The 144179-nt window shown below is 41.8% G+C and overlaps 2 protein-coding genes, 1 non-coding gene and 1 pseudogene across 3 annotated transcripts; 1 reads left to right on the top strand and 3 right to left on the bottom strand.

Annotated features, from left to right (window-relative positions):
* Positions 1 to 12283: 12283 nt before the first annotated feature.
* LOC129635939 (small nuclear ribonucleoprotein G-like) lies at positions 12284 to 12675 on the bottom strand. Its single transcript, XM_055559188.1, has one exon. The coding sequence runs from the start codon at positions 12631 to 12633 to the stop codon at positions 12403 to 12405; it is 231 nt and encodes a 76-aa protein (XP_055415163.1). The 5' UTR covers positions 12634 to 12675; the 3' UTR covers positions 12284 to 12402.
* A 10707-nt stretch (positions 12676 to 23382) lies between these two features.
* On the top strand, positions 23383 to 143631 carry GREB1L (GREB1 like retinoic acid receptor coactivator). The gene is made up of 33 exons (XM_055559086.1): positions 23383 to 23471; positions 33715 to 33874; positions 34085 to 34282; positions 46171 to 46347; positions 53358 to 53534; positions 55601 to 55723; positions 73822 to 73950; positions 77927 to 78043; positions 78649 to 78768; positions 79794 to 79931; positions 81480 to 81665; positions 85958 to 86284; positions 87434 to 87562; positions 88109 to 88243; positions 90866 to 91063; positions 106632 to 106812; positions 108545 to 108737; positions 112406 to 112539; positions 116541 to 116880; positions 121161 to 121276; positions 122329 to 122573; positions 125323 to 125894; positions 126285 to 126387; positions 128875 to 129030; positions 129524 to 129663; positions 131876 to 132037; positions 132170 to 132374; positions 136486 to 136651; positions 137833 to 138060; positions 138959 to 139100; positions 140121 to 140321; positions 140604 to 140742; positions 141948 to 143631. The coding sequence occupies exons 2-33, from the start codon at positions 33718 to 33720 to the stop codon at positions 142109 to 142111; spliced, it is 5898 nt and encodes a 1965-aa protein (XP_055415061.1). The 5' UTR covers positions 23383 to 23471; positions 33715 to 33717; the 3' UTR covers positions 142112 to 143631.
* LOC129636345 (uncharacterized) lies at positions 63316 to 63485 on the bottom strand (annotated as a pseudogene).
* On the bottom strand, positions 68960 to 69065 carry LOC129636361 (U6 spliceosomal RNA). The gene has a single exon (XR_008706900.1). It is a non-coding gene; the product is annotated as a U6 spliceosomal RNA (small nuclear RNA).
* Positions 143632 to 144179: the final 548 nt, after the last annotated feature.

Genomic DNA, 144179 nt, shown 5'->3' with positions numbered 1-144179 from the left:
GTTATTAATAATATTTGGAATAGGAAATGGCAACCCACTCCAGCATTCTTGCCTGGAAAATTCCATGGACAGAGGAACCTACCTGGTGGGCTACAATCCATGGGGTTACAATGAGTCAGGCACAACTGAACGTGTGTGCACATGACATTAGTATTTGCAGTCTTTCTAACTTTTCCATGAGACAAGAGTAACATTTGCAGCTTCCTGTACCTCAGAATGCTACAGACTTGATGCGTCTTGTTTCATAGTTGAACATCCCACAGTGTTTTTTAGAAATATAGCCTTCATCTAATGCAGAATCCAGTCATCATTACTTAAAGTTTGGTTCGAAGCCATGTTGGAAGGAAAAGTAGAATACAGAACCTAGGGGAGTTGGGTTTTCTCCTTCGTATCCTAAGCGTAATGTTTCATCCCAAAGATTTTGGTGACATTTTACGCCTTCCCTGGTTGCTCAGTTGGTAAAGAGTCTGCCTGCAATGTGGAAGACCAGGCTTAGATCCCTGAGTCAGGAAGATCCCCTGGAGGAGGAAATGGCAACCCACTCCAGTATTCTTGCCTGGGAAATCCCATGAATAGAGGAGCCTGGTGGGCTACAAGTCCATGGGGCACAAAGAGTCAGACAGGACTGAGTGACTTCACTCACACTTATGAGAACAATATTTCCCAGGATGTTCTGGGATTATTTTGTTTTCAGGGTTCCAGTTGATTACTTTTTTTTAGGTTTTATATTTAAAAACCTAGTGGATAAACAATGTTTAAATTTTTTTTATTTTTAACGCTTTTATTCCTTGCTGAGGCCAGCCTGAGAGGAAACAGTAAAGGTCAAATGCCACAGGCATCCAAGAAATTACGGGGACGTGGGGCAGACTTGATGCTCACCCCTGGGATGAGTTTTATGTTGTCCTGACAAAATGGCCTTTTCTAACTCTCTTCTGTCCTCAGGCTCCTCCTCTGAGCATAACCACAGAATGGTAAGGGGTTTAGTAGGCACGATCACTGGTTTGTTTCCATTTTCCAAAGGAGGAGACTGAATCACAGCGCAGTCTGATATCCAGTCCTCAGATCAGGCAGCAAGGTTTTAAATTTTTGTTTTAATGTATTTGGCTAATTGGTACAAGTAAGCATACCGTTTAACAATTGTACATATTTTTGATCTCTCTTTTTTAATCCAAATAAGTGGCTTTCAAACTCTAATATTATAGAATAACGTGGAGTTGTTGTTGTTCAGTCACTAAGTCATGTCCACCTCTTTGCAACCCCATGGGTTGTAGCACACTAGGCTTCCCTGTCCTTCGCTATCTCCTGGAGTTTTTTCAAACTCATATCCATTGAATCGGTGATGCCATGCAACCATCTCATCCTCTGCCACCCCCTTCTCTTTTTTACCTGAATCTTTCCCAGCGTCAGGGTCTTTTCCAATGAGTCGGCTCTTCCTATCAGGTGGCCAAAGTATTGGAGTTTTAGCTTCAGCATCAGTCCTTCCAAAGAGTATTCAGGATTGATTTCCTGGGCTTAGGGTTGCCTATTTGCTAAATCTGGCAACATTCTCGGGGGTATTCAAGATTCATATTCCTCATTCCATCCCCAGGCCCATGACTCGTAAATCTCTGAGGGAGAAGATAAGGAACGCACACAGTAAACGTGTTCTTCAGGTGCTTCTGTTGTAGTCCTTGAACTAGACTTTGTGAAAAACCCTGATCTAAAGAGTTCTGAGCTTAAAGGGCCTCTTGGTAGCCACGGTGGTATCATCAGGAAAAACCAGTACTCACTCCAACCAGGTTTTCTATTTTGTGACATTCAGGTTAAATCTAGCCCTTGCTGCAGCAGTTGCTGAAGCAAATGGGAACATCCACTTTATTCTTCCTCACTGTGACTCCTGATTTCTCATTCAGCACTTTCTCCCACCACCACCATCACCATCTGACCTGCCTCTCTGCCCATGTCAGCAGGACTGATTCATTCTACCTCACTTGGCTGTTGGTTGCCTTCATCCATAGCTGCCATCACTTTTCTCCACACTGTGTCTTCCTAGGATTCTTCTTGGTTTCTTTACATTATATCAGGAATAAAGAGCACTGTGCCTTCCAACTAGGCCATTGGTTTATATTCCTCAGGTCCATTAGGGAGTTCCATTTACATTACCTCTCAACACAGATTTTCTCAGGGTAGGTAATAGAATGAAAAGTGTTAAGGGAGAGAGAAGATCACGTTCCTGGACGGAAATTTGTCATTCTGGGTTGTTTTAAATTTAGCTTATTAGAAAATTTGATGTTTAAAAAAATACTAAGTAGAGTCAAATGTAAATGGCGTAGAATCCATTACACCAAATGTAAATAGTGTAGTGTGAAGGATGCCCATTTTCTTTTAGTCTGACTTCTGAAGTAAAGTAGGAATAGCTTTTTAAGTTGTTTTAAAATCTAAAGCAATTCCTTATGGATGTCATTCTAACCTCACAATTCTCTAAATAGGGATTTTCACAATTTGTGTAAGTAAACTCACGTTTAACCAGTTAAAATCTGTTAGTTCTCTCTTGAATTTTAATTAACAATTTTGTTAACATTTTGGGCCATTTCACATATTCTCTTCTGTTGCTGTAGAGAGCATAGTATAACTTAGCTTGCAGAGCACAGCGTATAGGGTTTAAAGAATGTAGGTTTGAATCTCAGCACTGCAGATTTTCTCAAACAAATTGCTCAATGTTTTGGAATCTGTACTCTTTTTTAAATTTTTTCTTTAAAAGAAGTTTTAAATTTCATTTTAATTTTGGCTGCACTGGCCAAAAATATTCTTCCCTGTTGCAAGTTGGCTTTCTCTAGTTGCGGTGAGCAGGGGCTGCTCTCCCGTTGTGGTGCCCGGGCTTCTCACTGTGGTGGCTTCTCTTGTGGTAGAGCGTGGACTTTGAGGCACTCAGGCTTCAGGAGTTGTGCCCTGTGGGCTCTAGAGTGTGGGCTCAGTATTGTGAAGCACGGGCTTAGTTGCTCCACAGCATGTGGAATCTTCCTGGACCAGGGATTGAATCTGTGTCCCTGGCATTGGCAGGTAGATTCTTAACCACTGGATCATCAGGGAGGTTCTGGAGTCTGTATTCTCATGCAATGAATACAACATGTGTCTTAAAATGCTACTATGATGATTTAATGAAATAAAGTGTGTCCAAGTTCCCTGTACAGTTCTGAGGTGAAGTTTAGAAATTTTGGGTTAATTTAGTTGTTGGTTACATCTAATGACAAGTAGGAAACCTCTGTCAGCTTGAGACTGAGGCAAGATTTTATAGGTCTATTTCATGAGTTTTCTTTGGCCAACCTAAAATAATCGTGTTCTTATAAAGATCTGGAACCTAGGACATTATAATGGGTCTTACTTTTGTTTTCATTGCCTTTTTATCAATCAGAGATACTTTATTGATAGGGCAGCATATCCCTCTGGAATTACCCTGAGTGGGCTGGCTTTGTTTGATTGTGATTTTTAAATTTCCTTTGCTTGCTTCTAAGATTTCTCCCAAACTCCTTAACCCATCACAGGGGCTGACATAAAGGAATGGAATGTGGCCTCCATCAGCACAGCACCTCATGTAGCAGCACAATAGAAAAAAATACAGTAGCTCTGGAGTCAGAGATCATGCATTTGAGTACTTGGCTCTTTACAAGTGTGGCAATCATACAAGGATTAACTGAGATAATATACGTGCATGAAAGAACTCTGAAGCATTATTCTTCCTGTGGTTACAGATTTATATAGGAAGTATATTAACATTTATTGTATGCCTGATAAATACCAAGTGCTTTGCATTTATTATCTTCTCTGTTTTAACCCTGTAAAGTAGAAGATACTTTTCATGTTTTGCAGATAACTAGCCTCAGGCCAGCAGAGAAGGCAATGGCAACCCACTCCAGTACTCTTGCCTGGAAAATCCCATGGAAGGAGGAGCCTGGTAGGCTGCAGTCCATGGGGTTGCTAGGAGTCAGACACGACTTCACTTTCATGCATTGGAGAAGGAAATGGCAACCCACTCCAGTGTTCTTGCCTGGAGAATCCCAGGGATGGGGAGCCTGGTGGACTGCCGTCTATGGGGTCGCACAGAGTCGGATACGACTGAAGCGACTTAGCAGTAGCAGCAGCAGCAGCAGCCTCAGGCCACATGGATGTAGAGTAGAAGAGCATGATTTGAGTCAGATTTCTCACTCATTGCACTGCCTGTCTTTATTTCTTTAGAAGCAGCATGGGTCAGGCCACTCTTGGTCCTGCCTCTTGACTGTCAAGGAGAGAAGAAAGGAGTGGATGAGAAAATGAAGGAGCCGCTCTAGCAAATAAGGAGCTGTCCGAGAAAATACACGGTCACTGACGTGACCGGGCTTCTTTCTGCCACTGTCTATGTGACAAACTGAGAAGGCCAGAGAGGCCACAGCAATGATGAGGGTCTCTTCAGTTGGGAGCTTGTAGTTAGGGGTCACCATCCACAAACAACTTGGAATGTGGCTCTGCCACAAGTCCCTCTCTATATATACATCTTTTCTCTCTGAAACGAGAGTGATTGGCTGATTATTTACTTGTATACATATTATAAGAATTTTAAACCTTGTTATAATTTTATTATATGATGATATAGTGTTTAAACCTAGAAGAATGGGGAAGTCAAAAAGCTTTTTGGAATTCAGACGCATTGACTTTTCCAGTGTTTTTTCACTTGAACACAAATATAGTCAAAAGTTTTCACCTGACCTAAAAGCCTCAGGTCAGTGGTCCCCAGCCTCCAGAATGTAATGCCTGATGATCTGAGGTGGAGCTGATGTAATAATAATAGAAATAAAGTGCACAATGAATGTATATGCTTGAATCATCCCCAAACCATCCCCCCGTCCTGTCCATGGAAAAATTGTCTCCCACAGACTGATCCCTGGTGCCAAAAAGGTTGGGGACCGCTGCCTCAGGTAACATCAGCCCATTAGCCGTAAAGTATTTCCTTCTGTGTTTGTGTAGCCTTGCTCATGACCCTATTAGGGCCTGAAGAAACGATGGCTGCACCTTTTTAAGGGAAAGTGTGAGCTGGACTGTTTTTGTTCTTGGTGAGGGGTGTTATTAGAATTAAACCAATGATGAGAAATTAATTTTTAAGAATAAAATTTAGGGGGAAAGGTTATAATTACATCTCAATTTTGGCCTTAGGATTTTTTGATCATTATTTAAATGATCAGAACCACATTTGCCCATCTGCTCATCTGCTAGTGAGAAAGGAAGTCTCTAAATACATTTGTACAGTTTCAGACTTACTGATGGTCTGAACACCTGAAGATGTTGAGAGGAAGGCCATTTTATCTACTCTTACAATATGAAACCATGTCTTTTTACAGGACTTTAAAGAAGTAATTGTTTCTATTTTACATCTGTATTATTAGTCTTAACAAAATAGATTCTATAGTGAGCAAAATGAAAAACAATATTGGAGGTTATTAAATTTATTTAACATAATTTCTTAGTTGTCCCTCTCCCCAATAAGAAACAAATAGCAACAAATCTCAGCCTTCCCCACATGGAAATAAATCTCCCTTCCACATTTTCAAATTTAAGTATCTAAATTGTATCTGAGTTTAAATTTTGCGACAAAAGTGAAACAAGCGTGTAAAATGATAGAAAATGTTCAGAAAGTTACACCAGGGCCTAACTTTTCTCTTCTTTTTGGCCATTCATATACCCCAGAAGTGTTGCTTATTTTCTTTGTAAATGAGGTAACAGTGTGGAAGAAGTCACGTTACAGTTGGAGAGATTTGAGCTTTTCTGGTTGGTACTTAGAGTAGCACCTTTAAGTAGAGTGGTAAAACCGAAATGATGTGTACCACAAATTTTAATGTCATTATAGGCCTTTAAAATGTCAGGAAGACTCAAAGGGAAAAGGCCCGTGTGTCTGGTTCATGAATTTTGGTCATGGACCATTTTTTTGAACCCTGTTCTTTTAGGCCTCGGTGCCTGAAACACAATTTAGGTGGAATTATTTTTTTTAATAATTGCACTTAAGTACCTGATGATCTAATGAAGACAATTTCTTAATGTGTCAAAATGAGTTATTTGTAGCTCACTTGAATCTTTTGTTGCCTTAAACTAATCTGCTTTAGGGCTCTTAAACCCAGGCATTTACACTGCAGGCTCTAGCAATGGCATTCGTTTGGAATGCTGCCTTTTGTTTACTTGCCTTCCCAGACCCTTACGGCTCCCTTTGGTCATCTGGTGTCTTCCCTAATGTGATTGGTACTCCTAGGCTCTGCAGGTAGCCCTGAGCCTTTATATGTGGGATTTACAATGGGACTCACCACCCTGGCTGCTAATGAAGGGAGGTACAGGGATTTTATTTTTTTGTTTTTTTCAATCTGTCTTCTGAAAGAGTGAAGGAAAATTGTGTTCTGGGTTTGCTAATTCTCCTTGTTTTCCATTTACTTGAATTTTTACAATTGATCTACTAACTGTGGTGCAAAATTACAAGTATTTTTGTTTAGGAGTAAGAATGTTTCATCTGGCAGCCCTTCATGTTAATCACTAGAATTGTTTATTCTCCAACCTGCAAAGAACAAAGTGGAGCCTCTGTTTAAACTCAACCAACTGGCATTTAACCTTCATCTGTTTTTGTCTTTCAGGAATTTTGACCAATTCTTTCTTTCTTTTTTTTTTTTTTTTAAGTATATGACAGGGAGCCTTGCATTTTAGTACCAGCCTTGCCATTTACTGCTTCTTCAATCTGAGTCACTTACACCCTTTCATTTCTCATCTGAAAAATTAAAAGAAATGAAAGTGTTACCAAAGCACACATGAGATCCAAAATGATGTCTCATATTCTTCTTGCCTTCTTCTCTTTTTTACTACTGAAGTACCCGTTCATTTGGTTTTTGGGTCAACCTACATTGAAAAACAAACTTGCCTGTGATGAAAATGTTTTTACCAGTAATCAAAGCAATAATTAAATATAAAGCATCAGTGTCTTTGAGCTTTCCAGGCGGTGACCCCACCATCATGTGTCCTCATGCACAGTATGTTCTTACTATTTGTGAGATTGGATTGACTTTAACCTGTAAAACTCAGTGTAGAAACTAACCAACTATCTAATACTATCAGTGGTAAAGAACCTGCCTACCAATACAGGAGCTGTAAGAGATGCAGGTTCAATCCCTGGGTCTGGAAGATCCCCTGGAGGAGGGCATGGCAATGCAGTCCAGTATTCTTGCCTGGAGAATCCCAGGGGCAGAAGAGCCTGGCGGGCTACAGTCCAAAGGGTTGCAGAGAGTCAGACATGACTGAAGTGACTTAGCATGCCCGCATGCATCAGGGTCTTAATTTTAAAAGTAATGTGCTTTGTAGATTATAACCCAGTTTTATGGGGAGAGGATTTCATTCACCCATTTTCCAATACTGAAACATGGAGCCCATTTAAAAAAATTTATTATTATTATTATTATTTTGGCTGTGCTGGGTCTTTGTTGCTGCGCATGAACTTTGTCTAGTTGCTGCAACCAGGGGCTGCTTCTCACTGCTGTGTGTGGGTTTCTCATGGCTGTGGCTTCTCTTGTTGCAGAGCATAGGCTCTAGAACACAGGTTCCAGTAGTTGTGGCATGTGAACTCTGTTGTGGCATTTGGGATTCTCCTGGACCTTGGATCAAACCCCTGTCCCCTGCATTGGCAGGTGGATTCTTAACCACTGGACCACCATAGAAGTCCTGGAGGTCATGTGTGAATTGCTGTTTATAAGGCAGTGGTTCTCAGGTGTGGTTTCAAGGTCTTCCGGGGGTTATGGGATCTCTGGATATTAGAATGAGAAGGGACACCAGCTATCATCAGGTCCAATCACTTGAGTTTCACTCAAGGATTCAGGAGACAGAGAAATGCTTGGTGACTCACCTGTCGTCACAGAACCTAAAGAGTGGCCCTCAGGGCCCACCCAAACTCCAAAGACAACCTGGCACATACTAGGGTGGCGGTGTCCTAATCACCTCTTGATGAAAAACAGAATAAAAAAAGTTTGAGAGGAGACTGTTTATTCCAAGTCTGGAATCTTAAAAATCACTGCTTGATAGTATTAGATAGTTGGTTAGTTTCGACACTGAGTTTTACAGGTTAAAGTCAATCCAGTCTCACAAATACTTAACAAGAACATACTGTGCATGAGGACACACGATGGTGGGGTCACATACCTACAGCCGGACATCCTGGAGTGTGAAGTCAAGTGGGCCTTAGGAAACATTACTAAAAACAAAGCTAGTGGAGGTGATGGGATTCCAGCTGAGGTATTTCAAATCCTAAGGGTGATGCTGTTAAAGTGCTGCACTCAATATGCCAGCAAATTTGGAAAACGCAGCAGTGGCCCCAGGACCGGAAATAGTCAGTTTCATTCCAGTCTCAAAGAAGGGCAATGCCCAAGAATGTTCAAACTGCTGTACAATTGTGTTTATTTCACATGTTAGCAAGGTTATGCTCAAAAGCCTTTAAGCTAGGCTACAGCAGTTTGTGTACCAAGAACTTCCAGATGTACAAGCTGGGTTTAGAAAAGGCAGAATTACCAAAGATCAATTTGCCAACATTCATTGGATCATGGAGAAAGCAAGGGAATACCAGAAAAACATCTGCTTCATTACTATGCAAAAACCTTTGACTGTGTGGATCACAAACTGTGGAAAATTCTTAAAGAGATGGGAACACCAGACCACCTTCCCTGTCTCCTGAGAAACCCTGTATACAGGTCAAGAAGCAGCAGTTAGAACCAGACATGGAACAACGGACTGGTTCAAAATTGGAAAAGGAGTACAGCAAGGCTGTATATTATCACACTGTGTATTTAACTTCTACATGTGAAATGCTGGGCTGGATGAAGCACAACCTGGAATCAAGATGGCTGGGAGACATATCAACAACCTCAGATATGCAGAGGATAATACTCTAATGGCAGAAAGCCAAGAGGAACTAAAGAGTCTCTAATTGAGGGTGAAAGAGGAGAGTGAAAAAAATTGGCTTGAAACTCAACATTCAAAAAACTAGGATCATGGCATCTGGTCCCATCACTTCATGGCAAATAGAAAGGGAAAAAGTGTAAGTAGTGGCAGATTTTATTTTCTTGGATTCTAAAATCACTGTGGATGGTAACTGCAACCATGAAATTAAAAGATGCTTGCTCCTTGGAAGGAAAGCTATGACAAACCTAGACAACGTATTAAAAAGCAGAGACATCACTTTGCCTACAAAGGTTCATCTAGTCAAAGCTATGGTTTTTCTGTTAGTCATGTACAGATGTGAGAGTTGGACCATAAAGAAGACTGAGCGCTGAAGAATTGGTGCTTTAAAATTGTGATGCTGGTGAAGATACTTAGGAGTCTCTTGGTCAGCAAGGAGACCAAACCAGTCAATCCTAAAGGAAATCAACTCTGAATATTCATTGGAAGGACTGATGCTGAAGCTGAAGTGCTAATCATTTGGCCACCTGATTGAAAGAGCCAACTCATTGGAAAAGACCCTGATGCTGAGAAACACTGAATGCAAACGGAAAATGGGGCAGCAGAGGATGAGAGGGCTAGACAGTATCACCAACTTGGAGAAGACTCTTGAGAGTCCCTTGGACAGCAAGGACATCAAACCAGTCGATCCTAAAGGAAATCAATCCTGAATATTCATTGGAAGGACTGATGCTGAAGCTGTGATACTTTGGCCACCTCATGTGAAGAGCTGACTCATTAGAAAAGACCCTGATGCTGGGAAAGATTGAAGGCAGGAGGAGAAGGGGATGACAGAAGACGAGATGGTTGGATGACATAACTGACTCAATGGACATGAGTTTGAGCAGGCTCCGGGAAATGGTGAAGGACAGGGAAGCCTGATGTGCTGCAGTCCATGGGGTTGCAAAGAGTGAGACAGGACTTAGGGACTGAACAACAGCAACTGTGAAACAGTTCCTGTCCTTACAGACAGCCTAACCAGAAGATAAAACAAGTATACATATATTGCCGTGCAAGTTGCTGGGAATAAAAATGGTTTTTTAAAAAGATTTTCAGAGTTTCAACAGACTTTTTGAAGATTTCAGAGTCTGAGGGGGAGATGGATTTAAATAATAGGTCAAGTGTTCAGGTCAATTCAGGCAACTCACATTGGGAGAAAAGAAAGGAATTGAAAAATAATGAAATATTAGCAAGTTTTCCTACTATTGAGTTAGTAATTTATACAGTAGAATACCCTCCCACCACTCAGACTGATATCACTATAAATTCATTATCCCTAACCCTAAGTACAACTTAGTGATATCTTTGACTGTCCTTGACTGAGTCGGTCTCCTTCTTAAGTAATTATTTCAAAATACTCCTTTCTCTTTAAGTCTGTACCCACTGCCCTTTTCTCCACAGGCTGCTCTTCTCGCTCTTGGGAGTCCCTGAAAAGTCTCAGTAATTGCCTTGACTTTAGCTGACCTCTAAGAACAATTGATGCCAAGAGCTTTATCTCCAACCTGCTTCCCCCTAAACTTCAGAAGCATCTTATCAAATTACTGCTCGATATCTCCATTTGGATATTTCATAGCCATCTCAAAATCAGTGTATCTAACACTTGAAAGCATCATCTTCCATTCAAAACCTCATCTTCTTCCAAAGTGCCCTTAATCAGAGAAGACACCACCATCCTCCCCAATTTGCATTTTAAAAAAACTGCTTTGGGCCAGAACATTCCCAAATGCTGAAGGAGCGTCTAGTTAAGAGGTTGCAATAATCCAAACCACTGTACTGCCTCTCATACTATTTCATACATTTCATGCCGTTGCATGAGAGATAACCTAGCCAAGCAAAAACATGACACTAAAGTAAGATGAGTCTATGTCTGATTCCTGACGTGACCACTTTTCAACTAGCCATGTGAGCTTGAGCAAATTATTAAACTTTCTAAGACTGGGTTGTGTGTGTGTATGTGTACTCAGTCGCACAGTCGTGTCTGACCCTTTGTGACCCCATGGACTGTAGCCCATCAGGCTCCTCTGTCCATGGGATTTCCCAGGCAAGAAGACTGGAGTGCGTAGCCATTTCTTTCTTCAGGGGATCTTCCCGACCCAGGGATCGAATCCACATCTCTGTCTCTTGCATGGGCAGGCAGATTCTGTACCACTGAAGCACCAGGGAAGCCCCCTTGACTTCTGTATATGCTGTGCTGTTTCATGCTTTTGAGGGATGCTTGCTTATTTTTTCAACACTCTCCTTTCCTATGTCAGTTCGGATTACATTGACAGGAAAACTCTAAATAGCAAGTTAGTAGTGTATTTCTTTCCTGCGTAAAAAGAGTTCAGAAGTAATTGTCTAAGGCTGACAAAGCAGCACTGCTGTTAGCAAGGACACCGGCTGCTGCCTTGTGGTTCTGCCACGTATGGGCTGCTTCCATCCTTTTCCTCTCTCTCGTTCTGTACACTGGCCATCTCCTCCTTCTGTACCATCCATCAGCTCATCCTTTTCAGGATGAGGGGAGAATCTCATCCTGCAAGCATCTCCTTCTAGTTACTCTTTTCTTCCCCAGTGGTTCAGTGGTAAAGTATCTGCCTGCAATGCAGGAGACCCGGGTTTGATCTCTGGGTCAGGAAGGTCCCCTGGAGAAGGGAATGGCAACCGACTCCAGTATTCCTGGGCTTCCCTGGTGGCTCAGATGGTAAAAAAAAAAAAAATCTGCCTGCAATGCAAGAAACCTGGGTTCGATTCCTAGGTTGGGAAGATCCCCTGGAGGGAGGCATGTCAACCCACTCTAGTGTTCTTGCCTGGAGAATCCCCATGAACAGAGGAGCCTGGCAGGCTGCAGTTCCCTATGGATGGAATATTAGATTGTGCTCAGGAGTGGAGGTATCAATGTTTTACTTTATCATGCACACCGTTGTTGTCGTTCCGTCTCTAAGTCATGTCCGATTCTGCAATCCCATGAACTGCAGCACACCAGGCTTCCCTGTCCTTCACTATCTTTCACTATCTTTAGTTTACCTCTTTTAGTTCCTTTATGTATATACTAGACTTTAACTCTTTTCATTAGCTGGAAAAGTTTTTCTTTTTGTTTTAGCTGTTAAATATTAATACATGGAAGTTGTATATGTTTATTAGTCAAATCTGTCAGTCTTCTCCTTTGTGATTTCCAGGCTTAGAAAGCTAAATTCTCACTATGACACCATGATAGATCTTGGTACATGATAAATATCAGTGTAAAAAATATTGTTTCCTCAGTTTTTATATGGTCTGATATGCGTGGGCATATAAATCTATTTAGGTATAGATATTTATTTATTTATTTATTTTTTTGCTATTACAAAAGTTTATTTAACAAAAAAGTAAGAAAATGTACACAACCCAATTTTTCTGGTAGTAAAATGTGGAGAGGGGACACATGGAAGCGTTGATTTCTCTGGTGAACACAGCCATTGTTCATACTCGTTCCAAGGCTTCTAACACGATGATACTATTTCCTCGTATTACCACCATTCCAATATTGTTCTGTTGCCCACTAGTTGCCATCTCCACACATTCATCTATCACAAGATTCATAAAGGGATCAAATCCCCGCAATATTCCTTGGACATGTCTGCCACCATTTAATTTCAATGATAACTTCTTGTCCATAAATTTCTTCAACTCAGGAGGGTGTGCTTTGCTCATGTCTACTCTGCAAGCTCAAAGAAGCCTCCAAACGGAATTTGAATAGGTATAGATATTTAAATTTAATCTTTTGTCTCTGGCATTAATTTTTAGTGTCTAAGTTGTTTGTTAGATGTCACTTTTTGTATTGTTGATCCTTACTTCAGTATAATTAAATGAATAATTGCTCCTTCCCTTTATTGTTTCAGTTCACTTTAGTTCAGTCACTCAATCATGTCTGACTCTTTGTGATCCCATGGACTGCAGCACGCCGGGCCTCCCTGGCCACAACCAACTCCCAGAGTTCACTCAAACTCATGTCCATTGAGTCAGTGATGCCATCCAGCCATCCCACCCTCTGTCATCCCCTTCTTCTCCTGCCTTCATTCTTTCCCAGCATCAGGGTCTTTTCAAATGAGTCAGCTCTTCACATCAGGTGGCCAAAGTATTGGAGTTTCAGCTTCAGCATCAGTCCTTCCAGTGAACATCCAGGACTGACTTCCTTTAGGATAGACTGGTTGGAACTCCTTGCAGTCCAAGGGACTCTCAAGAGTCTTCTCCAGCACCATAGTTCCAAAGCATCAGTTCTTTGGCGCTCAACTTTCTTTATAGTCCAACTCTCACATCCATACATGACTACTGGAAAAACCATAGCTTTGACTAGATGGACCTTTGTTGGCAAAGTAATGTCTCTGCTTTTTAATATGCTATCGAGGTTGGTCATAGCTTTTCTTCCAAAGAGTAAGCGTCTTTTAATTTCATGGCTGCAGTCACTACCCGCAGTGATTTTGGAGCTCCCAAAATAAAATCTGTCACTGTTTCCACTGTTTCCCCATCTATTTGCCATGAAGTGATGACACCAGATGCCATGATCTTAGTTTTCTGAATGTCGAGTTTTAAGCCAACTTTTTCACTCTCCTCTTTCACTTTCAAGAGGCTTTTCAGTTCCTCTTCACATTCTGCCATAAGGGTGGTGTCATCTGCATATCTGAGGTTATTGATATTTCTCCTGGCAATCTTGATTCCAGCTTGTGCTTCATCCAGCCTGGCATTTCACATGATGTACTCTGCATATAAGTTAAATAAGCAGGGTGACAATATACAGCCTTGACGTACTCCTTTCCTGATTTGGAGCCAGTCTGTTGTTCCATGTCCAGTTCTAATTGTTGCTTTTTGACCTGCCTACGGATTTCTCAGGAGGGAGGTCAGGTGGTCTAGTATTCCCATCTCTTGAAGAATTTTCCACAGTTTGTTGTGATTCACACAGTCAGTGGCTTTGGCATAGTCAATAAATCAGAAGTAGACGTTTTTCTGGAACTTTCTTGGTTTTTCAATGATCCAATGGGTGTTGTCAATTTGATCTCTGGTTCCTCTGTCTTTTCTAAATCCAGCTTTAACATCTGGAAGTTCACAGTTCACATACTGTTAAAGCCTGGCTTGGAGAATTTTGAGCATTACTTTACTAGCATGTGAAATAAGTGCAATTGTGTGGTAGTTTGCACATTCTTTGGCATTGCCTTTCTTTGGGATTGGAATGAAAACTGACCTTTTCCAGTCCTGTGGCCACTGCTGCGTTTTCCAAATTTGCTGGCATTTTGAGTGAAGCACTTTCAGGGCATCATCTTTTAGGATTTGAAATAGCTCAACTGGAATTCCATCACCTCCACTAGCTTGTTTGTAGTGAAGTGTTCCTAAGGCCCACTTCACTTCGCACTTCAGCATGTCTGGCTCTAGGTGAGTGATCACACCATCGCAATTATCTGGGTTGTGAACATCTTTTTTGTATAGTTCTTCTGTGTATTCTTGTTACCTCTTCTTAATATCTTCTGCTTCTGTTAGGTCCATACCATTTCTCTCCATATTTATTGTGCCCATCTTTGCATGAAATGTTCCCTTGGTATCTCTAATTTTCTTGACGAGATCTCCAGTCTTTCCCATTCTGTTGTTTTCCTCTATTTCTTTGCACTGATCACTGAGGAAGGCTTTCTTATCTCTCCTTGCTATTCTTTGGAACTCTGCATTCAGATGCTTATATCTTTCCTTTTCTCCTTTGCCTTTCGATCCTCTTCTTTTCTCAGCTATTTGTAAGGCCTCCTCAGACAAGCATTTTGCCTGCATTTCTTTTTCTTGGGGATGGTCTTGATCCCTGCCTCCTGTACAATGTCACGAACCTCTGTCCATAGTTCTTTACTCTCTCAGATCTAATCCCTTGAATCTATTTGTCACTTCCACTGTATAATCATAAGGGATTTGATTTAGGTCATACCTGAATGGTCTAGTGGTTTTCCCTACTTTCTTTAATTTAAGTCTGAATTTTGCAATAAGGAGTTCATGATCTGAGCCACAGTCAGCTCCCAGTCTTGTTTTTGCTGATCCTATAGAGCTTTTCCATCTTTGGCTGCAGAGAATATAATCAATCTGATTTTGGTATTGACCATCTGGTGATGTCCATGTGTAAATATATAAAACAATTTATTGTTTTAGAATGCCTCAATTATCATACAATAATGCTTACACATAAAAAAAATTTTTGGACTGTCACCAATGAGCTTCTCATTCTTGTGCCAGTCCTATATTTTAAATTATTAAATTATTCAGACAGGATTTTTGAGTGCCAGAGGGCACCACAACAGGTGCTGTGATTTCAGTAACAGGCAAAACCCAAAAAATATTGTCCGTACTTTCAATGTAGTTTAAAATTTAGGAAGAAAGACAAGCATTAAAACAATTGATCATAACAACATAACATAAAACAACAGATTACATAGCTCAAAAGTGAATTAAATGTTGAGAAGGAGATGAAAAAGGTTCTTTGAGAGCTTTCAGCAAAGGGCTGAGGGAATTAGGGAAGCAGTGCTTCAGAGAGGATCTGGAAGGATGAGGGGATTTCACTAGGCAGAAGTGAAAGGATAAGTGGTTTCACAGCAGAGGGAACAGAAGTGTCTAAGATTGGTCAGCTTTCCAGAGCCCAGCATTCAGGAAGAGAACATTGCAAAATAAGACTGGAGAGGTAGGCAGGGATATTTACATTATTGATTTTTATCCTCAACAGTATAAGACTTCAACGGTCTTTAGCAAAGAGCTGGTGATTGTATTTCACTTGATGCGGAATAGTGATTGGAGAGTGCTAGAGAGGAGGCAAGGAGAGCAACTAGGGACGTTGGTCCTGTCTATTGGCAGGAGGCCTCAGCTCCTACCCATGAGGGCCTCTCTACGGAGTGGCTTGGGTGTCTGTACAACACAGTGGTTGCCCTCTCTTAGAGCAAGCAATTCAAGAGGTCAGGGAAGAATCTGCAATATCTTTTTTTTTTTTGTAAACTCCATGTGAAACATGGTAGAGGGAATCAACAATTCCAGAATTCAACTGATTACTTGATTTGGAGTATTTCCCAGTTTGGGGTTTTTTTTTTTTTAATTTTTATTGGTGTATAATTGATTTACAATGTTGTATTAGTTTCAGGTGTACAGCGAAGTGAATCAGTTACATATATATGTATATCCACTTTTTTTTTTTAGTATTCTTTTCCCATATAAGCCATTACAGAGTATTTAATAGAATTCCCTGTGCTATACTGTAGAGTCTTATTAGTTTTCTATTTTATATATAAGAAACTGCAATATCTTTTATGACCTTGGAAATCACACATTGTCACCTATTCTGTATTTTACTGGTCATGTAAGTCAGCCCTGATTCGACGTGGGAGTGGATTACACAGGAGGTGGGAACCATGGGGCCCATTGGAGGATGGCTGCCACATCCTAGATCCTGCAGAACTACCACATTTCATTGCTGGGCGGAGTATTATGGGAGTGCAGAGGGAACTAAGGAGCAGCATAGGGAAGGAGGAAAACCAGAGAGCTGTGAGATGAAACCCAGCAGAAGGAAAGGAAATTTCAAGAAATATACTCAGGACATGTTAGACGAGAACCCAAAAAAATGTTCACTGGATTTAATGACAATGAACAAAAGCTCTTTCTTCATTTAACATTTATTTGGCTCACCTCCCCTTGTAACATTTTTCAAAAAGATGTTTTCCCCGTCTTTTCTCTGATAATCTTCCTTATTATGAATGTTTTCACAATGTTCCCCCCAAATTTTACTGTTCTTTTGATTGGAATTGTGTTATTATTTTGTTTGAGAAACAAGTATTTTTACAATTAGCTTTCTCTGTAAGAAACGCAGCATATTTCTCTGTGTGTAAATTTTCACTTATGTCATCCAACTCACCTTTGGCAATTGAAAAAATGATGTTCTCACAGATCTGTCATTAAGACGAGTCCTGTGCGTTCTTCATGTTGTCCGGTTGTGAATGGGATCTTTTCCCTTCCCCCAGTGTAACCATAGTGTCTTCAGTCTGGAAATGGATTACTTTTACCTCTCATTTTACGGATAAGGAAAGACGCCCAGAAAAGACAGGCGACTTGGCTACGGCCGAAGGGTTGGGAACCACAGATCTTAAACATCCAACTTGTATTATCCTGCGTTACTAGGAAATCAAGTTGCTTACTTAGCTGGTCATACCTTGTTAAAATTACTACTCCCTGAACTATCAGTTTCTTTGTATCAGATTTCAAAGTAGCAGCAATCATTTCATACCACACCTCCAATTTTTAGCATCATTGTTTTGAAATACAGTGTCATTCCTGGAGGAACTTCAGTTCATCTCCATTCAATTCTCCCAAGACCTGATTCCTACCAGACAGGAACTATTTCTTCTTTGAGGTCTAAATAAACCTAACAACCTATTGCACTGAATAAATATTTAATGAAGATTGAACATTTCCTCTGTGGTGGATCAATTACTCTTGCTGACTCTCTGAGGAAAGCTTTTTTTTTTTAATGTCATGTAGTAGGTTAAGAAATTTGTTTTTCTGAGTATTGTTATTAGTGACAAAGTTTGTTTCAGTGATATAAAAAGTCATGTCCCTTTGGTTTTTTCAGTTATCTGTTCTTCTTGATTTATATGTGCAGTTTGAATTTTTATGTTATCTCATATACAAATCTGAGATTCATTGACCTGGTAGCGTGCAATAAAGTCATTTGCTGTAAGAGTTGGTTTATTTTTTGCTTTTAGAATTTGTAGTATTTGGAGCTCTAAAAGTGAAAACCATTTGCTAATGAGGTATAAGGATAGTTAGATATTTTTATTGATAAATAGCTCCAAAAACATGAATAACTTTTCTTTGAATCAACAAAAATTTGTATTTCTTGTATTTTTAACTATCAGGGCCATATAATTAATTTTATTCTTTTAAACTTCTCTTAACTGATACTAGGTTTAAGTGAAATACATTTATATTTGCCTGTGGAGTCTCTAAATTTATAATGTTAATGAATAACATGAAAGTTTTCATATTATAAAATCAGAATTACTATAGTGGATTCATTTAGGGCAAGTTGTTAATGTGGCATTCAGATGGAATTTATCAGAATCAATTAGAAGAACAAAGCCCTGTCACTGAAATGAAAATAGAAAGCAATGAGTAAGTAGGGAAAAGAGTGTATATGTTTTTCATCTTCTCTGTATATTAGCAAGCATATGAACATAATTTTGAAATAGGAAGTTCATGCCCAGTGACAAAATGTTCTCCATGTTTAAGGAGTAACTTCACTGTTTCCCATCTGATAACTTCTGCTACCTTTATTTCAACTTAAATAACTGTTGACATTGTTTGGTATTTATTTTACTAGAGGAAAATTGTGTGTGTGGATGTCAGTTATAGTACAAATTTGATAACAAGTGTAGAATAAATCAGTTGAGTCATAGTGGTCTGCTATCTGTTCTTAAGGTCTTTCTGACCCAGGAGTCTGTGACCTGTGAAATCTCCACATTTTTGGATTTGCTAAGACATTTTACAATCAAGGGCTTAAATTTACATGAACATCACTACAGGAAGTTGGCTGATGTAGCCCAAGATGTAATGGATATCAAAGTATAAATTGGGAAAAGTTTAAGAAGTTCTGACAATCAACATGGGTGAGAAGAAAAAGGCTTAAGTTGAAGTTTCTTTCTTCTACAACTTATTACAGCAAAGAGAACCTGAAATTTAACCTGGTATTTTCAATGCTTTGATTATTACAACAGCATTCCGTTTTGTGAAAGCATTGCCAAGAAAACCCTGAGTTACAAACTGTTCTCGCATCTGATTGGAAAGGGCATATGAGTTGTTTATAAAGTACTGAAGATCCAAAGCTGCACAGATGAAGGTTGAGGCTTAGGGGGGAGGGTTCGAGTCAGGGAAGGGAAGCTTCCTAGACATTACAGCTCTGTCCAGAGGCCAAATGGGAGATAAATCACTGCTGGCCACCTCTCTTATTATTGAAATGGTTCAGCCCTGGGGTTTAACTGAAGGCCTTACAGGGTTTTGAAGTGCAAATGGGATGGCGAAGGGTAAACCCTTTTAGGGTTTCATTTTGATGGATTTTTTTCCTGTGTGGATTTCTGGCACTGACTGTGATCTGGAAGAGGCCCTGAAAAAAGGAAAAGTTTTGTTTTGTTTTTGATCCATCAGGCAATAAGAACTTTCCACGGGGGTGTACTTTTCTTGCGTGCAGTATTGATCCTATTAATGTCTTAAAGTAGGCCTTTTAATTGGGTCTTCTTTTTTTACTTTCTGCCGTGGAACTGTCATTTCAAGGTCACGTCTCTCTTTTGATATTAATGCCAAAATTTGAGAGTGTTGAATGAGGTGGCGTTTTTTGGATCAGGGTTCTAGGGGGACAACTTAGGGTCAGTGTGTGTTAAACAAAGCTGTCTAGTTAAAGATCATCCATATTAGAACAAGTCCTTTCATATTGATAAGCAGTCTATAATTACTTAATCTTTTTCCCATTGATCTACCTAATTGTATGCGTTCATTTAATTATTTTATATACATATGTTTTTCCAGTATTAAAATAAGGATCAGAAAATTCTGACATTGTGAAATATTTGTGTTGTTTGTACAGGTACACTGAAGTGTTTGAGGAAATAAGGGAGACATAAGATAATGTTAAAGAAAAAGATATGTTGATTTATCAAGTTAAAAAGTTTTCTTTTACCCCACAAATATTCTACATGCAAGAGATAAAATAAAATATCTTTTAAATTTTATTTTTTCTAGTAAAGTAGGGATGAGTCATTAGTTTCTCCAAAGAGAAAGAAGTGTGACTTAAAAGTTTTTTGTGCAAATTTTTTTTAAAAAATTAAAATATTTGTATTAAAGAAATGCCATTATAAATGGTGACATTTCTTCTTAGAAATAAGGCTGACAGACTTTTCTCAAGCATTTGGCTCTTTATTTTAGATTTAACAAAGGTATTTGTATCATTTACCCTGCTTGAAAATGATAATGCATTTAGGTGCAGCAGAGTTCTGTGTTGCTTGATATCTATTATAAAAAGGGCTTGTTAATCTTCATAATTGACATTGATCACAATGTTCTTAATTGCTCTCCAAGTCAGTTTTTGTTTTTCTGTTCTAAAATTTCCCTTCATTGTATTTATTTAATGTTAGAAATTTAAAATTAAATTTAAATGTTAGAATTTAAATTTGCCTTTTGCTGCATGAAGATTTTAAATAAGATGCTTTTAAAAATGAAAAGCAACCTGCCCTCTGCCCCAAACCTAGATGGTATCAAGCAGAGTCCCCTGCATCTACAGCATCCATTCGTTGCTGGGAGATGTTAATATGACCTTTTCTTTGTTGAAAAAGAGAGCTGTAGTCTTTCCCAGAATCCTCTTGTTAATAGTCTCTTTAACCCAAGTTGGAGGTTGTCTGATGAATGAATGGTGAGCTTTCTTTTATGAGCTACACATATTGTTGACATTGTGTCACACTGCTTTTTAATTTCTAATGTGTTTTTAATTTGCAAAGTATGTGTATCCTTTCACAGCAGTAGCACTGAGCAGTAGCATTTTGGAATCTAGACATTGCTTTAGGCAGATGAGTTGGGTCAGGCTTAAGGATGCTGTATCATAAGGCTTAGATTTACTGAAACACACTTGTGAATGAATTTCACTTTGAATATTGTTGAATGAAAGAAGATACTGAGAAAGGCTTTTCCCCCACAAGAACTTCTCTTGCCTCTTGGCAAGTGAATTGCCCCAATATAAAAGCGTTGAGGGGGGAAAAGTGAGCCGCAGAGTGAAAAGGCAATCCACAAATAATCACTCTTTTCTGCCTTTGATTGTGTCAGATTTTTTTGTGTGTGTGGCAGTTGTTTTCTTTCTCGCTTAGAAGAGGTTTATGGTCCAGTGTCTGTCAAGTCAGACCCTGTCTTAAGGTTGCAGTTGTATTTCTCTCTGGAGTTCCTAGAGGTGATGTTATCTTTTGTTCACTCAGCAGTGTGGTCATTCCTGGGAGCATCTGTCACTTTAGGCATTACAAGATGGATGGGTCTCCAGTGAACTGCTGGTTGAGGCAAATGGTGAAAATAAGAAAAGACAAGGGGTTTCAGGGTCTGCAGAGAGGACAGACAACAAGGAAATACTGCTAGAAATCAAGAGTAAGCTGAGCAATAGAGGAAGCGAGAGCAAAGATGGATCATGTGTCCTTTTATAAACATCTTGGAGAGCAGAGTCTCGGGGTGGCTGCTGTGATCTGAAGGCGACATCTTCGATATGGTAAACAGTTCTGTGCTTTGGATTTTCAAAATGTGTTTGGATATATTTTTTTTTTAAGTGTGGGGAAAATGTTGGGAAATTACAATAATATAGAATGTTTTATGTAAGGACTTTGCTGTTTGGATGTGGTAATAATTTACAAATTCTTTTACTGGTAAAATTTTCTTTGTATGTAGTTTTTGTTATGCTTTCCTTCCTCTTTTTGTTTTCTTTCTTATAAGCATTTGAGCATCTGCAGATAATAAAATGTTTGAAAAGTTTCAGCTACATAACTAACATCCTAACTGTTCAATGAAGCTTCTTTGACATTTTTGCAGGGGAATTCTGAAAATCCTGTGCTCATGCCTTAGGGAGATTGAAGCAGATAGTAAGTTATTTTAAGTAAATTTCTACTTTAATCAGCTCTTTGAGGAGAAAAATATACTTGTTATCAATCTGTGAGAGCAAGATGGAGATTTTGTATTATAGTTAGAAATTTGTTTTGTTGGTGAAAGTCAAGATTTGTGAATGCCGGCTGATCAAGAGTACCTTCTGTGGTAGAGAAGGGACAGGAAGGAGGTTAGCAAGCAGTAAGAAAAGGGAAGGAGGGAAAAGTATGTGGTTGAAAAAAAATGATTTTGTCAAACTTTTTGGCATTCGTCTATGAAAAAAACCGTAGGTTGAAAGGCAAAGAAATTAAGATGATTAGAAGCTTTAAGCTATACAAATGGTGGAGTATCTTCCTTCTCTATGGGTGTAAATAATAGATGAAAGAGTAAGAGTGACAACAAAGGATCAGGTCGTTTAAGAGAATGTGTGCAGCCTGAATAGGGGTCTGTGGCCCGGGGCCAAAGGTCTTAGCTTTGAGTGTAATTAGAAGAAAATACAAAAATGTCATTACTAGCAGGTGAAGTGTGCAGCACGTGGCCAAAAATTAGCAATTTTAGACTCTGAAGCCACTGGAATTGGATTACTGACCTTTTTTTTTTTTTTTTTTTAAATCATTAAGGTCCTTGTGAAGTCATATAGTTTCATTGGCAGTAATGCAGTTTGACCTTGCTGACCATATGGGGTAATCTTAGGTTCGGATGGAGGGAGCAAGACTCTTGACTCACAAAAAGATGTCTACTTGTGGGTGGGTGGATGGGTGGGTGTGAAATGCATGAGATTGAAAATCCAGGTCTTGCATTTTTAATTGTGCTTTTGCCTGAAGACATTCTTCTGACTGTAAGGGAGGTAAGATATTTTTATTTCAAAATCTAAAATGGTTCTTTTCTCTCTTTCAAGTTGTCCTAAAAGGAAAATAAAGTGAAAGCTTTTTTTAAAGAAAATATACATTGATATTACTTTACATATTTTAGTACCGTAAATATGCATTGAAACTAGTATATTCTTTAAAAAATCCTCTTTTATTTTCTCTTTAGACATAATAACAAAACAGAAACACTTCTAAGTTATGTATAAAAATCAGTGAAAAATAGTTCTTATTTCATTTTCTGCTTCGGACTATATTTTCTTGTATATTGACTATAATCCACTTAGCAGAAGAATATGTTCACTGTAATTTTCAACCAGTTATATGCAATTATAATTATTTAGTTTAATTTCTTCTAGGAATACACTAATCAAAGGGATAGGAAACAGTAGTTGCTTTTATTCTTGCAGGCTTTGTTTGTTGGAAATTATTAAACCGTTCATTTCAAAAAGTTGAAAAATAATTTTAATCAATATTGGTTATGTCTTAAATTTTTGATATTTCTTTAAGAAGATAAATTTTGGTCTAGCACCAGAAATTATAAAACTCAAACTCCTTTGAGTGAGGAAATTATCTTTCACCAATTTCTCTCCTAAAAATAAAAATAATCTGTGGGCTTTAAGCATTATGGTAACACCTGTCCAAAATGCAGACTTAACAGATTTATTCCAATTACATTTAGTAGGGGGAGATCTTAAAAAGGTACTTCCAGGTATGTAAAGAGTGATCATCTGGGAAAAGAGGAATATTGTATTTGCCCTTGGTAATCTATATGGAATTGTGTAAGACTGATAAATTTTTTAGTTGCAATATTTGTAGAATTGTAAATATTTAAGTTACTGTATTGTGGAATATAATGCGTTTGGAAATTAGCTCATGTCTTTATGTATATATTATTTTTTGTTTTTGCAGGTACAAAAAAGCTTTAATCAAGTAAAATCTAGGCAACAGGCTCCCTGAAGTGTTGACAGCCCAACTAAATCATGAACATGGTTCAAAAATGTTAATAAATAAACCAAGGTATTGTACAATTATAATATGCCCCCCCATCCAAATCTTGCATGGTCAAATTCTGGGGTGGGAACATTTTAGAATCTAAATAAAGCTCCTGTCTTTGGCTCTTAAACTGATGAAGCAGATATTTCTATGAGCTCCACTCCTGTTTTCTCTCCTCTTTGCTTTCCCTTCCCCTCCCCCATCCTCGCCACCAAAAAAAAAAACCCAAAACAAAACACTTTCTCAGCTTTAAGGTTTTTCTTTTTTCTTACAACAGCCTCTGTGTTATATTTCCTGCATACCTAAATTAAGACAATAAGAATTCAGCTCTTGGTTCTTTGTTGACTGGTTTTATCTTTCAACTTGTTTAACAAGAGAGACATCAGATTATTGGCCACCGCAGAGAAGACCAAACAGCCTCTAGTAACTGCGTGTATTTACATTTTTTAATCATATACCCTGAGATGTATGTTTTAAAAGTTTTATAAAAGTTTTCTGTTTCTATTTTTGGAAGCCTTTGAATGCAAGGAGGGGGAGAAAGGTGATCCTGTCCTTTTCCCCTTCTATGTCAAAGAAAATAAAAAATCCTCTTAGAATTAAGAGTTTAGGGACACTGCTTAGGTAACTCTTGACTGTCAGGGCATAACCAACACGGGCTCCCTCCTTTTGGAAGTTACAATGTACTTAAATAGCCTGGTATTTCCAAGGGCCAAAGATCTTTTCCTCTTTTATGACCCGTCGTATCCTTTTGAGGCCAAAAAGAACAAGAGGGGTCATTGCCACTTCAGCTTGGTTCCTGTTGTTCCTGCGTGGTGACCACGCAGATCCTGAAACCTAGTACTGGCTTAACATTTGGGCCTGGAACATCTGGAAAGTGGCCCAAGAGGGAGACACTGTTGGGTTTTGTTACACCAGGTGCTAGGAGGAAGCCTCAGTCGCCTTTTTGATATGGGAGCAAATTCTGTGGGCCCTGGAGTTAGGCTTCAACAATTGAAAAGGTCAAAGGACAGCTGAGTGGGGTCAGTGAGACACCATGGGGTGTATTTTGTTACTGAGTAAAAGGAGCAGCCTCCTAAAACCTTCAAGGATTCTCTTGAAAATCTTGTGTTGTGAAAAGGTTTTATGAGTCTCATGGCAAAAACTCCTGATTTATCTAAGGAATGCTTGCTTTTGCCTAATGGAAGGATAATCCTTACCAAATGTTGGCAACGACTATAAGAGTCAATATAGGTCTGAAAGAACAGTTAGGGTTTGAAGTGTACTTTGCTTTCCAAAATGTTTATCATTTTAATGTTTGTCTCTCAGTGAAGAATTTTACACTGTTGAAATATCACCTTTTTGTTTCCTTGGAGCAGAAAGTGGCAGGAGTTGGGGGTGGGGAGAGGTGGGTAAGCAACTAGTTTACATTAATTTTAAAATCATTCTAACAAGCTTTTGACTGACCCCAAAGCAGAATAGTATAAACCTTTAAAAACACCAAAACTTAACTCTGGAAAGTTCTTTGAGTTTATTTTAACATAAAAGGAATAAACGGTTCATGAAGTGTCATTTACTTTTGGATTACAGAATTTTTGTTTTTTAATTTAGTTGTATTGCATAGAAATGGGTATCAGCCGATGAATAACCTTAAGCGTGGGGTTTCTCCCTGACTGTGCTTCTGGTACATCTTGTAGTAGTAAGGAGAAAACCAATGTCAGAGTCAAGAGGGGAGAAGAAGAAAAGAGAATAGAAATACAGAATTTTCTCTTTAGAGGGAAATGGAGAAAGAGGCCGCGGGGGTGGGGTGGTGGGGTGGAAATCTGCATGTGGGAAGAACTTTCTTTGCCATGACCTCAAGATACCACTTACATAATTGTGGAGACTTTCCAAAGATGTTGCCACCTGGCAGACATGTCGTAAAAGTCAGAGGAATTTGGCAATATTTTGATGTCCCAGTTTATATACTCTATGCATGTACATAGACATAGAGTGTGTGTATTGCCATCTGTGTTGTAAAGGGGAAAAGATAAAGTGATGAGTAGTACAGAATAGGCTTTGTTAAGCATTTTGTTGCTCATTGATAACTTTACAATAAGTTTGAATTACTTGTGTGTGTGATTTTTTAATGCTTTAAAATAAGTTTTTGTTTTAAAGCCACATGCACATAAACGTAAGGCTTAGTGAGGCAGTGTGCGCTGTGTCTATTTTCCCAAGGCTAAAGTGCCTTTCAACAACTAATTTAGAAACCTAAGTGTAGTGGCTGATAATTGCCTAGAGAAAACCCACAGCTGTTTAAGTAGCGCTGAAACTGCAGCAAAACTGACAAATAGAATTAACAATGTTAATACGATAAGAAGATGGAAAGATAGGGCAAATGACAGTGGAAAGATGAAGGAAGCAAGAATAACGCATCCATACAAGAACTGAATGTTCACAGTGGCTTTGCATATCCAGTGCTTTTTCCTTTATGCTAAGCCCTTCTTTTATTAGTCTCTAAATCACCAGCAGAATGAGTGTTTGCAAGTTAAACAATTCAGATACGTGTGTGTTCAGTCCCTCATTCATCTGATTTTGAAGGAAGATGTTGCAGTAGCAGCTAAGAAAATCAATCAGATTTTGCTTTACTAAGGCACAGTTTTATTCGTGGTGCTTTTAAAAAGTGCATTTTAAATGTATTTCTCTCTATCATTACATGAATGGGAATTTTTTTACCCCTCTTTGTACCTTTATGATTCTTATCAGTCAACTACATACATTACAAAGGAGACCAAAACCCTGTTTTTGGATTTAGTGACCCAGTATTACCAAAACAAAACAAAAAACCTGCAGAAGTCTTTAAGGTGTTCTTACTAATTATATTTATCGGGCTAATGTTCTTTGCCTGCTTTCCAAACAGAATGGGGGCAGGTAAATAAAGAAAAATTAGGTGAATGTTATATGGAAATTATTGAACCATCTGTGTTCTTCCCACTCTACTGGTTGAAGCATCCTATGACATTTGGAAAATTATTGTAATATCTTTTGAAATTCTACTCTGCATTTGGGAAATTGATTTTTGCCTCTGGTGCTTTATGCAGATTTTAATGACTGTTGTGATAAATCCCCAGAAGTTTATCCTCAGAAACCACAGAGACTCAGAACTCTCTGAATGTGGCAGCCTTGATGGATGTGCTAAGCCACACTTTGGAAGCATTTCTGGTTATTTAATGTTTTCTGTTCTGGATTATTGACTCTTCTGCCTGTTGAAAAATTGGTCTCTGGCGACATGGTAGAGGTCACACGCTGCCTATTATTGTTTTGTTTCTTTGATCTGACACAGCAATTGCCTCTGGTAATTATACTAGTTCCAGAGGGTCTTGACGAGATGTGTTTATTTTACAGAAGAATTTCTGGTATTCCGAGGAAGAAAGTAAAAATTTCCAGTAGTAACATGTAACTCCCTGTCAGAAAGGAAAAGATAGAATTATCCCTTATCTTTTAATTATGGCAGCTCTTATATAATCATTATGAAATTAGCTCACATATAACAATAAGCATTTCTATGGCAATTCAGGACATATTACATATTCCTAAGTATATTGGTTAAAAACAGTTAATCTTAGAATAAAGTAACTAGGGCTAGGTTTTTATTTCAGTACTTAAAATACTTTTGGCTTCAGAAACTGTCCAAGGAGAGTCACCCAGGTTTAAATGTACAGAACTATTAAAGGAGGCTCAAAATTTTGTCTTTTAATTTGTTTGCATTTTCTAAAGATTTTCAGCAAGGAGAATGACTAAAAATGAAATAGGACGCTTTTGTTTTGAATGCATCATAAATTTTGTGCCTTTTTTGGAATGTGCTTGACAAGACATAATATCTCTTCAAACTTGTTTACTGTATAATTGAGTAAGACACAAAAAAGCTCAATATATTCTTTTTTGTTTAAATTCAACTCCAGTTGTAAATACAATGTTTTGCCCCAAGTGGTTGCAGTTTAATGGGAAAGTCAGACAGATATTAGAGCAACAAATATCAATTTAAAAGAATACATAAAATGAGAAAAGAGCATAAAAGAACTGTAACTATATGCTTGTTTTTAATTTTGAATTATAGACTCTTTGAGAACTTGCAAGAACCATGTTTTGTTTCTTGGTTCAATAATCACATAGTATCTCTCTTATCAGGGAGTATGTTTAACAGAGCAAGGGTGTGTTAACAGGCATTAAACAGTAATGCCTTAAATAAGAATTTTTTTATATGAAGCCGAAGAATCTGATAGCTGTAAGAGGCAGTAATGATATGTATATATGATTGTAAAGTTTAATAAGTGAATTGTGAACGTGAAGTCGCTCAGTCGTGTCCGACTCTTTGTGACCCCATGGACTGTAGCTTACCAGGCTCCTCCGTCCATTGGATTTTCCAGGCAAGAATACTGGGGTGGTTTGCCATTTCCTTCTCCAGGAGATCTTCCCGACCCAGGGTTTGAACCCAGATCTCCTGGATTGTAGGCAGATGCTTTACCGTCTGAGCCACGAGGGAAGTCCCAATAAGTGAATTGTATATATCACCAAATACCGGTTTTGGGAAGTTTTACATTGGTGGTCATTTGTTGCTAGAACACTGCCTCCAAAACATACAAGGAGATACATCTCAACTTTTCTTAGTATCCTCAATGTAGCACCAAGCTTACAAAAAAAGAAAACACTACATAGTACTTCTAAAATTTTCTGCACATTTATTTTGTGACAGGCACTATTCTAAAAACATAAAATCTTATGTATTCTCACAGAAATCTATGATACTGATTGTATTGCCCCATTTTACAGATGAGAGATTAAGTAACTTGCCCAGTATCATACAGGGTAGTGGGTGCAGGATTTGAATTAAGGCCATGTGACTCTAGACCCTGTGTGCTTAACTACTTGAATAGTAGGATTTTTATAAATGCTGTCTGGCTGGGTGGATGACTGTTAAACTTTGGAAAGTAGGTGACAACATCTATAGAGAAAAAGATAAGTAACAACTCATTAAGTTATTTGAAGCTGTCTATTTAGTACTATGCCTGGCACACGGTCAATGAATTGTGCCTAAAAAAAATTCGAATCAAAAACAAGTACACACAAAGAGAATGTATCATTTTCACTCACATTTTTTTCCTACTTCAAATAGCTTGGTTTAGCAGGGGGAAAAAAAAACAGGCTTTTGAGTCAAAATTTGAATTCTAGTTCCATCACTTACAAACTAGATAACCTTGGCTCCTCTCAGAAACCGGATTACTGCTCTGTCTACTTGTCCCTCTTTCTGAATCTGCTTGTTTCCATGTGGTTTCATTTAACTTAGTCCTTCACCCCATAAATGGAAGTTAGCTCTAGAGTTTGACTACATTCCTTACCCGCTTTGGCAGGAATAAGCCCTAGCTGGTTTGTGTATGCTTCATGCTGCTTCCCATGGGGAGGCCCACAGTGTCTCATTGCCTCACTTTTGATACTAAAAGAAGTGATACTAAACTTGATCATTGGTTCAGAAGGCTGTACTAGTCTTTTTATGTAAGGGACTCAGGCATCGGCGGATACTGATCTGTCCACCAGAGTCCTAGAACCAAACCCCTAAAGACACCGAGGGCAGTTCTGTTATTCTTTATGAAGTACTTTACTCTATGTTCATATCTTTCATCTAACATTTACAGTGAGGTTTGGGTTTGTTCATTGAGAGGAGAGGTGGTGTTTTTATTTTGTTTCAATTTTTTAAATTGGTGCTTGTCTTTGTGACTGTCCGGTATCCGACATTAAAACTCGAATTTCAGCCTTGTTTTGCAGCCCCCGAATATGTAGATGCACTATTGTTAAAAAAAATCCACCCACCAGTGCAGCAGCCATAAGAGACTCAGGTCGATCCTTGGGTTGGGAAGATTCCCTGCAGGAGGAAATGGCACACAACCGCAGTATTGTTGCCGGAAGGATTCCATGGGCAGAGGAGCCTGGTGGGCTGTGGTCTATAAGGTTGCAAAGAGTTGGACATGAATGAGCATCTGAGCAGATGGGTAGACAAGGAAAAATCAGCAAACAAAGCTCTTTTTCCTTGATTTTTATTTATTTATTTTGGCTTGGATTCACAATTTAGTAGGCATTTACATGATATGCATTTTTCCCAATTGGGTCATTATTGTAGGTGTTTTAACTACAGAATGGCATACGTGATTAGATAACCTAAGACGTCTGCTGCCGTAGACAAACTGATTAGATTCCGCTCCTGTCTTGGCCTTTTCCTCATAGTATGACCTTGGGCAAGTTCCTGAACTTCTCTAGACCTTGGTTCTCCTAAAAATGGAGGCAGTAATTGTATTTTCCTGGCGGTTACTGAGTTCCCTATGTTACTGTTGCCATCGTGGTTTGACAAAGAATGTTTCCTTTCAGATTTCTGGACAATGACAGTGATGACAATTACTGCTGCTGCCGCCACCACCACGACCGCCCTGTGCCCATTCCCTGTGGCGCTGATAATGACGGGCATGAATGCTTAGTTACACTCGTGTCCTACTCTTTGCCTCCCCCTGGACTGTAACCCACCAGTCTCCTCTGTCCATGGGATTTCCCAGGCAAGAACACGGGCGTGGTTGCCATTTCCTTCTTCAGAGGATCTTCCCGACCCAGGGATTGAACCTGTGTCTCCTGACTGGCAGGCAGATTCTTTACCACTTTCGGACATGGGAAGCCCCTGTCTTTCTGTAGAGAAGGGGTAAAGGAAGAGTAGAAAGACACAAAACTACACTGTCCTGGTGGTTTGTGCTTGATCCCACTTGCATTTTCAGCAATTAATTATGGTGCTGAAAGAGCTCATATAGGGTACCATACCTTTTTTAGAGATTACCCCAAGAGTGCCTGTTTGCATCTCAGAGGTCTGTGGTGCTATGCCAAGACAGTTAATATAGTTTTCCCTGTGTAATTTCACAACAATAAAAGGAAACCGGGGAAAGCAATATAGTGCGGTCTCACAGACAATGATGGCCAGAGACATAAAATATGTGCCTTTGTACGGGAGTCACAGTCTGTTCTTGTTGTATTTCATTTAACAACTGATTCTAAAAAGTATTTCTCCATTTTCTGACCTGAAGTTAGATTTATTCACACTGACTTTCAGTGGGATGTCAGGCTTCCCTGATGTCTCAGACAGTAAAGAATCTGCCTGCAATGTGGGAGACCCATGTTGGATCCCTGGGTTGGGACAATCCCCTGGAGAAGGGAATGGCTACCCACTCCAGCATTCTTGCCTGGAGAATTCCATGGACAGAGGAGCCTGGTGGGCTACAGTCCATGGGGTTGCAAAGAGTTGGACATAACTGAAGTGACTACAACTTCTTCACTTTCAGTGGGATGTTATGCCTGGGGGCTCTTTGAGATTCAGAGGAAGGGATTCAGTAATCTAGGTGGATAAGGCCAGTGATTTCAGTGACCCTAAATATTATGTACAGCATATGATATTAAGAATGCTCATTTGCTCAGTCGTGTCCGAGTCTTTACAACTCCATGAACTCTAGCCCACCAGGCTCCTCTGTCCATGGAATTTTCCAGACAAGAATACTGGAGTGGGTTGCCATTTTCTTCTCCAAGATATTAAGAACACATTGCACTGAAAATTCTTCTTTTGACCTCTGCCCTTCTTTGGGTAGCACTGAACTGTCAATGAAGAACTTGACACTCAGCATCGAAGAAGTTTGGGGTCAGTTTTGTCATTCTTCACCTTATAATTATCATTTTTAAAACTGTCTGGTTATGTTTTCATCTGAAATAGCCCCTTCTTTTTGCTCTCCCAAGGCTGTTCCATGGGAACTTACTGTTGTCTTCATCTGAGCATTTCACAGGGTTATGCTCCTATATTCTGTGTATCTTCTATGATGGTGAAACTGGATCACCCCTGTTTATATTGATTTAATAGTTTAACCAGCACAATATTTATTTGCCATATCTATCATATTACTCCTTAAACTATGTATAAATTGAAGGCATTAGGATTATGTAATCTTTCGTGTATAGTTGAGTACTTCTTTATTCAACTAAAAAGGTCCCTTGGAGAATGTAGGTTTTCAATGGTGAAAGGAAGATAACTTGTTGAGCAGGTAACAGATTAAGAAGATGCAAGATTTTCAGGCATTTGGTGCTCTGGAGAAAGACTAAAGGTCCACCTTTGAAGTTATTCTATTGTTTTCTGCAGTAAGAAATCCCATGAGTAACCATGCTAGTTCCTCATATTTTTCTCCCTTCAGTGAGGAAGAAAGGTCAAATGGCCATTGGATATTGACTTAGAAGCATATACTAGTGACATGGTGTATTTCTCTTCCAACCTCCACTCTGTTTTGATTGTGTGTGGTTCTGTTGAAAAATAAATTGCTGTAGAAAAATTGAATGTTTATACTTGTTCTGGTAGGATTTTACAAGTTTGAACAAAACCTTGGTTTTTGATTGCCTGTTTCATATATTTTAATACTTCCTGTTTGAATCCTATCTTCAAATTGTTTCAGAAGATAAAAAACATTTCATGTTTTAATTCTAAAATCTGTAAACTTATTTCTTTAAGAATATCATAATACTACTCCTGAAACCTTAAAAAAAAACCTTGGTATTTCAGGAAAATTTCACTTGAGAGGCTTTGTTGATTTTCTTCAACTTACAACTTTTGATTGAGTATTATATGTATACTTTGGCACATGTACTTATCATAAGAAAAGCTTAGTAATTTATTTTTTCCAGTTTTATTGAGATATAGTTGATATGTAACATTGCATTAGTTTTAGATATACAGTATATATATATTTATATTTATATATATATATATATAATATATATATATTATATATATATATTATATTTATAGTATATATTTGATATATATGTGTGTGCTTAATTGCTCAGTCATGTCCAACTCTTTGCTACTCCATGGACTCTAGCCCCACCAAGCTCCTCTGTCCATGGGATTTCCCAGGCAAGAATACTGGAGTGCATTGCACTTTCCTCCTCTAGTGAGCTTTCCAACCCAGGGATTAAACACACATATCTTGCATCTCCTGCGTTGGCAGATGGATTCTTTACCACAAGCATCACCTGGGAAGCCCTACTTCAGAATACTGAGAGTTAAATAAAATAATTTTTAGGAAGTGCCTGGTATATCCTCTAGCCCAACAATTCTCAGACTTTTCATCTCATTACCTCTTTACACTCTTAAATGAGTTTTGTTTATGTGTATTATATTTATTAGAAATTAAAACTAAGAAAATTTCAAAATACTTAATAATTTTAAAAGTTAACAGTAAACCCATTATACATGGAAAATAAATGTATTTCCCCCAAAAAAGGTTAGTAGAAAGAGTAATCTGTCAGCTTCTGCCTTCAATCTGTTGTGGTGTCACTCATGAAATAGCCTCTAGAAAGTTCCACTGTAAATGTTTGAGAGAATGAGAATGCAAAAGGCAAATAATATCCTAATAATGGTTTGAAAAGACTTTTGACCTCATGGAACCCAGAAAGGGTCTTGGGGTCCTTGACCAATTATTAGCATAGCTAATAATTAGCACCCAATAAATTAGTTATTATTAAGATATATGGAAATTTTTGTAACTATCAATGAGAACTAAAGGTGATTGCATCAAAACTTCTTATTCTATGCTTTCCTGAGGTCCCAAATAAGACTGTGATTCAAACTAAGCAAAAGGAACAACATTGTTTTTCAAATAAATACTAATAATACATGAATGAGTTCTCTGAATTTTAAAAGACTCAAATCTTGCTTTTAGGAATTCACCAATTAAATATATTATCACAAAGCTTTCATTTTTTTTTTTTTCTTTTTCAGAGAAGAATCCTCCTAGGGTAATAAAATCTTAGCAGAGAGAGAAGTAATTTGATATTTCCTCTGAAACCACTGATAGTGTTCCTTTGGGTTATGGCAGCCCACCACTCACCAGTTTAAGGAGGTGTGGCCCCCTTGTCACTGTGCTGGGCTTCATGATTGACAGGTCAATCTTGATTTACTAGTTGGAGAAACTTCGCTTAAACCACTTATTGTGGTTTGATCCTTAGACACAAGATCCCTTAAAGGGACTTTTTGAAAGCCCCTTTGGACTCTGAAGACAAGAAGCAAAAGTGTAGAATAGATAAATTGATAAGTTATCTCAAGAAATGTATAGTTCATATAGTTTCTATTGTAACAGGATATGTGGGTATAGTTTATATCAGCTCTGTGTGTACTTTGCATACATATAACCCTCTACTAATGTCAACTTTCTCCTTTTTCTTTTTCTTTGTGGGGGTGGTATAGACCATGGGGAATTCATATGCTGGGCAACTGAAATCTGCTCGATTTGAAGAAGCTCTCCACAACTCCATTGAAGCCTCTCTGAGATGTAGTAATGTGGTACCACGACCAATTTTTTCCCAGCTGTACCTGGATCCTGACCAGCATCCTTTCTCCTCTGCAGGTAAGTTTCTCAATCCCACACATTTCTACATGCCTTTTAAAAGAAGTGGGAATTCTAGATCTGGGGATCTCTGAAATATGTGGGTTAAATGTTAGCCAATGCCTGTCTCCCTGTCCTCAGATATCTTTTCAGAACTATGGATTTTTCTTTTGGTTATCTCCCCATATGCATCTTTTTATTAAATTAGCTATGATTTATTTGCTTTCCCAGATGTAAAACCCAAGGTGGAGGATCTGGATAAAGACTTGGTACACCGATACACCCAAAATGGCAGCCTGGATTTTTCTAACAACCTCACAGTAAATGAAATGGAAGATGACGAAGATGATGAAGATATGTCAGATTCAAATAGCCCACCAATTCCCTATTCACAGAAACCTGCCCCTGAAGGCTCTTGCACTACAGACGGTGGGTTTCCTTTTTTATTTTTCAGTTCCTTTAGTATTGTCTGGCTAGTTTCTAATAATTGATTGGGTGCTTAAGGCTGGAAACCAGTAATTATAGAAAGGAATGAGGAGTAATCATGCTTTCACTCACATTATTGCCTGTGACTTCATAGTAAGTGTCTATTAAGAAAGCCAAGCATTATCACCCCATCTTATAGATCTAGAGACTGAGAGACACAGCCATTGAATGACTTCTCTGACATGGTGTGTGGCAAAGACAAGCCTAGGCCTAGCTCAGGACTTTTTCAGTGCCTCACGAACTTCCTGCAAGAATGCTGCTCAAAAGTGATCTCTCTACTTCTTTCTGTTCCACTCTTAAAACAACAACAGAAATATCATGTGTTTTAATATTTACCTTTTCCATGTATTTTGAACATTCATCCAGTATATTGTTATCAATAGAAGATTAAAATGAACATGTTTTTATCATCCCATTTTATTTATCTTGTCAGCCTCCTCTTCTACAAAGGCTTTTAACCACACTTTTAAAAAAGAAAATCCTACTTAAACATTTTCAGTATTTCATGTTTTTGGTCACATAACAAATTATACTGTCTTCTCTCCATTAATGGTATATGGTCCTGCTTCCTGGCTATCCCAGCCTGATTTCTGATTAGTTCATAATCTGATCGTGGTAAAGAATCCACCTGCCAATGCAGGAGACGCAAGAGACGTGGGTTTGACCCCTGGGTGGGGAAGATCCCCTGGAGAAGGAAATGGCAACCGACTCCAATATTCTTGACTGGAAAATTCCCTGGACAGAGCACCTGGTGGGCTACAGTCCATGGGGCTGTAGAGTTCGGACATGGCTGAGCACAAGCTCTTGATAATTTATAGTTGGTCCACAGCTCTTTCAGTGTGGTTCATTTAAGGCAGTTCTAAGAGTCCTCTCACTCAAAGGCAGAACAGCCCTGACATTTTCCTAATGAAACTGACAGTGGAATAGGGCAATATAGTACCTGGGTTTGTGTCAGCAGACCAGCTTCCCTTCATGGGAAATCTTCTATTTACCTAAGACTCACAGGAAGGTAAAGCTATTTTTAGAGGCAATTTAGATAAGCAGATACTTAACACCTGATGGGCTTCTGGGGTTTGCCATTCAGATGTAAATTTTGGTTGCTAATTTCTTATGTAAATTATTGGTAGGTTTCTACCCCACTGGGAAGCAGTTGATTGTCTAAAGGGGTAAAGGGCCACCAAATTTTAAGCCTCCAAATACGGCTTTGATTACTTGAGTTTGTGTTTACAGCTGTTTCAGTAAACTTTCCCCTCCCCCACTTAGATTACTCTGTAACCTTCCAGTTGGAGATAATTGGAGAATGCAAATCCTGGTTCTGTGAAGTGAAAACCTTGGCTGTTTTCTTAAGAAAAATGCAGATGAGGTTTACAAAGAAGTGCTCTGTACTAGGACTCCTTTAAAATTAAAATCATTTGCTGCGAGGGTCTTGGTTTTAAGGCAGCCTGTCAGTATTACTTTCAGAAAATGAAACTAAGGGCAAGTGTGTCCAAGAAATTGTTATATTTGTGCCCCATTCCATATCTTTCTTTCCTTGTGCACAGTAATCAGGCTTACACCATCCTTAGGGTACTTTCCCCCAGATCATCTAGTGGCTTCTAAAAGAAAAATCCTATCTTTTTTTCAGGATTAGTCCAGATGAAATTTAAAATTACCCTAGAGGGGAGTATTAAGGTTTCTCCATTTTAATTGACATTTTAATTGAGATTATGGTTGGATGGCATCACTGACACAATGGACATGAATTTGAGCAAACTCTGGGAGATGGCAAAGGACAGGGAAGCCTGGCATGCTGCAATTCATGGGGTCACAAAGAGTTGAACACGACTGAGTGACTGAACAACAATATTTATTATATTAATATTCTGACATATTTCAAATAGTGAAGAAACAGAGCTATCTGCTATACCAGATATTTGGATCCTATAAGTCTTGAAATAGAATCACATTTCGTAGATTCTTTAGCTACTTCTTTACAGAGCTTATTTTCAATCTTTTTTTTAAAAAAAGCTATATTAAATATTGCTCTTTGCATAATATATATTTTTCTTAACTGGGGGTACCTGATGATATATTTTGTATATAATTAGCTGATCTGAGTCCCAAGAATGAAGAGTTGTAGGAAACAGTCCAGACTCTTGTGAGCGTCTTCTCAAAATAACTATGAAGTAAACTCAGGAACTTTTCTTTGATTTTGCAACCTTTTCTGGCTTTGGATTGATTTCTTTCTTCCTGACTCTTTCCTGGACTCACCCTTGCCTTCTTTTCCTCCCCTATTTCCTCTTAATTAAATTGCCTATAGTCTTGTGTGGAGAAGGCGATGGCACCCCACTCCAGTACTCTTGCCTGGAAAATCCCATGGATGGAGGAGCCTGGTAGGCTGCAGTCCATGGGGTCCCTAGGAGTCGGACACGACTGAGCGACTTCACTTTCACTTTTCACTTTCATGCATTGGAGAAGGAAATGGCAGCCCACTCCAGTGTTCTTGCCTGGAGAATCCCAGGGACGGAGGAGCCTGGTGGGCTGCCGTCTCTGGGATCGCAGAGTCGGACACGACTGAAATGACTTGGCAGCATGGTCTTGTGTTGGTGATTAACTGAAAGGCAGAAAGACGAAGTAGGACATTTAAAAATTGAACTTAAAAAAAAAATAAGTGTAGTTCATTTACAATGTTGTGTTACTTTCTGCTGTACAGCAAAGTGATTCAGTTATACATATATACACATTCTTTTTTGTATTCTTTTCCATTATGATGTATCACAGGATATTGAATATAGTTCCCTGTGCTCTACAGTAGGATGCTGTTTATCCATTCTCTACATGCTAGTTTGCACCTGCTAACCCCAACTCCCAACGTTACTCCTCCGCTCCTTGGCAACCACAGATCTGTTCCTTATTAGACTTTATTTTTTTTAAGGACAGCTTTAGATTTACAGAAAAATTGAGAAAACAGTACAGAGTTTCTGTATATCCCCAGAGTTTGCCCTATTGTGAACATGTTACATTATCAGTAATTTTAGTGCTGACTAAAGTCCATAGTTTATTTGGGTTCTTTAGTTTCTACCTGATGTCCTCTTTCTATTCCAGAACCCATCTGAAAGTGGTAGCTCAGTTATGTCTGACTCTTTGCAACCCCCTGGACCGTAGCCTGCAAGGCTCCTCTGTCCATGGGATTCTCCAGGCAAAAAGACTGGAGTGGGAAGCCATTTCTTTCTCCAGGGGATCTTCCCAACCCAAGGATCAAACCCTGGTCTCCTATATTACAGGCAGGCTCTTAACCATTTGAGCCGCCAGGGAATATCCAGAACCGGTCTTCAGTTCAGTTTAGTTCAGTTGCTCAGTTGTGTCCCACTCTTTTCGACCCCATGGACTGCAGCATGCCAGGCCTCCCTGTCCATCACCAACTCCTGGAGTTTACTCACACTCATATCCATTGAGTCAGTGATGCCATCCAACCATCTCATCCTCTGTCGTCCCCTTCTCCTCCCTCCCGCTGTCAATCTTTCCCAGCATCAAAGTGAAGTTGCTCAGTCGTGTCCGACTCTTTGCGACCCCATGGACTGTAGCCTATCAGGCTCCTCTGTCCATGGGATTTTCCAGGCAAGAGTGCTGGAGTGGATTGCCATCTCCTTCTCCAGGGGATCTTCCTGACCCAGGAATCGAACCCAGGACTCCCACATTGCAGGCAGATACTTTACCGTCTGAGCCACCAGGGAAGCCAGCATCAGGGTCTTTTCAAATAAGTTGGTTCTTCACATCGGGTGGCCAAAGTATTGGAGTTTCAGCTTCAGCATCAGTCCTTCCAATGAATATTCAGGACTGATTTCCTGTAGGATGGACTGGTTGGCTCTCCTTGCAGTCCATGGGACTCTCAAGAGTCTTCTCCAACACCACAGTTCAAAACCATCAATTCTTTGGTGCTCAGCTTTCTTTATGGCCAACTCTCACATCCATACATGACTACTGGAAAAACCATAGCTTTGACTAGATGGACCTTTGTTGGCAAAGTAACGTCTCTGCTTTTTAATATGCTGTCTAGGTTGATCAATAGAACCGGTCTGGGATACTATTAATACATTAGATATAGCTGTTGTGTCTCCTTAGGCTCCTCTTGGCTGTGACGGTTCCTCAGGCTTCCTTTGTTTTTGATGATCCTGATAGTTTCAGAGATTATAGATCAGGTGTATTCTAGACCTTCTATCGGAGAAGGCAGTGGCACCCCACTCCAGTACTCTTGCCTGGAAAATCCCATGGATGGAGGAGCCTGGTAGGCTGCAGTCCATGAGGTCGCTAAGAGTTGGACACGACTGAGCGACTTCACTTGCACTTTCATGCATTGGAGAAGGAAATGGCAACCCACTCCAGTGTTCTTGCCTGGAGAATCCCAGGGATGGGGGAGCCTGGTGGGCTGCCGTCTATGGGGTGGCACAGAGTCGGACACGACTGAAGTGACTTAGCAGCAGCAGCAGACCTTCTATTGGAATTTGATGTTTTTCTACTGATGAGACTGGGGTTATATACGGGTTTGGTGGAGAATGATCACAGAGATAAAGTGTCATTTTCATCTTACTGTATCAAGGGCACATACTTTCAGATGATTTATGGGTAGTGACGTTGACCTCGATCACCTGGCTGAGATAGTGTTATCTCCATTCCCTATGAGTATCTCATCCCTGCTGCACCCTCCCCACTTACTGTCCAAGAAAGTCCCTACACTCAGCCTACACTTTTTAAGGAATGGGAAGTTACGCTCCACATCCTTGAGGGCAGAGTAGCTACATAAATTATTTGGAATTCTACTGCATGGAGGTTTGTCTCTTTTCCCTCATTTATTAATTTACACAGTCATTTGTTTATATTCATTCATGAATATTTATTTTATTTGGGGGTTATAATCCAATACTATTTTATTTTCTTGTTTAACTTTTTCCAGTTTTAGCCCTTGGTAGCAATTTCAGTTGGTTCTTGTGCCCCTTTTATAGGCTGCCATCATTATGAGTTTTGTTTTTTTTTTAACACAAAAGAGGGAATTTTCTCTTTTCATTGTAACAGGCAGTTGTTTATTTTTAATTTTTATTCATTATTTTAAATTTTCGGCTGTGCTGAGTCCTTGTTGCTTCATGTGGACTTTATTGTGGTGAGCAGGGGCCACTCTCTCGTTGTGGTGCGTGGGCTTCTCATTGCTGTGACTTCTCTTGTGGATCACGGACTCTAGGGGGCGAGGGCTCAGCAGTTGTGGCTCACAGGCTTAGTTGCCCCTTGACATGTGGGATCTTCCCTGACCAGGGATCGAACTGGTGTCTCCTGCAATGCAAAGTAGATTCTTAACCACTGGGCCACCAAGGAAACCCACAGGCACTTTTTGAAAAAAAAAAAGAAAAAAATTTAAAAGGAAGAGGTTTGCTTCCTCCTATGAGAAAAATTTTTCTCCTAGAATCCAGTCATTGTTTAATAATTATAACTTTTCACCTCTAGGTGTCCTCATATCATAAATGGGAAAACCTTTATAGGCTAAAGTGCTGAAAGCTATTAGTGCTTCTTACTTTGAGTGGACTGTGTAGCTTTCCTTATACCGCAGACATCACGTTGAAATCATCTTTCTTCCAGAGCAAATCCTGCTTTCTTCAGATATTTTGCACACGAACTGTGTCTTCTCTACTCTATTCCTGTTTAGCCCCAAACTAAAATTGTACTTCCCCTCCTTAATCTCCCTTTGGCTGCAATGTATTGCTTTGAGAAAGCTCATTAGAAAGGGACACCTATGTGACTTGCAAAACTGAATTTTGAGGATTCACCAGGGCTTCCCTCGTGGCTCAAACAGTAAAGAATCTGCCTGCAATGCGGGAGACCCCTGGATTGATCCCTGAGTGGGGAAGATTCCCTGGAAAGGGGAATGGCTGTCCACTCCAGTATTCTTGCCTAGAGAATTCCCATGGACAGAAGAGGCTAGTGGGCTACAGTCCGTGGTGTCCCAGAGAATTGGACACGACTGAGCCACACATTCACTTTCAGTAGGTGTGAGACAGGTGGATGCTGACAGAGCCCATGGCTGGCAGGGACTGCTCTGACAAGTGCCCCTAAGGATTCAGCCTAGAAAGCTAGGTGATGACTCAGCAAAGATAGGCAACGGAGAAGCCATAGGAGAGTGTCCTACGTCAGACCGGGGAAGGTCTCGTGGTCAGAGTAACCTTTATTCTGTGGTCAGAGTGACGTTAACTCTCTAACCTGGAGTCAAGAGACCTGGGTCCCAACTTCTTGGGTTGCTGGGAATTTGACTTTGGACTGTTTTCTTAACCTTTATGGGTTCCAGTTTTCTCATCTACAAACTAAAGAGATAGGGATAGATTAGTGTTTCCCAATCTTTGACTCACAAATCTCTTTTATAGTAGTACATAATTTTTGGACCCCTTAGGAATTTAAAAACTAATTCTGTCACTGTATGGCATGTGATAATCAATTTTAAGTAGAATATACTTATTTTAGATCAATATACTAATTACTCTTTGATATTATTCATGCATGAGAAAAAACTGTCTACATTTTATCCTTTAGTTGCTGTTTAGGGCTTTCCTGATGGCTCAGCAGGTAAAGAATCCGCCTGCAGCGCACAAGACACAGGAGATGTGCGTTCGATTCCTGGGTTGGAAAGATCCCCCTGGAAGAGGAAATGGCATTGTGCTCCAGTATCCTTGCCTGGAAAATTCTATGGACAGAGGAGCCTGGTGGGCTATAGTCCATGGGTTTATAAATAGTTGGATATGACTGAGCATGTAGCAGTTACTGTTTAATTTACTTTAAACTGGTTGTGTAAGGAAAAGCATATTTTGTTGACAAATTCAAAAATAAAATGTTAAACCTTTTTCTGACAGGTAGGGGGAGACTCAGGGACTGAACCCAGGTCTCCTGCATTGTGGGCAGATTCTTTACCATCTGAGCCACCAGGGAAGCCCAAGAATACTGGAGTGGGCTGTCTATCCCTTCTCCAGCAGATCTTCCTGACCCAGGAATCGAACCAGGGTCTCCTGCATTGCAGGCGGATTCTTTACCAGTTAAGCTACCAGGATGTACTAATTTATTTTTATAATTTTTGCTCAATGTGAGGAAAGAGTTTCAGACTGCTCTTTGCAGAATTTGTCTGCAAATAATATGCTGCTGAAAGAAGTAGGCTTTTCTTTCTTACACAAAAAGCCAAATTGGATTGTTGTCGTTGTCTAGTTACCAAGTCTTGTCTGACTCTTTGCAACCCCAGGGACTGTAGCCTGCTGGGCTCCTCTGTCCATGGGATTTCCCAGGCAAGAATACTGAAGTGGGTTGCCATTTCCTTCTCCAGGGGATCTTCTCGACCAAGGGGTTGAACCCTCATCTCCTGCATTAGCAGAGGGATTCTTTACCACTGAGCTACTGGGGAAGCCCCGAATTGGATTATAATCACTAAAATTTACCTTAACATTGCTTTTTTTTTTTTTTTGGTGCCCTAGAAGCATATTGGTGCATTTTATATAATTTGATAAGTGAGGATGAGGTTGACTCTAACTTTCATATCTAGCAAAGAGTACCTTAGGCACATTTGTAAAATGACTGTGTCCATCAAACACAATCTATGTTCCCTAAGCTTCCCATTATTAACCACTAGCCTATTATGGGTATGTATTAAGCAACATATCAATACATGTGACTGATAATAAAAATCAATCTTAAACTGTGTGATAATCAAAACCACACATTGATATGGGCTTCAATCAAGTGAGTGCTGAGTTCGCTCATCTGATTTCCACTATCCCTACATGTATAACATAGAATGTCCTTAGAACATTTTGCTTTAAAGGTAGAATATTAGAATAATTATTAGGTTTTAGAAATTGGTAATGTTATATATTTTAGTTTCATGTATCAGTATTTTAGTTTCAGTATCATGGAGAACCTTTATGAATCCCCAGGACTTTGATAACTCCCCTTTGGAAAATCCTATATCAGATGACCTTGAGAGTCCAGATAGCTCTGATGTTCTATAAGTCTTGTTGTTCAGTCACTAAGTCATGTCCGACTCTGACTGCAGCACTCCAGGCTTCCCTGTCCTCTACTATCTCCTGGAATTTGCTCAAATTCATGTTCATTGAGTTGGTGATTCTTTATATTCATCTCGTCCTCTGACACCCCCTTCTCCTTTTGCCTTCAATCTTTCCCAGCATCAGGGTCTTTTCCAATGAGTTGGCTCTTTGCATCAGGTGGACAAAGTATTGGAGCTTTAGCTTCAGCATCAGTTTTTCCAATGAATATTCAGGATTGATTTCCTTTAGGATTGACTGGTTTGATCTCCTTGCTATCCAAGTGACTCTCAAAAGTCTTCTCCAGCACCACAATTTGAAAGTATTGATTCTTTGCCACTCAGCCTTCTTTATAGTCCAATTCTCACATCCGTACGTGACTATTGGAAAACCATAGCTTTGAGTATATGGACCTTTGTCAGCAAAGTGATGTCTCTGCTTTTTAATAATTTGCAGATTGGCACAGATTGGTACTGACTTGTGTATTTTTTCTAATATGGAGTGACTGTAAGTTCAGAAAGTTTGTAGTACTACTTCTTAGTGACAGAGAAATCTCCTCAAGCAATCTGTTTCCATCAATCAGTAATCGTAAACCTCTCATCACTGAATTACCTACATCCTTTGGGAAGGTGTTTATGTTTTGCCCTTTGGAGAAAGTTGTAATAATGGTGCTACCTACTAGGGATAGATTTGCTGTCTATACATGAATTAATAATTCCTTTGATTAAGAAATTTACTGCTCCTTTTAGGAGTTTTTTTTGGCTGCACAGCATGTGGGATCCTAGTTCCCTCACCAGGGACTGAACCAGTGCCTTCAGCAACAGAAGCACAGTGTTCTAATTTAACCTGACCTCCAGGAAGTTTCTATTTTTAGCCTTCTTGGGTTAGGATTTTAGAATTTGGTCAAGACATTTGTGTTAACCCCTCATTGTTTTGGTTCTGGAGTATAACTATTCTTAGTGCTTTTTTTCCCCCCAAGTTGACTAATACATTTTATGCCTGTTTTTATATAGCAAACTTTCCATGTCTTACATCACTGGACATTATGAGACTCATTATGTAAGCTTGGACAAACACTCTCACCTCTCTGAGCCTCAATTTCTCCATGTATAAAAGGGATATAGTCATACCTAGCTAGAATTGTTGAGAGGATTAAATAAGAAAGTCTCTGAAGTGCTTAACACTCCACCTGGCTTAAGTTAAGTGCTCCATAAATTTTAACTGCCTTTCATATCATATCATCAACTCCCAGCTTTCAAACCTCAGAGTTTTGTCCCTTAATGGAGGTGGAGACAGCAGATTCTTTAAAGGGCTCTATGCATCTATAAGGAGAAGGCAATGACACCCCACTCCAGTACTCTTGCCTGGAAAATCCCATGAACGGAGGAGCCTCGTAGGCTGCAGTCCATGGGGTTGCTAAGAGTCGGACACGACTTCACTTTCACTTTCACTTTTCACTTTCATGCATTGGAGAAGGAAATGGCAACCCACTCCAGTGTTCTTGCCTTGAGAATCCCAGGGACGGGGGAGCCTGGTGGGCTGCCGTCTGTGGGGTCGCACAGAGTCGGACACGACTGAAGCGAGTTAGCAGCAGTAGCAGCAGCATGCATCTATAGGAAAAAAAAAAGTTTGTAAACTGAATAAATAATATGACCCCATATATAAATGATTATTCAAATAAATACAAATGCTATTGTGAATAATAAAATACAAATTCATTCAAATTGTTAAAGAAGTCACAATAATATTAGATATTATTTTTCTCAAATTGTGAACACTGGAAGTTACATTTGAGTTTTTAGTTTTAAAAGAGGATCTACAAGCTTGAAATAGTTGAACCCCATTGTCTTTATCATTCTAGCTTCTGGTTTCCTGGCTTTTTTCTAATTTTATCATGTCTGCTTTTGAGGTTTAATGATCCAAACCATACAGTAGATTCCTATGCACCATAGTTTCATACCATATTTGGTTGTTGTTTTCATTTATTTCTCATATACTCACTGATGGCATTCAGTTTTTGTTGGCATTTGGCTAACATCATAATATAATATACATTGATTCCAGGAGAGCCTGCATGGTTCTGGCCCACTGTGTTTTGGGCGATGATGGCGCTCTCCCCAGGGTTGTGAGTGGGAATTAGCCATCCATCCTCCATTGTCCAGTTTTCTGTCAGGTGCCCAACTATGGCCAGAAAGGTGGGATGTTCCAGTGGCCCAGCTTGGACCAGGCGCCAGCTCCAGCTCAGTCTGGAATATCACAGCTGTCCAGGGGAATCCCATAACTAGAGCGTTGGGAGGATTATTTCCCAGAAGACGTGGAGATTAGTGCTTTGTAGCAGAGCATAGCTGTCCTCTGTTATATTGTTTTGTAATTGCCAGTTCTTATACATCCTTGCAGTTGACTACAAGTGAGTTCTTAGAGGATGACACATTCTGTTCAGCTCTATCCCCAAGCCAAAGACAGCACTTGTTGAAATCCTTTTATTTTAACTTTATTTCTTTTTTTTTGTCTGTGCTGGGTCTTTGTTGCTGTGTGCAGGCTTTCTCTAGGTGTAGCAAGAGAGGGCTGCTCTTCCTTATATTGGGCAGGCTTCTTATTGCAATGGTGTCTCTCGTTGTGGAGAGCAGACTCTAGATGCGTAGGCTTCAGTACTTGTAGCTCATGGGCTCAGTAGTTGTGGTGCGTGGGCTTAGTTGTTCTGTGGCATGTGGACTCTTGCCAGACCAGGGATTGAAACCACATCCACTGCATTGGCAGGCAGATTCCTAACCACTGGACCACCAGGGAAATAAGCAAATCATTTTTAGTAAATGATGAACTAATGAATTAAGGTAATAATTTATGGTTACAAAGCAGTTATGTAAGGTTTTTTCGTTTCTTATGATGTCTCATCTAGTGAAAATAACCTAAACAGTTCTGAGTTCTGGTTCTGATCCATTCATTTATGATTCACTAAACTCTGAGCTTCAGTCTCTTCCTCTGTGAAATAGAAGACATTTGTTCCATGATCAATCTGACTTAGAGAAGTGAATTTGCATTGAAACTAAGAATACTGTATTATGTGCACATAAAATTACATATGTTTGTCAGTTTCCTGTATATTTATCATTTCCTTATTTGTGGATCAGAAAATATAAAGTCATCAGTGTTGGCTAAAACAGTTGGAAATATCTCCTTTTAGTAAGTTTTTGGGCTTCCCTGATGGCTCAGTGGGTAAAGAATCTGCCTGCAATGCAGGAGACATGAGTTCGATCCCTGGATCGGAAAGATTCCCTGGAGGAGGGAATGGCAACCCACTCCAGTAATCTTTCCTGGGAAATCGCATGAACAGAGGAACCTGGCGGGCTACAGACCATGGGGTTGAAAAGATTTGGACACTGAAGCAACTGAGCATGAGCATCTTTTTATCTCTGCTCAGAAGAACACATGTGGTAGATGTGTGTTTGAGACTTCCCTGGTGGCTCAGACGGTAAAGCATCTTCCTACAATGCAGGAGACTGGGGTTCAATCGCTGGGTTCAATCCTGGAGAAGGAAATGGCAACCCACTCCAGTAGCCTTGCCTGGAAAATTCCATGGATGGAGGAGCCTGGTAGGCTAGTCCATAGGGTCGCAAAGAGTCGAACACGACTGAGTGACTTCATTTTCTTTCACTTTGCATATGAACTTTAAATTTAGTCCTTCACAGTGATTCCGACAGGCAAATCTACTCTCTAGATGGGTGATGTGGAGTTATAAACTCTCTAAACATTCCACTGTGTCCTTTTTTCTTTTTTTTTATTGGTTTCTAGGTTTTTGTCAAGCAGGAAAAGATTTGCGTTTGGTATCTCTGTGTATGGAACAGATTGACATCCCAGCAGGATTTCTCCTGGTGGGGGCCAAGTCTCCCAACCTTCCTGAACACATCCTAGTGTGTGCTGTAGACAAGCGATTCCTACCAGATGATCATGGGAAAAATGCACTTTTAGGTGAGTATTTCATACCTGTGAAGTTCCTTCTGAGATAAAGGAATTAAAATACGAGTTTATTTTAAATTATCACAATTTTTAAAAATCACAGAATTAGATGCGGATTATATAGTTTAGTTTAAGTAAGAAACATTTTTTCATTTAGTTGTTGTTGAGTCGCTCAGTCATGTCCAACTCTTTGCAACTTTATGGACTACAGTGTGCCAACCTTCCCTGTCCTTGACCATCTCCTGGAGTTTGCTTAAACTCATGTCCATTAAATCAGTGATGCCATCCAACCATCTCATCCTCTGTCATCCAACCATCTCATCCTCTTCTCCTCCTACCTTCAATCTTTCCCAGCATCAGGGTCTTTTCTAATGAGTTGGCTCTTCGCATCAGATGGCCAAAGTATTGGAGCTTCAGCTTGAGCATCAGTCCTTCTAATGAATATTCAGGGCAGATTTCCACTCAGATCGACTGGTTTGATCTCCTTGCAGTCCAAGGGACTCTCAAGAGTGTCCTCCAGCACCACAGTTCAAAAGCATCAATTCTTCGGTGATCAGCCTTCTTTATGGTCCAAATTTCACATCTGTACATGACTACTGGAAAAACCACAGCTTTGACTGTATGGACCTTTGTTGGCAAAGTAATGTCTCTACTTTTTAATATGCTGTCATTTAGTAACGTCTCACAAGTTAACTTTCACTTTTTTATTAACTCTCAAAATATTCATCTTAACGAAGAGATTTTAAAAACCAGGCATTAAAGAATGCCATGCAATTTATCAGAAATAATTATTTTGTGAAATAAAATAGGATTCACTCTCTATAGAGTCATTGATCTGGACCTGATATAAAATCAACTCTCAATTATTCAACTGTGGATTATCTACTTTGTAAGTTATTGATACCTATTCTGTACCATCCATTATTTCTAATTATACTTTATTGATGTGGTTCTCATTTTATATTTAGCATTAGTTCAACCAAGATGTGTAGTAATATATCTATGATGTAAGATGTGTAACTTTTATCTCAGAATTTTTTTACTTTCTAGTGTTACTTTAAATCTGGCCCTTTTTTCACAACATAGCTTCTCTACATCATGGAAAATAACAAAAGTGGATTTACTTTTTAATTATTATTTTTAAAGTTGAAGTATAGTTCATTTTCAATATTATATTAGTTTCAAATGAACTGCATGAAGGATCACTGATTCAAGTGATTCAGTATTTTTACAGATCGTACTCCATTAAAAATTATTACAGGATAATGGGTATAATTCCCTGTGCTGAAATACATATCCGTGTTGCTTACCTATTTTATATTAACGGTTTGAATCTGTTAATCCCTTACACCTATCGTGCCCCCTCCTTCCCTTTATCCACTGATAAGTGCTAGTTTTCTGTACCTGTGAGTCTTTTTGTTTTGCTGTATCATTCATTTGTATTATTTTTGGATTCACAGATAAGTGACATCATACAGTTTTGTTTTCTTTCTATCTGACCTATTTCACTAAGCATAATACCCTCTAAGGTCATCGACGTTGTTATAGATGGCAGAATTTCATTCTTTTTTATGACCGAGTAATATTCGATTGTGTGTGCATGTGTCTGTGTGTATACATGTGTGAATGTATACATATATATTAAGGCCACTACATACAAACCTTCAGGTTTCAGGCTTTCAAAGATGTGAATGTATATTTGCATGTGCAGTCATGTAAGGTGTGAGTGAAATTGCAGCTCGCCCTCCGTCTCCTATTGCTGACAGTCCTTCAGCTCTACCATCTCCCACGTCTTCTCCCTCCTCTAGTAAGTAACTCTTGTTGCCTGTTCCCTGGGTGCCAGCCCCTGGATGCCAGCAGTACATACAGTATTATATATAATACAGTGCAATAGTACAGTATCAGTACAGTGCTATTGCACTTTTTCAGGATGTTGAACTGTAGGATTGAAAATGTTTTATTTATTTTTTGTGTTTGTCTTTCATGTATTATTTGTGTGAAAAGTATTATAAACCTATTACAGTATAGTACCATATAGCCAACTGTGTTAGTTGGATACCTAGGCTAACTCTGTTGGGCTTTTGAATAAGTTGGACTTATGAATACACTCTTGGAATGGAACTCATTTGTATGTTATATATATATCACATATATATATATCCACAGGATATATATATGATGTATTATATATACATATATATATACATACCACATATTCTTTATCCATCTGTCTGTTGATGGATACTTACGTTGCTTCCATATCTCGGCTATTGTAAACAACGTTGCTATGAACTCCGAGGTGCGTGTATCTTTCAATTTAGGGTTTTCATTCTTTGGCTTTATACCCAGCACTGAAGTTACTGGATTATATAGCAGTTCTAGTTTAAGTTTTTTAAGGAACCTCTATTACTCTTTTCCATAATGACCGCTCCAGTTTACTTTTCCACCAAAAGGGTACAAGGGCTTCCTTCTCTTCACATGCTTTCCAGCGTTTGTTATTTGTAGACTTTCTGATGATAGCCATTCTAACAGGTGTGAAATGATATCATTGTTGTCTTGATTTGCATTTCTCCAATAACCATCGGTGTTGAGCATCTCTTCATGCACCTATTAGCCATCTGTATGTGTTCTTTGCAAAAACATTTATTCATGTTTTCTGCCCACTGTTTGATTGAGTGGTTTGTTTTTTGATACTGAGTTGCATGAGCTGTTTGTGTATTTTGGATACTAACCCATTTGTGGTGATATCATTTGCAAATATTTTCTCCCATTCCATAGGTTGTCTTTTCATTTTGTGTATGGTTTCCTTTGCTGTGTGAAGTCTAGGAGTACATAGATCAATATCTTGAGTCAGAAAGTGATCCTGCACATGCTTTGTAAAGTTTCCTTAAACTACAGTTCAAATCCTACTCTTGATTCATAGAAAAAGAAGTGATAATTTTCATTTTCATGGGCTTTAATTTTTTTTAATATCCATTTTTTTTCTTTTAGTGAAATTGAGCAGATGGTTTAATATAGACACCTAATGGTAAAGTTTGTTCAGTTCAGTCGCTCAGTCGTGTCTGACTTCTTTTTGACCCCATGAACCGCAGCATGCCAGGCCTTCCTGCCATCACCAACTCCTGGAGTTCACCCAAACTCATGTCCATTGTGTTGGTGATGCCATCCAACCATCTCATCCTCTGTCGTCCCCCTCTCCTCCTGCCCTCAATCCCTCCCAGCATCAGGGTCTTTTCAAATGAGTCAGCTCTTCGCATCAGGTGGCCAAAGTATCGGAGTTTCAGCTTCAACATCAGTCCTTCCAATTAACACCCAGGACTGATCTTTAGGATGGACTGGTTGGATCTCCTGTAAAGTTTGTACATTGGACTAAATTAGCAAAGAAGATCCAAGTATTCTTTTGTTCATTTATTCATTCAACAGTGTTTTTTCCAAAAAATCACATTAGGCTATGATATGTGAGCACAAGAATGACAAGACATGGTCTTTTCCATCACAGAGCTAAGAACCTAGTTGGTTCTGGAAGAACAACTTTTTGTTGTTGGAAACCTTTTGAGCACTTTAAAACGCATCAAAGTTTTATCAAATGGGACAGTGCATATGTGGTTCTGATTACAAGCATAGAAAAATATCTTATAATGCCTTTTTGTTCAATGCCTTTTCTTCATGACTAGAGGGATTCTCTCAGAATGTCATGGAAAGGACACAGAAAAGACCATCAGAATAATAGATTTTATAATCCTTTTTAATCAGGAATATGAAACCAAAGGCTTTGGAATTAGAACTGGGTTTAAATCCCAGATTTGCTACTTAGCACTTTAAGAACTTGAGCAAGCTACTTATTTTCTTGAAGTCTCAGATTCCCCATTTATTGATATGTAAAGAAACCGATAATGCCTACCCTGCAGGGTTATAATGATCAAAGGGGTGATGTTTATAAGGTACCCAATAGCACAGTGCCTGGCACATACTTGCTCTTTAAATGGTAATTATTCTGCCATTCTATCATATTTATTAAATACCCTTATAGACATGCGACTTTGCTTAATGATTTTTTATTAACCACTACTCCAGTGAAAGTATAGTGCCACAAATGGTAAAAGTTTTCTCTTAGACAGGCACAATGAGATTTTTATATGTTCATTATTCTATTGTGGAAAAGTTAATATTCATCTAACACTTCTTACTTAAGATGAATGATTTTAGTATGCATTACAATATAGTGGGGGGAATTCCCTGGAAGTCCAGTGGTTAGGTCTCTACACACTCACTGACGAGGGCCCACGTTCAATCCCTGGTCAGGGAATTAGTACCCACAAGCCATGTGGCACAGCAAAAAAAAAAAAAAAAAAAAATTATAAAAATAAATAACATTTTTAAAAGATTTAGTGGGGAATTTTTTTAAAACTTAAACTATTCTAGAATCCTTGTGGACTCCAATATCAATTTGTCTAAATTTTTATATAGATTATGCAGATTCCAAAGACTATGGGGAAATTGATTTTAAAATAAATTGATCCACTTGGCGGTGCATATGCCCCACATCTGCCATGGAATTGAAAGATCTGATTGCTAGGAAAACTAGAAAGGTAATTTGGCTGTAAGAGACATTATTTTTTTGTGATAGTGACAGCATGAACTTTGAACAGATAAAATCTGTCTTGAATCAAAGTTAATACAGAAACCATACAGAGTTTTAAAAATGGACTATAGCATTCTTACCCTTTTATATTGCCAATTCTCATCATTAGTAGGAAGTTTCTCTTCTTGGAAGATTATCCAGATCCATTGCTTTTCTTCCTCCTTACACTCTTTTGCTTTTCACCTCAGGAAACAGGTAGAGGAAAAGAGGTAAACTCTAACCCCAATAATTTTTTAATTCTAATTCTTGCATTAATCTTTTTGAACTACTTGGCTTGGACCTTTGAGATAAGCCTATTTTTGACACTGTTTTTATTTCAGCTGAAGTTTCTTTTATTTATTGTGTTTTGAGTGTGTTGCATCTGCCTCATAGGTCAGCCAATTTTCTATCAAGGCATAATGATCACATCAGAAAGTAAGGTCCACGGAGGCCATGTTTTTGTCTTCCTTGTTCAGTGCTAAAACCTGGTACCCAAAATAGTGCCAGCACATAGCAGAGTACAGATATTTGTTGGATGGATGGATGGACAGATAGATGCATGGATTAGTGGATGGATACATGGATACGTGGATGGATGAATGGTTAGATGGATGGTTGACTTTAGGAATTTGGTGAATAAGGCAACCATTGACATCTTTATTCTTTTGGCCTACAACTGCAAGGTATTAGACAAATAGCTAAATGCTCTTGAATGCAATCCATCTCTGAATAAGTTTTAAATAATTTATGAAATTATGTTAATATTTATATCTCTATAAGTGATGGTAATAAACTAATTATGTAGAATTACTAATATTATGTAACTGACGGGAGGTTGTGACTATCTTTCATTCACCACTGGTTTTCCAGTGTTTAGCACAATGTCTGGCGTATAGGTAGCTGCTCAAATAATCATTGATTAAATAATAAGTTGGACTGCCCATTTCTAAGTGTTCTGAATTGATTGTCAGCATTTTGAGATTGGGGCATTATAAGATAGTCTGTTTTGAATCCCGTGGTCCTTCTCTTCTCTTCTTATATCAGTCAGTTAAGTCGCTTGGTCATGTCTGACTCTTTGTGACCCCATGGATTGCAGCACGTCACGCCTCCTTGTCCATCACCAACTCCCGGAGTTTACTCAAACTTCTGTCCATTAAGTCAGTGATGCCATCCAACTATTTCATCCTCTGTCATCCCCTTCTCCCACCTTCAACCTTTTCCAGCATCAGGGTCTTTTCAAATGAGTCAGTTCTTGCAATCATGTGGCCAAAGTATTGGGAGTTTCAGCTTCAACATCAGTTCCTTCCAATGAACACCCAGGATTGATCTCCTTTAGGATGGACTGGTTGGATCTCCTTGAATAGAGAGGAAATAGGAATCTCAGGAAACTTGTGCCAAAAAGTACAACTGGATCTCATAGAAACTGGGACGTGAACAATGCCCTGAGTTTATACAAATCTGTTCGTATTCTCCTATCTGGAGACCAGCTCCTCTTCACCATTCCAGTTTGCTCTCTCCCACACCCTAGCTGGCATAGCCCTGACTTGGGTTCAGATTTTACAAAACTTTCCATATCCAGGGTCTGGTATCATCTGATTGATTCTTTTTGTATTTATTTCAAAAGTCCAGGAGAGAGACTGACTGTCCAAGATGGGGTCAGATAATGGTCCACAGTCTAATTAGCTGTGGCCGTGGAGTCAAGTCCACATGGTGGGTAGGATGGAGAACCAGGGCCAGTAGGTTAAGAAGGAAATATGGGGCTTCCCTGGTGGCTCCGTGGTAAAGAATCCACCTGCTAGTTCCGGAGACATGGGTTCCATCCCTGAGCCGGGAAGATCCCACATGCTGTGGAGCGACTAAGCCTATGTGCTACCCTTTTGGGCCTGTGCTCTAGAGCCCAGGAGCCGCGACTACTGAAGCCTGTGCGCCCAGAGCCCGTGCTCCACGACAAGAGAAACCACTGCAATGAGGAGCCTGCACACCACAACTAGAGCATAGTCCCTGCTTGCCGCAACTGGAGAAAAGCCTGTGCAGCAACGAAGACCCAGCGCAGCCAAAAACAAATAAAATTTTTAAAAAAGAAGGGAATTTGTAAGGAGGAAATAATAGGTATCTCTAGGTCCAATATTTTTCATGTTTTTGTGTTACCTATATAAATTCTATCATATGATATTATCCATTCCATTCCCTTAATCATTATCCCTTTAGAGCATTTTAAAATTATTTCATCTTTCACTGTTATAATTGCTAAATTTTTTGCACCTATTTTTTTCCTTTGAATTATTTCCTTGAAATTGGGAAGTTAACAGGCCAAAGAGTGAGTATTTCTATCCTTTTTGTGTATAAAATTTAAGTATTATAACAACATGTAAGGCCACCAGTAACTTTTTCTTCATTGCAGGGTTTTCTGGAAACTGTATCGGCTGTGGAGAAAGAGGATTTCGATATTTCACGGAATTTTCCAACCACATAAACTTGAAGCTCACCACCCAGCCAAAGAAGCAGAAGCACTTAAAGTACTACCTAGTCAGAAGCTCCCAGGGTGTACTGTCGAAGGGACCTCTTATCTGCTGGAAAGGTAGCGTTAGCTTCCGGGGGTGGGAAAGGAATGTGAGTGTTAGGATATTGACAAGTGACCTGTGACCCATACAGGGTTCAGAATTCAGGTGTGGAATAGATAAATACCCCAAGTTCAGAAGACTATGCCAGAATGTAAAGCCCCTGGCAGGTTATTGGACTTGCTTCGTTGTTGGGTTTTTTGTTTTTTTTTTTTTTGGCCACTTCATGTAGCCTGTAGGATCGTAGTTCCCTAATCAGGGAAGGAACCCACTCTCTCTGGAGTGGAGGCAGATCTTTAACCACTGAACAGCCAAGGAAGTACCTTGACTTGCTGCTTTTCATTTTTAATAGAAACTATTTAAATTTCTCATTGTATTTCTTAGGGGTGTGGAATACATCTCTGGGTGGGGAGGGGAGAATGGACTCTTCCTAGCTCTTCTGGCATTTAGCATGCATGCTTGCTCGGTCGCTCCAGTTGTCCGACTCTGCAACCCCATAGACTGCAGCACAGTAGGCTTTCCTGTCCTCCACTATCTCCCAGAGTTTGCTCAAATTCATGTCTATTGAGTCAGTGATGCTATCTAACCATCTCATCTTCTGGCGCCCCCTTTTCCTTTTGCCTGCAATCTTTCCCAGCTTCAGGGTCTTTTCCAGTGAGTCAGCTCTTTGCACCTTGTGGCCAAAGTATTGGAGCTTCAGCTTCAGCATCAGTCCTTGCAGTGAATATTCACGGCTGATTTCTTTTAGAATCGATGGGCTTGATCTCCTTACTGTCCAAGGGACTCTCAAGAGTCTTCTCCAACATTACTGTTCAACAGCTTCAGTTCTTTGGCGCTCAGCTTTCTTTATAGTCCAACTCTCACATCCATACACGACTACTGGAAAAACCATAACTTTGACTATACGGACCTTTGTCAGCAAAGTGACAACACTTTGTGTTGGTACAGAGTGATGACTATTTTATGGTTGCATAAAGTATCTTTAAGTTCTTATTTAGTGCTCAGTGACAATTCATCTTTCTGGTAAAGAATTACCTTTTTGAAATAGTTTGTGACACAATGATCCTGGGTAACTTCTGGAACCTCACATTTATAGCCATTGCTATTTTGGAATTGTATTTATGTATGTAATGTCAAATACATATTTGCATACAATATACCTAACATGAAGATATCCTTTTTCGCCAAAATACAGTAGCTCTTCAAGGAAGGTCATAGCATAGAAGATTGCAGAAAACTTCATCTACCTTTTGCATGTCTCCAATAAACTTGGAAGCTCTCTAAAGGACCCACTATAATTAACTTTGTCATTTACAACTATTTATATTTCTTTTTCACTTGCTACCTTTAAATACTAATACGGTACAACATATAGTATAAATTGGTTGGAAGTTACAGCCACACAGGTTGTCACAATATTGGCTATCTACCTGAATCAATGCAAAGTATTATTAAAATACTACACCAAAGCCCAATTAATATTGGCTCATTTAAAATGAAGCTTAGTTGCACAATCAGTAATACTTTGAATAATATCTGTCAATTTCTTTTAATAAGAACTGAGAATAGTAAGAATTTGAGAATTTCTAATTTTTCTCCTCTGCTTATAAATTTTTCTTTGCTTCTGTTTCTGAACATCAATTAAGGTTGAAGGGAGCCTAGGAGGCTCCAAATCTAGGTTACTATTCTGCACTGAAATCAGTCCTAGACAGGAGATTAACTAGTGCTTGAAAGCTTACTGAGTTTTTATAAATTATAGACAATTTAACCTCAGTCTTACCCGTAAAACTAGCATGACTATATTGGTTATGAGTAATTTTTCTCCTGGGAACTAGTCTGTGCATAACAAAAGTCAAACTGTTCTAAGGAACAAATCATCTCTTTGTTTTCCAAATATGGCCCTAGGAAGACAAATTATGTTCACCAGCTTGGACATTCTGTTGGAGTCAGGACTGGGGAAGGGGGATCCCTTAAAGAAAGTGGCTGCCCCTTGAGGAGCAGGAGTTTATTTTAGAGATTTTTTGGATTGTGGCTCCGTCACTTGTTTTAACAGAATATTGTTCTCTATGATTCTAATCCTTCCTAGAATGTAGAAGCCGACAATCCTCTACCACTTGCCACTCCATTAAACCAAACTCTTCAGTGTCATCAACTGTGACCCCAGAAAACGGCACAACAAATGGATACAAATCAGGATTCATTCAGACAGGTACAGGTTATTTTCTTTCGCAATTTCAAGCAGCAGATGTATATTTATCGAGGCATTTTAAACTTACCGTTGGCTGATTTGAACAGAGGTGTTTTTTTTGTTTGTTTGTTTAAATAGAGGTATTACTTGAGTTACTATTCAGATTAGAACTCAGCATTGAGATGGGTCAGTCTGTGGGTGACCAGGACCCCAAATCCCAAACAGCACTGCCAATGCCAGGCAAGGCAAGGAGACAGGAACTGACAGTTGGTAGAGAATTTAGCTCAAGCTTAGGACCTGTGTCTAGAGGAGTTTGACAGGAGGTAGTGAGTAGAAATGGCAACCCACTCCAGTGTTCTTGCCTGGAGAATCCCAGGGATGGGGGAGCCTGGTGGGCTGCTGTCTATGGGGTCACACAGAGTCGGATACGACTGAAGTGACTTAGCAGCAGCAGCAGTGAGTAGAAATACAGCCATGAGAGAAGTTTGCGTCATAGCTATGAGGTGACATTTACTGAGGACATTCTCATGAAGACTGGAGTGCTAGGGTAGGGCTCTAACTAGGCTTGCTCAACATTATATTGAATATTACCAACCAACCTGGATACAAACTAAAATCCCAAAGCAGGACTGAAGATCACAATGGAAGGATCTAGGATCTAGTTTCAGGTAGTATAAGATTGCAGCTTGGTTACAAATAACCAGATAAAATCTTAGTACGTGAAGCCACGTTACAGTATCAGAGCAGGGTCAACAGAATGGCTGATCTGATAACTGAGCAGATAAGCCACTAGTCTAAAACTTCTGAGAATTCCTCTAGTGAGGAGGCCTGCACTCTGGTCAGGATAATACTCCAGCGGGACTTAATGTGTCCAGGTGGCCGAAGGGCTGAGGGCTGTGACTGAAGAGATCCCTGCAGATAGTGTTTGAGAAAAATTTTCAGAACCAGCCTAGGTTGTATTTTAGGCAAGAAGAAAAGTATTTCAAAAGTATGAGTGAATTTTTTTTTCAGTTCACTTGTATTTTGGAAAGTATTGTTTTACCCACAAACCTCATAGCATATGTGTTCTGCCCGAGTTCACTCAACCACAACAAATTGGAAAAAAGACTGTCTTTCTTCATTGCACTACTTGGCATTTCTCTTCCAAATGTATATGGAATTTTGATGAGCTGGTAAATGGTTTCTACTTATTTTCAAGATGGAAGTGATTATTAGACTATATTAGTAACAACTGCAGTGATAATGAAGATGACTTTATTTGGGGACATTTCTGGCTATGTGTCTGGACTCAGCAAAAACCATTTCATCCTGGATTTTAAGTCTAGCCTTTAAACTGTCCAAGAGATTTATATAAAGGCTATCATTTAAGAGAGAAGAGAATACTCTAAATTCTCATTTAGAATAAATGAGAGAACATCATGTCACTAGGTATTCAAGTAAGGAAAAAGTTGGCATTTGGCTCTTGGCACTGAAATATTAGCTTTCGTTACAATGATGTCTCCTCCTATAATTTTAATAATTTGATTCTGCAGTATATTTTCTGCCATTAGAACTTGGGTCTAATGAAATGCGATTTTAAAACTACAGCATTAGTAGTGAATACTTACTTCATTCCAACAGAAACTTACCGTGTGTTTTTATTCCCAGACCCTTGTCAGATGCTGTAAGTCAGGGTTCCAGTACTTGATTGTTGGCTTCAGTGATTTAAAAATCAAATAAGGGATAAAAGCAATAAAACATGTTACCTTTCATAAGGGAGAGGTGAATATATATAAATAACTAGTCATACCTGAAAATAATGAAAAGATACTGAAATGTTAATAATAAATAGTGAAATGTTAATTAACATTTTAATTACGCAGAAATATATTTTGAAAATGAAAATTGCTCCAAATAGAGGAATTCAAGATTCAGGCTTTATTTAGCAAAGGCTCCTTCAGTTGTCACAACTGACTTACAGTGAACACAAGTGACCAAGTGCTATGTCAATATTCTTGTGTATCCCTTGTTGAGAATAGTAATTTGACCATGAAATTAGCTATTAATTTTAGGTGCAATCCAGAGAATTTAATAGAAGATGGTGCCTTTAAGAGTAAAACTTTGTGTCTAAAACTTTCTTCTTGACAAATAATACTTATGGAGTCTTCAACGATTATTTTTTTCGATGTATTTTGAAAGTAATAGACTGTAAGAATTTTATACCAGCCTATATTATCATTTCAAACATTAAGCGTATGTAGCATCTCCTTAGCTGATAGAGATTTACCCTCTGTAGGAGATTGCCTTCTTAATCTGCAATCAACGACTGCCTGTAATCAGCATTTCTTAGCCAGAAATGTAAGCACACATTTTAGCAAAGTATTTGCTAAAGCACACAAATAAGGAAAGTATTTGAAGATGGGATTAATTTACTATTTACACAGCTTTGTCTTTCATTCCAACTGCCGAGCTCTGGACATTCTGTTCTGGCTGGCTTGCTGCTTTATCTTTTGCATATTTTCTTTCAACATATTTGTGTCATTGATAATTCAAATTTTAGCCAACAATCCTGGTAAAATATTTTATGGTTTTGACTGAAGGTGGCTACATAGTTACTACCTATATTGTACACACTGCGCACACACACACACACACACATATGTGTGTTGTGTTTAATAAGGACAGGAATTCAAGAATAAGATCCTGGAAGCTGTGTGGTGCAGCCAGAAATAAAGCGGGGGGGGTGGGGGTGGAGAATAGATGGAAAAAATCTTTGCCTAACACAAAATTTTCCGTACTTTTTTTTCCTAAAAGTTTTATTGTTTTATCTCTTGCATTAGTCATTTTGAGTTAATTTTTGTGTGTCATGTGAGTTGAGCATCTAAGTTCACCTGTTCATATGTGGATATCCAATTGCTCCAGCATCACCAGCTGAACAGATTGTCTTTTTGTCAGTGAATTTCACTTATCAATAATCAATTGATTATAAATAAAAAGGATTTATTTCTGGGCAAATTGATAAAATGGACCTCCTCAAAATTCAAAGCTTTTACACTTCAAAAGACAATACTAAGGAAATGAAAAGACAAGTGATAGGCTAGAAAAAGATACTTGCAAAACACATATTTAACAAAGGATTTGTATCCAGAATTTATGAAGAACTCTTACAAATCAGTAACAAGATAACCATCCAATCAAAACATGGGGAAAAGATTTGGAACAGACATTTCTTCAGAGAATATATACAAATAGCTAATAATCACATGAAAAGATGCTCAACATCATTAGTCATTAGGGAAAAACAAATCAAAACTGTAATGAGATATTAATATTACCCCCATCTACTGAGGAGAAATAGACATGTTCTTGCAAAAACTTGCACACAAATGTTCATATAGCAGCATTGTTCATTCAGTCGAAAACTGGAAACAAGCTAAATGTCAATCAACTCATGAACAAATAGACAACATTGTGTATCCATAAAATAGAATATCATTCAGCAATAATAAAGAACAAACTACTGACACCTGCTATCGTATATCATGAATGAACTTCAGAAACACTGTGCTAAGTGAAAGAAACTAGTCAAAAGAGACCATGTATTATATGGTTTCATTTATATGAAATGTTCAGAAAAGGCAAATTACTAGAGATAGGAAATAGATTAGTGGTTGCCTGGGGCAAGGAGGGAATGAAAATTAACTGAAAGTGGACATGAGGTTTCCTGTTGGGGGTGGAAATGTTCTAAGACTGGTTTATGATGATGGTGGCACCACTTGGTCAAGTTACTAGAAATCACTGAACTGTCCACTTGAATTGAGTAAGCTTTATGATAGTTAGGATATACCTCAGTAAAGCTGGGGAGGGGAGATTAAAAAGCTGCTCAAGACAAAGGTGAAATCATCTGGAGTGGCAACATTTCTCCCTTGGTTGAATCCAGTCTAATTTACTGAGTGTCTTCTAAAGAATGAGCACTGTTTCTGACCAAACAGTAAACTGCATAGGGCTTGGAGTCTGAGTCCTGGTGTTCAAATACTGTCCCCGATGTTTATTGGTTGAGGCTTGGCAGACGCCACTCAGTTGTTGTGTCTGGATTTTCTCATTTGTAAAACTGAAAATAACAATACCTATTTTGCAACTAAGGATTAACTCAGCCTTGCTATTATACTTCTACTTGTGTGCCAAAACAAATGATGTGATCACTCACCTAGAGCCAGACATCCTGGAATGCAAAGTCAAGTGGGCCTTAGGAAGCATCACTACAAACAAAGCTAGTGGAGGTGATGGAATTCCAGGTGAGCTATTTCAAATCCTAAAAGATGATGCTGTGAAAGTCCTGCACTCAATGTCAGCAAATCTGGAAAACTCAGCAGTGGCCACAGGACTGGAAAAGGGCAGTTTTCATTCCAGTCCCAAAGAAAGGCAATGCCAAAGAATGCTCAAACTACCGCACAATTGCACTCATCTCACACACTAGCAAAGTGATGCTCAGAATTCTCCAAGCCAGGCTTCCACAGTATGTGAACCATGAACTTCCAGATGTTCAAGCTGGATTTAGAAAAGGCAGAGGAACCAGAGATCAAATTGCCAACATCTGCTGGATCCTTGAAAAAGCAAGAGAATCCCAGAAAAACATCTACTTTTGCTTTATTGACTACACTAAAGCCTTTGACTGTGTGGATCACAACAAACTGTGGATAATTCTTAAAGAGATGAGAATACCAGACCACCTGACCTGCCTCTTGAGAAATCTGTATGCAGGTCAAGAAGCAACAGTTAGAAGTAGACATGGAACAACAGACTGGTTCCAAATAGGAAAAGGAGTACGTACATTGTATACATATATTGTCACCCTGCTTATTTAACTTCTATGCAGAGTACATCATGAGAAACGCTGGACTGGAAGAAACACAAGCTGGAATCAAGATTGCTGGGAGAAATATCAATAACCTCAGATATGCAGATGACACCACTCTTATGGCAGAAAGTGAAGAGGAACTCAAAAGCCTCTTGATGAAAGTGAAAGTGGAGAGTGAAAAAGTTGGCTTAAAGCTCAACATTCAGAAAACGAAGATCATGGAATCCGGTCCCATCACTTCATGGGAAATAGATGTGGAAACAGTGGAAACAGTGTCAGACTTTATTTTTCTGGGCTCCAAAATCACTGCAGATGGTGACTGCAGCCATGAAATCAAAAGACGCTTACTCCTTGGAAGGAAAGTTATGACTAACCTAGATAGCATATTCAAAAGCAGAGACATTACTTTGCCAACAAAGTTTCGTCTAGTCAAGGCTATGGTTTTTCCTGTGGTCATGTATGGATGTGAGAGTTGGACTGTGAGGAAGGATGAGTGCCGAAGAATTGATGCTTTTGAACTGTGGTGTTGGAGAAGACTCTTGAGAGTCCCTTGGACTGCAAGGAGATCCAACCAGTCCATTCTGAAGGAGATCAGCCCCGGGATTTCTTTGGAAGGAATGATGCTAAAGCTGAAACTCCAGTACTTTGGCCACCTCATGCGAAGAGTTGACTCATTGGAAAAGACTCTAATGCTGGGAGGGATTAGGGGCAAGAGGAGAAGGGGACGACAGAGGATGAGATGGCTGGATGGCATCACTGACTCGATGGACATGAGTCTGGGTGAACTCCGGGAGTTGGTGATGGACAGGGAGGCCTGGCATGCTGCGATTCATGGGGTCGCAAAGGGTCGGACACGACTGAGGGACTGATCTGCTCTGATCTGAAATCACTGCAGATAGTGACTACAGCCATGAAATTAAAAGACGCTTACTCCTTGTAAGAAAAGCTATGAGCAACCTAGACAGCATATTAAAAAGCAGAGGCATTATTTTGCCAACAAAGGTCCATCTAGTCAAAGCTATGGTTTTTCCAGTAGTCATGTTTGGATGTGAGAGTTGGACTATAAAGAAATCTGAGCGCCGAAGAATTGATGCTTTTGAACTATGATGTAGGAGAAGACTCTCGAGAGTCCCTTGGACTGCAAGGAGTTCCAACCAGTCAATCCTACAGGAAATCAGTCCTGAATTGGAAGGACTGATGCTGAAGCTGAAACTCCAATACTTTGGCCACCTGTTGGGAAGAACGGACTCATTGGAAAAGGCCCTGATACTGGGAAAGATTGAAGGTGGGAGGAGAAGGGGATGACAGAGGATGAGATGGTTGGATGGCATCATTGATGTGATGGACATGAGTTTGAGTAGACTCTGGGAGTTGGTGATGGACAGGGAAGCCTAGTGTGCAGCCATCCATGGGGTCACAGAGTTGGAACTACTGAGCGACTGAACTGAACTGTGTGCCATTCTCCCAATTATGATTTATTAACCAGCTAAATTCTTTTTAAAATAATTTTTATTTATGTATTTTTGGCTTATGCTGGGTCTTTGTTACTGCAAGAGGGCTTTCTCTAGTTGTGGTGAGTGGGGGCTACTCTCTAGTTGTGGTGTGTGGGCTTCTCATTGCAATGGCTTCTCTTGTTGTGGAGCACGGGAGTTGTGGTGCATAGGCTTAGTTGCTCTGTGGCATGTGGAGTCTTCCTAGACCAGAGATGGAACCCATGTCCTCTGCATTGGAAGGTGGATCTTAACCACTGGACCACCAGAGAAGTCCTCATCTATATTTTTTTATATGCTAGAAACTGAAACTCCAGTACTTTGGCCACCTCATGCGAAGAGTTGACTCATTGGAAAAGACTCTGATGCTGGGAGGGATTGGGGACAGGAGGAAAAGGGGACGACAGAGGATGAGATGGCTGGATGGCATCACCGACTCGATGGATGTGGATTTGAGTGAACTCCGGGAGTTGGTGATGGACAGGGAGGCTTGGCGTGCTGCGATTCATGGGATCGCAAAGAGTCAGACACGACTGAGCGACTGAACTGAACTGAACTGAACACCCTAGTACCTGGCAGATGCCTGGAAATAAATATTTTTGAATTCCATTTTTATTTAAATTAGCATTTGTGGGATTGTTAATTTGCTCGTGTGTACTCTTTTTCCAACTGAAGATGGTATGCTCATTACCATTAGAAGGAAAAATTAGCTTGTCAGCTGGGATAGAGATGGGCCACCTAAGCTCTGCCCCTGGGACTGATAGTGTCATTTTTAAGAAGATGCTATTAGGCAGGATCTGATATGAATCTATGACTGTCTTAGGCCCTGGATACATTTGCCTAAAGTATTTAAAGTTCCATTTTATGGCTGCGTTGGTATTAATATAAAGATGAATATGCATGCGTGCCATGTGTGTGTCAAGTCACTTCAGTTGTATCCAACTCTTTGCGACCCTGTGGACTGTAGCCCGCCAGGCTCCTCTGTCCATGGAATTCTTCAGGCAAGAATTCTGGAGTGGGTTGCCATGTCGTCCTCCAGGGGAATCTTCCGGACCCAGGGATCGAATTGCGTCTCTTTTGTCTCCTGCATTGGCAGGTGGGTTCTTTACCACTAGCGCCACCTGGGAAGCCCCAAAGATGAATATATTAACATTAAATGTTAAGACACTTTCTTTGACCGAAAGTTCATCTTTTTCTTCTAATTTTAAAAGAAATTAAAATATGTTCATGAAAGCCTAAAAGTGTTAATGGACCTGAGGCACTGTGCCTTCTCTGCCTAGTGGAGAAGTTAGCCCTGTTATTGGAGACGAATGTACAGTCCATGTAACGGGGTTTTCCTCTAAATGAGCAACTGATGGCTCAAAGTAATGTAAACCCCTTACTGTCTTATGCTTGTGTATTAAACTGATAAGGACAGATACTACACTTAATCTTAGCCCAAAGGCTGAGAAGTGATTATGCTTCGGTATTAAAGCAGTCAGACCAATAAGAAATGAAAGGACTGGCCTATTGTATATCACCCTCATGAAGCTTCCCTAATAAAGACAGCGTGGAGTTGGTGCAGGGATGGACAGAGAGCAGCAAAACAGGTTAGAAAGTCCCCAAACAGATTCCTAGGACATTTGGGTGTTTCCTACTTAACAGAGTGACTTGCAGATCAGCAGAACCTTCCCCTTCAACAAATGATGCTCAGAAGTTGGGTATCCCATGTGGAAAAAAAAAATGAAACTGGACCCCTATTGTCCTCTATCCACAAAAATCAATTCCGGGTCGCTGAAGAATCTAAATGCAGCAAGCAGAAGTGTCAAGCTTTAAGGAGATATTGTAGATATCTTAAATGTAGAGACCAAAAGTGCTGTATCATTTAAGTGTACCTCTCCTCTTTCGATTTGTCCGTTAGCCACTAAACTTCCTTAAGGTCAGAGTAAGCAAAGTTCCCTAGCAGGTTTTTCTAAGCTTAGTTCCTCGTGAATATTCAAATTATCCCTTTACCAAAACACAGTTTCCCTTTTCCACATGTGGTGGAATCCTTGGGCTGGCAGATCTGCCCACTCCTAACTAGATACTGGGAACACATAGGCTTTTCCATGGGCAGGGATTGTATCTTTGCCTTCTTCCCCTGTTCTATCCCCAGAGCCTGGCATCATATCTGGCCTGCTGAAGCAGCTCAGTAAATATCCGAAGAGGGAATGCTTCTCAATAAACATCCAAAGAGTGAATGGGAGGGAGAGTGAAGAAAGTCAACGACCAAACTCCTCTGAGACAGGGCTGTAGTGATTTTGAGACTCCTGCTCACAAAAGAGAAAATGCAACTCTTTAGCAAGTACAAGGAGGAATGGGGCACTTTGTAGAAATAAAGAAACTGCAAGTCATGACAATGAAAAGTCATTCATCAGTTATATTAACCACAATATCCCATCTTAAGTGATAATATACAGTGCTGGCAAGCATATAATAAGACTGACAATCTCAGGCTGATGGAGGTAGACAGAAATATGACTTCTTTTTTTAATGTATAATTTTTTTTGTGGCTGTGCTCCATCTTTGTTGCTGAGAGGGCTTTTCTCTTATTTCGGAGAATGGGGATAACTGTCTAGCTGTGGTGCACAGGCTTCTCTTATTTCAGAGCATGGGCTCTGGGACTCACAGGCTTTCAGCAGTTGCGGCTGCCAGGCTCTAGAGCACAGGCTCAATAGCTGTGTCGCATGGGCTTAGCTCTGAGGCAAGTGTGATCTTCCCAACCCAGGGATCAAACCCGTGTCTCCTCCATTGGTGGGCGGATTTTTTACTACTGAGCCACCAGAGAAGCCTCAATATGACCTTTTAAGAAAGCAATTTGGCAATATATAACAAGACCATTAAAAATATTTGTATCCTCTACTCTAGTAATCTCACTTCAGAGGCCTTAGCCAAGAAAATAACCTAAAAGGATACTCAAGATATTCACTGCAGTTATCCTTTAGATGAACAGAAAAGAAGCACCCTTTTAATATAGAAACAAAGAAATCATAGCATATTCACAGGACAAAGATGTCAAAAAATTAGGACACTGTCCAACCACATAGGAAATAATCCTATTAAGGTTAAAAAAAAAAAAAAAAAAAACATATTAGGGCTTCCATGGTGGCTGTGTTAAAAAATCCGCCTGCCAATGTAGGAGACATGGTTTTGATCTCTGGTCTAGGAAGATCCCACATGCCACGGAGCAACTAATCCCAGGCACTACAACTCTTGAGACTGTGCTCTAGAGCCTGGAGCCGCAACTTCTGAGCCCACGTGCCGCAGCTATTGAAGCCCGTGTGCCCTAGAGCCTGTGCTCTGCAGCAAGAGAAGCCACTGCAGTGAGAAGCCCACCCACAGCAACTAGAGACTAGCCCCTGCTCACCGCAACTAGAGAAAAGCCCATGCAGCACATCCATCCAGCACAGCCAAACACAAATACATAAATTAAATTACTGTTTTAAAAATATTAAACTCTATAGGTATTTTTGTTATATCATGGAAAAATTACTGGAGTATATCCAATTAATTGACAAACAACGTTATGATAGTTTCAGATGCACAGCAAAAGGACTCAGCCACACATGTACATTTATCCCTTCTCTCCTAAACCCTGCTCCCATCCAGGCTGGCACATAACATTGAATAGAGTTCCATGTGCTATACAATAGGTCCTGTCGGTTATCCATTTTAAATATAAGAGTGTGTGTATGACCTTCACAAACTCCCTAACTGTCCCTTCCCTTTGGTAACCATAAGTTCATTTTCTAAGTTTGTGAGTCTCTTTCTGTTTTGTAGGTAAGTTCATTTGTATCATTTCCTTTTAGATTCCACATATAAGGGATGTCATATGGTATTTTAAGAAGTGATATTTTAACATGTTTGTTTCTATTTCTGAGTTTTCCTTTATGTTACATTTTTCATAATTCAGTTCAGTTCAGTTCAGTTGCTCAGTCGTGTCTGACTCTTTGTTTGACCCCATGAACTGCAGCATGCCAGGCCTCCCTGTCCATCACCAACTCCCAGAGTTCACTCAAACCCATGTCCATTGAGTCAGTGATGCCATCCAGCCATCTCATCCTCTGTTGTCCCCTTCACCTCCTGCCCCCAATCCCTCCCAGCATCAGAGTCTTTTCCAATGAGTCAACTCTTCGCATCAGGTGGCCAAAGTACTGGAGTTTCAGCTTCAGCATCATTCCCTCCAAAGAAATCCCAGGGCTGATCTCCTTCGGAAGGGACTGGTTGGATCTCCTTGCAGTCCAAGGGACTCTCAAGAGTCTTCTCCAACACCACAGTTCAAAAGCATCAATTCTTCAGCGCTCAGCCTTCTTCACAGTCCAACTCTCACATCCATACATGACCACAGGAAAAACCATAGCCTTGACTAGATGAACCTTTGTTGGCAAAGTAATGTCTCTGCTTTTGAATATGCTATCTAGGTTGGTCATAACTTTCCTTCCAAGGAGTAAGCGTCTTTTAATTTCATGGCTGCAGTCACCATCTGCAGTGATTTTGGAGCCCAGAAAAATAAAGTCTGACACTGTTTCCACTGTTTCCCCATCTATTTCCCATGAAGTGACGGGACCGGATTCCATGATCTTCGTTTTCTGAATGTTGAGCTTTAAGCCAACTTTTTCACTCTCCACTTTCACTTTCATCAAGAGGCTTTTGAGTTCCTCTTCACTTTCTGCCATAAGAGTGGTGTCATCTGCATATCTGAGGTTATTGATATTTCTCCCAGCAATCTTGATTCCAGCTTGTGTTTCTTCCAGTCCAGCGTTTCTCATGAGGTACTCTGCATCTAAGTTAAATAAACAGGGTGACAATATACAGCCTTGACGAACTCCTTTTCCTATTTGGAACCAGTCTGTTGTTCCATGTCCAGTTCTAACTGTTGCTTCCTGACCTGCATACAAATTTCTCAAGAGGCAGATCAGGTGGTCTGGTATTCCCATCTCTTGAAGAATTTTCCACAGTTTATTGTGATCCACAGAGTCAAAGGCTTTGACATAGTCAATAAAGCAGAAATAGATGTTTTTCTGGAACTCTCTTGCTTTTTCTATGATCCAGCCGATGTTGCCAATTTGATCTCTGGTTCCTCTGCCTTTTCTAAAACCAGCTTGAACATCAGGAAGTTCACGGTTCACATATTGCTGTAGCCTGGCTTGGAGAATTTTGAGCATTACTTTACTAGCGTGTGAGATGAGTGCAATTGTGCAGTAGTTTGAGCATTCTTTGGCATTGCCTTTCTTTGGGATTGGAATGAAAACTGACCTTTTCCAGTTACCTCAAATTTCAAGAACAGAGTAAAAGGCCAGAGGAATGGGAAGATAAGAGGGGAGGACTAAGGTTGAAAAATCCATGAAGAAAAGAAACAAAATTGTGTAATTTGTAGTGATGTGGATGAACCTAGGGTCTATCATGCCCAGTGAAGTAAGTCAGAAAGAGAAAAACAAATATCATATACTAACGCATATATATGGAATCTAGGAAAATGGTACTAATGAACCTATTTGCAGGGCAGGAATAGAGACACAGATGTAGAGAGCCCTTGTGGACACAGGGAAGGAGAGGCTGGGATGAACTGAGAGAATAGCATTGACATATATACACTACTGTGTGTGACATAGACAGCCAGTGGGAACTGCCGTATAGCACAGGGGGCACCGCTTGGCGCCTATGACGACCTAGAGGGGTGGGGTGGGGAGGGCCAAGGGAGGCTCAAGAAGGAGGGGATATGTGTATATTACAGCTAATTCACTTGGTCATACTGCAGAATCTACACATTGTAAAACGATTATACTCCAATTAAAAAAAGCATCCCCCCCCCAAAAAAAAAACCATAAAGATCAATTCTATATCCACTTTTGGCCAAAATGCATAAAAAGGGACTAAGTTTATCATACCACCTGAAACAACCAGGAAGAAGGAGACAAAACTACATGAAAAACAGTTGTTAGGACATTGTCCTTCAGGCAACAAACGACGTTGATTCTGAGCAATAGGAAGCAAATGTGAGTCTTAGCATTGCCCCCGCTTACCTGCCAGTTTCCAGTCCGTGATCTAGAGAGGGGGAACTGTGGTGGAGCCCAATAGGCCCCCTAAATTGAGTGGAAGGAACCAAAGCAGGTCAAGTTCATTGGGCCAAGTACCAGAAGGCAGAGAGCCGCACAGAGAGATCCCCAGCACTGTGTAAAAACTTCCCTGAAATGTTCAATGTAGGGTCAGCTGATGCATGCATATCTGGAAACTACTCAAGGCTATATAGTCAAAGCTATGGTTTCTCCAGTAGTCATGTATGAATATAAGAGTTGGACCATAAAGCGAAGAATTGATGCTTTTGAACTGTGGTGCTGGAGAAGACTCTTGAGAGTCCCTTGGACTGCAAGGAGGTCCAACCAGTCAATCCTAAAGGAAATCAGTCCTGAATATTCATTGGAAGGACTGATGCTGAAGCTGAAGCTCCAATACTTTGGCTACCTGATGCAAAGAGCCAACTCATTGGAAAAGACCCTGATGCTTGGAAAAATTGAAGGCAGGAGAAGGGGATGACAGAGGACGAGATGGTTGCATGGCATCACCGACTCAATGGACATGAGTTTGAACAAACTCCGGGAAATGGTGAAGGACAGGGAAGCCTTACAATACTGCAGTGGGCTGCCATTTTCTCCTCCAGAGGATCTTCCCAACCTAGGGATGGAACCAGAACCTTCTGCATTGGCAGGTGAAATTCTTTACCTCTGAGCCACCTGGGAAGCCCATTGAAAGAGGCAGAGAAGCACGATTAATATTGAGGAGACTATTTAATCAATCACAACCAACCCGGAACTGACAGAGGTGTCAGAATTAGCAGAAAAGGATGTCAAAACACTTATTAAACATATCTCTTATGTTCAAGAAGCCAAGTAGACATTGAAGATATTAAAAAGTGCCAAAGTGGAATGCTTCGCAAATTTGTGTGTCATCCTTGAGAGGGGCCATTCTAATCTTCTCAGTATCATTCCAGCTTTAGTATATGTGCTGCTGACATGAGCAAAGGATTGTGTTTTAATTAAATGCTAGTCCCATTAAGTCAGAAGTAAAATATGACTGACATAAATAAATGATGCAGCTCAGCATGCATTAGTGGAAATATTGTGTCTTATTAAAAGAATATTACTCTAATTGCCAGTGTGAATGTGAAAATAGGTTCAGAGTACTATACTCAGGAAAGAAGCAAATTATGTAGTCTATGTTTAAATATTTATTTGGCTGCACCAAGTCTTAGTTGCAGTGACATGTGGGATCTAGTTCCCTGATCAAGGATTGAACCTGGGCCCCCTGCATTGGGACTTCAGAATCTTAGTGACTGGACCACCAGGGAAGTCTGTACGGTCTAAGTTTAATACAGGTACCAAGGGCAAAAAGAGGGCTTGTAAAGATTTTAAGTCTCGAGCATCTGGAAGCCCCTTAATAAGATCGAGCAAGACAAGTTATTTGTTGAATATTTGCTGTGTTCTCAGTTCAGTTCAGTTCAGTCGCTCAGTCATGTCCGACTCTTTGCGACCCCATGAATTGAAGCACGCCAGGGCTCCCTGTCCATCACCAATGCCCGGAGTTCACCCAAACTCATGTCCATCGAGTCAGTGATGCCATCCAGCCATCTCATCCTCTGTCATCCCCTTCTCCTCCTGCCCCCAATCCCTCCCAGCATCAGAGTCTTTTCCAATGAGTCAACTCTTCGCACGAGGTGGCCAAAGTATTGGAGTTTCAGCTTTAGCATCATTCCTTCCAATGAACACCCAGGACTGATCTCCTTTAGAATGGACTGGTTGGATCTCCTTGCAGTCCAAGGGACTCTCAAGAGTCTTCTCCAACACCACAGTTCAAAAGCATCAATTCTTCAGCGCTCAGCTTTCTTCATAGTCCAACTCTCACATCCATACATGACCACTGGAAACTTGCTAAACATGTTAATTGCTACAGTGAGGCAGGTTTTAGAATCATTTTGCCGATCACAAAACAGAATCTCAGAAAAGGTTAATATTTGGCAAAAAAAAAAAAGGAGTAATTGACAAAATCAGAATCCAAAGTCTTTCTACTTGCTACTTAAATGACTCCCTTTAAAAAAACAGTTTTTCCCCCAGTGATCTTGGGCTAACAGATTGAGCTATTGCATAAAGAGGACAAGGAAGTTGTTGCAGCTTTTTCCTCACTCTATTTCTTTAGCCATGATGTGGCAGACCTTGTGCCAGAAGCTGGGAATGCCATCAAGGAGCTCATGACCTGAAAGGAGAAACAGAAAATTACAAAATCCTACCACATAGAGAGCAGAGCTGTGACTTGATCAAGGAATTTTCCAAGTTTTCAAATGCTCCCATGTTTACAAGTTCACTGGTAAAGATAATTGAGTCTTGGTGACAATTGGGCCAGGTAATCAGCTGTTTACTCAATGTCTAAACACCAGTTTCTGCACAACAGCCTACAGTTCATCTTCACCTCTGAGCAAGATCACAAAGGCTATTGCATTTTGGACATTGGGGTTGCTCCCAGTTGATCAAAAGCACTGTTAAACACTGAATATCCCAATACCTGATAAGTTCAAGAATACAAGCATGGGCAAGATGGTAAAGAGTAGGGAATAACATAAAAGGATTCATGTTCACTCTGACCTTATCTAGTGCCTAACTGCTTTCTGACTATATGCCCACAACATGTGGCTTTTGTGACTGGCCTCTTTCACTTGCAATCATGTTTTCAAGATGCATCCACATTATAGTGTATATCAGTATTTCATTTCTTTTTGCTGCTGAATAACATCCCATTTTATGGATATTCCACATTTCATTTATCAGTTTATGAGTTGATGGACATTTAGGTTTTTCTACTTTGGGGCTGTTGTAAATAATGCTACTATGAACATTTGTATACAGATTTTTGCATAGGCATATGTTTTTACTTGGCTATCATTTTATACCTAGGAGTGGAATTGCTGAGTCATAGCTCTGTGTATACCCATCTGAGCAACTATTTTCTTTTTTTAAATGTATATATTTTTATTTATTTGTCTGCATCGGGTCTTAGTTGTGGCATACAGGATCTTTAGTTGCAGCGTGTGAACTCTTAGTTGCAGCGTGTGGGATCTAACTCTCTGACCAGGCCCCCTGCCCTTGGGAGCATGGAGGCTTAGCCACTGGATCACCAGGGAAGTCCCTGAGGAACTATTTTCCAAAGTGGCTGCACCATATTATATTCCTCCCAGCAACGTGTGAAGAAAGTTCCAGTTTCTCCATGTCCTTGTCAATACTTAATATTGTTTTGCTGTGTTGTGTTTTACTTTGTTTTAGCCATCCTAGTGTATGTTGGTAATATGGTTTTGACTTGTGTTTTTCCAATGACTAATCATTTGAGTATGTTTTCATGTGCTAATTGGCTACCTGTGGATCTTCTTTTGGAGAAAGGTCTATTCCTAACAACTTGCCCATTTTTCACTTGGGTTATTTGTCTCTCTATTATTGAATTGTAAGAGTTCTTTATACATTGTAGATACAAGTCCTTTACCATATATGAGTTGCAAATATTTCCCCTGAGTTGTCTCTTGGTTCTCTTGGTGGTGTCTCTCAATGGTCTCTCCATGGTGTCTCTTGAAGCGCAACATTATTGTATCCTGATGGCGTCCAATTCATCTGTTTTTTCTTTTGTTGCTTGCACTTTTGGTGTCACATTTAAAAATGACTGCCTCAGCCAAGACCATGAAGATTTACCCCTGTATTTTCTTCTAAGAGTGTTATAGTTTTAGCTCTTATCTTACATTTAGATCTATAATCCATTTCTGGTTAATTTCTGTATATGGTGTAAGGAAGAGCTTTTATTAGTCAGTTTCTTTATTCTTGTGCATATTTCTGTACATTCATTTTGTACCTGATGATCTGTGCTTATCTGAATTCACTGACTTGAAAAAATTACCACCACTAAAAATTATTAACCAGATTTCAGCTGTATGCTTACCTGGACTGTTAGAAATATGCTAAAATTCCAAGTGTAAACTAGGAAACAATGAGTCTTGCACCAAACAATATATTTGTGGCCTGAAACATAATGACCAACCTGTATAGTGGCATGGCATAGTTACCTGGGACTCCTGTCCTGTACGGTTCTCTGTTAATACCTGAAAAACTTGAGCTGTCTTCAGTTTTCTGAGACTTTATAATGTTGTGTGTGCAGTTGCTGGCTTCTATTTTTCCTGTAGGCATTAAAATCACTCCATGGTGTACGTTAGACCTGCAGAGAGGAATATGAACTCTCCTGAGCCAGTAGGGGACCATTTCAGTCTTTTGAGTTCTTATGAGTTCTTATGCACTGGTTAGATGTATTGGGAATCACATTGTGGTATGAGCATTAATGTTTTAGATAATTTCTAATGTAGCATCATCAGAATCCTGCTCTTCAGAACACGTTGTTTTTTAAACTCTCAGAGTTTTCGTAGTTCCTTTGACCCATTCCTGTGTTACCTGATACACTGTTCTGCTGGTGTAGTCAGGGACTTCACACTCCCACTTAGTTGCTCAGTTGTGTCTGGCTCTTTGTGACCCTGTGGACTATAGTTCACCAGGCTCCTCTGTCCATGGGATTTTCCAGGCAAGAATACTGGAGTGGGTTGACATTTCCTCCTCCAGGAGATCTTCCCTACCCAGGGATCAAACCCACGCCTCCTGTGTCTACTGCATTGCAGGTCCCTCGTGGCTCAGATGGTAAAGAATCTGCCTGCCAAGCAAAAGACTTGGGTTTGATCTCTGGATCAGGAAGATCTCTTGGAGAAGGGAATGGCAACCCATTCTAGTATTCTTGCCTGGAGAATTCCATAGACAGAGGAGCCTGGCTGGCTACAGTGCATGGGGTCACAAAGAGTCGGACACGACTGAGCGAATACATGACTCAGCGAGTAACACTTTCACTTTTTTTTTCTTTACCGGCTGAGCTACTGGGGAAGCCCATAGAGTCAGGAACTTGGGGTCTGTTATATTCATTTCAGAAAACTCTAGTTGGCTGGAGTCTCTATCTCTCACATAGCCTGCCTCTGAAATGGCATTTGATTTTTCTGTGCTGAATTATTTTGTGAATCCAATTAGGGATTTTTTTTGGATGTCCCTGGTATTACATAGGTAGAAATTCTAATTTATTTTTAAATATTAACACAAGTTTTCTTCAAAGGCAAGTTGTGTTTCCAACATTACAATGACTTAGCTTGCATAATACTTTTTTTTTCTTATTTTTTTTTAATTTTATTTTATTTTTAAACTTTACATAATTGTATTAGTTTTGCCAAATATCAAAATGAATCTGCTACAGGTATACATGTGTTCCCCATCCTGAACCCTTTTTAAATGATAAACTTTTCTGGATAGAGATAAATATATCTCATAAAAATATGACTTTGAAGGAAACTGTAGAGACAGTTTTAGTATGGCACATGATCATATATTCGATGCCGTGTCATGTGACTTTGACCAAGTTAAATGGCTACCACCATCTAAAGTAATAGTAACAGCCTCATTGAGTTCATATAGGAATTAGGTGAACTGATAGATTTAAAGTGCTTAGACTATCACCCAGCACATTGTACCTGTTAGTGTTTGTTAAATACATAAAAAGAAAATAAAACTGATGTACAGCGAAATGGACTTTCTTAAAATAGATCAAGGGGGAAACTGTAATTCTACAGTCTACTATCTCTAGGCTCACTCTTGTTGAATTGACTTCCTTCCTGCATATATAACTAGTTTCTAATTTGAACAACCTCTTTCATTTTAAAGATTCACCGGTTCTCAGTCCAGCTAATTCTGCAATCAATTTAAGTGGCGCTCAGGACCTGACCCGGAATAAGAATGTTGTGAAGCCACTGGCTTTGTCTTTGCAGGTTGTAGGGAAGACTTTTGCTGCAGGTGATGTTTTCCTCACTTATATTTCTTTGGTGAATACATAGTCTACAAAAGACTTGTGAGAAGTTTAATTAGCAATTTGGTAGAAGAAAACAAAAGCTCCTTCTTTGCCAGCTGAAGGCAAAAGTGGGGCTGTCTACAGTAACACATCATTATACAAAGCTTTGCATTTTCTCTGTTAGATCCAAAAGAGTCGATGGACATTTGGCACACAGGGGAGACAAAACAGATTGATTCTGTTCAATATACATTTCTTGGGTACCTGCTCTGATGAGGAACTAGGGATACTAAGATAAATAATGCTCAATCCCTGACCTCTAATGTGCTTGTAACCTTGTAGAGGAGATTGACCTGTGAGATGTTTTCAGTATACTGCAGTAAATACAGGGCTTCCTGGGTGGTGCTTGTGGTAAAGAACCCACTTGTAATGTAGAAGACATAATGAGACATGGATTTGATCCCTAGTTGGGAAGACCCCCTGAAGAAGAGCCTGGAAACCCACTCCAGTATTCTTGCCTGGAGAATCCCATGGCCAGAGGAGCCTGGTTGGCTACAGTCCATGGGGTCACAGTAAATACATAATATCCTAAGGGGAGCACCTCCTAGAGGAGGGGCATTTAGCACAGCCTTTTAGGGAGAAATTAAGAATGAGTTCTTAGAGGAATGCAGTCTTGAGCTATAAGGAGATGTTCACTGTATAGCGGAGTAGGGGAAAGACATTTCATATTTAGGGGAAAGCAGGAGCAGAGCTTGAAAGGAAAAGGAGAGAAGCAGTATGACATTACATGTGCAGGAACCTCTGGCAGGTGGGACTTGTTAGAAATATACAATATAAAACTCAGGGAATAGCAGGAAGTAAGCACGATCCAGACAAGGGAAGTTTCCCTTGTGGCCCAGACAGTAGAGTCTGCCTGCACTGTGGGAGACCCGGGTTCAATCCCTGGGTTGGGAAGATCCCCTGGAAAAGGATATGGCAACTCACTCCAGTATTCTTGCCTGGAAAATCCCATGGATGGAGCAGCCTGGCAGGCTACAGTTCACAGGGTCACAAAGAGTTGGATGTGACTGAGCAACTTCACTTTCAGACAAGGGAAAGGTCATAGGAGCTCAGACTCAGAAGCATGAATTTTACTCTATAACTTATGGCACAGGGGAGTGACATAGTCTTCTTTTAATTTGACTAGATCGTTTGGGCAGCAAAGAGAGATGACAATACAAGTTGCAGGTCTTTCAGTAGTCTGGGTGAGAAATGATGAGGTCTTTGACCAGGGTGAAAATCAGGTAGGGGAGGAGGAGATAGATTGGAGAACTACTCAGGATGTGAAATGAGCAGACTCTACTGATTAATGGGAGCATGAAGTGGAAGAAGGGGTCTCGGTTGATGTCCATCTTTCTGGGCTAATGGTTGGTTCTGTTACTTGACGTTGGGAATACAGCAGGGGTAGCAGTCCCCCCAGGAGATGATGAGTTCAATTAGGACATATTGAGTTTGGAATAACGATGAGGCATCCAAATGGAGCCACTCAACAGTCATTTAATTTGTCATAGAGAGAAAGCAGGATTAATGGTATAAAGCTGACCCACCAGCATGCCACAGTAAATGATATCAATCAAAGAGAAATGTAGAGTAAGGCAAGCTGTGAACTAAAGGTAGAACCCTAGAAAATGGCAGTGTTTAACAAAAAGAAATGGTCAGAGAAGCAGAAGAAAAATGAGAAAGAGAACCTATTATTGTTGGCAACTTTCCAACAGTTAGGCATCATAATTTATCCAGACCACTTTTGTTCTTACTTTGGTCCAACAATTCTTACAGAATCTGTCTTCTGGTTAGATTATAGACTGGAACAAACTGAATCCAAGTTTTGACAGCTAAAGGAAAAAGTAATGAAATTATGGATCTTGGTGGTAATCATCATGGTTGCTATAACTATAGCATGAAAGGCTATGCTATGCTATGCTAAGTCACTTCAGTCGTGTCCGACTCTGTGTGACCCCATAGACGGCAGCCCACCAGGCTTCCCCGTCCCTGGGATTCTCCAGGCAAGAACACTGGAGTGGGGTGCCATTTCCTTCTCCAATGCATGAAAGTGAAAAGAGAAAGTGAAGTCGCTCAGTCGTGTCCGACTCTTAGCGACCCCATGGACTGCAGCCTACCAGGCTCCTCCATCCATGGGATTTTCCAGGCAAGAGTACTGGAGTGGGGTGCCATTGCCTTCTCCGTATGAAAGGCTAATATACAACTTATAACTTGAGGATTAGGCTAACAACTCGTAAGCCCACTGATGAATCTGAGAATCACAAGAAGCGAACAGACTTGCTATTATGTGCCTCTCTTAATGGAACTATACAAGACTTAGGAGGTATTCTTGTCAGAAAAAAAAGAAAAATGAAATGAATCTGAGCAGGCATCTATATCTGATGATTAGTTTAGGAATTAGAGGAGATATCAAATTACACCATGGATATCCAGTCAGCAAAATACAGAAAATGAGAAATTCTGCTATGTTTTCAGCAAACTAATTGCAAGAAAGAAAAAAAAAGGGGGGGGGGGAGTGGGAGGAATTGGGAGATTGGGACTGACATATATGCACTATTGATACTATGTATAAAATAGATAACTAATGAGAACCTACTGTATAGCACAGGGAGCTCTTCTCAATGTTTTGTGTTGACCTAAATGGGAAGGCAATCCAAAACAGAGAGGATATATGTATACATATGGCCGATTCACTTTGCTGAACAGTAGAAACTAGCACAACATTGTAAAGCAATTATACTCTAATAGAAATTAATGTAAAAAAGTCTTGAAGGAAAAGCAAAAAAATGAAAAGAAAAAGGAAAATCTTATAGATTAAAAGAGGTTTAAGGGACAGAGCAACTAAATTCCGGAGAAGGCAATGGCACCCCACTCCAGTACTCTTGCCTGGAAAATCCCACGGGCGGAGGAGCCTGGTAGGCTGCAGTCCATGGGGTTGTTACGAGTCAGACATGACTGAGCAACTTCACTTTCACTTTTCACTCTCACGCTTTGGAGAAGGAAATGGAAACCCACTCCAGTGTTCTTGCCTGGAGAATCCCAGGGACAGGGAAGCCTGGTGGGCTGCTGTCTATGGGGTCGCACAGAGTTGGACATGACTGAAGTGACTTAGCAGCAGCAGCAACTAAATTCAATGTGTGGATATTTTTAGAACCCCAGTTTGAATAAGAAATGTAAAAAGCCATTTCTGAGATGACTGGGGGAAATTCAAATACTGATGGGATATTTAATATTAAGAAATTATTGATTATTGTTAATTTTAAGTATAAAGCGATATCACAGTTATGTTTTTTTAAGAGTCCTTTTAGAAACACATACACAAGTATTTATGGATGAAGTGATATGATAAATGAATTTGCTTCAGAATAATCCAGAGCCCATATGTGCATATGTGGGGTGGGGGAGAAGAGATGGGGGTATAAATAAAACAGGATTGGGCATACCTTGATAAATGTTGAAGCTGGGTGGTGGGTACCTAGTTCATATACTATTCTCTCTATATATGTTTGAAAATTTCCATGATAAAGGTCTTTTTTTAAGTTTTATTTCCACCCACCATCTCCAAAGACGTCGCTGAAAATGATTCTAAAAGATCTCTTGGGGGAACTTCTCTGGCGGTTCAATGGTTAAGACTCTGCACTTCTACTGCAGGGGCATGGGTTCCATCCCTGGTTAAGGAACTAAGACCCCACATGCCCCACAGCCAAAAAACTAAATAAATAAAAAAGATCATTTAGGGTCCTAGAAAATTATTTGGGGTGATAGTTCATGTTACTGAAGGTTCTACTCTGATGGTTGTAGCTGGCTTTGCGCAGCTGAGCCGTCCTGTCAGTGGGATGTCTTTGAATCCTGGAGTGCGTGGTTTGTTGTACGGTTGCAGCGTCACAGAAAGCAGTGTCCTGCCCAGACTCTGTTCTGAGTGGCTCCTCTTTTGTACCACAGATGCTGCTAATGGAAACAGTAGCCATGGAGGAAAGAGCAGTGCGTCTAGCTCCACGCCCGCCCGCCCAGGAAATTATTCGTTGTCACCAAGACCTAGCTTTGCCTCGGGAGACCAAGGTACCATACCCATCTTAGAGTTTTGAAATAATGCAACTCAGTTATGGAAGAAGTGCTCCAAAGAGTTTGGAATGATGAACTGTCTGGCAGGGCATTCCCAGTTTTTCCTTAGCTTGTCGTGCAATATTTTGAAAGTTTATGATTGGTATGAACAATTACAATTGTGTGTCTACTGCCCATTCTACAAGGATGGGCCTACCAAGGAAATAACACTGAAGCAAATATATAAGATGTATCTTTAAAAGTCATGGGCTTTGATGACCAAATTACAGGGTTCAAAGTTCATCTCTGCTATGTGACCCTGGGTAAATGTGAGCCTTTCGTTCACTCTCTATGAAATAGGTGTAATGGTGTAGTTGTCCTGCAACTTCATGGAGTTGTTGATAGAATCAGATGAAATAATTTGGGTAAAACTGTCCATCATGAAACAGCCTGCAGTTGTTAGATGGTATTGTAAGTATGTGACTTTTTCTAATTTTATCCTTACCTCTAGAAAAATGACTTCGACTTTCTGAGTATAATCATAGTAAAGGTCCTGTGTTACTTTGACTTCTTTCCTTACTTCCATCACTAAGGACAAGCCTCATCTTTCTTTTTGCATTCAGCTACCATGTTCATTTCTGGGCCACCAAAGAAGCGACACCGAGGATGGTATCCTGGGTCACCCATCCCCCAACCTGGTTTAGTTGTTCCTATTCCTACAGTTCGCCCTCTTTCAAGAACAGGTAAGATTTCAACAGAAGATGGGTTTTAAGTTTCCTTAAATTAGCAGAGGTATCTCCTAATCTTGTCTTTTCCATGAACCCTTGAAGATACATTTCCTTTACCAACAACTGCATCCAGCATTCTAGCAGCTGATGTTTTGTCCCCATCGTATCTGCCATCCGAACAAGCACATGAGCCCTCATGAGAGATTTTGAGTCACCATCTGGCTTTGTTGTATCCCACAGTATCCATAAGCCATTCTTTACAGAGGGCATGATGCTACCAGCCCACCGTCCCAGAGCATGACTGGACTTGCGCTGCGAGTAGTGGTGTTAGATGTCTTCTCTTGTGATCTGGTTCCTTACATGACCTGTACTTACTATTTCTGAATTGAATGATTCAGTCTGTGACTAGAATCCTGAAATCCAACTGATTCTCCCTTACTGTGGCCCAACTGTGGCCATTTGATGCCTACAGTTAAAATGTTCAAATGCCCATCTACCTTGCTATATAAAACGCAGACAAATGTAAACATACCAATTCTAGGACATAAGGTTATTTAAAAATTTGTTTAAAAAGTAATTCTAAAGACTATGTAGAAATGATACCTACAAAAAGAATTGTGCCAACATGGTACTGTGATTGCCTCTAGGTATACTGACTAATGATGACTTTATCCCTATTCTCATTTTTCTATACTTTTCACATTTTCTGTAATGACTAGATATGCCTTGATAATCTAGTGCAGGAAGAGATAAAATACAAAACAGAATCCAAAATACTGTATATGGGAAAACAACTAAAAGGAAAAACTGCCAAAATGTTAAATAGCAGCTATCTCCAGATGATTTGATAATGGTTGATATGTTTGTTTGTTCCTCTCACTTCTTATTTTATACAGTAAGCATGAATATCTTTAATAAAACAGCCGTTAGACCTATAAAACTTGCATGTTAAAGGTAGTCACACTGTGTTGATTTCAACTGTATTTCATTTAGCCTTCCTATCTAATCCTTCTTGTCAAACAACTTTTTTTTTTTTCCAGAGTCCCTTTTATCTACCCCAGTTCCACAGACCCCATTAACTGGAATTTTACAACCTCGACCCATTCCTGCAGGGGAAACTGTAATTGTTCCTGAAAATCTGCTGAGTAACTCAGGAGTTAGACCAGTTATCCTGATAGGTAAGAAAAGGAATTCCAAGTTGCCTGTGTCCCCTGGAATCTAGAAGGACTCCTCTATTTCCATGTGTCTTTATTCATGTATTTGTGAATGTATTCATGGATGCCTCTATTAATTCTTTCAGCTTTTATTGGTCAGTTCCTTCAAGCTATACTAAACAAGGGACTAGAAGTTAGGAAGAAGGCAGTCTTTCTGCCCACAAAGAGCACTGTTTAGTGGGGGGAGTCTAGAGTTCACAGCCAAGAACTCCAAGAGCTCAGAGGAGAGGGAGCTTAACTCTGCTTGGAGGGGTCTGAGAAGCCTTCTCAGAAATCACCTTTCAGCTGGGGAAGGGTGGGTGAAAGCGGACAAAGCTGGAGAGGGCTCATTTCAGTCAAAGGGAGCCAGGCTGCAGAGAAAAGGAACAAGCTGAGCTGGCGAAGAGGCCCATCTCAGGAGGACCAAGAGGCCCCAGAGCTGCAGATCTCAACCATGGGAAGTTGTAGGAGGGAGAGCCTTTCTAAGCTCTCGATAAGTGGAGGTGCCTTTCATACCCACATCAAGAGTCCCCTTGTTGCCGGGGGCAGAGGGTGGGGAGGTGCGGTGGCTAGCCGAGGCCAGCAGAAGACTGCTGACTTTACCCCCGGGACTAAACAGATAGGGTGTTTAAGCCCAGTGGGTCTTTATGGTATGTCTATGTGAGGTGTTATCTGTTTCTTGCAGTTGGCTTGAGCCTACTGACATGGATGGTTTTGTTTTGAGCCCTGTTCTTTATCAGGCTGCCCCCTGAACCTACAGGCACTGGGGGAAATCCAGTTGTTTAAATTCCATATAATCAGGAAGTGCTTACTGAGCATTCGAGTTACATGCATGGTGCAGCTAAACCTTGGAAGGATAAGTAAAACTTATTCTTTGGTGTCTGCCTTTTAGAAAGACTCATGGAGGGACTGTTCTCTCCACCAGACCATCAACACAGTGTGTATTTTCAACACATTTTGTACTATCTACTTCTAAGATGATTTGAGACTTTTATTGACATTCAGGAAGAGAACATAACAACAATAGCTAAGATAGCAAAAAGAGTAAGACCCTCCAAGTATTAATACTTGTGACTGGCAGAATATTGCTGTTGATCTATGAGTTTAGCTTAAACTTTTTAAAAGAAAACCTGAAGAAGTGAAGTAAGCATGTTATGGTAGTCTGTCTATTCTCTGACTTCTTATCTGTTCAGGAATTTTATCTGAAAATATTTTATTCCTGCAGGTTTACAAAGGATACAGAGATGTTTTTGCAAACTTTCATCAATCCTCTCTGGCAGAGATATTAATTAGCATGTCCCTATATAATATAATTTGAGTATTTTGTTTCCTGTTCATCTAATTTAATAAAAGGGTAGAGTTTAGAGCATTGGAGTGAATTCTCTAGGATTGATACATTTGAGTCATTTGTTTGGTAGCCATTCAGAGGTCAGGGAACTTTGGTAGGCATCGTTGATCCTAGTTGAGCAAATATACCTGGTTGGACCTCAGGAGGAAATGTTGAACTGTATTGACCTGCTTCTGTTGGGGCAGGCTATGGCACTTTACCCTATTTCTATGGAAATGTTGGTGACATTGTTGTCAGTCCTCTGCTGGTGAACTGCTACAAGATTCCACAGTTGGAAAACAAGGATTTGGAACAATTAGGGTTGACTGGCAGCCAACTCCTGAGCGTGGAAAACATGATTCTTCTGACAATACAGTATCTCGTACGGCTGGGTAAGCTATTTTCAATAATCATTTGATGGTGACGATTTTTATTCTGTTTTGTAACATACTTTTTTCCTTTCTTACCCACTATCTCACCTTTATCCACTTCTTCCTTCTCCTTTTTCGCTTCTAACATTCTTTTTCTTCAACCCCACTCGCTATGACTTTTCCTCGTCCTTTCCTCCATTTCTTTCCTATTCGTTTCCTTCTCTTTCCTACTTTTTTCTCCTCATTTCTCAGACCTAGCCTCCCTTGCTCCTCGCTTTACTTCTTCAGGTTCTAGAAGAGATAAATTGCTCCACCTAGCGTCCAGTCCCATGTTGGTCTAAGGTCTGCAAAGCAGTTGACGTTGGCAGACTGTCTGAGAGCTGTGCCATGGGTACCTCCCTTGGGGACTCAGGCCAAGCCACCTTTCTGAAAGTGCAGCTCTCATCTGGAATGCAAATGTAGTCATTGCCTTAGACAGTTATTTTCTGATTTTCCACTTGGCCTTTTTATCTTGTTTATCCACTGTCCCTACACGCTTTTTTTTTCTTCTCTAGCTTCATCCCTTTGATGTGGTCCCAGCCCGCTTCCCTTCCTTGAGGTAGTATCTTGGAACTCCCTGGAAGGTCTTCTGGGCTTTAGGGTAAAGGGATACGTAGGTCATGAACCCTTCACTTCCTTCCTCTATTTGATATCTCCTCCTGAGCCCCATGGCGGGTGTATCATGTGCCCCGACAATACTGCAGTGGTTCCACAGCATTTACATTGCAATGTCCTTTATTTTGCAAACTGCAGTGGGCCATCTAATATGCAGCCTCATTATACACTCTTTCCATGACTTCAAACCACTGATTTACTTAGGAAAAATGTTTGAGGTGTAAAATTACACATTAAAAATTTTATCTGTGTTCTTGTGAATTTTTTTTAATGTTTTAAAGTACTTTGGTGTTAAATGATAAAAAGACATGGGGCTAAACAGTGTTACACACTCACACACACGCACACACAAACTTCACCTTCCGCCTTTGGAGCATCAGCTTGCAGCCTTGGCTGTACCTCTTAGTACCCCGAGAGCCCAGAGGCATGCCTTGACATAGAATCTGCCTTGACATGGGCTTTTGAAATTTGGTGAGGCTTCAGATATCTCATGAGCCACTTTCATGATAAATCTGGGACTTGCTAATCATTTTTATTAGCAGGTGGTAAAATTATAAAAAATCTCCTGGGTCTGACATTTGACATCATAATTTCAATTAATACATACTGACTTTCAACCATGTTTCAGGATGAAAAAAGAGCTTCAAGATGCATTCAGGATCAGTAAGACAAGACCACATGAAGTAATGCTATTATAGCAAACCAAACATATCAGTATAGCATTTTTTTCAATCTCAGCAACAATTTAAGCAGTCAAAGTCCAAGTTAATTAAATGAACTACATGGTCTAAACAAAACATCTTCCCTTAAATTACTAAAAGCTCTTTTCTTAAAAAATAGAACACTCTTTATTAGACAAAACTCTTCTCTGCCCTTCAGGATCAATTCAATCCAGAGTTTTACTTGCAGCCAATTAATTATGTTTCTCAATGTCCAAAATAAATAGCTGTTTCTTTTTCTTCATGTAAATTTTAAACATTGAGATGTCACTTCTCAATGAACTCTTCTGGAGTCCTCTTTTTTTTTTTTTTTTGCCTTCAAAAATTTCAAAGAAGGCAGAAAGAAAATGTTCACATATTGTATAGATTATAAATAGACGTCCAAAAAAATAAATCCAGACTCCTAAGAGGACAGGGCTAATATTCAGATGGCTCAGTTACCTGAATGTAACAGAGAAGAAGAAAAGCAAGATTTTTCAGAAAGAACGGATCCTTCCACTACAGTCACTTTTAAAAAAATAAGTCTCAATTATTTCACAATCTGAAAGTCTTTTGAAGTAGATGATGAAATCAGCGAATCCAGAGTCTTGGAGGACCTTGAGTCGGTTGGACCCTTGTTCTTTCCTATTATGGCAGCTCTAGCTGAAAAGCCTTCAGCCCTGTTGTCTGGGCTGAGTAACTGGAGATCAGTACTTGAAGTGGGAAAAATGACCATAATCAAATGGAGAAAAGGCTCCTGCAATTTAGCTGTAAAGGCTAAAGATGAAGAAATGATGGGAGGTGATTGGAAACAAGGCAATTTAAAAAAAAAAGTCTATTACTTCATTTAAACTTTAATACTTTTTCCTCCATTTCTCATTCCTAACAGTAATTCGATCAAAACTCTATAGAAGTGAATTTTAAGGCAACCAAGAATGCCATGAACATGTTTGAGACTTTATTTTCCCAGAATGCCTTTGTGTTTGGGATTAATGATGCTGCCTAATAGAACATGTTAACTCCATCGTGGTTTGGTGTGGGTCCTACAACATACCTGTTCACCAGCTTCTTCAGATGGCCTATGAGAAGCTGGCGGCAGGCAGAGCCACATGCTTTTTGAGCTGTGGTTTGTTCTGATGGGAGAAATCTTTAAACAGATGACCACCTTCCCTTCTCCTCATACAGTCAATACAAATCTATGCACTTTGAGCTCACTACTAAGTGTGTACTTAATGGCCGTGAACCGTGGTGCTAATTTGGTAAAGTTAAATGAAGACCAGAAACTTTGGTGGCTCCCAGGTGATAAGAAAGGTCTCCCCTAGTAAAGGATTGGGGAAGGCATGGACACATAAAGCCAGTGTAAACATTGCCAATTCTTTGCCCTCTTTCTATATACAGAAGAGAAAAATTTGTGAGGACTTCATTCTTTTACTTCCCTCTGGCTCCAGCCAATCCTGGAAAAAACTTTTGTTTTTTTTTTCAAATTAAAATTGGTTTTTTGTTAACTTTTTATTTTGTATTGGGGTATAGCCAATTAACAAAGTTGTGATAGTTTCACAGCACAATCAAATGATGGACAGCAAAGGGACTCGGCCATACATTTACATGCATCCAAACTCCCCTCCCATCCAGGCTGTCACATAACATTGAGCAGAGTTCCCTGTGCTAGACAATAGGTGTACTTGTGATTATCCAAAATTGTTTATTTTTAAAACATATTTAAAAAGAAGAAACCTATAACATTTTATTTAATTTTGATTGTCCTAAACATTACTAAACTTTCACTTTCTTCCTTTCCCAGAGATGACGGGCAGGGTCAGGGAGGCCACTTAAATCCCTGTTAAAGGAAGGAGAGATTTCTGATTCATTCAGGTGCCTTGTTCCCATACAGAAGTCAGGTCCCTCATCCCTGTATTTTTCTGCAAGGGGCTTTTGACTCTGGATTCCAAGGCAATTGCTTGATCTCAGATCACAGACACCGAGGGGTTCTAGATTCAAAGCTCAGTTCTGCACAGCCAAAGAAGGGGTTTTGGGTAGCAGCAGTGAACGTAGTCCTGCCAGTTTAAACTTAAGTGTAAGAATTCATTTATGTCACTTGGATGCCAGACATTGACTTGCTTATTTTGTCCTAAAGCCTGGTTGAGTTCCTAAAGAGAAACAAAATCCCCCTAATTCCAGGGTGGACGGATCAACCGTGAAAGCTTAGCCATAACCACAGTCAAAGAGGAGGGCCAAAGGCCATCTTTACCCCAGAACTCTGGGAAATAACTCACTGATGAGAGCATTCTCTATCTGGGGAAAGCGTGAAACTGCCTAAATATAAATTGGGAGTGAAAAATAACTTTCCTTGTGGACAGTATTCTCAAAATTTGGTACAGAGGCTATACATGCAAATGTTTTTCTTAAGTATTTATGAATAAAATGAGAACTGCGTGAAGCCTGAAGCTGATTATACACACTAGTGGGTTAGCTTCTTGCTTCATTAGTCATTAACTATTTCCATAATGCCAAGTTTCATATGTCAACAAAAACACTACCTTCAGCGTGCTGCAATCTATGGGGTTGCAAAGAGTCGAACGCAGCATAGTGACTGAACAACAACAACAATATTATATAATAATATTTCTGATATTATTTTTAAAATGACCACCCTCAGTGACCATCTCCCAAGGCATACAGTGGAATTGATACTCTCTGAGCACATCTTTTTTTAAAGATAACAGGAGCAGAAGTCTGCATTGTAAAAATGTATACTGAGGCAGACAGAGAAAAGAGAAGGTAGTTTCACAATCAAAAATGATAAGTAGATGCAGTATACTTAAGGCCACTACAGGAAAAAAAGCTTACTTGCTGGCCGGAATAGACAGCATACTGGTGTATTTGTGTGTGTATGTACGTGTCTCTCTTTTCTAGCTGTGATCTAAAAAAAAAAAATTTTAGCTATAATTCTCTTCAATTTAGGTCCTGATCAGATACCTCTCAGGGAAGAATTTGAACAAATTATGCTGAAAGCTATGCAGGAATTTACTCTGCGAGAGAGAGCCCTGCAGATGGGCGCGCAGTGCACGCCAGTGTCACCAGGACAACTGCCCTGGCTGGCTAGATTAATTGCCAGCGTGTCTCAAGACTTGGTTCATGTGATTGTGACCCAGAACTCTTTGGCAGAGGGCATTTCAGAGACTTTGAGGACTCTCAGTGAAATGAGGCATTATCAAAAACTCCCGGATTATGTGGTAACCATTTGTGCTTCGAAAATCAGAGGAAATGAGTTTTGCGTGGTCGTATTAGGTGAGTAATTTTTAAAAGATTTTAAAAGATTCATTCAATCATCTGTCCATTTGAAAACTACTTGCTGAGTGTCTCAGGAATCCATGCAATGAATCTCTGATCAAGGGCCTCAGCTTGGGTTCTTCCTCCTAATTTTAACTTTTCCTTTGCTCCTCAGATCAGATTTTTTTGTAGCCTGTAGTTTGGCTAGCATCCCTGTCAGCTGGTGGTGGGAGCATTATTTCAAAGCACATCCTGGTAACAGATACCCTTGTCCCATGTCGCTTCTGTCCTTAAAAGGTTTTGGAAATGTTACCACTCGAGCATGTGATAAAGCCACTGCCACAGGTGGCCTAAGCCAGTTCATCATTATCTGCCAGGAACTTAACTCATATATTCACCTCTTCGCCAGAGAGGGTATTTAATGCTGTAACATTGACCATAAAGAAAAGCTTCAGAAAGTTGGTACATTACAAAATGCGTTTTTGTTTCTGGTGCTGATTTTCTATCAGATGCCATCCTGAGTTGCCATTTGGACTAAATTTTGCTTTTCTCCTCTCTGTGAATGGCTCTCACATCTTCCTAACAAAGGGGCCAAGCCTCTTTGCTTTGACGAAACCCACCTGCCTATCTCTCTGTGATGTATGTATCTTTCAACAAGCTTCATCAGAAAGTATAACACCTTCATTTTTTCTAATTTTCACTTGTTAAAAAAAAACAACATAAGTTTACATTTTTTAAGGCTGATATTCATAATAGCCATGCAGACAATTTTTTAAAGTTTTTTCACATCCCTCCCTTAGTCTTTAAACACATCCATGGCATGTTTTCCCAGTTACAAACACGTGTGCCTGTGTGCCAGGCTCCTCTGTCCACAGGATTCTCCAGGCAAGAATACTGGAGTGGGTTGCCATGCACATAAGGGATGTTGTTTTTTTCCCTTAATCACCTAACTTTGTATTTGAAACTTCATTTCAAATGAAGTTTTGGAATCATCCTTTCAAATGCTGGGTAGTCACCAGCATTACCTTTGGATGTACCAGCCTTTCCTTATCCAAGTCCCTCTAGGCACAGACTCTGGTTGCATTTTCAGTTCTGGATGTTTTATTATAAATCATGTCCCGGTGAACATTTGTCCACTGGCACGTCATGTCTCCCTCTGTTCTGCAGGTCAGCACCAGTCCAGGGCTCTGGCAGAGAGCATGCTCACCACAAGTGAGTTTTTGAAAGAAATTAGTTATGAACTCATCACGGGAAAGGTCAGTTTCCTGGCATCGCATTTCAAAACCACATCGTTAGGTGAGTGGCTGTCGGATTCAGCAACGCTGCTGGGTCCCCAGCTGCATGATTTTCTGGATCTAAATCTTAGCCTGTCCATGACCTGAGAGTGGAGCTTAAGCTCGACGACTTATGTTCCCTCTTTTGGAATGGTTTCTGCTAAGCATTTTGCTCCTGACACAGCAGAGGGGTCTGGGCGCTAGGATGGGAGGCCTCAGCTCAGCCACTGCTTTGTCGTGTGACCTTGGGCAACACTGGGCCTTCCCAGACCTAGTTTTCTAATATGTCAAATGGAGACGCAGTGATCCCATCCTGCCTGCTCTGGGTGTGACAGAGGCCGAGAGAGAATTATCAATAGTATGTGAGAGCCTGCAACCTGTAAGCATGATACAAAGAAGGGTAGCTGTGGCTACGGGGATTCTGTTACGGGGGTGACTGAGTGTGAATTCTGATGTGAGAAGTGGGATGGCCGGCAGATCTCGAAAGAAACCCAGCCTAGCTGCCCAGCGTCTGATACAAACACGTCCTTCCTGGTGACTTCCTTATCTCCGCTTCGTTTTGTAACAGGTGACGACCTAGACAAGCTGCTAGACAAAATGCAACAAAGACGAGGAGATAGTGTGGTGACCCCTTTCAACGGAGACCTTAATGAATACGTGTCGCCTCAGGAGGCTGCTGCTATGAGCCCCACGCAGAACCTGGGTAATGTCACCTCAGGCCAAAAGGAGGGAACCCCATCCTCGGGACGGACGTAGAAGCTGACTCGTTCTGAGGGTTCTGAGGTCTTGTCTTTCAGTCATGGACTGTGACAGGCCTTTCCTCATTATCTCCTTGAGAGGTCTGGCTCAAGTTAAAAACGCCTTACCCTGTGCGTGCATGCATGCTCAGTCATGTCCGATTCTTTGTGACCCCATGGACTGTAGCCCACCAGGCTCCTCTGTCCGGGATTTCCCAGGCAAGAATAGTGGAGTGGGTTGCCATTTCCTTCTCCCTTACCCTGTGGCCTGGGTCTGATGCCTTTGTTCTTAGTAAATGTCACCTAGAATTAGGTCAAAGATTTTTTTAAACACTACTTCTCTCTCTTTTTTTCTCCCTCACAAGGTTCTGGGGTCCTTGGTGTACCTACTTTAGTTCCACAGCTGGGTCCACCAGCTCTAGGTGTTCACACAGGGCTTTAGAGAACTGCCTGAAAGAATCTGGACAAAGTCTGGCCTGGGCCCCTGGCTCTCCACTCCCTGCACTTACCTTCCAATATGTAAAACACACATAATCTCAGAGCTTCCCTGATGGTGCTAGTGGTAAAGAACTTGCCTGCCAATGCAAGAGACATAAGAGGTGCAGGTTTGATCCCTGGGTTGGGAAGATTCCCTGGAGGAGGACGTGGCAACCCACTCCAGTTATTCTTCCCTGGAGAATCCATGGACAAAGGAGCCTGGCAGGCTACGGTCCACAGGGTCAACAAAGAGTCGGACACGAGAAGCGACTTAGCAAGCACACAGTCTCAGGGTTAGTGAGGCCTTCCTGGAAGCTGAGCAGAAACACCGACACCTCATGTGCCCTACAGCGGACTTGCAGGACGCCAAGGGGGATGGTGGGACCAGGGCGAGGAGTTGCATCTCTAGCTTGGATTCCGTTAGGTTCAGATTCCTACCCCAAGTTCCTATTTGATAGGGACAGTGTCAAAAAGGACAGAACAAAGAACAGAAGAATGGATATGAAACAGATCCATATGAGCAGCTGCTGACAGCTTTTTGGCTTCTATTAATACTTGGTGGGAATGCTTCCTTCAGGCATTAGGATGACCGCAATAGGAAAAGGAGCGTGGCTTGGCATCACCCCAGGCATAAAAATGAATTTGAAGGCAATAAAGATTTTTAACTCCTGGACGTTATATGGCAGTAAAGTAATCATCCACATGATCTAAAATGTATTATGTGAACCAAGTTAGAATTTTAAAATTCTCAGAATACTTACAGATTCCCACATTCACACCCTTGAGTCCCTGTTTAAGAAACATTGCCTAAAATACATAATAAATAAATAAGAGATTTTAATGATGAAAAAGAAAAGAAACACTGCTTAAACATATTTTTAGCTTTCATCCAACTTCAAAATTTGCTAAGTTCAATTCTACAAAGTTATGCCTCCTCTTTTAGTCCCCAGCTGTCTAACCTGTGAAATGAAAGATATAACAGTCTAACTATCCAAAGATGGATTTTTTATTTTGATTGATTACCTTGGTAGGTCAAAAACTATGTGGGCTGTTCTTAAAAGTTGCAGTTTGGGGCTTTTCTAGTGGGTCATCTCGGCCACTAGGGAGACCCACTCACTGTCAGGGTTCCGTGGTGGCTGGTGGTCACGTGATCACTGTCTTTGCCTGGGCTGTGTTGCAGCTTGGTTTTAGAAAACATTCATTAGCACAGGTTAATTGGGCCCTTTTGTGTGCCGCTCAGACTTCCACATGTGTTCCTGATAAAAAGCAGTCCTTTCAAGAAGCATTAAATGTTTCCTGCTCAGGTGTTTAGCCGACTAACCCTCTCTCTCATGTGTGTGTGTGAACGCATGCACGTATAAGAGATTGATCGCTTGGTTGTAACTTGTAATAAAAAGCTACTGGCATGTTTAAAGTATCTGGGCAATGTTTTTCTGATATGTCACCTGTTGAGCAGCCAGCTGGATGTGTCATGAATCAGGTCTCTTCAGATAGTACGGGCGTCAGCACCAGAGTTGACCAGACCTGCCAGGTCACACGCACTGGCAAAGTGGAGTTAAGTGGAAAGAAAGGTGAAGTTAGTGTCATGGGGAGGAGAATTTCAAACCATGTTGCAACTGACTTGCTGGAGAGACAATGTTTACTGCAGTGCCATCCAGAAAAGCTCAAAGGAACTCAGCAAGATTATGGTTATGGCATTGCCTCTGTTCACGGTCTGGGCTTGGGCACCTGACCTGTGCTGACAGTCGTAAAGAAACCAGGAAGCTTGTCCCCTTTCCAGAGATGAGTCCTGGCTCCAGCTGCAAGGATGTGGTCTGTTGGCCTTGTTTCTGGGCAAGGGAGGGGTGCTGAGCTCATACTTTGTGAGACGATCGATTTTACAGTAATATATTTGTGAAATTGCCACATTCACTCTTGAGCACCTTTTCAGCTGAGTTGTTAGGGAAAGTGGACGATCTGTTAAAAGTTAATAGAGAGAGAGGGTAGGAAATGAAGGTTCTTGGTGACAGAGCATCACTTTACACTGGGTGTATTACTTGTCCCCGTATAGATTCATAGAGGCCATCACAGAAGTGAATTAATCGTGTTCTTATGACTTTTTCACATTTTAGATTTAGGGAATGAGACCTTCCAGATTTATCAGCCGCAGCTCACAGTTGCCAGAAAACTCTTGTCCCAGGTGTGTGCTATCGCGGACAGCGGCAGCCAGAGCCTGGACCTTGGCCACTTCAGCAAGGTGGATTTCATCATCATTGTCCCAAGGTCAGAAGTCCTGGTGCAACAAACTCTTCAACGGATTCGACAATCAGGTAAGATGGAGCTTTCAAGGAGGGCCCTACCTAGATCCAGTCTTGGATTCACTCTGCTTTTTCCTTTGGCTCAATCCAAGCATGTTTAGGGCACTTCCATCCTTTTGTTTACAGTACTAAATATCACAGGAGTACTTTAAATATTACTTCAAATTCATGTGTAAGTATGTCCTCAAAGTACTCTGACCTTGTTCCTCCTAGGTCAAGGGTAAACTGATGTGCATGTTTGCCCGATTCTGTTAAATCTGTGATATCATCAGTGGCCTGGAAGCTGGCCACTCATTTATGAAGAGAAATTCCCTCAGGGCAGAAATAACCCTGCTTGGGATGGTGGGATCTGAGCTACCTGAACTCTTTCTATGGCTCAGCGAGTCACATTCTCACAGGAGGATTTCTATTATACATTTAGCACACTACCAGCATGTTTTCAACCTAGAAACCAGAATGCCACTCCCCGTGTCAGCAATGAGAAACCTCATTTTAAAAATTCAAAGTTAGAATTTCTCCTGATGACCTTAAGAGAAGGTCATCTCCTAAGAGAATAAGCTGAGAATGAAAAAAAAAAATGTAAAACGGTAAGGAGCAAATATTTTAGTAGTCTGTGGCAAATAACATCCCTCTCAAACATCACATTTTGTTAGAATTACAAGAAGCAATAAGGAATTTAGAAAATTGAGACTGCTGGAAAATGCCTGCTTTTGTTAACTTTAGGTTTGAAAAGGAAATTATAAATGTCAAGTTGCTTCTGAGTACCTTAGCTGAGGGCAAACACACACAAACACACTCACAGAGATTTTTAAGTGGAGGATAAATCTTTTTGCCACAGTAAAAAAATTTATTTTCTATATATTTGAAAACAGATGGGAAGCAGGAAAATTCAGAAGAGCTTGAAATACTCTGCACCTGTCGTTTACTGCACCTTAAACTTTACTGTACATGCAGAGGACCTGGGGACCTTGTTATTAATAAAACACACATTCCTGGGACTTCCCTGGTGGTCCAGTGATTAGCAGTTTGGCTTCCAATGCAAGGGGTGTGGGTTCGATCCCTGGTCCGACAGGTGCTAAGATCCTATATGCCTTGTGGCCAAAACCCCAAAACATAAAACAGAAGCAATATTGTAACAAGTTCAATGAAGACTTTAAAAAAGGTTCCTCATTAAAAAAAAATTCATTAAAAAAAAAAAGCACATTCCCTTCAGCAGAACTGGGTTGGCTTCCAGCAAGCTCCCAGGGGAGACCAGACGGCTCATCAGAGGAGCACCCTTTGATGAGTACAGCCCTCTGTGAAATCTTTCGTTGCTACTTCCATGGGCCAGATGAGCCAGCTAACCATAGCCTTTTCCTCCTTTAACATCTCTTAGTGGCTGTGCCTGAGACATGAAAGATCTGTCCATGCCTTCTGGAGACCCAAGCACCCGATTAACAGTGCAATCTTCGCTTTAGCCTCTAAAATTTTGATTGACAGGTTACACCACAGTCAGTTGGAAATACTGACTTGTAAGTGAATTGGCCAGAGATAGTCAGACGCTCTCTCAGCTCTTCCAGAAGGAGGAGTGAGTTCTAGGCATCCTCCACTACTGACCATTCTGCATTTTTCTCTCTGCCCACTTCCACCGAGGGAAGCAGCAGGGCTTTCATCACACCAGGCATGAACCAGATTTTGGTTACTTCTTGTGGATTTTCCACGTCCTTTCCGTGGAGGGAGCACCTTCTCTTATAGGTGTTTTCCTTGTACCAAGGGCCATTTGTGGCCTTGCCGAGTTTGTTATCCAATAGCTCAGTCATACGCCGGCCAGGGTATCCGAGCACCTGTTTCAGGAGGTGAAGTCATCTCTGGTCAGCGGTCGGACTCCCCCACCCTGAGCCTTTTCCTCAAATAACCTCTTGATGACCTGCGCTTTCACCTTTCTTAATCAGTGAGTGAAAGTCGCTCAGTCATGTCTGACTCTTTGCCAACCCATGTAATATACAGCCCATGGAATTCTCCAGGCCAGATTACTGGAGTGGGTAGCCTTTCCCTTCTCCAGGGGATCTTCCCAACCCAGGGATCAAACCCAGGTCTCCCGCATTGCAGGAGGATTCTTTACCAGCTGAGCCACAAGGGAAGCCTTAGAATACTGGAGTGGGGAGCCTATCCCTTCTCTAGTGGATCTTCCTGACCCAGGAATTGAACCGGGGTCTCCTGCCTTGCAGGCGGATTCTTAACCAACTGAGCTTATCAGTGCAAGACCCTAAATAAAACCCTGCACATTTGACAGCTAGAAAAATTTCATTGGCCCTTCCTTTCCCCTTCTCAATGCCCTTGGATTCTTCCAAAGTGAGTATTTTGAGATTATCATTCCTCTGAAAGGTACTGGAATTTGACTAGTTACAGTAGCTTAGAATTAAAGAAAATCAGTGCTTTAGACAGATTCAGAAAATTCAAGGCAAAGCACATTTTAAAAAATATTCACATCTGGCCTTGGCATGTATACTGAAAATATTTGCTAGAGAAACAATCACTTCTAGATATTTTTAAATAACTGTACTCATTTTTATTATAGAAAAAAAGTTATTTTTTTAACTTTGAAAAATAAAAGTAGGAAGTTGTAAGCACTTATTATCCTGCCACTCAAGGATAATCACTTTCAATGACTTAATACCTAATATTCTAGGTTCTCTTCTCTGCCTTTGTCAGGTATTATAGTTGGCCCATTTTTCCATCTCATTAAGCTTTTGTAAGCATCATTCTTTTTTAAAATATTTATGTATTTTGGCTGTGTTAGGTCTTAGTTGCAGCACTGGGGATCTTTCCTGGCAGAGCATAGACTCTTACCTGAGGATAGCATGAGGGCTCCTGGGATCCTAGTTTCTTGATCAGGGATCGAACTTGCACCCTCCACATTGCAAGGTGGATTCTTAACCACTGGGCCACCAGGGAAGTCCCCTGTAAGCATCATTTTTAATGAATGTATATGCCATTCTATATCATAACAATACCACAATTTATTCACTTTTTTATTTGAATACCTTCATATTCTTGGAACACGTAACAGTTGATAGAATGTGAAGGACCTGGAGCATGTTAGGGTGTAAAGAGATTTTCCAGAGCAGAGATTCTCCACTAAAACAATTCTTGAAAGTCGTTGCTATGAAAACAGAAAGGATTCTCAAGAAGTCATTTGACTCAGTTTCCTCGTATTTTGGCCTGTGAATCAAGGAGAGCTTCATTTGTGTAAGGTCCAGGGGGCAGTGCTTTGGGGACAAGGACTGTTTTCTCATCTCTGTGTGTCTGGTGCCTCCTGTCTGCCTCTCCTGGGCCTGGCACCAGTAGGGGCTCAGCTACTGTTTGAAGGGCGGGGTGGTGCTGGAGGGAGGAAGGGGAGAGATGGGCAGAGGGAGCGCCAGTGTCTAAGTGCTTCGCTCTCTGGTTCCATTTGCCTTTCCCTAAAAGAAGCATTTCTGAGGCCCACCTGCCAGGAAAAGCATCAGGCAGGGAGAAGCAGCCAGGACTTGCAGAAAGGCCACTTCCTTGGCAGCCCTTGTGTGGCTGAAAGAAAAAGGTGGAAATAGAAACCGTCACGCTGCTGCCGACTCAGCAGCGAGGTGACCCACTGATACCTCAAGTCACTTTCTAATTAAGGAAGGGAGGCAGGGTGGGAAAGAAAACATTAAGAAAAGAATTGGAAGGTGAAAAAAAGATGAAGTGGGTTAATTGTTTTTGTGTGTGTTCTGCTAAGTTGCTTTAGTCGTGTCCGACTCTTTGCGACCCTATGGGCTGTAGCCCACCAGGCTCCTCTGTCCATGGGAATCCTCTAGGCAAGAATGCTGGAGTGGTCTGCCATGTCCTCCTCAGGGGGATTATGTTGGCCCTAAAAGGACTTGTAAGTGCTGCAGCTATCCATGGAGAAGCAGCCTAGGGGATTTCTAGATTATAGGAGGTACTTCTGTTTTAGTGTCATTTTTAAAATAGGCTGATATTGTAGTATGATTCTTCTAATTCAAAAAGTTCCAAATTCTATAAATTAGAATTAGGTTATCAAACTGTAAGCCACTTTCAACTCAACATGGATAGGATGAAAACAGGAAGGGTTGGTGACTGTCCATATTTTCCTCCTCCCTGCTTTTTGTAAAAATAGTCCTTGGGATATTTATGTATTTTTGCTGCACTGGGTCTTTGCTGCTTTGAACTTGGGCTTTCTCTAGTTGAAAAGAGTTGGGGGCTACTCTCTTGTTGCAGAGCACGGGATTCAATAGTTGCAGCACAAGGGCTTAGTAATTGTGGCACATGGGCTTCATTGCTCCTCAGCATGTGGAATCTTCTCGGACTAGGGATTGAACCTGTGTCCCCTGCCTTAGCGGGTGGAGTCTTATCCACTGTGCCACCAGGGAAGTGTTCCTCCCTGCTTTTAGAATGGTGTTAGTGGGAGCCCCCAGCGACCGAGAGCAGGTCTGGCAGCATCCAGTCAGGGAAATTTCATCATGTGCAGGGGAAGGACATAAATTTGACAGCTCAGTACATGCCTGATCAGAAAATAACCAGAGAGACAGTGTCATCTGCTGATATGTAGATAGGTCATTCCAACCAAAAGAACTTAAGGAAGCTTTAAGGCAGTGGTAGAGATTAGGAGGGAGACAGAGAGAGAGAGAGAAGGCATTTTCACTTTCTGAAAGGTACTTTCTTGATATCATCGACCTTAGATCTCCTTGTCATCACCTGAAATGTAAGCACCACCCCCCCACCCCAAAAAAAAAGGCAGTGACAAAGGCAGCAGAGAATGAGATCCAGGTTAAAAATACAAGGAAACCACTCTGGCCTGAGATGAAGTGGAGGAATACCAAGACTCCTTCATATAAGTATAACTGAACAAGTACCCAGAGTCAGCATCTGTGCAGTCAGTAGCCACCCAGTGCCCACCTCTAGTATATAGCCGGTGCTGGCACCTGGCTCACAGTCTCTGCCTCACCAGCTCCTAGTTTCTCTTCTTATGCTCTCTTCCGAAACACCATCACCTTTACTCCTGCTTGGTCACCTGCTCCTAGTCACATTGCAGACCCTACGGATCCTGGAACTGCAAATCCCAAGGTCTCCAACAACAGACCACAGCCTCCTTTGCAACACACAGTGTGGGGGCAGAAATCAGCCTGTCTGATTGATGTCTCATAAATTCTTTCTGGTTTCTTAGTTGGCTCTTTCTCCCACCCTCTGCAGTGACTAGCTGACTCAGTTTCATTCACACTTCTGACCTCCTCCTTCTCTTAGCAAATGACCATGCTGCTTGCTTCTCCCCTCCCTCACCACTTTAGATTATAAACTTCCTGCTAAATCTGGAAACCTAACTGCATACACACCGGTCTCTCCCCTCCCTTCCCAATCAGTGAAGAGCTGCCTTTCTCTGTTGAAATCTGATGCTCCCACCTGGCTCTGGATGCTGCCTTCTCACTATTGATTCTTTTCTCTCATTGCTACCTTCCATTTCCTTCCCGCCTGGAGCTCATCTCATCAGTTTTAAGCTGCCCCACTATCAGAGACAAAACAAGCCTCTGTTGATCCTATCTAAACCTCCAGTTCTGGCTATCCAGCTGGCGCTAGTAGTAAAGAACCCGCCTGCCAATGCAGGAGACATAAGAGATGTGGGTTCAATCCCTGGGTCAGGAAGATTCCCTGGAGGAGGGCATGACAGCCCATTCCAGTGTTCCTGCATGGAGAATCCCAGGAACAGAAGAGCCTGGTGAGCTACAGTCCATCAGATCAGATCAGATCAGTCACTCAGTCGTGTCTGACTCTTTGCGACCCCATGAATCGCAGCACGCCAGGCCTCCCTGTCCATCACCAACTCCCGGAGTTCACTGAGACTCACGTCCATCGAGTCAGTGATGCCATCCAGCCATCTCATCCTCTGTCGTCCCCTTCTCCTCCTGCCCCCAATCCCTCCCAGCATCAGAGTCTTTTCCAATGAGTCAACTCTTCACATGAGGTGGCCAAAGTACTGGAGTTTCAGCTTTAGCATCATTCCTTCCAAAGAAATCCAAGGGCTGATCTCCTTCAGAATGGACTGGTTGGATCTCCTTGCAGTCCAAGGGACTCTCAAGAGTCTTCTCCAACACCACAGTTTAAAAGCATCAATTCTTCGGTGCTCAGCCTTCTTCACAGTCCAACTCTCACATCCATACATGACCACAGGAAAAACCATAGCCTTGACTAGACGAACCTTTGTTGGCAAAGTAATGTCTCTGCTTTTGAATATGCTATCTAGGTTGGTCATAACTTTCCTTCCAAGGAGTAAGCGTCTTTTAATTTCATGGCTGCAGTCACCATCTGCAGTGATTTTGGAGCCCAGAAAAATAAAGTCTGACACTGTTTCCCCATCTATTTCCCATGAAGTGGTGTAGGATCGCGTAGAGTCCATGCAATCAAACTTTGCATCTCCTGTTATGGGACAGATTGGACTTATGAACAAAGGGAAGTACATGACATCACCCATGAAGTATAATTGCCAAACGTGTTTAACGAATCTAATCATCTAAGAACGCTCTCAGGTAAATCCAGAGTGTGCAACATTCTACAAAACACCTAACCTGCATTTTTTAAAAGACCAAAAAGAAAAAAAAAAAACAGGGGGCTGTTTTAATTATACAGAATAAATAGACTGGACAACCAAGTACAATGCTTAATTCTTGATTGGATCTTGGACCTAAAAATAAAAAACACAGCTCTGGGACAATTAATGAAACTCATATACACTACTATATCCAAAATAGATAACTAATGAGAACCTACTGTTAGCACAGGGAACTCTATTCAATACTCTATGATGACCTATATGGAAATAGAATCTAAAGAAGAGTGGACATATGTATATGTGTAACTGATTCACTCTGGTGTACGCCTAAATTAGCACAACATTGTAAATCAGTTCAGTTCAGTTCAGTCGCTCAGTCGTGTCCAACTCTTTGCAACCCCGTGGACTGCAGCACACCAGGCCTCCTTGTCCATCACCAACTCCCAGAGTTTACCCAAACTCATCTCCATTGAGTCGGTGATGCCATCCAACCATCTCATCCTCTGTCGTCCCCTTCTCCTCCTGCCTTCAATCTTTCCCAGCATCAGGGTCTTTTCAAATGAGTCAGCTCTTTGCATCAGGTGGCCAAAGTATTGGAGATTCAGCTTCAACATCAGTCCTTCCAATGAACATCCAGGACTGATTTCCTTTAGGATGGACTGGTTGGGTCTCCTTGCAGTCTAAGGGACTCTCAAGAGTCTTCTCTAGCACCACAGTTCAAAAGCATCAATTCTTTGGCACTCAGGTTTCTTTATAGTCCAACTCTCACATCCATACATGACTACTGGAAAAACCATAGCCTTGACTAGACGGACCTTTGTTGGCAAAGTAATGTCTCTGCTTTTTAATATGCTGTCTAGGTTGGTGATAACTTTCCTTCCGATGAGTAAGCATCTTTTAATTTCGTGGCTGCAATCACCATCTGCAGTGATTTTGGAGCTCCCAAAAATAAAGTCTGCCACTGTTTCCCCATCTATTTGCCATGAAGTGATGGGACTGGATACCATGACTATACTGCAATTAAAATTCATTATAAAAAATAGAAATCTAAGCTGTGTACTAGGGAGTATTATATCAATGTTAGTGCAGTTCTTTGGACATGATAATGATATTTTAGATATGTAAGAGAATGCCATCGCTCTTAAGAAGTACACATTGAGGTATATAGGGTTGAATATTACATGTGACTTAACTTCCAACTTTTTCAGCAAGAATAACAACAATGGATAAAAATGAAGAGAAAAAGCAAATATAGCAAAATATTAACAATTAGTGGAACTCATTGACGGGTATATAGGTATTTCTTGCACTAGTCTTTCAACTTTTCTATAGTAGTCAAAGTAGAAAGTAATAGGAAAATAGTTACAGTATTTTGATGATATATCCATCAAATAGATTTTGTATGGCTATTAATGTCTTTTAAGAATTTCTAAAACAGGGGTATATATTTATTTTCCCCCTTTTAAGAAATTTTAAATATTGAACAGATAAAATTTATAAATTTTGTAAGAGATATTAAAAATCACAATATAGGGAACACACCATATTCCCATCAAAATATGTTACTCTTGTTCCTTGCTCCATGCTTACATTCATCTTCTTTGAAAGGTAACCATTATGCTGAGTTTTGTGTTTATTATTTCCTTGTTTCATTTATAGTTTTGCCACGGTACAAAACTCCTAAATAGTATATTGTTTAATTTTGTATCCTTTAAATCCTTTCTCTAAGTGCATTTGTCTGTAATTTCCTTTTTATACTTGACATATGTTCCTGAGATTAATCCTGTTGTCGTGTGTAGCTGTAATTTACTAATTTTGCTGCTTTTTAGTATTCCATTATATGAATATAACACACATTTTAAGAAATTCATTTCTGCTACTGATGGACATTTAAGTTGTTTCTATTTTATTTCAAGCAGTGCTGGTACACAGGTACACAGTTTCTCGGAGTAGAATTGTTGGGGCATATATTGTGTACACCTATCAACCTTACTAAAATAATGCTACATTTTTTTCCCAAGGTGATTGGTTATATTTTACATTCCCACCAGCAGTGTGTCTCAGTTGCAAATATTTTATATGGTTGTGCTTCTTTTTAAGTTTTTTTTTTAATTTTAAAATACTGCAAAAAAATTCACAGAAACATTGTAAATGCCAAAACTGACATTTAAAAAGAATTCCATTTATTATAGCATCAAAATGAATAAAACACTTAGGAGTATATTTGATGAAAGAAGTGTGAAACTTATCCTCTTAAAACCAGAAAATATTGTTGAAATAAAATTTAAAGGACCTAAATAAGTGGGAAGACATTGTATGTTCATGAATTGGAAGACATTAATTTTTTTATTGTTTATTTGTTTTTGGTTGCACGGGGTCTTTGTTGCCATGCGGGCTTTCTCTAGTTTCGGTGAGCAAGGGCTAATCTTCATGTGGAACGTGAACCGCTCGTTGCAGCGGCTTCTCTGGTTTCACGGCACAGGCTCTGGGCCGCTGGCTCAGTAGTTGTGGCACATGTGGCACATGGGCGCGTGCTCTGCAGCACGTGGAGTCTTTCCAGACCCCCAGGTATTGAACCCATATCCCCTACATTGGCAGATGGTTCCTATCGACTCTACCACCAGGGAAGTCCCATTAATATTTTTAAGAATGACATTATTCCCCAAATTGATCTACAGATTCAATGCATTCCCTATCAAAATGCCAGCTGACTTTTTTGCATAAATTAACCAGCTGATGGGGAGGGAGGAGGGAGGGGGGTTCGGGATGGGGAACACATGTATACCTGTGGCGGATTCATTTTGATATTTGGCAAAACTAATACAGTTATGTAAAGTTTAAAAATAAAATAAAATAAAATAAATTTCATGTGGAAGTTCAAGGGACCCAGAATACCCAAAACAATATTTAAAAAGAAGAACAAAGTTGGAAGACTGACTGCCCCATGTTAAAACTTAATCCAAAGCTATAGTGTTTAGACATTGTGGTACTGGCATAAAGATAGACATATTAGTCAATGGGTAGAGCAGAGAGAGTCCAGAAAGAAATCTTCCTATTTATGGTCAACTGAATTTTTACCAGGTGGCCAAGACCATTCAATGGAGAAAGTAATCTTTTTGACAAATAGTGCTGGGCAACTGGATATCCACATGCAAAAGAATGAAGTTGGTGGACCTTTACCTCACAAACAAAAAGCAATAAAATGGATCAAAGACCTAAATGTAAGACCTAAAACAATAAGAAAACATGGGTGTAAACCTTCATCACTTTGGATCAAACAATGATTTCTCAGATAAGATTCCAAGAGCACCATCACCACTGCCGCTACCAACAACAACAAACAGATAGACTGGACACGGTTAGATTCCTGGGTTGCGAAGATCCCTTGGAGAAGGGAATGGCTACCCACTCCAGTATTCTGGCCTGGAGAATTCCATGGACTGTATAGTCCATGGACTTGCAAAGAGTTGGACATGACTGAGCAACTTTCACTTTCACCATCAAAATTAAAAACATTTGGGGACCTCTCTGGTGGTCCAGTGGCTAAGACTCTGCATTTCCAGTGCAGGGGCTTGGGTTCGATCCCTGGTCAGGGAACTAGATCCTTCATGCCACAATTAAGTTCTCATGTTGCAACTAAAGATCCCACAGGGTGCAACAACTACAACAGAAGAAAAGATCCCGTATGCAGCAACCAAGATTGAAAATCCCGAGTACTGCAACCAAGACCTGGTGCAGCCTAAATAAGTACATAATTTAAAAAAATTTAACAGTATTTGTCCTTCAAAGGATACCATCAAGAAAATAAAGAGAACCCACAAAATGGGAGAAATTATTTGCAAATCATATTGTGATAGGGACTTATACTATTTAAAGACCTGTTATAACTCAATAATGAAAAAACAAATAGCCTAATTAAGATATAGGTAAAGGATCTGAATGGGCAAATATCCAAAGAAGATATCCATATGACCAATGAGCACATGGAAAGATGCTCAACACCGTTAGGCAGTTGGAGAAATGAAAATCAAAACCACAATGAATAAATACTACTTCACACCCACTAAGAGTGCTATAAACAAAAACAGAGAGGATAGCAAGTAATATGAAGAGAAACTGGAACTGTATTTATTGTTACTGGTGTGTAATTGCTCAGCACACAGAGGTAGAAAATATATGTATGTATATTAACCTAGGCATATATATAGCCCCCAGGCTCCTCTGTCTGTGGGATTTTCTAGGCAAAAATACTGGAGTAGGGTGCCATTTCCTTCTCCAGGGCATCTTCCCCACCCAGAGATTGAACCCTCGCCTCTTGGGTCTTCTGCATTGACAGGCAGGTTCTTTACCACTAGCGCCACCTGGGAAGCCCTATATATAGACTCAGATACCTCTTTATTTCTATATCTATATACTGATCTTGCCAATTCCATATGAACACTGCAAGATGCTTTTTATATTTTTATTGGAGTATAATTGCTTTACAATGTTGTGTTAGTTTCAGCCGTACAAAGACGTGAATCAGCTATATATATATATATATCCTCTCCCTCTTGGACCTCCCTCCATATACAATGGAATATTGCACAGTCATAAAGAGGCACAAAATTGGGTCATTTGTAGAGATGTGGATGGACCTGGGGTCTGTCATAGAGTGAAGCAAGGTTCCTTTTAGTCCTTCTTGTGTCTTTATTTGTGACTTCTTTCTCTGACAGGGGAACCTAGTTCTTGTTATCTACAATACACATATTCACTTCTTTGATTTTTTTTTTCTAGAAGTTATGCAATTTCCAACCCACACTGATTTATTTTACTTAGAGTTGCTCTTGTCATGCTCACCTTTTCAGGATGGTGATGTTCAGTTTCATTTGTTACCATTTGGATTCCGTGTTGCCTGCCTCTCCTCCTTTCTGACTCCACTGTCCCATCCCCATTCCATTCTTGATTAACTTTTTTCTGTGGTTTTAAGAGCCAAAGTTATACAAGGTGGTACATTCAGAGAAGTGTCCCTTCCCTCCTCATACTTACCCATTTTCATTCTCACTTCTTTACACTGCTTTCCCATCCACTCTCCTACTGGTAACCAATCTCTTTAGTTTCTGGTTTATCCTTCTTGAATTTGCTTTGCAGAAATGCTAACATACGTAAGTCTGTCTTTCATCTACTTCTTCCTTACAATTATATTGTTTTTTAAAAAATTTTATTAATTTGATATGCTTCCATTTTATATGCTTCTTATTTGTATTTCCTTTTTTATTAATGAGATTGAACATCTTTTCAGATGTTTATTGGCCATTTGGGTTTCTTCTAGGAAATGCCTGCTCAAGTTTTTTTGCCCTTCTTGGATTTATAGGAGCAATTTCTCTATTCTGAATACTAATCCTTTTTAGAAATACTAGTTATAGATTTGGAAGGCTTGTATTTTTGTTTATAACATCTTTGATGAATGAACTTAAATGAATCTTAAAGTTTATCTATCCTTTGGCCTTTTGTGTTTAAGAAATCCTTTATGGGGTCCACACTTATTCTCCTTCATTGTCTCATAAAAGTTTTAAAGTTTTGTCTTTCACATTTAATCCACCTGAATTTCTTTTTTTTTAAATATCAAGTAAGGTAAGAGCCAATATTCTTTTGTCTTCAGTGCTGATTATTAAAGAGTTCATTCTTTACCACTGATGTACATTGCAAGCGTTATCATAAATCAGGTTTTTACATGCATGGGGGTCTGTTTTCAGGGTTTGTCCCATGCCAAAACATGGGGCAAATACATAATAATTTTGTATACAAAATAATACAGCTGATAATTCTTGGTCTCTGGGTAGATAGATCTCTCCCACCTTTTCTACTTCAGAGCTGCCTTGACTATTCTTGGTTTTTTGCTCTGCCATATACATTTTAAAATAATTTTAACTATATTTTATGATATAGTTCTATTTAAGTTTTCTTTAATGTCATTAATAGTTTCATTTTCTCCACAAAGGTCTTACATATCTTTTATAAGCTTTATTCCTAAATAGTATTTTTTTGACATCATTGAAAATGGTTTTTTAAAAATACATTTCCTGTTTGCTTTTGGTATATAGAAATCCAACTAATTTTTATAAATTGATTTTGAATCCATCAACTTAACTGAATTCTTATTAATTAATTTATCTGTGGATGATTTTGTATTTGCTACCAAAATGTATTATTAGTAAAGAATGATAGTTTTGTTTCTTTCTCTTTTGTTTTTGAGTAATTGATCCATTTATTTCTAAATTTAGTAGATGCACAAGAAACTTTTATTGAGTTGAGATAAAATGCCTGTAATAGTGCCATTAACACCTCTTGAAAGAGACCCTCTGAAGGAAGAGACCATACCCATTTTTGTTTTACATTTACTAAGGAGAAGCTGTGAAGGGAGAAAGGAATTAGACTGGAATTTTAAATTATATTCTGTTTACATTTTAATATACATGGTGTAAGACCACCAGCTTCTATGAAAGGATAAATACTGTATCATTAGACTGGTTGTGGATGGTTTTATTTCTCACTTTGCAGTTATAGGTGAAAAAGGTCAGGATATACAATTGCAAAATATGAGCTAGGTAGAAGAATATCATTAAAAAAAAAAAAAACAGGAAGAGATGCACAAAAATGTTTGCAGTTCTTATTTCGAGTTAAAGAATCATGGATGATTTTTTTCTTCTTTTTTAATATATCTCTATACTTTCCAGTTTTCCCAAGATGAGTATCTATGAAATGAGTATCATTTCATAACCAGGAAAGAAACAAAACTTAACACTAAAAGCAAGTCTAAAACAAAATTTAAAGGTAAGGATGATCTACTAAAAATGTCCAGTTAGAGCTAAAACAATCAAGAACGTCTGATGTGCCTCCTTCCACCCAGACACACCACTGCAGAGCCAGCTGGCTGCACAGACTAACACACCATGTTATGTCTAAGAGAACAACCTCGGAGATGCGTGGAACTTTACCTTTCCATTAAGGGCATGTACGGACCTGATGTGAAAAAGTCATACACAGTTGGTCTTAATTTCATTTGTCTTGAAATGTGATCAACTCAATTATCCACAAGATGTATTTTTCCTTTTCGTGAATCATTTATCACGTTTTCATATTTAGAGATTTTTAACTTGCACTGCTTGTTTCCTAAGGATAAACTTAGGAAATACAGGCTAATTTTCGGCTGGCTCTACTCTCCCCATTTTTACAAAAAGGAAACAGAAGCCCCCAGAGATTAAGTAGGTCCTTTCTCTGTGCCTCTGCTCAGCTCCTCCCTTCAAAGGGCTTTGTCTCTCATCATATACTTATCAAAAATATCCATCTTCTCCGTCATAAGATCCATGAGATTAAGATCTTTGTCCTGCCCTCCTGTGTATCCCCAAGCCTAGCACAGTACCTGACATAGTACCTGATACATAATAGATGTTGAATAAACCTCTACTGAATGTTAAATACACTTTATGAGCAGTTCACTTTCCAAAAAATCAGGCTACCTGCCAAATTAAATCTGATTGATGGCTTTTGGAAATAGTCACAACAGCTTTTGACTACATTTGGGTGGAAATTGAAAACAATCTCTGAGTAAAGAAAAAAGTTAGAAAAAAGTTTTAAAATCTTTGACTAATGAAAAAAGTTTGAAAGCAAAATTACCTTTCTGTTCACCTTTTCCAGTATAGTGAATGTTTCATAATGTAAAACAATTTTTTTACTTTCCTTTATACCATTTAGAGCTGTTAGTATTATGGCATCTAGATGCTAAGTGCATGTCGTTGTTAATTGAGCTGGTTTTATATGAAAAAGATTGATTAGTGAAACTAAGTCAACATAATTTGTAAAAGTCTCTTCCATTTCCCTTGTTTATCTTTCTTAATTTAAAACTTTTTTCCACACAGTTGGGACTGATGGATATGGCTGATTATTGGATGTTAAATGAATATGCTTGGAAGATCATATCTAACCCCCAAATGTGACATATCTAACCCCAAATCAGTCTTCTGGTTCCTCCTCAGAGGGTCATAGGCTTGAGTCACAAGGTCCTCCTCTCAGAGGGCTGAGTGTCTGGGGGTGGGCGACGGAGTGCTGTGCCCTCTTGTTTGAGGGCAGTATTTTTCCCAGCTCTATTGAGCCATAATGAACATATTGTGTAAGTTTAAGGTATACAATGTGATGTTTTAATGCATGTATATATTGTGAAACATTCACCATGGTAAGGTTAGTAAATACATCCTTCACCTCACATAATTACCACTTTGTCTATTCATTTTAAAGGCGGATTTGGTGTTTTAATTACAACAGCTTCTTGCGCCTAGACCTATTTTAGATGTTTGTATATAGAAGTAATTTTACTATAGACAGAGATAATGATACAGTATTAAAGTTGTACAGTTTCTAACATTTTGAAAAGATAGTTTTCTTGAGTAATTCAGTGCATTCTTTTGATTTGGCACATAATCCCACTTTCATTGAGGTCGTCCCATACTTTGTATACTGTGCAACATTGGCATTGTATAAAATGAGTAAAATACCACCTTAAGAAAGCTCATGATCTGCCTGTGGTATCTTTGGACATTACATTTTATTTTCCTTTTTTTCTTATATGTGTTATGTTGCTAAATTTGGGGTAAGGAAAACTTGCACTGTTATATTAATTTGGCCAAAAGCTGTAGCCCAAAGCTTCATTTTATTCCCCGCAGTGGCCTATAGTAGCTTTTAGCTGAGCACTTCACATAGAAATAGAATTTGATTGGACAGAGGTCTCATTATTCAAGCTTCTACTTAATGTATCAGATTGGTCCCTGGTATCATTTGTACATGGTATGGGAGGTCAAGTGTGGTATTCTAAAGAAAAGGAAAGCTGATATTTCCTCCTCAAATGGTGGTGGACAATATGGAAAAGGAAAGCTATCGACTCTGTAAATCTCTCTATATATGGTTAGTACTCAGTAAATCAGTTGACACTAAAGTTTATCTCATAGATATGCACGTAAAAAAAGATAATTTCTGTTTTCTTCTTGGCAGGTGTCCTTGTAGACTTGGGTCTGGAGGAAAATGGGACAGCCTGCCAGAGAGCAGAGAAATATGTTGTTCGTCTAGACAATGAGATACAAACCAAGTTTGAAGTTTTTATGAGAAGGGTGAAGCAGAACCCATACACGCTGTTTGTGCTAGTCCATGACAACTCCCATGTGGAACTAACGAGGTGATTGCTTCAGAGTGAGCAAATACAATATTCTTCTCCAACAGTAATGGTTATGTAATAAATGATTTAAAAGGTGGTAATTTGAAAGCCCAGAGACCCCACCGTTTGGCATCTTCTCATGGCTAACTCATTCCTGCCCTTTCCTTGCTCTCCCAGTGTTTCTTACTGCTTTAATGTTGATGTTAACTATACTGTGGATGAATTTTCAAAAATTCAAAATTTCAAGTTCCTGTTAAAATTCCCTCTTAAGAGCATCTTGGGACTTGGCTGCTCCAGGGAAAGGGTGACAGCAAGGAGGAGCTGGTGAGCGGCCTCACAGAAGGTCCACATGCTTTCCTGTCGCCTCCTTTCTTCCTCCTTGGTTCTTCTCCTTCCCTCCCTTTCCGGGCCCTCTTTCCCTTCCTCTCCTGCTATTTCTCCTCCTCCTTACCTTTCTCTCTTCCCTCTTCCCTTTAACAGCAGTAGGGATGCCACTTCAGTGATCTGAGAGCATTTTCAGAATCTTCCACAATTTACCAGTTTAAACAAGAGAACATTCTCTTTATCGGCTTTTTAATGAAAGAGTAGTATGGTGGTGTGATGGAGTCAGATCAAATCACAGTACTTATCTGGTAGGGGGTATCTTTGTTGCTATGGATTGAAAAAAGCAAAAAGCTTTTTTTTTTAAGAGAAAATAGTTATCACATATTACATATCATGGTTTGTCTGAACCAGGTAGGGAGAGGGAAATTTTAGCATCCTCAAGCACTCACAGACTTTCTTTCCTCGGGACACACTGAGGTTAGGAATCTGGATTTTGTTTTTTGATCTATGATAGAGATGTTAGAATTATAAAAGCACGTGTTCAGAAGCTAGAATGTGCTTGGTACTCCACAATCTGATCTAGAGCCCTAGGCAGGTGTAAGTAAGATCTTGCATAACTTGTTAGATTTGCAAAGAAGGACAGAGGGGTGAGAAGAGGGTAGGAAAGGTAAAGAAAAGAAATTTTGCCCACATCCTGTTCAGTTACTGCTTGTGTTCTACTAGCAGAAATAGCTCACTGACCTTATATACCTCATCTTTGAAACCTCTGAGGGTTTCACACTGAATCTCTCTGTTTAATTCTCATGGGCATTGAGATTACTTCTTTGACTATATATATATATATATATATATATATATATATATATATATAGTTTTGAGGTTGCATGGAAACCTGGTATATCCACATTGAACGGAACAAAGATATAAAAGTGTTGGTCGTGGGGCGGGGGCAGGAGGATCCCTCTCCATGGTCTAGCAGCCTCAAGGGAAGAAGGAAAGTGTATTAACACAGCAAGGATTCCTTGTCATTTGGGGAATCTCTCTAGGGGCACAGATCATTGCTCAGTTATAAGCATCATTTTTTGATGGAGAGCTCTCTTACACTGGTGGGGCTTTCAAACTAAAATGATCCACCTCAAGCTACAGATTTGGATATCTTTGGCTTGGATAATGGAGTTTAGACTTCAAGGTGTATCAGGGACAAACTGAAAAAGGAAAAAAAAAAATTCCCTGAAAGCTGTCTGAAAGGGGTAAGAAAGAGGGTTATTTCTGCTCTTCCACATCAAATGCTGGTTGTTTCTACTGCTGCTCTCAGTTAATAAGAACTGAAAAAAATAAGAGCTAAGACATGACCTCTATTTTGCTCTCTGATTGTGCATCTAGTCACTTAAATGAGGAGGTGTTAATGTGACTTTCAATGTCTCTACAGTGTCATGTCGGGCTCTTTGTCACATGGTGAGCCCGGCCATGGATTGGCTGACAGGGTCATTAACGGCAGAGAGGTTCTGGAAGCTTTCAACCTCCTGGTGCTCCAGGTCACCTCCTGTCCATACACTCTGCAGACCCAACAGTCTCGAATCAGCACCAGCAACGAGGTGCACTGGATGCAGCTGGACAGCACAGTGAGTCTCTTCCCTGCCTTCTGCCAGGCATGTTCCCAGTCCCCTCGGGAGCAGAACAGCATCAGAAAACATGGTCAAAAGCCTTACGGGTGCTTTAGCTTCTTAAAGTTCCATATACTTACAATTAGTATTCACTAAATGCTAAAGAATGGGCTTCCCAGGTGACTCTGGTAAAGAATCCGCCTGCCAATGCAGGAGACTTTGGTTTTAATCCCTGGGTTGGAAAAAGCCCCTGGAGAAGGAAATGGCAACCCACTCCAGTATTGTTGCCTGGAGAATCCCGTGGACAGAGCAGCCTGGTGGGCTACAGTAAAGAGTCAGACACGACTTAGTGACTAAACAATAAGAACAACGAAAGCTAGTGAATAGTGTTCTCTATAAATTTGTTTCGGTGGGCTCTACTTTAGGTTATCATGCAGATACAAAACTATCCACCTGTGTAGTTTGTCCCCCTAAAATGTAATGTGGTCTGACATAATCATCAATATCCTGGATTAGTTCTGTGCTTTTGAATGATTCATTCTGAGACTTCCCTAGTGGTTCAGTTGTTCAGGCTGTCTTCCAGTACAGGGCATGTGGGTTCCATCCCTGGTCAGATAGCTAATGCCTTGTGGCCAAAAAACGGAAACATAAAACAGAAGCAATACTGTAACAAATTCAATAAAGACTTTAAAAACTCCACATCAAAAAAAAAGAGAGAGAGACACACACACAGAGAAAACTGATTGGTGGTTGCCAGTTGGTGGGGGCTGGAGGGCAGACAAAATGGGTGAAGGTGGTCAAAAGGCACCAAAATCCAGTTATAAAATGAATGAGTTCTGGGGACATAATGTACAGGAAGGTGACAATAGTTCATAACACTCTACCGTCCATTTGAAAATTGCTCAGAGAGTAGATCTTAAAGTTCTCACCACAAGAAAAAAAGAATTACAACCGTGTGTGGTGATGGGTGGATGTTAACTAAACTTGGTGTGGTGATAATTTCACCACATATGCAGATAGCAGATTATTATGTTGTACACCTGAAACTAATGTAATGTTCATGTCAATTATACTTCAATAGTTTTAAAAAAGAAAAAAATCAAGTTATACACCCTGGGTGTTAGTCACTCAGTCGTGTCTGACTCTTTTGCAACCCCAGAGACTGTATGTAGCCCACTAGGCTCCTCTGTCCATGGGATTCTCCAGACAAGAATACTGGAGTGGGTTGCCATTTCCTTCTCCAACATATACACCTTAACTAAATACAATTTTTATTTGTAAAAACAAAATGACAAACATAAAAAAAAGAAAAGAAAAACAAAGTAGAATAAGACAATCGCAAAAAACCAAAGTGCTCTGTGGGTTGAAGGAGGGAAAGTGCCATCTATTTGAGAGCATCGGGAATGGTGACATGAAGGACAGTGCATGGGGTGGGCTCTGGAGGAGAGGAAGGACAGAGCAGACACTGCAGACAGCAGTCAGCAGGGCAGGGCCGTAGGGGAGGAAGCACCAGGCGTTTTTCAGAGAATACTTCGTGGGATTAAATGAAACCTGAAAACATACATATGGAATCTTTGAGACCAGGCTGGGAAAGCTTACACTCGTTACACGTCGGTGAACAGTTCTTTAGCAAGGGCACAGGATTATTAGAAATAGCAGAACCTACTCTTTTTCTTTTTTGGCTGTGCACGCAGTTTGCAGGATCTTAGTTCCCCGATCAAGGATTGAACCCAGGCCATTGCAGTAAAAGTGCTGATTCCTAACCACTGGACCACCAGGGAACCCCCAGAATATGCATAATTCTTGTATTTTTAGGTTCACAATTACTCACAATTCACAATTATTCAATGTTAATGTTCAGCTCTGTGAATTTTGACGCACTGAACATACCCGTGGAACCAGCACCCAGATGAAAAACCAGAACATGAGCTTCCCTCCAGAGGCCAGGCACTCTGTCGCCAGAGGGAGGCACTCTTCTGGCTTGGTTTGCCTCATTTTGAATGTTATATAAATGGAATTGTGCAATAGGCATGGGCTTTCCAGGTGGCGCTAGTGGTAAAGAACCTGCCTGCCAGTGCAGGAGATGGAAGAGATTCGGGATTGCTCCCTAGGTTGGGAAGATCCCCTGGAAGAGGAAATGGCAGCCCACTCCAGTATTCTACCTGGAGCATCCCATGGACAGAGAAGCCTAGCGGGCTGCAGTCCACAGGGTCACGAAGAGTTGGACACGACTGAAGTGAGGCAGACATGCAGTAGGCACTCTGTTATATATAGCTTCTTTTGCTCAACATTGTGAGATTCTTTTATATTTTACATGAGTCGTGAAACACTCATTCTTTCGGTTGTATACAGGTTACGCTGGGTGACTCACCACAGTTGATTTATTCATCCTATTCACTGATTTCAGTTGCTGCTTTGAGCATTCTAGCTCATGCCTTTTAGTAGACATCTGTATACACTTTTGTTGGGTATGTATCTGGGAGTGAAATTGCTGAGTGCAGAGTTCAGCTTTAGTGGATACTAAGAGGCTGCATTTTAAGGCAATTTATTAACTATAAGAGGTCAAGTCAAAGAGATTAGAAAGGTGGGGGTGAGTCATCTGGCTTCTCTGATAATTCAGGTTCGAATGAACGAGTACCTCAATCAGAATAGAGGTGCTGGCAATAAAGAGGATGGAAGAAATGGTAACTTTTCTAGGATTTGTTTTTTGAGGAAGAGGGAAAAAGCAGAGATATTTTTAAGATGATGCCTTTAGTGGGAAAAGAGAAGACAGAAGAGCAGCAGACCTGCGTGTGGAGGGCAGACAAGACAGATGTGAACTGAGTGGAGGCCAGGCAAGTGCACCGTAGCAAACACAGAGCTGGGGTAGGAACGGGGACTTTATGCTGAGGCTTTGGAATATTTTTTCAGGAATGCTGATCACTGACCGAAGCAGCTGGTGTAGATAAAATCATGGAAGAAAATAATGAAGAGAATGGCAGAGAGGGCAGCGAGGCCAAGGACTGAGGGTTTGGCCTCAGGAGTCCTTGGTCACCTTCCAGGGAACAGCGTCCACAGAGCAGAGGGTTGAGCTGGAGCAAAAGCAGAGATGGCAGCACAAAGACAGGGAGTGCTAAGCTCAGGGTCACTGAGGGGCTGGGCTCTGGGAGCGGAGATTTTTTTTTTTTAAGCAAAGGAACATTTTCCCCAAAGATACAAGAATTCAGTAAATCATGTCACTTATGATTTGTGGTGCTGGGGGAGCCCAGTAGCTCTAGTTCTTCAAATCCTGCTAGCTCCAGGTGGTTCTAAGTCATCTGTGTAACAAGCTGCCCCTATCATTTTGCTAAGAAAAAAGAAAGAGAAGGGAAAAAAAAAATGAAAGCATTTTATTCAGATCTTCTCACTTTTTAATTGGATTGGGGGGATTGCTGTTGAGTTATATGAGCTCTTTATGGATATTGGCTATTAACCCCTCATCAGGTAAATGGTTTGCAAGTGTTTTCTGCTATTCAGTAGGTTGCCTCTTCATTTTGTTTCCTTTGCTGTGCAGAAGCTTTTTAGTTTGATATAGTCCCACTTGCTTATTCACAATTTTTTCTAATTTTCAGGCAATAACCTGTTACAGGTCCCTCCCCGCCCCGCCCCTGAAAATCAGACACCTTGTGCCCTGCCCTCACTGGGCTTTGCTCTGTGTTTTGAACCAGGAGGACGTGAGCTGTGAGGAGAAGCTGTACTTCGGCCTGAACGAGTACAGTAAATCTCTGCAGTGGGGAATCACAAGCCCCCTTCTGAGATGTGACGATACATTTGAAAAAATGGTGAACACGCTCTTGGAGAGGTAAATAAGGACCTTCAGCCTTGTCTTTAGCTGTTCTTGTTTGTCTGAACATGCCAAACGTCTTTCTGTCAGAGTCACAGGGAGTTTTGGTGGAGCCCAGGCTATGCAAATGACACTCAAGAGCAGAATAAATATAGCCTGTCTTGACATGACCTTTCACTCAGCTGGGTTTTCTATCATCATCCAGGACCAGCAAAGGAATCCAGTGACCCCGAGTGGGAAGGATAACCACCTTCCGTGCTCTGAATCATCTCCCAGGCAGGTCCACAGCTGCACCCAGAGATGATGCAGGCAGAGAGGGATTGGCTTATTAGAAGCCATTCCTCTGGGGTCTGGCCTCCCCCTCCCCACCATGCACCCCACACTTTTCTCCTCTTGTCTACCACAGGCAATCACCCTCAGTAAAGAAATGAAACTTTACTATGAGAGACTTGAAGTGTAAACTGGAGAACACTAAAGAATAATCAGATTGTTTGAGCTCAGTTCCAAGTGGCCCTCTTCCAGTCCCCGACTTTGGGGTAAAGTCTTACGACTCTGTCTCCTTTTTCTTCCTCAATTTCAAGTCAAACGCTGGAAGAGCAAAGGGATTTTCTGTTTTGTTTGTTCATTTTTTTTTCCCCTCTCTGATCTTTAACTACAGACTCAAAAAAAAGAGGCATAAGAATTTAACCTAATAGGGAATTCCACAGCAGTCCAGTGGTTAGGACCGTGATTCAATCTGTGGTCGGGGAACTGAGATCCCTCAAGCTGGGCATGGCCAAAAAAAATAAAAGAATTTAACCTAGTAGAGGTTCCTCCCTGTCCTCCACTACAGTATTCTGTCTGATCACCCAGTGATGGGGCAGTCAGGCACTCTGCGATGAGACGCATTCTTATTTTTAGTATCTCTAGTTCTTAACACTGTCTCTCATTGATCACAACCCATCTATTTAAAAGCTGCCCTATAAGATTGCTAAGAAAAAGAAATAAAGATGATCAGGGAGAAACGTCCTACCCAGCAAGTTATTGGGCGGTGTCAGGAAAAGGAACAGGCTTGCAGTGGGATTTTGTACTTTCGCAGCTGTTGGGTTTGAGAAGACGTAACAGACACTGTGATGTTAATCCCCTCATGGCACCTGTGATCTGAGATTTCTAAAACCACCTCATGAGTCTCCCTTCTAAGTGTTCCCCAGCCTCCTGTTCTATCCACCAGCTTGGAACCTATCTTTTCTTTCAGTAACATCTTGGAGTTTTATAACTCATATTTTAATGGACAGTCCCATCAGCTCCTATACAACTTTTGTAATCCTTACAAAAACTATGATTACAATTGAATACAAAAAAAAAAATTGGGAAAACTATTCACTTCTAAATTCATAGCTCTTTCAGTGTAAAATTTAAATGCCTGCATGTCAGATAGTAAAGAATCTGCCTGCAATGCGGGAGACCTGAGTTCATTCCCTGGGTTGGGAAAATCCCCTGGAAAAGGGATTGGCAACCCACTCCAGTATTCCTGCTTGGAGAATTCCATGGACAGAGGAGTCTGGTGGGCCACAGTCCATGGGGTCACAAAGAGTCAGACACGACTGAGCAACTAACACTTTCACTTTTCATATCAAAGTTACCCTTCGATCTAACTTTGGTTTTTGTACATGCCGCAGCGAAAAAAAACAGTAAGCCTTAAACTTGGATCATCTGTGCTCACTTCCTCCAGCCCAGGTCCCCCAGGCTCATAATAGCTATGATTTACTGAACACTTGAATGGACTGGTTCAGGAGGACCGATGGAACTAAAGGAGTTCTTTACTTTTCCCCAGTCTACTAAATCTGTACCACTTGAGAAGACATTGTCAAAGAACTGAATAAAATCCGCACTCTTGTCTCACTGACTGGATGATCTTAGGCAAGTAGCTGAATTTCTCCCAGTCTTTAAATCAGCATCCTTCCATGAGAAAGTGAATCAGAACCCAGGGAATCAATCCATGGTCTTTTCCAGCTCTAAGTACTTCAAAACCACAGTTAGTCATTTGCTGACCTGAACTGGTATTTGACCCTGGGCTTCCCTGTGCAAGGCTGGTGATGACTGTTTCACTTTAAATAGAATTATAAAGTGGAGCAAAGGTGAAATTGCCCTCTGGTCTACCCAGCTGCTAGGAGGCTGCCTGTGCCACCAGCCGGCATCCAGGAAGAACGTTCATAAACCCGCCATCCTTCTGCAGGCTCCACGGGAGGCCCAGCCAAGCTCCGATCCAGGCCTTGCTTTCCCCAGGCCTGCTTTCTTGACCAGCACCTCTTCAGGTCTGCAAGTGGGTCCTCTTTACCCATGTGTATTCCGTCTGTCTTCTGGCTGGGTCTTATGAGGAATAGCACATAAATGAGAGGTTTATTTTCTGCTTGCTCTGTAATTTTAAAAAAAAAAACAAAAAAAAAACAGCCGAGTTGGTCCAGTGGAAGGTGGTGAGCGGGGAATGTTGGGGTGAGTCAAGGACACCCCTGCTGTTTATTTCCCGGGACTCCTGCTGTTTATTTCCTGGGGTGAACCCAGGTGGATGGGAGACCACACCACTAGGGGATGCTATTTCTCCAGCCGGCTCCAAGCTTCCTCCATTTTTATGAGAAGATACTGTTATTGCCCTGACTCAATGGACGTGAGTTTGAGCAAATTCTAGGAGATGGTGAAGGACAGGAAAGCCTGATGTGCTACAGTCCCTGGGGTCGGAAAGACTCGGACACGACTTAGCGACTGAACAACAACAATTGTTATTGCTACAAGGGAGCTGACCTCAAATTAGCCATAATAATTACTCTTTTTACTCCTTATGCTTAACAGACATTACATTAATGTATCGGTTTCCTCAACTATAATTTTAAGTATCAGAGAAATAAGCTACCAAGCATTCTAACCCCAGGACAGCATCAAGAGCTTAGAATCTAGGGATGATCCTTTACGACTCTGTGGATAGTCTGAGCGGACCAGTGCTTCTCAAGATACAGTGTGGTACAAATCACCTGGGGACCTTGTCCAGGCTGTTTCTGATTCAGTGCACATTGGGTAGGAGGGTTTGGCACATCTGACAAGCTCCCCGGTGGTGATGCTGCTGATTTAGAGACCACTCTGGGAGAAGCTAGGATCCCTAGACTGTCCCTAAGCCTCTTGAACTCAAGGTACCTATCCCAGAAGGTGTTGTGAGCTCAGCTTTTCCTTCTAGTGATGTGGGCTCCAAGGTCATTCTGTTTTAAAAACTTTAATTTTGTGTTGGGGTATAGCCGATTAACAATGTTCTGATAGTTGCAGGTGAACAAGGAAGGGACTGAGCCATACATATGCATGTATCCATTCTCCCCCAAACTCCCCTCCCATCCAGGCTGCCACAGAACATTGAGCTGAGTTCCCTGTGCTCTACAGGAGGTCTCCAAGTTCATTCTTTTTTAACAAATTTATTGATTTTTAATTGAAGGATAGTTGCTTTACAATATTGCTTTGGTTTCTGCCATACATCACCATGAATCAGCCATATGTCTCCTCCCTCTTGAATCTCCCTCCTACCTGCCATCCCATCCTACCCCTCTGGGTTGTTACCAAACCTCAGTTTGAGTTCCCTGAGTCATAGAGCAAATTTCCTCCGGCTATTTTACAAACGGTAGTGTATATGCTTCCATGCTACTCTCTCCATTCGTCCCGCCTTCTCTTTCCTCCCCCTGACCCGTGTCCATAGTCTGTTCTCTATGTCTGCATCTCCACTGCTGCCCTGTGAATAGGTTCATCGGTACCATCTTTCTAGGTTCCATATATATGTGTTAATATCCGATATTTGTTTTTCTCTTTCTGACTTCACTCTGTATAATAGGCTCTAGGTTCATCCACCTTGTAAGAACTGACTCAAATCCAGGTCATTCTTGAGCTCAAGCCCACCACCCACCACTATCCGCTTCCCACCCTGCTGGGTCTCCATTCCTACCGCGCAGCCCTTGCGATCCCAGGCCCCACGGCCCCCACGCTAGTGCCCCTGTGTTCTGTTGAAGGTACCCAAGGCTGCATAGCATGGTGGTTCGCTGCTACCTCCTCATCCAGCAGTACTCGGAGGCCCTGATGGCTCTGACCACCGTGGCATCCCTGCGTGACCACAGCACACCAGAGACCCTCAACATCATGGATGACCTCCTCAGCTGCCCGGGGAAGAACCGCAGCGGGCGCGGACACATGCTCATTCTCCGGGTGCCCTCCGTGCAGCTGGCGATGCTGGCCAAGGAGCGGCTGCAGGAGGTGCGCGACAAGCTGGGGCTCCAGTACCGCTTCGAGGTGGTCCTGGGGAACCCCGCCTCTGAACTCAGCGTGGCAGCCCACTTTGTGGCGCGACTAAAGGTTAGCAATGGACAGACCTTCGCTCCGTTTTCTAGGACCCCCCACCCCTACCCCATGCAGGCGGCTCAGAGGCCTGCCGTTTGCTAGAGTTTCGCACAAGTGTCACGCGATCTTCGTGACAACGTTAAGGCTAAGCTAAGGGATGTGTCCGCCTGCCTAGTTGATTAACATTCGGTCTGGGTCCCCCATGCTAGTGCATGCATGCAGTTGGTCTTCCATGCTCTCCGACTGCAGGTGCAAAAAAAAAAGTGATGACCCAATTTCACCCCCTGTTTATTGACCTTGTTCAAGATTCATCTAGCCCACGGCCAACTGTTTTCTCAGAAAAAAAAAAAGGTAAGTTGTTCTCTCGGACCTCCGTGGGGGCACGCCTTTCAATATCATCCATTCACTGAATCTTTTCTGTCCACCCAGAGTCGGTAAAGTATCCTGTTTCTCTTCAGGGCTCACAGAGGACGACTGCCCACCCTCTTGCATGTGGATTCCCCAACAGTTTGCTGTCTCTTTGTACTTGCTTTGGCCCCAAGCGCGGGCTGGACTGAGACTCTTCCAAGCCTGTGCATGGCTAAGTCCCCCACCCCTCTGCACGGGGAAGGCATTGCTTTTTCTGAACCCCTCCTGTCAGGTGTGGTGGGCGGGGGAGACTTCTTTGATCAACTAACCTAAGTCCCTATCTCATGCCCCGCTCAGATTTTTCTGAGGACTCTTCTAATCCAATGTGTCCCAGCCCTTTGACAGCACTTTATGAAATTCTGCACACCGATAGGTACGGTACTGAGCAAGGTGCTCTCTGTCTGGGTTAGATCAACATGGTTTCTGAACCTTGCAGAAACTAAATACTGAGCTAACCTGGATAAAGAAAAGCCTACTTTGACACAAATTGTATAAAAAGAAAGCATGCAGTCTTAGAGGATTTACATTTCCATCTGGGCTGCAGTTTACCAACTGCAAAATGAGCGTTAGACTGCATGGTCTCTAAGGGCTATAATTTGAGCATTATTATTTCATATTCATAGAGCATTTTGCAAATGTAAACCTTTGTATTGCATTCTACTACCTAACTCAAATAATCCAAAATGCAGACAAAATGTCTTGTATTAGCTTGATACACAGTTGGAACAAATAAATCTGTCTAAACATAGAAGCTCCTGTATTTAGTGAAAGTTGTAACATTTACATTTCACATATGGATATATAGATATAATGTTCACAGTTTTGAATTAAAGTCATAGACCACAATATAGCAGTATTCCTGGGATAAGTAAGAAATGAGAATCCTGAAACTCTTCTTACAATACAACTTGTTAGTTATGAGACACTTTGAATGATGCTAATGATGAGGAATCTGGACAGGCAGGTAATCAGCACCGCTCTGTGAGGTCTCACACACCTACTGCAGGGAGATGTTCTAAAAGGCTATGAGGCTGCAAGGTCTTCTCTGGGTCTCCGTTGGCACTGACCCGGTGTAGCTGCTTAGAGTGTCTTAGGTCATTTGTTCAGACACTTACTGCTACTGCTACTGCTGCTGCTGCTGCTAAGTTGCTTCAGTCGTGTCTGACTCTGTGCGACCCCATAGACGGCAGCCCACCAGGCTCCCCCGTCCCTAGGATTCTCCAGACAAGAACACTGGAGTGGGTTGCCATTTCCTTCTCCACAGACACTTACTAATTCAGTGTAATCAGCAGTCTTTGATAATTTGCCCCCGTGGGCCATAGTTTGAAAACCAGTCAATAATTGAGGTTCCTACCTGGCTGCAAGCACATCAGAACCACCTGCAGGGCTTCCTGGGGCTGCTGGGGGTGTGCTGTGAAGAGATCTCAAGTGATTACTTCTCAAGCAGTTACACCTCAAGTCGCATGAGCAGTGGCCAAGCACCAGCTACACAGAAGAGACTTCCAGGGACTTCCTTGGTGGTCCAGTGGTTAAGACTCTGCCCTGTAATGCAGGAGTGCAGGTTTGATCCTCTTGGAACTAAGATCCCACGTGTGTGGGGGATGCCTTAAAAAAAAGAGAGTTTCCATATGTTCAAAATCCCTCAATCACATCAATCCATCTTTTTTATATTCCACCTTTTTTATTTTAAAAAATATTTATTTTTATTTATTTGTACCGGGTCTTTGTTTCTGCACACAGGATCTTTAGTTGGCAGCATGTGGAATCTAGTTCCCTGACCAGGGATCAAACCCAGGCCCCCTGCATTACAAGGTAGAATCTTAACCACTGGACCACCATGGAAGTCCCTATTTTCCACTGGTGTGGAAGTGAAAATTTAAAACGTTCGCATCCTTAGTAAGACTGCCACTTGCCAGGTGGTCTCTGTTTCACCTGCTGATCTCTAAATTATTAATACCAACTTCCTTCACCACTGACGAAACAGCACCAGGATGCCTTTTGTCTCTGCTGCTGCTGCTAAGTCGCTTCAGTCGTGTCGGACTCTGTGCGACCCCATAGACGGCAGCCCACCAGGCTCCTCCATCCATGGGATTTTCCATGCCTTTTGTCTCTAGCCTTGGGTAATATCCAGTGCCTCTTTTTCCATTAGGGGGCCTTATTTTTGTGCTTAGCCTTTAGGTATTGTGGTTAACTTCTAAGTGATAATAAGTACTTTGGAAGGATATAAGTTTATATCTAAATAAGTTAGTCTGTCCAGAAGGCCTGTGAAGCTTTCGTTAGATTTCCTTGACCTTGAACCCCATATGAGCCCCTAAGTCAATGCTCTCTCAGTCTTTCGTGTTGTTTTAACTGCTTCTGTAGGAAAAGCTCCCTGAGGGCATGATAGACCCGTAGAAGAACGGCAGCCATCCATCATCAGAAGTAGCAGTGTGACAGGAAAACATTACATAGTGGGTTTGCCTTGCTCTGATTGCTCAAGAGTAAAAGTGGAATCTGTTTAATCATTTTTTGAAAATAATTCTCCTTATTAAACACGACATCTATTCTTCCATCATTATAACCCAACCTCATTCTTGCTAGAACCATGAAATATATTTGGGGAGACCCCAGAGTCAGGGATCTCATAAGTCCAACAAGAAGGTTTATGAGTAAAATGATTCTTATTTGCAGAATTATTTGCTTTGACTTAGGTAATGTTCTAGTTCCCTTTGACATGAAAATATATGGAAAACTGAATTGGGGGTGGGGAGAAACTTTCTGCTAATGTCTTAATGTTTTTGACAGATTGGTTTTCTAAGACACAGAAAGTCTCTCAAACTTATAAATAGTCATGTAGATCCACTGAGTTCTCCTTGGCATAAAAATATATGACAAAAGATTGAGGTTTGGGGGCTCTTCCAGTTTTAAAAATTCTATGCATTTTACTTGAAGTAATTGTGGGTATATTTATTTCCAAGACTGGCTTTTATAGACATCAACAAACCAGTAACCAAACTCTGTTATATTATATCATATCATATCTTACCTGATATATTTCTTTTTATCCCATGTTGGTTTTAGCAAAGGAAATACCAGTCTATTTAAAAATAACATTATATGCATCTCCTAATACCTCACTTTTCAGTCCTTGTTCCCAAAAACATCATCAGAAATGTCAGTTCATTTCTTATAATTCCTGCTAGAAAGCTGATATAAATCACAATTAGATGCTACACACTTCATAAAAAGTAGTAGAAATCACCTTATCCACTTAAGAGATGGTTTATTTTCTTTCTGCTCTAGAATAGAAAAAAAAATCTGTAAGATCTTTTCACTTTCAAGCATCCTTCAAGTTGAGATTTTCTTCCTCTTGATAAATTCCTGTATGTGAGATTGTTCCATTTATTAAAGATATACATATGTGTGTATATGTATATTTCAGTTAATGTATAGAGGTGATTATATATAAGTTTTGCTGTGATTATTTTATCAGTCATTTATTAACCAAAATGGTCTTTTTCAATCAATCAATCCCAAGAGTCTTTCCATTATACAAAGAAAGTGTTGTACTTAAGAGCACTGAGTCAGGTAGTTTAAGTAGGGTTTCTGTAAGGTTTGGACCATTGGTGGGATATTTCACATTGTTTATTTCTTTGATGTGCATGGCTAATACATAATATATTCATTAAGATCTCCTGTTTACCCTATTGAGATAACGTGAAAGCCCACATTCTTCTAGAGTACTTGGTGTATTCTTTTCAGTAGCAATTAAAATACATGTACACACACAAACACACTTATTGGAAGTCATTTGGAAACACAGATGTGTGTAAAATCTGACTGTAGAAACAAAAAAGGTGGAAATTCAATGAGGGGTTTTAATTTTATTGTTGGGTCCCCTTCTACAGACCTGGAGAGGAAATGAAGCAGAAGAGTGGGTCCCTCGGACGTACCAGGATCTAGAAGGTCTGCCTTGTATTGTGATATTAACTGGCAAAGATCCTCTTGGAGAAACCTTTCCCAGGTACGATGCCAATCACTAATTCTCATTTTCCATTGGTTGCTTGGCTGAGCTGACGGTTAAAACTTAGCTGATGCTCACCCACTTCCTTCACTTGGCAAGTGAGAAGGCCGTTGTTTTACTCGGGGATGTAAGAAATTTAGCCTTCTTGGATTCTTTCAACTTTCCAGAGATTGCCTAGCAATTTGGGGAATGAGAGAGAAGCCCCGGAGGAGAAGTGTTTATGCATGAAAGCTGGGCAGCCAGAGGGGCAGGGAGGAGAAGCATTGCCCCCAAGAGGAGCTTTTTGGATGAAGTGTCTCTGTTAGGCTGCTGTTCCCTCAAGGATCTGGGGCCTGTGAGTTGGAAGGCAATAGCAAGAATAGTCATTGTTGTTTAGTTGCTCAGTTGTGTCCAGCTCTTTGGGGCCCTGATGGACTGTAGCCCGCCAGGCTCCTCTGTCCATGGGATTTTCCAGGAGTGGGTTGCCATTTCCTTCTCCAGGGGATTTTTCCAACCCAGGGATTAAACCCGAGTCTCCTGCATTGGCAGGCGGATTCTTTGCCACTGAGCCACCTGGGAAGCCCAAGAATAGTCACAGCATTCACTGAGTGCTTGCTGTGAGTTAAGTGAAGTGAACGTAGCTCAGTCATATCTGACTCTTTGCGACGCCATGGACTGTAGCCCCCAGGTTCCTCTGTGCATGGGATTTTCCAGGCAAGAATACTGAAGTGGGTAGCCATTCTCTTCTCCAGGGAATCTTTCCAACCCAGGGATCAAACCCAGGTCTCCTGCATTGCAGGCAGGTTCTTTACTGTCTGAACCACCAGGGCAGCCCACTGGGTATTGCTCTAAACACACTGCTTGTGCCATGTCATTCATTCCTTGCAATAACTGTCAGCTGGGCACTGTTGCTCTATTCCATGTGTGGAGAAAGTGAAGTGACTGTCCCGCGGCCCTAACAGCTAGGAGGCGGCAGCACTGAGGTTTACATCGAGGATCACCTCACATTTTGACCGCTGTCAGCCACACGTAAACGCTGCGCGCCTCACCAAAGACACCATTACTTTGTGCAGGTCTCTAAAGTACTGTGACCTCCGGTTAATTGATTCAAGCTACTTAACCCGCACGGCCTTGGAGCAGGAGATGGGGCTGGCCTGCTGCTACGTGTCCAAAGAGGTGATCCGGGGGCCCACTGCCGCCCTGGACCTCAGCGGCAAGGAGCAAGAGCGAGCCACGGCCAGCGAGAATGACACCGAGGAGCTGCTGATCGACCTGGAGAGACCCCAGAGTAACAGCAGCGCCATCACGGGAACTTCAGGTCAGTACTTTCTCTCTCCAGGGGTTGGGGCAGGAGAGAGGAAGGGGTAGAAGTAGGGAAGGCAGAGGCACCTGCTGCCTCCCATCCAGCTTTCAGAGCAGTGGTGGCTGACCTGGGCATCCCATCCAGACCTCAGTCCTGGGGAGATGTAGTTGACAAACGTTGAGTCATGAGCAGCCACAAGACATTTGCCTGGAAAGCACTTAATGAAGAGCTTGCTAATAGGCTAAATGCATGCATGCACGCTGTATGCTAAGTCACTTCAGTCATGTCCAATTCTTTGTGACCCTATGGACTGTAGCCTGCCAGGTTCCTCTGTTCAAGGGATTCTCCAGGCAAGAATACTGGAGTGGGTGGCCATTTCCTGCTCCAGGAGATCTTCCTGACCAATAGGCTAAATACAATAAGTAAATTTCATGAATCCTCACTAACACCACGTCTCCTAGTCTCTGCACCCTAATCATCTCATTATATTACACATCTGATATTTGCACAAAGGCCTTCTTTTCCTTCCAGACCCTGAAGTGGTTTGTGCTAATTGGCCTAGTACCTGGCACTGAGTGTGTGTTTGTTTGAACGGATGAATGAGTGACTTTTCCCCCAAGTACCTAAATGGCAAGTGTTTACATACGGAAGGCTACTCTGGGGCCACTGGTCGATTGGGATGATCCAGCCTACAGCCTACCAACTGCCCTCTTCTTATGTTACTGTGTGGCTGATGGCAGTGCCTGGCATGGATTTTCTTCTGCTAAATAGTATTAAGCAAATACAGCATTATTTCCAGGGCTTCCCAGGTGGCGCTAGTAGTAAAGAACCCGCCTGCCAATGCAGGAGACATGAGACGTCAGTTCAATCCCTGGGTAGACAAGCTCCTCTAGAGGAGGGCATGTCAACCCACTCCAGTATTCTTGCCTAGAGAATCTCCTGGACAGAGGAGGCTGGTGGGCTATGGTCCATGGGGTCGCAAAGAGTTGGACACGACTGAAGCAACTTACTCCCCACACACAGCATTATTTCCATTCTTTTTTCTGAGTGTGAAAGTTATAATAGAGTTTAATATAGAAAACTTGGAGAATGTAATGAAGTATAGAGAAGAGATGAAAAATGAAAATCCCACAACAGAGGGAACCACCATTCACATTCCTTCTGCCCCGTGTTTCCCTTCTTTTACCTCATGACACTGACTCACACACACGCGCGCGCACACACACACACACACACACACACCCCTTCTGAATGGAAAAGGCAGGTATCTGTGCCTGGAAGAGCGTGAGGACTGTCTTACGGAGGTCTGCTTCAGTCATGGGTCAGGGCTGTACCCCCCACCCTCTAACAACAGCCTCCCCAGTTCTGCCTGGTAGACCAGTTCAGAATAAAGGAGGGAGTTTGGGAAGATGGTAAAGGGTAACAGAGGAAGGGGAAGAACACACCTAGAAGCTTTTCCACACCAGCCAGCATCGGTGAGGGAGAGGAGGAAGGTGGAGCAGGGTGGGGGTGATTAGAGTCCACTTCCTTCCTGGGCTCCTTGATCAGCCCCCTCCCTCCCCTAGGCGTGGAGAGCTGCCCCACAGACTCTGGATTCTGGCCTTGCTCTCATGAACTCTGCTGTCTGGAGTTCCCCCTCCCCAATCTTGGAGGACCCAGGTGCTGCCCTCCTACACACACCACCCTACCCACCACCCCACCAACCTCCAGCTGACTTTCAGGGTCCTCAGAGGGTGCTCATTGCCCAAGGCATTCAGGCCAGAAGACTCAAGGGGCCTTGAAGGCAGAAGAAAACCGTCATGCAGAAATCAGCTGAGCAGCGGTGATGGGGTCAGGAGCCTCTGGTTACTGGCCCTTCACCTAGGAGCTCCCAAGGTTGGGATTTGCCTGGGAGGCACCAGTCTGAGCAGAAAGAGTCTTGTAATTCGATTCTGGTTTGTCTTCAAACCACTTGGTCGCTCAGTCGTGTCTGACTCTGTGACCCCATTGACTGTAGCCCTCCAGGCTCCTCTGTCCATGGGATTCTCCAGGCAAGAATACTGGAGTGGGTTGCCACGCCCTTATCTTCTCAACCCAGGGATGGAACCCAGGCCTCCTGCACTGCAGGTGGATTCTTTACCGTCTGAGCCACCAGGGAAGGGTGGGGGTGGGGGACATTTGCGGTGAGTTGGCTGCAGGTGAGCAGATCTCCGGCCCTGGGGTGTAGGGAGGGAGGAGGTTACGCCCCGCCTTTCCACGCTGGTCCGGTACGGGCATCTGTGGAAGGGGCTGCACCCTGGGGAGCTTGTCCACAGCCAGGAGGGTGGGGCCTGGGACCCCAGAAGGAGGCGAGTGCCAATGGACAGGATTTGGGTGTGGAGCGTGTGTTGGTCAGGGTTCTGGAGTGATTCGGACGGATTATCCAAACGACCTAACCAGCGGAGAGTTTAATAACCCGCGATGTACGAAGACGCGGGCAGGATGGAAAAAAGCAGCAGGAGGCGGCCGGGTGGTCGGTCCCAGGGCGCCGGGACTACCAGCGGCCTGAAGACGCGGGGAGGGTCGGACGTGGGTCCAGGTTTCTCCTGGCCGCCCGGAGGAAACCGGGAATAAGTGGCCATTTCCGAGCCCACACAGCAGCCAGGGCGGGGGAGAGGGGACGCGAGCGGGGCGGCAGGGCGCCAGGGGCAGAGGGGCGGCCCGAAGCCCGAGCGCCGCCTGGACCCCAGGGCTTCCCCCGGGGCAGGAGCGGCGGTGACAGCGCGGCGTGTGGGTCCTCTTTCAGGCTCCATCATGGAGAATGGGGTCAGCTCGTCCAGCACCGCCGACAAGTCCCAGAAGCCGCCCCCGACACCCAGCTTCCGGAGTCCGGTCCCCAACGCGGGGCTGGACGAGGGGCTCTCGGCCGGCCCGGCGGGACCCGGGGAGCCCCTAAAGCAGGAGTGCGACTCGCTGGGACCCCCGCTGGCCAGCAGCACCACCGCCAAGCCGTCGCCGTCGTCATCGGGGCCCGGGGCGCTGCCGTGGCCCGGGCCGCCGGGCCGGGCCGGCCGGCCCCCCCAGGCCGCGCTGCCCCCAGTGGTCATCCTGTCCAAGGCGGCCTACAGCCTTCTGGGCGCGCGGCGGGGCGGCAAGCTGCCGGCGGCCGCGGCCCTGCTGCCGCACCCCGACGTGGCCTGGGCCAGCCCGCTGCGCCCGCCGCCGCCCGCGCACGCCGGCCCCGAGGAGCAGTCGCTCTACTACCGCCGCTGGACGGCCGCGCGGCCGCACCACGCCGACCACGGCAACCCGCCAGACCCCGCCTCGGGCGCGCGGGCCTGCCACCCGCGCCGGCTCCTGCTGAGCGGGCCCCCCCAGGTAGAGGCAGGGGTTCGGGAGAGGGTTTGGGGTGGGGGACTGGGGTGGGGGAGTGGAGGTAGGGCGCGGGAGCAGGGGTCTGGGATTGGGGGGTCGGGGGTAGGGCGCGGGGGCGGGGGTCTGAAATTGGAGGATCGGGGATAGGGCGCAGGGGAAGGGGCTCTGGGGTTGCGGGGTCGGGGGGTCGGGGTAGGGCGCGGGTGCAGGGGTTCTGGGCTTCGGGGGTCGGAGGTAGGGCGTGGGGGCACGGGGTCTGGGGTTGGGGGTGTCTCGGGTCGGGGGGCGTCGAGGCCCCACTCAGAGATGGAAGGAGTCGTTGGAGAGCCCAGGTGTGACGTCCCTTTTCTCTTTTCCTCCCCCTCCCCGCCTACAATTCGACACCCGCCCCAGGTGGGGAAGACGGGCTCCTACCTGCAGTTCCTGAGGCTCCTCTTCCGCATGCTCATCCGGCTCTTGGAAGTGGACGTGTACGACGAAGCCGAGATCAACACCGGTGAGCGCCGGGCGTGGCGGTGCGGGCTATTAACACCACATCCCGGGGCTGTCCGCGGCCTCCAGAGGATTAGTGCAGGGTTATTGAGAAGTTAGAGGGCAGGAGCCAGCAAAGAGTTGTAAGAAGCCGTGACCGTTTAGGTCGGGGTGTGACTTCCCCTCCTTTGAACCCCGATCCCTACTGTGTCCCCCGAATCACTGGGCACAGAGGCATCTTATAAAGCCCGTCAGGTGGGTTCACTGCTCAGATGGTGACAGGTTTAAAATTAGTGGACTGCGGTGTTCTACGGCTTAAGGGTCCAGGGCACGTTTTATACTCCATCAGGGTAACCTTATGTTTTGCCTGCTGGCTGCAAGTGAAGGTGTGTGGATTACTACCCAAAGGAAAAACTTCCTTGAGCAGGACAGAACCCTGGCACCATCAACAGCCCCTTGGGACTGGCAGAAGGATGGAGGGCCTGGTGCTTGACAGGCCATCCCCAGCCTGCACCTCCTGCCCCCTTTCTTGGCCCTGCCACCCTGCTGTCGCTTGTGAGGAAGGCGGTTCCCCTCAGCCTGTCCAGCAGGGCGGGAGCGTGGGCATGAGCAGGGGTCAGCTAGCATTAGCCCTGCGGCCAGGGAGGGGTGGCTTTGCATCTCAGAGGGACTGCGGTGCTGGAGGAAATGGGGGGGGAGGGCAGGAGTAGTCATGGGTAGACGTTCTTCCCAAGCCCCTGAAAGATGAAGGTAGAGAAGAAAAAGGCCTTGCGTCGTCCATCACATTAGCCCTTGGAGACCTCCAACTCGCTTGCTTTTCCTTAACAGTTGGACCTGTCCTGTGACCGGCCCAAGGGATAGATTAGTTCAGAGCCAGACTAGGTAAAATCAGCCATGTTTAATCATCTTCCTATGGCTTTTGATTCAACTTCCATCCTCCATAGTTTACGTGCATGATTCCAGACAAACGCACACAGTCCTGTCTTCCGGTCCACATCTCCTTGTCTGCGTGCCCGGCTGAGCTGTAGCAGACCCCAGGCCACCACAGAGGGGACTGAAAGACCCCGGGGGCTGCCCAAAACAGGCGGGGCTACAGTGCAAAGGCAGAGCCGAGCTGACCAGGAGTGAGGGACCGTCATCCCATTGACCCCCACCTCCTAGGCTCCTCGGAAGAACAACGCCTTTAATTTTCATCTCAGATTCCCACTACAGGGCCTACAGCTGTGAGAGTCAAACCTGGCCTTTGTGATGAGCAGCACTGTTTGGCTTTATTCCTTCACCCTAATTTTAGTGCCGGTGAATGCAATGGTACACTGGAGAGGCATGGGGATGTGCTTTTATTAAATGAGAATAAGCTCTAACTTTTAAATACAATGCACATTTTTAAATGAAACCTAAACTTTAAAAAGGTCCAGGATGTAAAAATAAACAGTGTTGTGCTTAAAAGGTAATACCTGAGCTTCTAGCTTGTAGGCTTTTGGCAGGGGGAAGTTTCTTTGTTGCTCCTTTTGAGGGCTTTCCCAGTGCTCAGATGGTGAAGAATCTGCCATAATGAGGTTTACAAAATCTGGACATAATGAGACATGGGTTCAATCCCTGGGTTGGGAAGATCCCCTGGCAAAGGGAATAGCAACTCATTCTAGTATTCTTGCCTGGAGAATTCCATGGACAGAGGAGCTTGGCAGGCTACAGTCCATGGGGTTGCAAAGAGTTGAACACAACTGAGCGACTGACACACACACGCATGCTCCCTTTACACTGTCTTAAGCTGATCTTATAGTTTTTATTATTAATAACAAATATCACCTATTGGACACACACCATGTGCCTGCCACATGGTGTTAGCACTTTCAGTATGCCATCTGGACTTCTTAAAACAATCAGGGAACCCTAACAAATGAAGGTGCCTGCAGGTGTGAAGTCACAAGATCAGCGGGGGCAGTGGCCTGGACTCAAACCCAAGGCCCCAGGCTCTCAACCTGGTTTGCATGTTGGAAGCACTGAAGGAGCTTTAAATACGACAAGTGCCTAAATAGGGAAGGTGGTTCTAGGCTGTGTGGCCTGAGCACAGGGGTTTTACAAGCTCCAGTGGATTCTTATAAACAACAGACACTGTGAATCTTGCTTAATGAGCCCCTGAAATCCTTTCAGCTGTCGGCATCTTAAAACCCCATGACTAAAACTCTTGTGATAGGATTCAGATCATCCAAAGTTAATTAAGATTTTAGGGACACTTGGGGGTCGGGCGTGGGAGACTAGTGGATCTCTTAGACTTGGGAGTTTCTGGGCTGGGTGTGTAGAGGCTAATGGGGACCAGTGAGGGCCAGCATCCCTCCCAGTAGGTCTGAAGGACACTCTGCACCCCTCTCCCCTGGACTCGGGAGCTCATTTCTCAGAAAGGCCTTTGTCCACCTACCTGGGCTGTATGTTTCCCTGACACTTGGGTGAGAGGGAGGGAGGGCAGCCAGTCGGTCTGATTGGGCTGCCCTGTGCACTTTCCTTCTTGGCCTAGATCACAGTGAAAGCAGTGAGGTGAGCCAGTCAGAGGGCGAACCCTGGCCTGACATCGAGAGCTTCAGTAAAATGCCCTTTGACGTCAGTGTGCACGACCCCAAGTACAGTTCGATGAGCCTGGTATATACTGAGAAGCTGGCAGGGGTCAAACAAGGTCAGTGTACGTGGAGCCTGAAGGTCGAGGGTTCACCTAAATGAGGGCGGGAAACCTGGGGCCGTTTACTCCTTGAGAGCAGCTTAAGTCATACTCCTTTGCATGTCTTGTTTTATTCACATGAATGTCACCTTTTGGGCTTCCTGGGTGGCTCAGTGGTAAAGAATCCACCTGCCAATGTAGAAGGCGTGGGTTCAATCCCAGGGTCAGCAAGATCCCCCTGGAGGAGGGCATGGCAACCCACTCTAGTATTCCTGCCTGGAGAATCCCATGGACAGAGGAGCCTGGTGGGCTACAGTCCATGGATTTGCCAAAGTTGGACGTGACTTAGCAACTAAACAACAGCAAGGTCACCTTGTAATTTTCAGAGCTGCCTCTCAGGGCATAAACTGCAGAATCCTAGGAAAAGCCCTTCTGGGGGTGGGGGACTTTTTGCCCAGGCATAGGGGCTTCACACACAGCATAGGAAGGTGTTTTGTCTCTTTTTACACAGAAGCGATAAAGGAACCCAAAGCTGAGGAGCCCCGGAAACGAGAAACTATGTCCATGATGCTGACCAAGTACGCGGCCTACAACACCTTCCACCACTGCGAGCAGTGCCAGCAGTACATGGACTTCACCTCTGCCTCCCAGGTGCAGCCCGTGCTCCTGCCTGTTACCCAGCCTGGGTTCTGTGTGCAGGAGAGGGAAGGCCCCAGTGTCAAGCCCTAGATGGCTTGTTTGGTTTTTAAAAAATATTTATTTAGTTGTGTCGGGTCTTAGTTGCCACATGCAGAATCTTTTCATTGCTGCGAACAGACTCTGAAGTCGCGGTGCATGGGCTCCAGAGAGCGCAGGCTTTGGCAGTTGCAACCCGTGGGCTTTATAGCTGCCCCGAGGGATGTGGGATCTTAGTTCCCCAATCAGGAATCAAACCCACATCCCCTGCATGGCAAGGCAGATTCTTAACCACTGGGTCGCCAGGAAACTTCCAAGGATAGCTTATTGATGAGATGCAGCCACTCATTTGTGAGCAGAATGCATGAAGCAGTTGATAAAATGACTTTGGGTTTATTGGGATTATAGGCAGGGGAGAAAGAAACTGATTTGTGTCTTAAGTCACTTCATCAAATGGTTACATGTGTTGTTTTAGAAAGTAACTGGTATGTCTGTGATTCTGAAAAAGCTGGATATTACAGTATGTTTGACAAAAGGGTCTCTTCCCCTCCTTCGGGTTGTTGATGAAGATGGTGTTACTATCTGCAAGTCCGTAGGGTGTGCCCTGTGAGCTGTGATCTGCACAGACCCAGTCTCCCTCTCACTCCAGCGTGGGGTGGTTTTGACCACTAGGCACACAGAGGAGTCAGCGTGTGCTCTTTTATCTGGAGAGCACTGAGAGGTAGAACGCGGAAGGTGAGCAAGTACCCCACGCCGCTGCGCTCCTCGTGGCCAGAGCATCTTTAAGCACAGAGGATGGGAAAGCAGCCAGTGATGGTTGTATCCAGCGCCTATGTGGGGGCTGAGCTCCACACTGCTTCCCCACTTAATCTTCTTGACCTTTAGTGCTTGGCCCTGAGCGTCTGGAACAACTCTTCCTTTCTATAGCATGTGCCGGGTGGGTGCCCGGCTTCCTCCCCAGACTTGCTTCTGCGCTTGAGGATCTGGTCTTCTCCATTTTCCCCAGGGAACCCAGAAGGATGTGCTGGTCTTTCTGCTCTTCTGCTAGAAGTTACCTTTCATACCCCAAATGGTTTCCTGTGTCATTGAAAACTTTCAGTGGACTGTTTGAAATCAGCTCACAATGCTTTATGGAATATAGATGATACAAGCCCCTGATATGAATCATTAGAAAATTCATTTTTTAGACAATATATTAAAAGCCTTCTATTTAGTTTCTGTGTGATTACAGTACTGCCTGATACTTGTGAAGCAGAATGAAGATCTTAAGGGGAGTATTACAATATTATTTTTCTATGAAATGTAATATTTAGGTTGAACCTCTTGGGGAGGCTACCTGGATTGTTCTCGTGCCTGCTGACTAGTGATGCTGTCTTTTCATTAGGCCAAATATTGTCGGCATTGTAAAGACTTTTATATAATTATTCACTGAGGTGGGTTATGAGAGAGTGTATCAACTTTCCAGCAACTTAAAAAAGATGTTAGATTTGTATGTGGCTTGGATGAGTCAAATGTCTCTTCTGGAAGCCAGAGTTCTAGGATAAGTGACCATTCAGACATCTTGAGCTTCCAGTGTAGCCAGGAAAGATGGGCCCACAGGGGTATTTTAATGATGTCAGTCTTAATAGTTTATTTAGGAAAAATATCATTTGACCTGACCCACTCAGAAGAGGCTCCCTTGGTCAGGAAGATGGAGATGGGCATGGTGACCCACTCCAGTATTCTTGCCTGGAGAATCCCATGGGCTGAGGAGCCTGGTGGGCTACAGTCCAAAGGGTCACAGAGCTGGAGACGACTGAAGCAACTGAGCGCACACGTGTGCACAGAGAAGCGTTTCCCCCCGTAGCTGGGCACCTTTGGGAGTGTTTGCATAGCAAGACCTCCCAGAGGCACACTGGACCTCTGCAGGGCTGAGCGCTAGTGGTTCTAAGAAGGTGAGAGATCGTAGTTTTCAGCAGCAGTCACTGCACCACCCTAGAGAGGCTGTTTGGGGTGAGAAGCTTGGATCTCGTGTCAGCCACTAAAGATACAGTGTTTGCCTTTTCTGACACTGCACGCACAGCCAGGTCTGGCGGGAGGTAGAAGTCCAGGATAGCTGGCCTCTATCAATAACCATCTTGAGAGGAGCAGCCTGGAAGCTTGCCAACTGTGAGCTTACACGCCCTCCCTTTGCTCTTTGCAAACGCAGATGTCCGACTCCACTCTCCACGCCTTCACGTTCTCCTCCTCCATGCTGGGAGAAGAGGTGCAGCTCTACTTCATCATTCCCAAATCCAAAGAGAGTCACTTTGTCTTCAGCAAGCAGGGCAAGCACCTGGAGAGCATGCGGCTGCCACTGGTCTCAGACAAGGTGGGTGATAGCGTCTGGATGCACGGCCGGCCGGCCTCAGGTACTAGAGCCAGTTTTATAAGCGTCTAGTATCTAAGGGTTCTAATTTCTCTTTTTGGCCTCTGGTCCTTTTTTTTTTTTTTCTTTCAGCAGAATTTGAACGTGGTCAAGAGCCCTATTTTCACCCCCTCCAGCGGTCGCCACGAGCACGGACTTCTAAACCTCTTTCACGCCATGGAGGGCATCAGCCACTTGCACCTGCTGGTGGTCAAAGAGTACGAGATGCCGCTGTACCGCAAATACTGGCCCAACCACATCATGCTGGTGCTTCCTGGCATGTTCAATAACGCAGGCGTGGGTAAGGGGGCGCGCGGATGCTGGGCAAGGGCTGGGAAGAGAAATACCAAGCCAAGCTCCGTTCCTCAGGATTCCAGAGGGTCCCATGACCCTGGAAAGTGTCTTGGTCTGTGGACCAAAGGACTTTTGACTCTCTTAAAAAAAAAAAAAATTATTTTTGGCTGGGCTGGCTCTTCGTTGCTGCACAGACTTTTCTCTAGCTGTGGTGAGCCGTGGCTACTCTTTTGTTGCGGAGCATGGGCTCTCGGGCATGTAGACTTGAGTGGTTGTGGCACGTGGGCTCAGTAGTTGAGTCCCAGCCTCTAGAGCACAGGCTCAGTAGTTGCAGCACACGGGCTTAGTTGCTCCTCAGCATGTGGGATCTTCCCCCATCAGGAATCAAACCCGTGTCTCTTGTGTCAGCAGGTAGACTCTTCACCACTGAGCCACTAAGGAAGCCCTTGACTCCTCTTTAAATGAGTTTTCATTTCTCTTTATCTTCAGTCTTGCAGAATTTTTTAACTTCTGAGGACCAGCATCCAAAGAAGTCACTGATACACTGAGCACCCTGGGAGGGCTTGGGACTCTGGCCAGCACAGGCTGCAGGTGTTGCTCCCTACCAGCTGGCAGCAGGGACCTCACAGAGAGGAGGACAGTCAGAGGAGGAGGGGGGTTAGCAGTTCGGACCCAGGTCTGGAGGGATCGCTGGGGGTCATCGCTGATCTTAAAGGCACACAGCAAGTTCTCGGGGGTTCTGTACAGCTGGGGGCTGAAAGCACCATCACTGCCGATAGCAGGCATCTTGAAAGTGCCTGGAAGTCTTGCCTGCTTTCCCCTCGGGATTTAAGGTCAGTGGGCTGATTTCTCAAGGGGGCACCTGGCTGTTGAGTGTACTGACAGAGCGGGAGGAGGAACTAGAGAGAGAGGTCCAGAGCTGCTTCGTTTACCCCTGAAGGCAGGAGACCTCCAACCGGATCCAGCGTCCTAGGGCTCTGCTCTCTGCCCACTCCCTGCATCTCACTCACTTCCCATCGGCTTCAGTGGGAATTTCGAGGCAGAGCTTCAGGAGGGCTGAGGATCAAGAGCTTTAGAGCCCACTGCTGGAGTGAAGGCAGAAAAGACCCGAGTAGTGCCCTGGATCCACGTGGGCCTTCTCTCCAGGTCTCTCTCCCCTTTCCTTCTTAAGACTCTTCCTTTCTTGTTCTCCATTTCATTCCTTTTCGTTTCCTTAAGTTTTCGCCTTAATATTGATTAAAATATTTTCCAAACAGGTTTATATTTTTAATGTAATTTTATTTCCCATCACTTAACATCAAATGAGGTAAGAATTTCACATATTTCTGGTCCCTTCCCCAAAACACATATCCCCAAACTTAACTAAAATCTTTCTCTATATTTACATGACCCTCACACCTTTCCGTGCCTAACTGACCTTCAGGAGAAAGTATTTCCTCATCCCAGATTTGAGTGAATTTGTTTAGTGCCAGTTTTGCCATTTTTGTAATCATCTGGGGAGAGAAACCAACATATATGCAAATGAAGCAGCATTTTTTTTAATTGATACACAGCACAAAATTTAGCCGTTGTTCAGTGTACGGCTCAGCATTCATCAGTACATTCACATTGTTGTGCAGCCGGTCTCCAGAACTCTTGTCCATCTGGCAAAACCGACTCAGTAACATCAAAGGGGAACTCCCCGTTTTTATTACCACTCACTCACTAATGGACCCTGGGTCTGCCCCTCACCTTCCGACTGTTGTGAATGATGCTGCTGTGGACACGAACACAAATCTCAAAACCCTGCTTTCCGTTCTTATACCCCAAAGTAGAATTGCTTAATCACATAGTAATTCCACTTTTAATTTTTTTTTTAGGAATTGACATACTGTTTTTCATAATGGCTTGTACATTCTTACCAACAATGTAAAATGGTTCCAGTTTTAACACATCTTCACTAACACTTGTGTTTTTTGGGAATTTTTGCTGTTGTTGTTAGTAGCCAACCTAATGGGTGTGTGATGGTGTCTTGTGATTTACACTTTCCTAATGATTAGTGATGTTGATCGTATTTTTATTTGCTTACTGGCCATTTGTGTATCTTTGGAGAATCTATTTTTAGTAATGTTTTTGTTGTTGACTTGTAGGGGTTCTTTGTATATTCTAGATTTTCACCCCTTATCAGATAAGGTTTGTAACTATTTTCTCCTGTTCCATAGGAGGATGTGTTCTTGCAGTTTAATTCTTTCGTGGTCCAGTTTACTTTTTCTCTTGTTGCCATGCTTTTAGTGTCGCAGCCAACAAACCAACAAACTGTTGCCAAAACCAGTATCATTAAGCTTTTCCCCATGTTTTCTTCTCAGAGTTTTATAAAAGCTCTTTGGTCCATTTTGATTTCTTTATACAGCATTAAGGTGAGGGTCCAGCTTCATTGTTTTACATTTGAATGGTCTTAGCACCTCTGTCAAAAATCATCCGACCATATATGCAGGGTGTTTCTGGGCTCCGTATTCTTATTCCATTGGCCTACGTCTGTCTCTGTGCCACCGCTACACTGGTTTGATTACTCTAGTTTTATAATCAGGCAAGTGTGAGACCTCCAGCCTTGCTGTTCTTTTTTGAAGATTGTTTTGGTGATTCAGAGCCCTTTGAAGTTCCATGTGAATTTAAAAATGAATTTTTCTGTTCTAACAAAAGAAAAACTCTGATACTTTGATAGGGATTGTATTAAATTTGTGGATTGTTTTGTGGGATGTGTAAACAGTATTGCACCTTCCAGTCCATGAACATGTCTTTCCACTTATTTGGAAACACTTTCAGCAGTGTTTTGTGCTTTTTAGTGTACTGGTCTTTAGCCTCCTTGGTTAAACATGTATTCCAAGTATTCTTTTTGATGAAAATGAAGCACTTCTTAATTTCCCTTTTAGATTGTTCATTGTTATTATATAGAAACACAGCTAATTTGTTTTGTGTCTGCAGCTCTGCTGAATTTATTCTAACACGTGCATGTGTATAATATTTAAGGTTTTCCTCACATAAGTTCATGTCTACAGATAATTTTACTTCTTGCCAACTCGGGTGACGTGTGTGTGTGTGTGTGTGTGTGTGTGTGTGTGTGTGTGTGTAGTTTCTCTGGCTAGGATTTTCAGTACTATGTTAAATAGAAGTGGTAAAGTTGGGTATCCTTGTCTTATTCTTGATCTTAAAGGAAAAGCTTTCAGGTTTTCACCATTGAGTATGTTAGCTGTGGGTTTTTTCATATATGGCCCATATAATGCAAAGTATTACACACGTATTACACACATGCTTTTAAAAAGTATCAGTAGATTTTCCTAAACCCTAGCATTACCTTCCATCTACTCAAACTACTTTCCTGGTTGCTCCGTGGACTTAATTGGGGTTTTTTGAGCTTCTTTATTCTATGTTTTGTTTCATTTTAGGGTCTGTGTTAGTCGCTCAGTCATGTCTGACTCTTTCTGACCCCCATGGACTGTAGCCCACCAGGCTACTCTGTCCATGGGATTCTCCAAGAATACTGGAGTGGGGGAAAAAAAATACTTGAGTGGGTTGCCATTCCCTTCTCCAGGGGATCTTCCTGAACCCAGGTCTCCTGCATTGCAGGGAGATACTTTACCATCTGAGCCACTAGAGAAGCCTCGTTTTAGGGTGGCCCACTCATAAAACCTGGCTAATTCCTGATGGTCCTCATCTTAATTGCTAACACTGAGTACTCACTTACCATGTGCAGCACTGTCCTGAGCACCATACGACAGTCCTATGAAGTAGACATCACCATCGCCTTCTTACAGGTGGGGAAGCCTAAGCACAGGAATCCTAGCAGCACTCCTCAAAGTGCAGCTCACCAATCACCTGTGAAAAGGTCTCTGGCCCCTCATCAGACACCACTAGTGTGAGCCTCTGGTGGTGGGCTCCAGGAATCTGCATTTTAAACAATTTCCTGGATGATTCTTGCCTGCACTGATGCGTGGGAATCGCTGCCCTGGATGTCTGGTCAACCCCCATGTGCACAGTCACCAGGCGAACACACACGCGTATGGAGAGAATGTGACGTGTCTGTGGGGCCTCCACCAAGCCCAAGAGGGGAACGTCCGAGCCGTTTTTGTGTTGCCTTCCAGGTGCTGCCAGGTTCCTCATTAAGGAGTTGTCTTATCACAACCTGGAGCTGGAGAGAAACCGCCTGGAAGAGCTGGGAGTTAAACGCCAGTGTGTCTGGCCTTTCATCGTCGTGATGGATGACTCATGTGTCCTGTGGAACATTCACAGTGTTCAGGAGCAGACCAGGTAGGGGCGGTTCTGTGCAGTTCTAGGAATGTGACGTGTGCCACCGAGCAGGTTCTCTCCTCGGCCATCATGGCACAGTAAAGTCAACAAGGGCACAGCTTCCAGAGCAGAGCCGCCATCCAAGACCACTTCCTCTCACCAGCACGTTCTGTGGTGACTTAGGGATTTTTTGATCTAGACACTTGGTATGCCTGTGTCTATGTTAAATTCCTGGACTGTTTGTGTTATCGCAGCTTTGGTCTGCTCTACGAGTCTGTTGAAAAACACCGTGGTTTATGTAGAAAGACCACTGGCTTCTGAATCGGAATGGTTTTTAGCCCCAGCTCTGCTTCCTGTCTGGATGAAAAGGGAAAGTTATTCCATCTCTGTCTCAATTCTATCCCCTATAAAATTATGGCTGGGCCAAAACACATGGTTCTCCTCCTGGTGCAGTGGTGAGGGGATCCATGAGGACCATGAAATGCTAAACCTGGAGATGTCCTATGCAGTAAATGAGCCCAGATGTTCACAGCCCCAGTGAAACACTGTGCCACATGGTCTCAAGGCCCTTCCAGCTCAGACATGTGATCCTATGCCCTCATTTCCCTGGTGGATTTGAAGCCAGGGACATTGAGAAATATTCGTTTATTATACCATAATTACCAGGACCGGAAGAGTACCTGTGTGCTTCTAACCTCTGGCTGCCTCTCTTTGGTAACTCCCTGTTGATTACTCACCTTGAAAACGGGCCGGATTCCTTTCTCTGCCTTTACGGGGTCAGCCTCACCCCAGGGGGCTGCCTTAGTGGCTCAGTGGTGAAGAGCCTGCCTGCTAGTGCAGGAGGGGCAGGTTTGATCCCTGGGTCGTGAAGATCCCTTGGAGGAGGAAATGGCAACCCACTCCAGTATTCTCGCCTAGAAAACGACAGGACAGAGGAGCCTGGCACGCTCCAGTCCATGGGCTGGCAGAGTCGGACACACACAAGGACGCTCACCCCTGGAAGGCAGCTTCTCTAGATCAGCAGTGGCAGCATGAAAAGCAGGCTTGACATCCTTGTCCACTCCAGACCAAGAGAAAGTCAGCCAGCTAGCTGTGTCCTTTACAGATACTAATACCGTACAGTAGTGTCAGCTCTTCCCAAGTGACCATGTCTTCAGTGATACTGAGTGATCTCTTATGTAAACGAACTCTGCATTTCATAGCCAGCCCATGGAAACAGGAGTTTCCAGTAAGAATGTGTCCTTGAAGAGTGTCTTGCAGCACATGGAGGCGACACCAAAAATCGTGCACTACGCGATCCTGGGCATCCAGAAGTGGAGCAGCAGGCTGACTTCTCGGAGCCTCAAGGTCCCGTTCTCTAGGTGCCACGTGCACGACTTCATCCTCCTCAACATAGACCTGACTCAGAACGTGCAGTACGACTTCAACAGGTAAGCTGGGCTCCTGGATGCGCATCATCCTGCCGGTTTCTGCCCAGCTCCAGCCTCTGTAATGTGTTTATTCCTGTCTCTGAGAAACTAAGACTGTTTATACGGACAGAGAATGGGGCATCACAGGCCCCAAGTGCCCCTTCATCACTGTTCAAACTGACCCAGACTCAGTCATGAGTGCTGCAATGTGAAATGCTTAGGAAACATATTTCGGCCATCTTATTATTCTACAAGAACTCAAACAGGGACCAAATTGTTTCAACAGTGGAAATCAGTGTGTGGACCCATAAACCTATTCACGATTAACCTTTCACTCAAAACTCAGATGGTAGTCACTTCCTGAGATGTTAGCAAGACCCTGAGATCTGGATCCTGTAGGGAAAAGCCAGCTAGCCCTGGCCTTGCCTCCCGAATGAACTACACACGTCCCAGAAAATCCGAAATGGCCAAGGAAGAATGTCAGAGACCGTCAAGTCCCTCTTAAGTCAACCCCTGAGCTGCAGCTCTTAGAATATTCTGTAGCGATTTCACTTCTGTTTTAAATTTGGCAGACGCTTCATCCTGTTTGCAGCCAGGATGTTAACACTGGGAGCAGCTCTGCACTCCTGTCCCATGAGAGTACAGAGTATGTGGTCCTGTTTCAGCTCAGGGGTGCCCAAGTAGGGTGCTGTGCCATGTCTGGGACCAGTCACCTCACTGCCTCCTTCCTTAGTGACTATTGTGTCCCCATCAGGGCATTACAACACAAGCCAGTGTGCACAGAGCCAGCTCCATGTGGGGAAAGCCTGGCTTTGTTTGAGGTGGCCACCTCACATCTACCACAGATGTTGTCTCTGTAGTGGCACAGCTGAAAGGTGACAGGCAGTCAACGGAACCTACCGTTGTGGTTCTAATTTAGGTATTTCTGTGAAGATGTTGACTTTAACCTGAGAACGAACAGTAGTGGACTGCTCATCTGCCGCTTTAACAACTTCAGTCTCATGAAGAAACATGTGCAAGTTGGCGGGCAGAAGGACTTTATCATTAAACCAAAGATCATGGTAAGTTGGCAAGCTTGAGTCTCCTGCTGAAAATAAGATGATCTCTCAATATCTGTTTTCTGGTACCGACATTAAGTACGTGCCACTTGACTGGAAAGTGAGGTAACACAAGGGAGGCCACTCTTAATGTCAAATCTGGAGCCTTGTTTCCCTCACTGAGGACTCATCTAGAGCCAAACCCAAGTTTTGAAATTTCAACAGAATTACCTTTCTTTAGATTTAAGGCTTAACTCCATCAAAGCTTTACTTTCAAATGTGTTCTATAAACTGGCAAAGTTAACATTTTTTACATTCTTTATGTAACAGGTGAGAGAAATGTAAATCAAATTGCTTGCTTGCATGGTCCTCTGCCAGTTTTATTTTTAAAGTAAGGCAGATCAAAACCTGTTAAGGGTTAATTCTATGGGCCTACCCTTTTCCATTTATAAGATTTGCTGGTAGCTAATCATTTATAGGGCTTCCCAGGAGGTACAGCAGTAAAGAATCTGTCTGCAATGCAGGAGACATGGGTTTTATCCCTGGGTTGGGAAGATCCCTTGGAGCAGGAAATGGCAACCCACTCCAGTATTCTTGCCTGGGAAATCCCATGGACAGAGAAGCCTGGCAGGCTACAGTCCATGGAGTTGGAAAAGATGGACTCGACTGGGCATGCACAATCATCTATATAGCATGTGGACTATTCAGGGGAGCTTAAAGACCTCCGTGCTTTTTTTTCTGGTGCTGACAGGATGGGATTTAACCCATCCACATCCAGTAGTGCTGTAAAAAGGCTTCTGTCGGTCCTTACAATGTACATGCTAAATGCGCAAACTTTCAAAGCAGCCTCCTCTAACATTTGCTCGGGCTTTTGCTGTGTATAAATTATGTTAAATCCCACGGGAAGAGTTTCAGAACCCAAGGATGACAAGACGGTGCTGCTGCCTTTCCTGCGGGCTGTCAGGATGCAGGCGTGCTCTCCTGGCGGGGGTCACACAACGCCTGCGCAAACATTTCCCATCCCTCCCTTGGCTCTGATTCCAGGTGTCAGAGAGCATGGCGCCTATCCTGCCCCTACAGTATGTCTGTGCTCCCGACAGTGAGCACACCCTTCTGGCAGCCCCCGCACAGTTCCTCCTGGAGAAGTTCCTGCAGCACGCCTCCTACAAACTCTTCCCCAAAGCTATCCGAAACTTTCGGAGCCCCGTGCTGGCCATCGACTGCTACCTTAACATTGGACCAGAGGTAAAGGGGGAGGGGCCGGGGCTCTCAGGTAGAGGGGCTTGTTCTGCATCTGGCAGTTTCTCTCATAACTACCTTTATTATGAGAAATAGGTAGGTTAAAACTTGGCACGCAAAGGGAGTACAAAGCTCAGATAAGCAGCCCCCTTAAGTTCCAATAAAACGTCTCCGTTACCTGACCCTGAGATGGACAGCTAGAAAGGAAGGCACGGATCATTCAACTGACGACGCGGAGGTTTCACTGGCTTTTGAAATGCTAGTGTGTTCTGTGCTTGATGGTTGCAGGTGGCCGTATGCTACGTCAGCTCCAGACCCCACTCCAGCAACGTCACCTGTGAAGGGGTGTGCTTCGGTGGACTCCTCCTGTACCTCTGTGACTCTTTTGTAGGTGCTGATCTTCTTAAGAAATTTAAGTTTCTCAAAGGTAAATCAAATTCAGTATCTTGCTTGTGAGTGCTGCTAGTTCCCACTGGACAAAATGCAGAGGTGAAAATTATAAAAGAGCACTTTAACAATCATTTTGCCAATAAGCTGAATACCTTCCTTTGAAACTGGGGCACTGACTTTTTTCAAACAAGGGAGTTAGGCTAAATGTGGATAAATATAGCCAGGTTTAAAGATGTTGTCACCGCTATTAATTTTACATAGGAATGATGCAATGCCAATGCTTCTCATATAAATCTAATTTCAATAAAAATTAGTGAGTTTTGATTCTGGAATAGAAGCCAAAGTTGCTTCAACAGGTATGTAGCATACAGAGGTTTGCTTAAGAACAAACTGCAGATTAAGCATCACAAATAACCTTGATAAGGTGACTCCTGAGGTTGGTGAAAAAAGGTTCAGTATGCTGTGTACAGCGTGCCATTTTTATGAGAACAGGAGAAACTGTATTTACTTATATGTGTGTGTATAAAACACATCTGGAGCTGTGTGTGTGTGGAGGGAGGGAACAGGAGGAAGCATCCTGGGGGCATTTGGCAATATCTGGAGACATTTCATGTTGTCACAGGATGGGGTGCTGCGGGCAGAGTGGGAAGCAGCCAAGGACACTGCTGGACATACCACAAGAGCAGAATAGCACAATAGTCATGTGGCCCCCAGTGCCAAGGTTGAGAACCCCTGATCTAGCGGGACTCACAGAACCTTACAACGTGGGTTTTAATGCTGGTTACCACAGCAGAAGGGCTTCCCTAGTGGCTCAGTGGTCAGGAATCCACCTGCAATGCAGGAGACCTGGCTCAATCCCTAGATCAGGAAGATCCCCTGGAGAAGTGAATGGCAGTCCACACCAATATTCTTGCCTGGAGAATTCCATGGACAGAGGAGCCTGGTGGGCCAAAGTCCATGGGGTTGCAGAGTTGGACATGACTGAGCAACTAACACACACACACACAACAGAAGGGGTGGGGTGTGGTTGGGAGGGCTTTCACTTTACACTCTTTCAAGCTTTGCCATTTGTAACAGTTTCTTTATTCAAAGTAAATAATCAAATGAACAGTCCTGACAGGTTACTTTTATATGTTGGTTCTCAAAAATGTTCCCTTAGGGCATATAATCAGAGGGAGGAAAGAAAGGCTCTTTAAGTCCTTTCAAACCCTGAGCCTGACACATCCCTGCTTTCTCCTGAAGGTGCTACCCTGTGTGTCATCTGCCAAGACAGAAGCTCCCTGCGCCAAACGATTGTCCGCTTGGAGCTGGAGGACGAGTGGCAGTTCCGCCTCCGGGATGAGTTCCAGACCGCCAACAGCAGTGATGACAAGCCGCTCTACTTTCTCACCGGACGTCACGTATGACCTTTTGAAGAGACCAAAACTAGCAAAGGGATGCCTAGATGTGGTGGGGCAGAAATAATTATCGGGGATTTAATTATTTCGTTTAAAGTACAATCACTGTGGAGCAAAGTGCAACATGTATTTGTCGGTTCTCCAAAGAAACCCCCACCCCCAAATCTGACCCAGATCTCTGGGGGGCATCACTTTCTTTCACTTCCAGTTTCAGGACCTTAAATTCAGGTCAACTCCACCCTAGGTAGTTATGCAATTAACTCAAGATGTGGTCTGCCCACGGGAGCCTGAGGAGGAAATAGTGTGGAGAAACCGCATGGATGCTGCGTTGTTTTTTCTACTATGCTCTGTCGGGGGAAAACTGACTCTTGGCGTTAGCGAGCCTGAATGTGTTACGTGACTCACGCCATTGGTGTGGAATTAATTGAAGATTAACATTTGAGGCCTGAGCCCTCAGTTTCTCTTCAGATCTGTACTTTGGTACAGTATTACTCAGGGGTCTGAAATGATAGAATGTAGAAATATTTGTATTTAAAAAAAAAGTAGCCTTGTCTTTCTCTGTGCAGTGTTAGTTTATGATTTATAATCTTGTATGTATTGAAACTTTTGGCAAAATTTCCACAGGAGTTGAAAGTTTACTATTTAAACTGAACAAACACGTTAGTAAATGCAGAGCAGGCGCTGTGTGTATTTATGCAGCTTCTCCTGGCTTAAGTTCTTTTGCTTTATCCATTCTTTAAAAATGTTTCCAGTCTCTTAAGCACATCATGCCTGTGAGAATATGAACAGTGATTAATCTTGTACAAGGAAAACCTGATTCAAAAGTTGAGCCAATTAAGAAGGTTTTAGCAGTCGCCCCACACCCACTCCACTGGGTTGGAATTAAGCATTTGGCACCAGCAAAGCTAAATGTCAGGCAGGCTAAGCTTCTGTGTGGAGTGGAACTAGTTTGTTTCCTTTCAAAGACTAAAGCAGTTTCCTTTCAAAGATACACTGAATTAGCTGCCTTATACTGACAATACCACAGAAACTGCTGAAATGGGAAACAGAGCCATAGAGAGAGAGGCTGTTTTACTTAATTCTACCAGTGAGTGAGTGAGTGAGTGTGTGTGTGTGTGTGCGCGCGCGTAGTAAAAAAGAATTCCATTTAAGTCTTTTTGACTCAAAAATCAGCAGGGGATCTTTGTTCAGTATCAACAGCAGGAGGCATAAGTTTATACAGACTTTTACCACATATTTTAATCAAAAACGGATTTCTAGAAAATGTTCTAGAACATAATAAGTTTATTGGAAGTTGATTCTTCCAAATTACTTCAATTCTCATTGATGGCTTGACATTTTTCTTATTAGCCCATATATCACTTTATCTCCACTTTACACAGCCGTTTTTACTTGAATAGATGTCTTGTTTATGGCCGGAAACCACTGCAAGGGGCCTGCTAAGCCTGCGTTCACTCGGAACAGACAGTGTTACCTGACCAGCTTTACTAGTTTGTGATACGGAGTTTACAGAGAGTGAAAAGACAGAATGTACTACTCTGAAAATGATTTCAGATCTCTTGGTTTTAATAGCTATTTTTGTTTTATATATATCTTAAAATGAACAATTCCTTTTAAAAATTCCATTTTTAATTGATCTTTAAAGAGGACCTGCCTTATATATGCTTTAAAAATACTTGTTAATTTTACTTCAGCAGAACTTTTGGCAAAGAGGTACGTTCTGAAGCAGGCTGCTTTAGATATGAATGTATTTCACTGGTTTTGTTGACAGGGCCTACTGCAGATGATATCAAGAAACCCACTGCTTGTGCAATATTCCAATATTTACTACATAGGGCAAATAAAATACTTGAAATAATCCTAAAACAGCTGTTCCTGGGGCAGATGGCGTCTCAGGGTTTCTTCTGGCTTTATGGCTTCAGTCTAAGGAAAAAAATTTTAAGTACTTATTTGAGCTGTGGAGACCCCATATTTGTTAGGACTACACTCAGAAAAAATCAAATGATTATGATCTCTTAAATTCTGTTTAACTCTGTGGAAGAGAAATGCCAGAATAAAGCCAAAAGACCATCACCCT

This window comes from Bubalus kerabau, chromosome 21 (assembly GCF_029407905.1).
Source record: "Bubalus kerabau isolate K-KA32 ecotype Philippines breed swamp buffalo chromosome 21, PCC_UOA_SB_1v2, whole genome shotgun sequence".
NCBI classification, from domain to species: domain Eukaryota; kingdom Metazoa; phylum Chordata; class Mammalia; order Artiodactyla; family Bovidae; genus Bubalus; species Bubalus kerabau.
Note: the sequence above shows the minus strand (reverse complement) of the source record. Positions and strands in the feature narration are given on the sequence as shown.

Bases quoted from the DNA above. Each gene is read 5' to 3' on its own strand.
- GREB1L (XM_055559086.1), top strand. From the start codon at position 33,718: ATGGGGAATTCATATGCTGGGCAACTGAAATCTGCTCGATTTGAAGAA. The intron at 86,285-87,433 runs GTGAGTAATTTT...TCTGTTCTGCAG, and splicing joins GTTTTGCGTGGTCGTATTAG to GTCAGCACCAGTCCAGGGCT. The intron at 132,038-132,169 runs GTGGGTGATAGC...TTCTTTCAGCAG, and splicing joins TGCCACTGGTCTCAGACAAG to AATTTGAACGTGGTCAAGAG.
- LOC129635939 (XM_055559188.1), bottom strand. From the start codon at position 12,633: ATGAGCAAAGCACACCCTCCTGAGTTGAAGAAATTTATGGACAAGAAG.